At 34.6% G+C, this 144,179-nt stretch overlaps 3 protein-coding genes across 4 annotated transcripts in view; 2 read left to right on the forward strand and 1 right to left on the reverse strand.

Annotated features, from left to right (window-relative positions):
* The first annotated feature begins 4,873 nt into the window (after nt 1-4,873).
* On the forward strand, nt 4,874-87,722 carry LOC136030250 (putative ferric-chelate reductase 1 homolog). 2 transcript variants are annotated; one of them, XM_065709091.1, is made up of 12 exons: nt 4,874-4,999; nt 26,045-26,198; nt 38,917-39,152; nt 43,683-43,774; nt 47,578-47,830; nt 56,437-56,658; nt 59,756-59,860; nt 61,233-61,380; nt 71,473-71,696; nt 79,593-79,845; nt 82,217-82,338; nt 85,948-87,722. In XM_065709091.1, exons 2-12 carry the CDS (start codon nt 26,063-26,065, stop codon nt 86,158-86,160), a joined length of 2,004 nt encoding a protein of 667 aa, XP_065565163.1. In that variant the 5' UTR covers nt 4,874-4,999; nt 26,045-26,062; the 3' UTR covers nt 86,161-87,722. The 2 variants fall into 2 exon arrangements, with proteins under 2 accessions (XP_065565163.1, XP_065565162.1); XM_065709090.1 differs by lacking the exon at nt 4,874-4,999 and adding an exon at nt 17,784-17,943.
* Nucleotides 87,723-92,189: 4,467 nt separating this feature from the next.
* Nucleotides 92,190-144,179, reverse strand: part of LOC136030251 (ryanodine receptor-like) — a gene marked incomplete in the record, with an annotated part of 328,739 nt that continues 276,749 nt past the window's right edge. Inside the window, 17 exon segments of the mRNA XM_065709092.1 lie at nt 92,190-92,375; nt 94,233-94,414; nt 97,414-97,579; nt 100,073-100,229; nt 102,947-103,078; nt 105,589-105,735; nt 109,290-109,350; nt 112,876-113,031; nt 119,103-119,233; nt 119,586-119,722; nt 120,314-120,536; nt 122,984-123,188; nt 123,862-123,990; nt 124,710-124,886; nt 129,989-130,192; nt 140,846-141,193; nt 143,377-143,538. Of these exon segments, the coding sequence (XP_065565164.1) occupies nt 94,255-94,414; nt 97,414-97,579; nt 100,073-100,229; nt 102,947-103,078; nt 105,589-105,735; nt 109,290-109,350; nt 112,876-113,031; nt 119,103-119,233; nt 119,586-119,722; nt 120,314-120,536; nt 122,984-123,188; nt 123,862-123,990; nt 124,710-124,886; nt 129,989-130,192; nt 140,846-141,193; nt 143,377-143,538 (2,695 nt within the window).
* Nucleotides 131,350-138,711, forward strand: LOC136030252 (chitin deacetylase 7-like). Its single transcript, XM_065709093.1, has 2 exons — nt 131,350-131,509; nt 137,553-138,711. Exons 1-2 carry the CDS (start codon nt 131,418-131,420, stop codon nt 138,610-138,612), a joined length of 1,152 nt encoding a protein of 383 aa, XP_065565165.1. The 5' UTR covers nt 131,350-131,417; the 3' UTR covers nt 138,613-138,711.

Raw genomic sequence — 144,179 nt, forward strand, 5'->3', positions numbered from 1 at the left:
GGTAGGGTGTAAAGAGGGAGGCTTTAAATAGATTAGGAGTAGCGTGCATAGCTGTTTTGGCCTCAGGCGGCTTGGTGCCGCAGTGAATTATTAGTAGTAGTAGTAGTCTTTAGATGCGCTTTTAACATTCTTTTCAGTTTCATTAAAACTGTCACGATGATTATCCTCATAAGAAATGAGATTATTGTCCATAACTCGGGCTTGAGTGTGATCTTTGTAAGAAAATACTGAGTAGTTATTAATTCCCTTTTTTATTCTTTGTTACTTGAATAATCAACATGGGGCCATAGCGGATAGCCTTTGAAATTGGCGATCGCAAGCTGAACCTGCTTAAATTTTCAAATTTGCTAAGCTGTGTCGATAAAATACAAAATTAACTTTTATTTAAGCGGGCAGGCCCATGGGAGCAATGGCAATCAAGAACCCCCTTTTAGTAAATCCAAATCAGTAAAATGTCTTATTTCGCCTCTTATCAATTCGGCTAACAATCATTTTCAAGGTGCACAAGTGCTTAAATAATACAGATTATAAACCATTTTCAAAATACTGGTCCAGTTTTGCAAGATCTTCCATTGTATGCGCAATCAGACATTAGCAGAATAAGTTCCTTTCTACGCAAAAATCAGTTGGCTCAGTGCCCAGGTTTATCACAGGTAATGCGTGAGATGTAATTTTTTTTTATTTAAGATATTGAATGGCCAAAGATTGAATTGAACACTCAAAAAGGGGAATTTATGTTTCCAACATAAATCCCTCTTTTGTACTTTTAAAACCCTCCTAAAACTCCACTATTTACACAATGAGCCAAATGACGCAGAATAGAGATAGTAATTGGTATTTTAAAAGAATTATTCACAAAACCGAGAATACCAGATCAGAAGGGCGTTCAGGTTTTAAATTATGTCATATTAGTCATACTCGTAAACATTTTTGATCTAATCGCAGTCCGATATTATAGGTTAGATGCATTCCTACTAGCCCCCTTTATTCTAAAAAAGTGCTGAAATTCTTATGACTGAAAATCAAAACAAATTACGGATAACACTTTAAATTTCATCTTATTTAACCGAAAAAGAATGTCCATTCTGTCATAAAGTACAACTTGGGTTTCGACTAAGTTTGAGCCTATCGATGATTCATACTGAGGGATTGGGGGGGAACGAACGCTGGATTCACATAGATGTTATTTCACGCAAAAAAGTATATTTTTACGTTATCTGTCAAGATCCATCCGTCATCTGACGTCCATTCCTGTGGTACGACGATGCGTTGAAATATTTTAATTCACCTGCTGAAACGCATGCAACAGCCTAGTTGAAAAATTTTAAAGACAGTGTTGTACTCAGGAGTTAATTTTTAACTGTGAGATATAAGCCAATCGAATATAATAGAAAAATTCCTGATCAAAGTAAACGTCATTGGGTTTTAAAAGCCGCACACAAAAACTACGCTTGTGAATGGTTTTGATCATTCCCTTTTTTATTTTTTGCGCTTTGATGAACGTGAGAGACCGATGTGGTTTATGCTTTGCATTTTTGCTACACGTGTCATCTGCGAGCCGTTTTGCGTGAGAATAACAGCGGGCCTGTGGGAAGCAAGGGTAGCAGGTGAAAATTCATACGAAGGAGCTGAGCGAGAATAATTGTTCATAAGCGTTTCTTCTACCACATAAGAATGTGCTTGTAAATTTCAGTTATAAAATAGACGTTGCTCATGATAAGGAAATATATGAGTGGAAAATTCCCTCATCTATAAAAACCTTATTTAATTATATTTGAATTGACAAGCCGTGTTTTAACGCAAACACTCCGAATATTAATAGAAAGAAAAGACGATTCATACAAGACTATCTAGGAAAAAATGTTATAGCGAAATTAACAGAATTTAAGGAAATACAAAGAAACTAATGACCGTGGATTGTCAGTTTTATTGACTATACTGACATTTCTTCCTGAAGGTTTTAATAATTTTTCATTTATGAAAAAAAGAAAGGTGAAAACATTTCAAACGTATTTGGTTTTCAGTAAAGCACAAATTGTGTTCTGGTTTTGAGAAGGCATATGGGTCATCAGCCCTAATCATGTTAATTTTTGCTCATTTTGAGTTTGACTCGGCTATTTATTGTAATTTCTATTCGTTTTGAGTTTCATTTATTTATTGATAGTGATTCGTGGTAGTTTTACGCTTGGAAGTTTATTTGACTTTATTTTTGCCCATGTATCTATAATTGGGATGCTGCAATTGCTGTAATTGGAGTGTAAGGGGGTCTTCCCCTTCATATATCTAGTAAAAACATTTTAAACATGTAAAAAAATGAAAACATTTTAAATGCATTTTTTTTCCACAAAAGTGCAAATTATGGTCTTGAGAAGGCATGGAGGTTGTCAGCCCTAGTCATGTTGATGTTTGCTCGTTTTGAGTTTGACTCGGTTATTTATTGTATGATTTAAATAAATAAAATACGTTTAAAATGTTTTAACTCTTTTGACTTTAATAATTTAAAAATCTATTAAAACTTTGTTATCAATGTATGCTGAACTGACAATCCACAGCCATTTTTTTTCAGCCAAGTGCAAATTATTTCTGGTCTTAAGAGGGTATGGGTGTTGTCAAAGACGTAATTTTCAGACCTGTCAACTACAGTGAACAAAATGGCTATCTCACAATTTTGATTAGATGTGTTTTGGAAATTGATGGGCGTAGGGGGGTATGGCGGCGGCTTGTTGCCCTCCAGCCACTTTTGACTAATGAAAAGAGAACTAGCCCTTTCAATTCCCAATCGAATGAAGCTTTTTCGAAGTTTCTGCGACAACAAATTGCCATCTCAAAATTTCTATCAGATACATCTCGGGACAATACGAGGTATGGGGGTTTTCCACCCTCTGATCAATTTTAGTCTTAAAAAAGGCTCTAGAACTTCTGATTAACAATCCAATGAACCTCCTCAGAGGTTTATACGATCACCCTTTCTATACATATCTTATATTTCCCCAGGACATAACTTACAACTCTTATTTTAAATCCCTACCGGATCCAATTTCATTGGGGGGTGGGCCTGAAATCTTGGAAAACGCTTAAAGCGGAGAGATCAGGATGAAACTTGGTAGGAAGAATAAGCACAAGTCCAAGATAAGTGACTGACATAACCGGACCGTATCCGCTCTCTTCGGTGGAGTTGGAGGGGGGGGAGTAATTCGGAAAAATTATACAAAATGAGGTATTTGTAATTTACGAACGGGTGATCAGATATTAATGAAATTTGATATTTAGAAGGATCTCGTGCTTTAGAACTCTCATTTTAAATCCCGACCAGATCCAGTGAAATTGGGGGGGAGCTCAAGGGGGAAATCGGATATCTTGGAAAAAGCTTAGAGTTGAGATCGGGATGAAACTTGATGGAAAGAATAAGCACAAGTTATAGATATGTGATTGACATAATTTGAACAGATCCGTTCTCCTTGGGGGAGCTGCGGTTTGTTAATTTGAAAAAAATTAGAAAAATTGAGGTATTTTTAACTTAAGAACGGGTAATTCGACCATCTGGGGGGGGGGGCTGAACGGAGAGGAAAAACTTAAGTATTTTTAACTTACGAGTGGGTGATCGGATCTTAATGGATTTTGATATTCAGAAGGACCTCGTGACTTAGAGCTCTAATTTTAAATCCCGACCGGCATTAAGCCTCTGATTTTCCTTTTAAAGCAATCTATTAATTCTTAAGATTTTGCTAGAGCTCATACCATATGAGCTCTTGGTTCTTCCGACCTCGTCATAAGTGCCATATGAGCTCTTAGCTCTTGTTAAATAATACCGGGAAGTCCAGCTCCCTCTCGAAGGAAAGATCCTCTAGAAAATTCAATTCTTGTGAAAGTTTTACCAGGACAATTACCAGTAACATATCCACATGTAAAATGGGGTTTGCAAAGAGAAAGTAAAACAAATAAAATGCATTCCGCATAGGAATACATTTTAAATGTCCCACTACAAAATTTATCCTGAAAAGTTCACCCCCGGATGCTTCCCTCCCATGAAAAATTCTTGCGGTGGAAAATTTGCTATCAGAAAATCCATCGTCCCCCCATCTGAAAAATGCGTTAATACCTCCCTATAACAAGTTTTATACGTAAACAATGGACTAATTTCATAACTTTAAGAATCCCAGGGACTACGGGGAGTAGTAAAGGATTTAAGTGCTTTCCTTTTACTGAGCAAATATCCTAGAAGGCTTGTGTTTTTATTATTACCTAAATCTTATATTACCCTACAGTGCCGCTGCTTTGGACCTTGAGGGTCTTGTGCCGTCGTACTTACTTTTTTATTTTATTTATATGTTGCATTGACTGTAAAGTGCTAACTTAGTTCTTTTTAACTTTCAATTTTGTTTTTTACGGAATTTTATCAGTATTTTTTATTATTATTATTTTTTACCCTCGGAACCTACTTGATTAGCAGAAAATGACTCATGAGGCTCTCGCTATGATCGATATGTAGATTATATGCAACTAAATTAAGCACTAAATAGGTACATGAACGGATGAAATTTCAAATTCTGTCAGTAAAAACTTATAGCCCTTTATTCGATGAATTTCTTTTTTTTAGAAGTCTATAAAAGAAGAGATTTGGAAGCCACGTCTATGAGACTATTAGATGTAATAGGTAATTTATTTATTTCAGTCATTACTCAATCATTTCGTCATAAAAACGCAATCCAGTTATTACTCCCACGAACAAATGGAAAAATTAAGCTTGGGTTCTTAACCCCGCTTGGTAGACCCCGGAATCGAGATACATGATCGGGCATTTGCTAGTGGTGAAAATGATTGGCCTCTAGCCATTGAGTTAAAAAGTAATTTACTTGTCTCCACGGTTACCTGTGTGATACGCTCGGGTAAATATAAATTTAGTTGACTGCTAGAGCTTGCACTGTTAAGGTGGTTCGTAACTTCAAATAGGAATATCGTAACTTCTTGATTCAGACTCTCATTGTTTTAATTTTCACCGGTAGGTTTTACGTTGTATTTCCAAAAATTTCGTTGAGTTTAGGTATAGAACACCCATGATTTAGTTAATATTTTAAGCCATAGCATATCAGGTTTATTTATTGTCATCTTTAAGACTCATTTCCCAAAATCAGGCTTAGGAAAGATACGAGGGCTCTTGAGTCTCATATGTACTGTAGATCTATTCATGAAAATTTCACCTTTATAACACAAAGTTTGTCCAAGTCCATTAAAGTTAAGTGTCCTGTAGAGGGGGAATATATAGGGATTTCTTATCGTAAAAAATTTGCTATGTGTCATAGAGGTAGACAACAGATAGGGCGTAAAAATAGACCTCCCTCAATTAATATATTTAAGTTTTTACCAGTTTTTCTCATAATTTTCTTGTTTTTATTTCACGATGACCCCCCCCCCCCAAGAAAGAAATAAAAAAGATTATTCATGCGGTCTTGCTTCGAAGCTTCTTGTGCCCTTTTAACAAAGTGAAAAAAAGACGAAAAAACATATTTTATTCTAAACAGAGCGCAGAGAGAGACTGAAACTTAAAGACATACACTAGGGGAGTCCCCCATCCTCGACTACAGTTTAAAAGTGCCTTAGTGAAAACAGTCTTAAATGTAACAAATGTCGTTCATCAGTAACTGTGTTTTATATACGAAATAAAACCCTTCAGGACAAAAACTGTGGCTTAAAGAGCGGGGTTTGATGAACTGCAGTGTCAATTCTTGGAAGAGTTAGGGACCGTTCATATATATATATATATATGTATATATATATATATATATATATATATATATATATATATATATATATATATATATATATATATATATATATATATATGATGGAGTGGCTATTAAATTTGGGAAGAGCAGGGAAAAAGCATCTAGTAGGCCTAATATGTTCACCTTGTCCCTACGTTAATGATGGCATCTCGTACAATTAAATACAAAAATAGATGTTTATCAAAATATAGGAGAGAGATGTCAAGCCCCCCCCCCCCGGCTGCCCATTGACAGAACTATTAAGAATCGATTTGTTTCTACTTGTTTTAAGTTTTAGTATTGCACTTTCCTGCATTTGAAAGAAAAAGTTTATTTATTAATGCCATACCCAGGTTCACTCAAAATACTAGGAGAGCCATCGCCCGCTGAAATCCCACTCCTTACATCAAAGTTTAATTTTTCAGGGCAACATTTCAATCAAAAGAGCTGATTTAGTATATTTGCTTTTCGAGGCAAAAGTGTAATTTTTGAAATAATCTTCTTTGCAATAAGACGGGAACTTTTGCCCCTTCAGCACCCATGCTGCAAGCTTCAATCTATATTCGTCTATATATATCTACATACATATATATATATATATATATATATATATATATATATATATATATATATATATATATATATACACATATATATATATATATATATATATATATATGTAGAGTGGCTATTAAATTTGGGAAGAGCAGGGAAAAAGCATCTAGTAGGACTAATATGTTCACCTTGTCCCTACGTTAATGATGGCATCTCGTACAATTAAATACAAAAACAGATGTTTATCAAAATATAGGAGAGAGATGTCAAGCCCCCCCCCCCCCCCCGACTGCCCATTGACAGAACTATTAAGAATCGATTTGTTTCTACTTGTTTTAAGTTTTAGTATTGCACTTTCCTGCATTTGAAAGAAAAAGTTTATTTATTAATGCCATACCCAGGTTCACTCAAAATACTAGGAGAGCTATCGCCCGCTGAAATCCCACTCCTTACATCAAAGTTTAATTTTTCAGGGCAACAGTTCAATCAAAAGAGCTGATTTAGTATAGTTGCTTTTCGAGGCAAAAGTGTAATTTTTGAAATAATCTTCTTTGCAATAAGACGGGAACTTTTGCCCCTTCAGCACCCATGCTGCAAGCTTCAATCTATATTCGTCTATATATATACATACATACATATATATATATATATACATATATATATATATATATATATATATATATATATATATATATATATATATATATATATATATATATCATGAAAAGAGAAATCACCAATGCAACAGCACAAACACAAAAAAAAGAGACAGAAGGAGAAAAAAAAGACTGTTTTCCTAGCCAGCACAGTGTTGTGGCTACCACAGAATATCCATGGCATCCCCGCGTCAGGTATCACCCCCAAAATACATGCCTATGAAAAAAAAAAAAAACAGCAAATGTAAAACAACCAAGTAAAACCAAAACAAGCTTATCCTGTTAATATATCCCTCCCTTTAGCAACAATAGGCTAAATACTATAAATTTTACCAAATCACAAATATTAACACATTGCAAAAAACCTGAATGAACTAAACAATTATAGAATTCATCTTTACCATGTGGCTAATTTTTAAGAAAATCCGCTCAATTAGAAACACAATTCAAAATAAATGGCGCTGCGACAACATTTCTCGAACCTCCGAAATTAGTTGAAAATTTCTTTAAGTATTTCTAGATAATTCTTTTGATATTTATTTAAAAGTTCGTTATAATGAAAACTAAATTTTTTAAATTGCCAAGTTAATTTATTTGCAGAAAAACCTCTTGATATCAATTTTTGGCTTAAGATTTTACATCTATTTTTAAAATCAATATAATTACTACAAATCCTTGCATAACGAAGTAACTGTGAGAAAAACGCTGAATATGTGATATTTGAGTGTATATTACTTTCAGGGAATGGGAAACTAATCACTTCAAAATCAAAATCATCCGTTTTATTATACATTTTAAAACTTAATTTATTATTATCACAAATATTAATATTTAAATCTAAGAAATGATCTTCATGACCAGCGCCATGACTAGGCTCAAGAATAAGCTCTGATGGATATATATTTTTAGAAATATCAATGAAATCCTTACAATTTAAGACCAAAATATACTAAATATCTTTTATTATTTGACAAAGCATGTTTTAAATTAATTGGATTATTCTTATCCATCATATATTTATATTCTAGTTGACTTAAAAACAAGTCAGCTATAAATGGGCTGGCATTCCCCCCCATGGGAATTCCCATAATTTGCTTGTACAAATCACCCCCAAATCTTATATAAGTATTGTATAAAACAAATTCCAATAACTCAAAAATCATATCCAAGCTGTAACATCTCAAGTTAACTGTAGTATTAAAGCAATTTGTCCATATAGCTTTTTTATTATAAATGTCTATTTTTAAGAACCTTTTACTAGATAAGAGGAAAGATTTCTTGATAACAGTTTTTAAATTATCAAACACTACATTAAGTGATAAATTAGTATACATTGTCGCAAAATTGAAAGACTCAATTCTTTTAGCTGAAACCATTGTTAAAGAATCTATCACCTGCAGTGAATTATTAACACTCCAATACGGATTAAAATTCGAAAATTTTTTAATACCAGAACAATAGGTTTTAAGTTTATTTACAATTTCCTTTAAAATTAAAGAAAGGTCAGTAGCAGCAATGCGGGCTGGACATTTAGCTGCTCCAGCAATAAACCGTGGTTTGGGGATTCTTATGAAATTTTACAGTCAAATATAGGAAAGGGAACTTTTTATCATTGTCATTTATTTTAATATTAAAATTTTTAAAAAGTATTTCTTCAGTCTTTTCAATTAAATTCTCATCCTCTATATTTACCTTTTCGTAAACATTAGTTGTGCATAACTCCCTTTTTAAGATATGACAATACAGCTTATGACAAATTATGGCAAAATTATTATTAGCTTTATCCACTGACACAATTACAAATTCATTCTTTAGATTAGCAATTGCTTGTTTAATCTTCGCATTATAAAATAATGATTTAGTGTTACTATTTTTTAAGTTAGAATATATTTTATTTCTTATTCTACTAATAATTAAATTCTTCCAACTTTGAAAACTCTCTTTATTTTTATTCTCTTTCTTACACCACTTATCAATAAATAAATCAAAATCATTTTCCAAGCCATCAAGAACACTCGATGGTTTCAGATGATGAGAAAGACGGAAATTAGCCCCTTTATTCATTATAATTTGAAGACCATCTTGCTTTATTATTGACAAGTCCCCTGTTATAACATGTTACTAAGTAGGATTTACAAATGGGCCAAGTTGCTTACAATTACAAACCGGTTTCCAATTTATATCACTATCTAGTCTTTTTAGTATTAATCTATATATATAAAAATAAGTTGTCTGTCTGTGGATGGATGGATGGATGGATCAGGTGACGTCACCTGAAAAAACTGGATTAGGTGACGTCAAAACTGAAAAAACTAAAAAAAGGCAAAAACTACAAAAAAAACTAAAAACTAATAAAAAAAATAAAAAAGCTAAAAAACTAAAAAAAACTATAAAGGTAAAAACCAATAAAAAACTAAAAAAAAACTGAAAAAACTAAAAAAAGGCAAAAACTACAAAAAAAACTAAAAACTAATAAAAAAAGTAAAAAAGCTAAAAAACTAAAAAAACTAAAAAAAGGTAAAAAACTAAAAAAAATAAAAAAAAACTAAAAAAAAGGAAAAAACTGAAAAATAAGCTAAAATAAAGGTAAAAACCAATAAAAAACTAAAAAAAAAAAGGAAAAAACTAATAAATGACGACACTCAAAGAGAAAGCGACCAGGACAAAAGGAATGTTCGATTAGCAATCAACAAAGCACCGGGACACAGGGAGTATAAATGACGACCAGGACATAAGTAAAAAAAAAAAACTATCTATATATATAAAAATAAGTTGTCTGTGGATCTGTGGATCGTGGATCAGGTGACGTCACCTGAAAAAACTGGATCAGGTGACGTCAAAACTGAAAAAACTAAAAAAAGGCAAAAACTACAAAAAAAACTAAAAACTAATAAAAAAAATAAAAAAGCTAAAAAACTAAAAAAACTAAAAAAAGGCAAAAACTACAAAAAAAAAACTAAAAACTAATAAAAAAGCTAAAAAACTAAAAAAACTAAAAAAAGGCAAAAACTACAAAAAAACTAAAAACTAATAAAAAAAATAAAAAAACTAAAAAAACTAAAAAAGGTAAAAAATTAAAAAACTAAAAACTAAAAAAAAACTAAAAAAGGTAAAAACTAAAAGAACTAAAAAAGAAAAAAATAAATGACGACACTCAAAGAGAAAGCGACCAGGACAAAAGGAATGTTCGATTAGCAATCAACAAAGCACCGGGACACAGGGAGTATAAATGACGACCAGGACACAAGTAAAAAAAAAATTAACAAAACTAAAAAGAAGGTAAAAACTACAAAAAAACTAAAAAGAAAAAAAAAACTAAAAACTAATAAAAAAACTAAAAAATCTAAAAATCTAAATAAACTAAAAAAGAAAAAAAAAGGAAAAAAATAAAGGAGAAAAACAAAACTAAAAAACGAATGTATATACAGACCGGGACACCGGGATACAAATGACGACCGGGACCCGGGACACAGGGAATATAAATGACGACCGGGACACAGGGACACAACTACAACGGGGACACCGGGGGAAACAGGGGGATGTAAATGACGACCGGGACACCGGGACAGGGAATGGTCGATTAGCAATCACCATCAACAAAGCTCAAGGGCAATCATTAGAATCATGAGGTATAGATCTGAATACAGATTGTTTTCCCATGGACCATTATATGTTGCATGTTCAAGAGTCGGTAAACCTGACAATCTATTTATATGCAAAGACAATGGGACAGCAAAGAATGTTGTATATTCGCAAGTTTTACGTAGTTAAAACCATATATATATATCTATCTATATTCACAGGTGGGACATAGGGACACAACTACAATGGCGCGTAACTATTATGGCGCGTAACGACTTACGCGCGCGGGGGGGCTTGGGGGGGCGCGAAGCGCCCCCACCAACTAGGTGTTGGGGTGGCGCGAAGCGCCACCCCAACAGCTAGTTATAATTAAAAATACTTTGCCCAATAGTTTTTGAAAATTTATAAGTTAAAACTGGACTATCATTATAATTCAAATTACTAGGAAGGGCCTGTTTCACATGCCGCTGATTTAAAATTTCTGGTAAATTAATATCTTCAATCTGCTTACAAGTAAAATTAATAGGTAAATATAATCTGTTATCCTTATTACTAATCTTATCGAACTTTTTCTTTTTTGAAATAAATTTCGTTTTAGTTAGAATGCAAATTGTATCACATATTACTTTAAAATTATAATCAAGAGCTGTATTATTCTTAACAATCCAGAAAAGTTTGATTAAATTCCTCTTGGATAAATTATTTAGACATTTTATTACAGAAATCATACCCCTAGATTCAAGTAGCTGGCATAGATCTATAGAAAGCATATGTACATCTAATTCATTTTTTCTATTATTTTTCCTATGTCCTCTCGATCGTTTTTTACGTTTAGTAGGACAAGTAAAAGAAGGATGGTCCATAAAACCATCAATACATTTAACAACAACATGAGACATGTCACCATATTTTGCTACACGATCATTTAGCCCAAAAGGATAAGCTGTACCAAGAGTATGGATCCAGAAATCCTCCTGTTTACGTAGTCTATTATTCTTCTCTTCTTTATTTAAATTTTCTAATTCTAAATTTTCTAAAATTGTGACAGTTATATCTGATATGGAACATTTACCATTATTACAATGTTGAACTAGATAGTTATTAGTTTTTTCATTATTAACTGTTGTCTTATGTCCAGAAAATCTTTTATATATATTATTAGTTGTTTCCCCCACATATTGTAGGCAGCATTTATTACATTCTAATAGGTAAATTACATTGGTTGTTCTACAATTAACATTACCACGTAACTTGCATGCAAAATTTTTATTATACAATGTACTCTTAACAGAAGTCCGTGGGACAAAATGATCTTGGCAAAGAAAACAACGACTTTTACACTTACTAACTTTCAAAATATCGTTCCGAGTTCCGAGGCTAATATTTGTGTTTTGTTGCATAAAAAGTTATTGAAAATAAATCCAAAACAAACCAACATCCAAATCAAAATCCAACAATCAAAGTCCAAAAAACATGCCAAGGTCAATAGGTCAATAAATACATAAACAAAAACATGAAAGAACATGAAATTTGCATAAGTGCCATCTCACCAATAATTAACAATATCAGGTTAAAAACCTGGACCAGGGTAAAGGTCTGTCGGGGAGAAAACTAAAAAAAAAAATTTTCTCCACCAGCACTGGATCCAACCTGGAATAATATCATGAAAAGAGAAATCACCAATGCAACAGCACAAACACAAAAAAAGAGAGACAGAAGGAGAAAAGGAAGACTGTTTTCCTAAATTAGTGATTAATATAGACCAGCACTTGAATGATGCCTTAACCCTACTCATCCATACAGTCACATAGGTCAAACAGCATAGCCACACACAATCAACCATAAAGAATAATCCATGGACAGGCAATCATGTCGTCAATAAGTATAAGTCGTCATTTACCAAACAATAGAAAAAATAATATAGAAAAATAATTCAGAGGCAACACCCAACATAAGGGCTCATCAGGAGAATACACTGGCCTATATAGGGTTTCGCCACTCTGAATTCTCTACCCAGCACAGTGTTGTGGCTACCACAGAATATCCATGGCATCCCCGCGTCACGTATCACCCCCAAAATATATGCCTATGAAAGAAAAAAAACAACAGCAAATGTAAAACAACCAAGTAAAACCAAAACAAGCTTATCCTGTTAATATATCCCTCCCTTTAACAACAATAGATAAACTAAATATTATAAATTTTACCAAATCACAAATATTAACACATTGCAAAAAACCTGAATGAACTAAACAATTATAGAATTCATCTTTACCATGTGGCTAATTTTTAAGAAAATCCGCTCAATTAGAAACACAATTCAAAATAAATGGCGCTGTGACAACATTTCTCGAACCTCCGAAATTAGTTGAAAATTTCTTTAAGTATTTCTAGATAATTCTTTTGATATTTATTTAAAAGTTCGTTATAATGAAAACTAAATTTTTTAAATTGCCAAGTTAATTTATTTGCAGAAAAACCTCTTGATATCAATTTTTGGCTTAAGATTTTACATCTATTTTTAAAATCAATATAATTACTACAAATCCTTGCATAACGAAGTAACTGTGAGAAAAACGATTCTTTTTTAATTGACTCCATGGGATTTTCTGGCCTGATACACGATCTAGATAAGTCACGAGTTTGAGAAAAGTCGATTATAGCCCTAATTCTGGGGAAAAAATTACGTGAGTGACGTCGTATTTGTATACATTTCAACATCATAATTAACATCATTTTCCCATTATCGGTTGTATCGGTTTTAGAAATCGATGACGCATTAAAAATAACACGAAAGGACAAATGACCCTAAACAGCTAAGAATAAAGGCATGGAACTAGGAATAGCGAAAATCACATGGAATTGCTAAGGAAAATCTTGCTAAACGAAACCATTGGCTAGAAAACAACTTAAAATTATAATAATAGTAATAATTTATTTATCACCCACTTCACAAAACAGAAGTTAAGCGGAGTAAATAGAAAAGAAAACAACAAAAGTAAAACGAGAAACAAAGTTAATCATACAGATAAGGCGATGAAAACATCCTAGCCTTTAAAGCGCTTCAATAGCTAGCTTGGCAGATAATTTTCAAAAACACCAGTAATATCTGTCGCACAATACTTTTCAACCAGTTTTGTATTCCGGTACCGGTAATAATTTATGCGAATACGTTTTAGATCACCGGTCGACAGAAGTGGCCGAATACCAGTACAGAAGAGTACAGAATGATCACAAAAATTTGAGTAAATCCGAGTTAGCACTCTTCTTCTATAATGTCAACGATTTGCCACAATCTTAGAGTAACCGAAAAGCCTCAGTTTATCACTAATATGTTTGACAGCACGAGACCGGAGAGCATTCATAGAATCGCAAACTGTTATGCCAAGCCAAGAAGGTGCAATATTTTTGCCTTTCTGCAAAAAACCTGCTAGAGGGCAGGTAGATGAGGGGGCTGAGGGTCAAGTCGTATTTTGAGCTCCGTAATAATATCAATTGAAAATATATCCATGATTTCGGTTTGACAAGGTAAAAGCTGGTTTGACAAGCTAAAAAGCTGGTGGTAGGAGGGGTAAAACGAGATAGAGGAGGGTCCACAAGCCCACATTGGCTCTTCAATAATATAAATTGAAAATTCTTTTATAGAGAAAGATGCTACTTTCATGTGAATCTTTTAAAGAAACATTTTAGGCCCTCTCCTCCCCCAGCACTAAATTTGAATTTTTCCTGTCCCCTCCTATTCTTTCTTCAACAATGCCTGGAAGTTCAGCTCCATTCCTCCGACCCTTCCAAGACATTGCAGACAGTCTATTTTGGTGAACTGGATAAACACAATGTCAATCTAACTCCGCCCAAGGTCAAAATTTAAATTCATTTGACACTCTCCCTCCAATAATGCCTAAAAGTTTCAGCTCGATACCTTAATCTATTCCTGAAACAATATGAAATTAATTTGTCTGTGAATTTGAGAAATCAATTGCATATAGGGTATTTTGTTTTACATATTTTGATTTACTCAGGTACGTATGTTGTTTCCTGAGTACACTTTTGGAAAACTCCGGGAATCATTGTATAGCAAACGATCCTTATGAGCTCTCTCGAACTAAAGTCAATCAGAAAAAAACTTGTGTCCCTCTTCCGAGTCCCTAAACTTATTCCACCATTTGCAACAAAATACATGATTTTCTTTCCCAGAATCTCTGAAAGTTTCAACCTAAAGTCTTGGAAACCAGGATTGCTCTCCAATCACCTTCGAATCATAAAAAGGGCACTAGAACTTTAAATTTCCGATCGAAAGAGCCCCTTCTGAAGTTTCTAAGGTCACACCTTTCATGCACAGTGGCCTGGGGACAAAAAATATAACTGACACAAGGAAGCCATTTTCTCTTTACTTAGGTAGCGCTATTTTTCCCAATGACTCTTGGTGTTTTCGAATTTTTTTTTTCGTCATCTACATCGAGCATTACTCCCTTCGCCGAGAAGTGAACTTTTCCCTACCTTTATTTAGCTTTTTAAAGAAGCGTCATCAAAGATTAGGGTTGAGAATGAAGAACTCATATCCATCTGACATTATCATCCATTTTTTACGGTTTTGTTACCGTATTTAAGCCTGATATGCCTGTTATTTTTGTGCAACCGCAGAATTGATAGCTTTTTTTGTCAACTGAAGGACAAACCTTGTCAGTAAGGACTTTCTCATTTGACTTCATATTCCGTGACTGTGACGCGTCAACGATTTTATTCTGTTATGTAGGGTTTTAATCACCGGCTTTTTTTTATACAGTTGCTAGTGGCCCCAGTTGATGGAGTGCAGGCAGGAGAGACTACCCACGAAAACGATCTTAGGAATCTAAAAGAAAAATTTAAAGGTCAGGGCCTATAAAGATTCTTTTGGAGTTTGAAACCCCTATATCCGGAAATTGATTTTGCTTATTCCTTCCTAATGGTGGCTCCATGTATCAAGGCTCGTGGAGTCAATGGAGAATCGGGAAATTTTTTTCAGAAAATCTATCATTAAATTGGATACAATCGAACAAAAGTACGATTTTTCTTTTGTCTTCTTGGTTTCAACAGTAGCTAACGATCATAATACCATAAACATTGGAATTGTCTTGTTGTTTCCTTCTGTGCAAAGCTGAGGAATTGCAATTCATCCCTTTTTCAATGTGTAGGCCTGTCTTCTATGTCTGACACATTTACGGTCTGAAAAGGAAAACTAATTTTCTTACTTGTTACAAAAACTAAACACCTTGACAAAACAATGTAAAAAACATACAAAAAAAAATACAAAGAAAAGCCTCATCCGGAAAAAAGGAAGCAGGAAATGCAGTTTCATGAAAGCCTGTTAAAGATGAAGGTTGAGCCTACAATATACACAAACGGATTGGAATGTTTAGTGTCAGTGTCAGAGTAAAACATGAGCAGGAAAAAATAGCTTTTGAGACATACCCGAAGTTGTTTAGCTATGAATATGATTCTGTACGAAATAGCGACACCACTTTGTATTAAAAAATAGGATAACCATCCAGTAAAAGCTAAGAATTAACAAGCTAAATCGAAGCTAAGATTTGGTTGAAGGTCTGATACACCTTACTTGCCCTTGAATCAAAACCCCAATTTCTGTTCTATTCACATAAGAACATAGTCCACTAGAAGACATAATCTATCTTTGAATTTTGGTTGCTGGAGGCACTGTGCTTGGGATTCACCCAAAAGCCAGAGTGAATCTTAATCACGGGTTATTTTCCTCAAAATAACCCATGCAGTTGTTCATGCTTAATCTCGTCCCGACTTCCGTATTTTTGGGAAGTACAGTACGTGGAATTTTGACAGACGTAATATCTAAAAAGGGAGTCATATAATTATAGTTAATCAATAGCGAAAAGCGTGCTGACTAATTGATTTTTTTTTCTTTTCCGCGCCTTCGCCTTAAGATATAAAGATGTGAGCCGATTATTGCGACCTGGGCGTTGTTGGTTTTTCCTATACGTTCATAAAAAAATGTAGGAGATAATTGAACTAAATAGAATAATACAGTTTCACTACGGTAAATTAAACGGTAATGGTATTTTATTCAGAACAAAGACCATTAGGGCGTGGGTGCTTGTAGGAGGAGAGTGGAAAGGGAAACTTCCCCCTTCCCATACTTGGAAGACAACTTTTTCGGTGTTTTTTTTTCTTGAAAAATCGAAAAAGAACAGAATTGCCCCATTAGATTTTGAAAAATACCCTTTTAAAGTAAAAAAGCTTTGGCCTCCCTCCTATAGTTTCGTGTCAGTAATTTTAGACCAAATAGCCTTTTTATTTAAAATTCAAACGAAATAGAAGTATAGGAAAATGGTTATAATTTTTAATAAGACAATTGAGACATATAAAAAATCACTAATAATAAAAAAATCCGAATACTTCAACTTAAAATTCAGAAGAAAGTATCAACGGGGAAAAAAGAAAGAAACTAACATAAAATAAACCAAATACATAAAGAAAAGGGGAAAAGAAAGGAAGATAGGCAAATGCTTTTTACTAGGAGGTGACAGCAATGAATGGTCTTTCTGACTCGTGAGCAGTGAGTGTCGAAACTTGAGAATAACTTTTTATCTGCTCTCACTGAGAAAGGGCAAATCACAATTGAAAGTTTTTCTTTCCCTTTTGTCAAGCCTTCTGCTCGACTATTGGTACCCCGTCGAGAGTAGTATTATCAATGTGCTCACTATTATTTGTCCCGCTTCTTTTTCAGAGCCTCACCCACCAGCTTCAAGTCAGCTTAGACAGGTAAAAATCGTCTCTTAAAGGAGACGGTTGCGTCACTCGCTTCATGCCAGCCATTACCAGCGAGTGACAACCGACCCTTGGAACTGGTACGAGCAAAAGAACTTCTGTTTCCCATCTTTGATTGCTCCTCACAGATTCTTTTTTTTTTCGCCTTGGTCAGTACTTCATATGTCCTGAGTGTTGGCCTCGGACGTCATTTTACGCGTATTTCTGGACACTCTTTGTGGTTTGAAGCCTCATCCCCGAGAGACTCGGTCAATAAGGCTATAAACTCCAAAGCTTTGATAGAGATCCGTGCATCAAAGTCCACGGTCAAGCCTTTTGAGGATTGAGGGTCCGTGATTTGAACTGCGTCTATCGATTTCCACTTTTGTAATATTCATCAATCAATCTTTGTAATGTAATATTCAAAAACATGCCATCTACTTTCAGTCCACCCAATCTCGTCAGTGTATTCCACAAAGTACCTCGCCTCATGGCCGGACACTGGGCATGAAGGCCAACGGCTGGGTGGTGAGTGAGATTGGCAGTAGTGGACCCCGATTTGTCAATGGGTATTACCAAGGGCTACTGCTCTCAGAGGCACCATGAGAAGGTGGACACCAGGAACCCTGGTGGTAGGTAATAAAACCCATATTTAATGCCACATTTTGACAATAACTTTTGTTGACTTTGTCTTACTTTTGTCACCCAAGTTCGGCAAAGATTCCTTTTGTAAGGTCTATTGTGCTTATTAAAAAAAGAAACTGAAACGAACAAAATTATTTAAAAAAAAGTTGTCTTTTTACGACGGGAGTTCAGACGAAGTTGGAACTCAAAACGGATAAAATTATTGCTTTACAGTTTGTGCATGTCTTAAAGACTAGACCAAACAACCTCAAGATATTTTCCTATAATCGCAGAATGCTGAAAACTAGTGCTTTGCTTGATTTGAGTTTCTAAGAGAACTTAAATCGTATACTAAAAGATTCGGTATCATGACCAGTGAAGGACTATTGATAGTTTTATAAACTAGTCTTTTACTTTCTGTAGGTTGTAAAGGCTTTTCTGCTCCTAAAGAACCTACTGTTTACGTGGGTTTTTCCTTTTCAGTAAAGGTTTCTTTTGCCAGAATTCAAAAGATGTTGCCAAATATCATAGATCAATCCATTATTTACTTTCTTGGGTGCCGTATTTAGGATAAATTATAGTTTCATATAGCTTATATTGTTTCTTTTTTATTTCCCTCTTTATCTTACCGCCTAAACACAGAAACCAAGTATAAAAAACAAGAATATTGATTGATTAGTTAAAGTGAGTACGTAGCCTGACAACAACAGACTAATCTATAAAGCTTTTGATAGTCTTACACCAGCTGTGATATCAGTAACTTTTAGTATACAATTAAAATTGTCTTTAAAGCATAAAAATAAAAATAAATACTTTTTAATAACCGCAAAGTCACTGAACAACATACAGAAATATTGGATTGATTTATCAGGTAACGTTTTGGTCTCACCTGCTGTAACACCAATAGTGAGTACAAAAAATTGTAAGAAATACACTTCAGTATTACTTAAAAAAAAGAGCTTTCTTTGTATACTGTAAAAAGAGGCCTTAATCGGTTTACTTTTACTTTTCCAAAACTCCCATGTTGTTCTGTGTTTTCAGTAAAGCGCAAGTTTTCTATAATCCTACAAGCATTGTGAAATAAGATTATTTGGTTTATTTGTACTAGCTTTATTGATGTATGTTAGATAGACTGTGAAGCAATAATTTTTGTTTATTTTAAGTTTCAACTTCGCTCTTTACTTCCCTCAAAAAAGTTTTTTTTTTAATTAACCTTTGTTCGTTTTTAATTTAAATTTAATGCAGAAACAACACTGCAATGATCTTTTTGAATTTTTTGAGGGGGGCAGGACCCTCGTATACGGAATAATTTCTGTTTGTTTTAAGTTCTAATGTCACTCCTTACTTTCAGTTGAAAATAAATATTTAATTTCTGATCGTTTTTTCAAATAGTGCCGAGAAATCTATGCTACACAAAATGATGTACATAAGTTTTGAAGGTGGACAACCTCGACAGTTAGGAAAGAGTAGCCTAACTATTTTTTTTTAAGAAGATTTTTAAGGTTTTCAAACCCTAAGCAAAATTTTGGTATGTCTAACTTATTTCACTAAACATTTCACCCTCCCCCCTCCCCGATAAACACCGAAAAACATTAGGCATACAGGTGTGGAATAGCAATAAACAAGAAAAAGTTGGAAAGTAACCCGACAACCAGAAAAATATCACAAAAAAAAAATCCTCATAGGTTCTTAGTGCTATGATTTCTCTATATACATTACAAATAGTTTTATTCTATCTATTAAATAGTAAAAAAGGGAAATGATAGGAACAAATGAATATAACAATAAGCAATCCTTTGAAGATACAACATTGAGTGGTTCCAGAACCATATGCCTACACTTCTCCAGCCCCTAAGTGGTAAGGGGTTGGAGTCTAGGGCACAATTTGTTCCAAAAATAGTGCATGAAACATTTCACAATTCACAAAAAATCAATGAAAATAGTGAATTAGCTGAAAAATTATCATACATAAGGCAGAAAACCACGATTGAAATAAAAATGCCTGATTAAGAAGCTGAACCCTTGCCATTCTGATTCAAAGTCTAACACACTAGTAACCGTACTACGGGGGCTGATTATCGAATTTGATCTATTTGTTCTTGTAGGATCAACTTGTGTAACTTACAGCCCTTTCCCCCAAGACTGTAAAGCTAGCCTATGTCATCACCAAAAGCATAGGTGTTGGACCTTATCCAGCAAATACATTTGTAATTGGCTATTATAAAACATTGAGTTAATACAAGCTTCTATTATAAAGAGTGAGAACATTGAACTATATTTGGCGAAGCTCAACTTTTGCGAACAGGAGGAGGGGAGGGGGTGCGTCAAAGAATAGTTAATTGGAACTTTGAGATTCAACTATTTGATCTTCTATGAATTTCTTCCTCTTAAGAACATTCAATATTTTAAAAATCACTTGAGATTTCTCTCAAGTGAGAAATCATTCTCACTTGAGAAATAGCACCAAAAGTGCCGTTTTTAGTACTATATAGTACTTACGGATGGTTAAACTGATAAAAAGCACGTATATATGAGCAATAGCTTTCAAATGAGTCACTAAAATTCTCTCTAAGAAGTTCTGGATACCCACTAGCCTCAGCTTTTCCACTTGAGACGGCACACTAATAGTGCTATTGGCACTTGCAGATGGTGGATTTATAGGAAAACGTAGATATAAGCAATATCTTTTATATGACCTATAATGTTTTGGTAGCCCGCTAACCCCACCTCTTTGGAAATGGCACAAAAAGTGTCCATTTTAGCGCCATATGGCTCTTGCAGATGGCAGAATTTATAAAAATCACGTTGATATGAGAAATAGCTTTTGGATGAGCCATTAAGCATCTCTCTTATGATGTTCTGGTAGCCCTCTAGGCCTGCTGAAAAAAAAGCAAAAAAAAAAAACGGGAGACAGTGCTACCAGTGCAAAAAAGTGATTTTCCTTGTTGTTCAAGGAGGGGGACTGTAATTTCCTGTTCAAGCTTTTTTTTACCATGTTGAATGTAATTGCAAACTTTTCATATTGATCCGACTCCATTCTCGAGGGGTTTCAGACTTTTTTTTTCCAAATAACCATAAATGTATTTTCCCAATAAACTCTTACTTTCAAAACGAACCGAAATAATAGTTACCATTCCAGAGTCAGTGTCAGATGACAATTTTTTTCATGAGGCATTTTTTTTTCAAAACGCAACTTTTGGTTACTATGGGCTGTGGTTCACTCTTTGGAGCGGTGAGAGGGGGAGTATACGGGAGGGGCTCTTGTAAATCTCTAGTTAAGGGCTTTGGACCATAAGTATTGCAATGGTACCGTTTTATGCTTCCAAGCTTTTCCACTTAAGAAGTGGCACCAAAAGTGCCGTTTTAGTGCTATATTGCAGTTGCGGAGGGTAGAACTGATAAAACGCACGTATATATGAGGAATAGCTTTCAAATGAGCCATTAAGTATCTCTCTAAAAAGTTCCGGATGCCCACTAGCCCCACCTCTTCCACTTGAGACATGGCACCAATAGTGTCATTTCGCACTTGCAGATGGTGGATTTATATAGGGGAAAGTAGATATGAGCAACATCCTTTATATGAGCTAAAAAATTCTTTCTACGGTGCTTTTGTAGCCCGCTAGCCCCACCCCTTTAGAAATGGCACGAAACGTGTCATTTTAGTGCCCTGTGGCACTTGTAGATGGCGGAATTTATAAAAAGCATTTAAATATGAGAAATAGCTTTTGAATGAGCCACTAAGCATCACTCTATGAACGGTTTCCCTGTTGTAGTTTTTCGACCTGATTCCAATGGTACACTTTTCGTTTTGATCTGACGCCGTTTTCGAGGCGTTTCAGACTTTGTCGAAATCACCGTGATTTTCTTTTCGCAATAAAATTTCATTTTTTTTTAAATTTTACTTTTAAGACGAACCAAAATAATTCCTGAGTCAGTGTCAACTGTTAATTCTTTTTCTCTAGGCATTTTTTTTTTCAAAGCGCGTTTTTTAACTTTTGGTTACTATAGGCTGTGGTTCGCTCTCTACTAGGTTGTAGATCCCGTTGCAACCATGATTGTTGTCTATCATTGATCCTATCAACCTTCTTGATAGCCTATCGACATCCTAAAGAGAAATACAGGAACAGCACCTCGGTCAGTGTAATCTAGCAAAATGATAAACAGTATGATTAAGGTATGTAGCATAATGACCGAATGTAGTATTTATATTGGTTGTTCTTCATATTGAGCCAAATTATTTTCCAAGGTCATCGAGATAAAAATTAGCTTAAAGGCGAAGATGTGTAAAGATTTATAATTAAACAAATCACCATCGAGATACCGGTTTTAAGCGTCATTTCAACTAATTCATCTGATAAACCCAAACTTTATGCATTCAATGACCTGAACATGATGTGGAAGTTGCAGGCCTTTCTGACAATAACATGAGAAATTAATAACTACAGAATATTCACCTACCTTTAAAAGGTTGAAAATGAAACTTACGAAGGGAGAAGGGTTTCGAATATAACCTTTCCCCCTTTCGCGAGTCTATTCTGATAATTTTCATTCATTTGTCGAGGTATATTTTTAGAGTAATCTTCGATGTTATACCTTTCATGAAAATTAGCATTTCCCCCTCCCTCCCGTCCAAAATAAAACTTGTCTACATATACAGGTTCAAATACTGAGAAACGTTAAATTTCCTTTCCTTATAAGATTGTTGCTGAATCTGAGGAAATTTGAATTTAGCAGAAACTTTCAATATCATAAGCAATATATGGTAAAGATTTTGAGCCTTCTAAAGTTATGAGTAGTATTACTTTTTTTGTAGGGAGTTATTTAGGGGGGGGGCTTATTTAGGAGAATTGCGTGAGTGAACACAGAACTCAACCATCATAACTCGACTACCAAATAATTCAACCACCCTCTACTCAATTACTTTAAATTCGACCATCAAACAACTCAACCACAACCGACTGGACCACCAAACAGCTTAACCACCATATAACTCAGATCTGTTTCAATTCAGGTTTGTTTATCAATCACACAATTCTGGTGAGCATTCACTCCCTGGCGATCCGATAAGTGTGAGGACTGTTCGAATAATGTCCAACATTAAACAAATCCCATGTTTTTATCAAGATCTTTTCCTTTACGATTCCGGACAAAACATTCCTAAAAGATTTTGGCTTTGGGCTATAGAGATATGGTTGCTGTATCTTGAGGGACCAGAACTATTTTTGGCGATGGAACATTCAAGGTTGCGCTCCGCCTTTTTTTGTATATGCAATACATACAAAGGTTGGTGATTCATATACTCCATGTGTTTATTTTCTTTTGCCTGATTAGGCAGAAAGCACATATGGAGGCACGCTAAAAGCACTTAAAGACTTGGTGCCAAGAGCCAATTCCACTGGAATTCTGCCAGATTTTGAAAAAACTGCTATAAATTCTTTTCGAGTTGAGTTTCCAAATTCTACGCTTTCGGGGCGTTTCTTTCACTTTTCACAGTCTAACATAAGAGAAGTTAAATTGTTGGGCTTCAAGCAAGAGCTTGAAAATGACCCCAATAGTAATATCATCGTTAGAATTATCCCAGTCTCAGCTTTTGTTGCATGACAGGATACTGAAAGAGTGTTTGATAAATTCCGAGGTCATTTCCCCCGAGGTGATAATTAGGATTCTCTCTTGAGTTGCTTCAATGATACATACGTACGTGGCATGAAATTGCCAAACCAGGGTTTGTTATGCCAAGGTTTTTACCAGTCCTCTGGAACTACACTGAAAGTGCATTGAATTGAGTGGCCAATACTACGATTGCCACGGAGAGATTCTACAATGCCCTTAACGTTCATCTGCAATCCTAAAACTTGTTCGCCCGCTAAAGACTCTAGGCATGTGGGACCATTATTCTTAGCTCGCCTGCGAGTCCAGGCGACTTGTCGGTCAGGTACTAATCCTAAATCCTGAGTAGTATGTTATCAATTGGTACAAACCGGCCCATACCCCAGTGTACTTATAGAGTCACTAACACTTTTTTTTGGCATCATTCCAAGAATATACATCCTGGTTTCAAAGAATTTCTTGGTATGTTTCTGAGAAATTCAAGAATGTGTTATCTAGTATGGCGTAATCATTCACGTTGTCAGTGGAAAAATACAATACGTCCTTTGACAGCCCTCACATCTGGTCTTTTTGAAATAACAACTGAGCCAACAACATTTTTAGCTTCTAAGCAGTTTTTCATTGATTTTATGGAATTTATGTCAGATGTGGGAATCGAGTGGGAGTTCTTTTGGTCCTGAGAAGGCATGGGGGGTATAAGCCCTAATGTCAGCTTTTGCTTGTTTTGAGTTTTACTGGGCTATTTACTACAATTTCTATTCGTTTTGAGTTTCATTTATTTATCGATAGGGATTTGTGGTAGTCTTACGCTTGGAATATTATTTGGCTTTATTTCTGCTCATTCTTGGCTTAATAGAGCTCTTTACTTTTCTTTGAAAAACTTGTTTTGTGGAAAAAGTTTTTTTTAAGTTAATTACCCTAAAAAGTATGTATATTTTATTACCATTTAATACCTTGAGAGTCTTTTTAAACGTTGGAATTCTTTTTTAAGTGAACTTTATTAAGTTTCATAATCCAGCAACAGTTCTTTTTAAATATTAGATTTTAAACAATCATACATAATTGTATTCTTTAATGTTTATGTGTTTTCTATCGTTGTGTTGTTGCTGAAAAGTTAGTCTTAGGTTGTTCTTGCGACAATTTTGTCAGACAATGAGCCCACCTTCGGGGTCAAAAGTAATAACTCGAGATATCACTGCCAGCTCAAACTAATACAAAACTCGACAGTGGATTATAAACAACTCCACTTCTGTGTTAAAATGTATTTGTTTTGTAAGGATTTTTAGTTTCTATTGGCTTGCACAATAACCCAAGAAACGAGCTAGAATGTCCTTTGTTACAAGTTCTAAATTTTAGAAATATAATGTCCTCCAAATTCTGAAATACTGTCCTCTCTTGCCCCTTTGTGCTACACGACAGGGAATGTCAATATCTGGTAGAGATAATTATATTCAAATTCAGCTTTTTTCCCTAAAATTAATTTTTCTTTTTTACTTAACATCAAATCTAAACTTTTTGCAAGTTTTACAATTAATCCTGTTTGCGTTAGAGTATTAATTTGCAAGATTTTGTTCAAATATCAGATATTTTAATGTCATTTATCATACTTTACTGTTATGTATTATTAATGTATTTTTAAAGTTGTATGGTCAATATGAAAACCGCAAACCACAGCGGAATGTTCAAACTACTATATTTTTTCTTGGTGTAGAAAATACCGGCAAAAAAAAGAAGATTAACAGTTATCAGTAGTAAAGCTGCAGAGGAAATTTAGAATATGTCTGATAATTTTTTTTTACTATTTTATATTTAGGCTAATGCTTTTCAGTTTTGTTGTTGTATTTCTTAAAAAGCAAAAAATGGCCACAATGTTAAAATGTACAACAAACACAACTTAAAGCATGAATAAAGAAAATTCTGTGAGAAGCTCACAGAAGATTAGTAATATAGAGTTGATACAGCCTTTGGGAAACAAGTTCTTAGGAATTTTCTAAGCGTCTTTTCACAACTTCTAACAGATTTGAGCTAGTATGTGTAGGTTCACCGGTTTAGTAGGATGTAAACCACCAGTTCTAAAATTGTAAGACCCTTTTTTTAAGGCAAGTCAACAAGAAAGAACAAAAGTAAATAAAGAGAGGGGAGAAATAACATTATATCTACGAAAAATCGTCCACACAATGAAGTGATGTTTATGATTTAAAGCCTCCTCACTCCATACTGATTCCAATTGGTCCTCATAAAAACTCAGAATATTTGGAGCTAAAAATACAGTGCTAGGGACCTCTGCTACTCTTCCCCCTCCCCTGACCTGAAAATTTAACTATTAGCAATATTGGAGCCACCAATTAGAAATAATAATTGAAATTCTCCGAAAGAAAAGAATATATCTGAAATAGACCTTAGATCTTGATGCAAATCATTCCAGTGTATTTTGGTATGCCTGAGAACCATATGATTGACGCTTTATCTTCCTAACAAAATACTAAAAAGTTCTAATTACAGGTTATAGCTACTGCCTCAATGACTGCCCGAGGGAAACTAAAATTGGCCATTAAATCAATTGCTGCCAAATCGATCGTTGCTTCCATTTTCATTTTACATGTAGAAGGTTTTTCAAGAGGAGCTCCTGATGCTGCTTGTACACACATGATACCAGGTAAATAACTATGGGATGGTTTGAATTTGCTATTTTGGGCTCAATTACGTGATGTGCTCTACAATATTATATCCGTGAAATATTCCACCTAGGAGATACTTAGATTTAACTCAAACCCTTATTCACTTATTACCGCCATCACTCACTTTCTTGCTCAAAGACATTTAATCATACTTGATAGTCAGACATATCAGTAAAAAGGTAGATATGTTAGACCTTTCTGTGCGATTATGAGTTTGTCGGCTGCTAAGGACTCTGAAGCTATCCTCTGGACTATCTGGGTCATTTAATATTCGCGGGCACAATCCTTCCCAAAAAGTGAAAAATATTTATCTGTGGATAACCTAATACACGCAAGAGTATCAAATTGTGTGAACAGCCCATCACAGCTCTAGCTTTGCAGTTACATTTTTAAAAAGGAGGATGTGGTATACCTGGTTGAAAAAAGATTGACTTTCAACATATGTGACAGAAGGGCCCAAAGTGGGGAAGAGGGAGCTGCCCACCCTTGAATCAGTAAATATAAGGATGCTGTATATTTTAAACCAAAATTTACTCAGGGAATTGACCTGAATAGTCATCTCTTGCGATTGACATCGCATGAATCTAAGTTTTTTTTTTTTTTTTTTTTTTTTTTTAGCTCCATTTGGAGTCCAGGACCTACCATGCTGAAAGTCCAGAATCGGACATTAATTGATCTTTGGGCTATACATGTCCAAAGATCGACCTTTTGCTGCGGCCATTACGCTAGAAAATGACGGCAAATTGCTGCTTTTTTTCATTGTTGATATATGTTTTCTAGCGGGGAAATAGGAAATTTTAGTGTTTGATTCTAGGATCATTTCTTTCAACTAGAATTAATTTTCCATTACACTTGTTTTCTGAGACGACTATACCGGACTCTTGGAATTTTAAAACACGTTCATTTTCCACAAGACAGCTAAAATGTTTTGACACTGCCGGTAATAAGCTTCGATGAGAAATACAAAATATCAGTTTTGCAGAAATTTCAGCTGTGTGAAGGCAGGACTGGGTTAACTGTAGCAAGGAATCGCACATAGAACTCTTTCAACGCTGTTGGAGCTCGGGATGTTGAAGAAATGTATAAATATTTGACCTTTGTGGAAATTATTTCCTGGGTTGCAAGATTCCCACAGATCATCAGAAATTGGCATAGACGAAATAATTTTGCTCATCTTTAATAAGCAATATTCACCCTTGCATCTAAACGAATTTAAAGGTTAGAGTACTATAATAAATTTTAACATGACGTGTTATTTTCTAGAACCTTTACCATAATTAAACATTCAAAACTAAAGAAGTTAATGTTCCGTCAAGGACAAATACAAAAAAATATTGTACGGAGACAGATGAACCAGCAAATTCCAAATTAACTTTCTTTATTTTGGACATTAATCTTCTTTTTTTTTTTACATGCGACATTCATAAATTAGGAGACTTTGTAGGAGCCTCAAAACGAAGTTAAATTACCAGTAATGTTCGTTGTTCCGGATTATGTTAACTTTTGTTCATCATTTGAAACCGTGTCATTGCTTATTTTAAGTTGTTAATTTAAACTTTTGGTGAGGTTCCGGTAGGGGAGGTTAGGGTTGAATGCCTATTACGAATACCTCATTTGTTTATGAATTGAAAACCGAAATTTGATGGTCTCTGTATACCTCTCACAACAAGGAATGCTTGAGATTTTTTTCAGATTTCTTGTCCTTCAAATTTTCTCAAAATATGCATTTAAAATTTTGGTCAAAGTGTCCGAACCAACCCCACCTAGTGGGGTTGGTTCGGACACGCTGGGGCTTGAACAAGACAAGATGAAAAAACTGCCAAAAATCTACCGGTGTTCCTTTACAAACAGTAAATTCGTTCATAAAACAGTCTTTTTACTTAAAATACACTTGTACTTATAAGCTTGTTTGATTAATACATATTGCGTGGTGAAAAAATCAAATTAAAAGCGAAATCTTTGAGGGACTCGGCTGGTTTCTCCACAGGAAAAAGGTTTTGGTAGACTATGGAGAATATCAGAAAAATCCACATTTACAACATCTTCTGCCTCAGGAAAGACACACCTTTTGCTTTTCTTGCGCATGAAACTAATCGTAGCTTCACCTTCTACAACCTCCTGCACTAAGTCAACATAGCAGCGTGTTGACTTCTTTAGCTGGAACTTGACATGGACGGAATCTCCTACTGACAAGGAAGATAGGATGACCGGCATATTATCATCATTGTCTTCTTTGCCAAGATGTAATGATTTATCAGATGAATCCTCCAGCTTAAGATCTGCTACGGGCGTCTCCTTTAGACTATTTTTCTCTCCCTGTCCACGCTTTTTTGGCCAATTCCTTCCTTTTCTGGAGGGTCAGTGAATATCCTGGTTCTGCCTTTTGAAAACATGAAGATGAAAAAGAGAACATAAGAGAAGATTGAACATGTTGCTGAAATCCGCAAGCTATATTTTCCCCTTTATTTTGTTTGGGTAGACGTTGTTTTGGTAAAAATGGAAGTGGCCAAGGAGGCATTCTTCACAATCAGTCTCTTTACTTACTGAACATTGAAACTAATTCGTGAATTGAGGTTTAACATTAAAATCATTTAAAATCCAAGATTCACTATCGTAAGCATAGGAATAAAACAATCGTCTACTATAGCCCATGTAGGGTAGAACTGGACACCGTCCGGTTCAGCTCGAAAAACAGTGTCCAACCCCCCCCCCCCCTCCCTCATAATTTCACAGAGAAGCCTATTTGGACTAATTGCATTAAAGAAAAGGTAGATAGCGCAGCTTTTCGAGATCCCTGAATGACAAAAGAATTTTCGAGAAACAAGCGAAAAATTTATGGTATTATACTTACAGCTTAGCCCAGCAATGTGCAATGTGCCAGAAAAAAATTGACCTACCTAAAACAGTTTTTGTAATTTAACTTTTGAAAGGATCAATAAACCAAACTAGGAATTCTTCCTTGAGACATTAAGGTTGAATGCCACTCCTACTAATTTTTGTAGAATTTTTCACCAATTCGTGTATGAGTAATCAAGGGTATCTGGTTCAGCCCACGTCCAGTTCAACTCTGACCTTCTCTACAAATATTTAAAAGCGAAAACAACTATTTGATGTGTGGTTGCTTTTTTCAGCTTAAGTGACACTTCTTTAACTTTGGTGGTAGTTAATTGAATTTGTTGCGTTTATTTCTCTTTTTTTTTTGCTTAGTAAAACTGAAGTAAAATAAGCTCCTATAAATGAAATACTAGCTCTTTAATTTTACAGTGAAAAACACATTTCTTTTTGTTTTGTTTACCCTCAAACAGAAATTCAGAAAAGCAAATACAACTTGTATTTCATTGATACTAACGTGCACATCTTATGATATTTCGTGTCTTACTGCATTGTGCATAGTGCCCCTGACCAATCCCCAAAGGCGTTCCTATAAGGAAGCAAACAGTAGTTAATAATAGTTTTCTTGTTTGACCCAAAAAGAATGTTTTTTTCTTACTCTTGTTTTTCGATGTGTTCAAAATAATACTACAAGAGACAATTGCTATGTAAAAATAATTGACTAGCATTATGAATGTGCTTTCTGAAATAGCGAAATCAACCAAAAGAAATCTCTCTGCTTAGTGCATATTTATTCTCTTTTACAGCGAAAATTCATAAGAATCACTCCTGCTCATGTTCGTGAGATGAAAGCTGTGTATTAGCGATTGAGAATGGATACATATTCCACACATGAAAACTTTTTGCTCGTACACAAGGCCGTATCTAGGGAGGAGAGGTCTAACGAGTTTGAATACCTTTTCCCCCTTGAACTTCTGTTTGACTCGTAAAAATGACGAAAATGCATATAAAGAAATTTTGGACGTGTTTTTAAGACTTTTTTGTAATCCCTCTTCCTGGAAAAAATACACATACACAGACACACCTCCCCCGAAAAAAATTCTGGATATTCCCTTGTCAGGATCTTTTTTTCAATGGTAAAATACTAAATTAATTTCAAGGAATATTGGATTAGTTCAACAAGACAGAGAATATTCAAAATTATAGAATGTTTGATTGCATTAATATTTTCAAACAGTTCAAGGTAACGAACTGTAAGTAAGGAGGGACCTGGCTCAATAGTAACCAAAACTCTAAAAGACAAAATTTTTGTACCAGTAGATACATCAAAAGAATCGGATTTTAATGCTGATTTCAAATATGTAAATTTTATCAAGTTTAATCGTATCCATCAAAAGTTGAGAGCCTGAGGATATTTGCCTTATTTTCGAAAAAGGGGGAAACACCCCCCTAAAAGGCATATAATCATAATGAAAATCACACCATCAGATTCAACGTATCAGAGAGCTCTACTGTAGAAGTTCAAGCTCCTATGTGCAAAAATGTGGAATTTTGTATTGTTTGCCGGAAGAAAGATCACGGTTGCGTGTTTATTTGTTGTTTTTTTTTTGTTTTTGTTTTTTTTTTCTTACCAGGGTGATCATATCGACCCATTGGTCCTAGAGTAATTCTAACGGAATTTAAAAATTAGTGTCCACTTTAAGTGGCTAAAAAAATGGAGGGCAACTAGGTCCCCTCCCACGCTCATTACTTGCCAGAGTCGCACGGTCAAAATTTTGAGATAGCCATTTTGTTCAGCATAGTCAAAAAATTTAACAACTGTATCTTTAGGTGTAAAATGACCTCTAACAGTCCCCGGGAGAAGGGCTGCATGTTGTGAACTCGGCCCATAGTTTACATGTAGCATTCGCTACTGGGAAGTATACAGCCATTTTTTTGGGGGGGTGTGCTCGGGGTGTATTTTTATGGGGAGAATCTTCATTGGTGAGGGAATCTTCTGGGGAGTAAATATTCCTGGTGAAATGTTACACTAGGTTGTTTTGACAGAATTTGACAGAAGTTTGACTCTTTCTCTCAATTCTTCTTTCTAAAACAGTAAAAAACTTTAGCGTAAAGAGCGGGGCGTTGATGAGGAAGCAGCCTCTTTCATATACGAAGTAATTTCTGTGCGTTTTAAGTTTTGATGTCACTCCTTACTTTCAGTTGAAAAAACTTGTTTTTTTTATTTAATTTCTGAACGTTTTTGAATCAATGCATGTTTTGATTTTGGCTCTCCGCAGAGGAATAATCAAAACGAAATTTGCATATTTTTTTTTTTGGCTCAATGGCTTTCTCATAATTTTGATCGAATGATTTTGAGAAAAAAAGAGCGGGGGACGAAGCCTAGTTGCCCCCCCCGATTTTTTGGTTAATTAAAAAGGCAACTAGAACTTTTAATTTTTTACGAATCTTTTTATTGGTAAAAGATTTACGTAACTTATAAATTAGCTTACGTAAAGAACTTTTGTATTCTCATGTTTTTATAACATACTAGCTGTTGGGGTGGCGCTTCGCGCCACCCCAACACCTAGTTGGTGGGGGCGCTTCGCGCCCCCCCAAGCCCCCCCGCGCGCGTAAGTCGTTACGCGCCATATTAGTTACGCGCCATTGTAGTTGTGTCCCTATGTCCCACCTGTGAATATAGATATATATATATATATATATATATATATATATATATATATATATATATATATATATATATATATATATATGTTTTTAACTACGTAAAACTTAAGAATATACAACATTCTTTGCTGTCCCATTGTCTGTGCATATAAATAGATTGTCAGGTTTACCGACTCTTGAACATGCAACATATAATGGTCCATGGGAAAACAATCCGTATTCAGATCTATACCTCATGATTCTAATGATTGCCCTTGAGCTTTGTTGATGGTGATTGCTAATCGACCATTCCCTGAGTCGCCATCGTCATTTATATATCCCCCTGTGCACCCCGGCGTCCCCTTTGTAGTTATGTCCCTGTGTCCCGGTCGTCGTCATTTATACTCCCTGTGTCCCGGTGATTTGTTGATTGCTAATCGAACATTCCTTTTGTCCCGGTCGCTTTCTCTTTGAGTGTCGTCATTTATTTAGATTGTCAGGTTTACCGACTCTTGAACATGCAACATATAATTGTCCATGGGAAAAACAATCCATATTCAGATCTATACCTCATGATTCTAATGATTGCCCTTGAGCTTTGTTGATGGTGATTGCTAATTGAACATTCCCTGTGTCCCGGTCGTCATTTATATTCCCAGTATCCCGGTCGTCATTTGTGTCCCAGTGTTCCCCTTTTAGTTCTTTTTTATTGGTTTTGACCTTTTTTTAGGTTTTTTAGTTTTTTTCTTTTAGTTTTTTTTTGAAGTTTTTATCTTTTTAGTTTTTTTATTTTTATTTATATTTTTTTTTAGTTTTCTTTTTCTCCTTTATTTTTCAGTTTTTTTGCTTTTTTTAGTTTTTTTTCTTTTTTAGTTCTTTTAGTTTTTACCTTTTTTAGTTTTTTTTAGTTTTTTAGATGAAAATTTTTTTTAGTTTTTTTTCCTTTTTTTCTTTTTAGTTTTTTATTGGTTTTTACCTTTTTTTTTTAGCTTTTTTAGTTTTTGTTCGTTTTTTCTTTTTACTTTTTTTTAGTTTTTATCTTTTAGTTTTTTTTGAAGTTTTTATCTTTTTAGTTTTTTTTATTTTTATTTATATTTTTTTAGTTTTCTTTTTCTCCTTTATTTTTCAGTTTTTTTTCCTTTTTTTAGTTTTTTTTTCTTTTTTAGTTCTTTTAGTTTTTACCTTTTTTAGTTTTTTTTTAGTTTTTTAGATGAAAATTTTTTTTAGTTTTTTTCCTTTTTTTCTTTTTAGTTTTTTATTGGTTTTTACCTTTTTTTAGCTTTTTTAGTTTTTTTCGTTTTTTCTTTTTATTTTTTTTTTTAGTTTTTATCTTTTTTATTTTTTTTATTTTTATTCTTAATTTTATTAGTTTTCTTTTTCTCTTCTATTTTTCAGTTTTTTCCTTTTTTTTTAAGTTTTTTTTTTAGTTGACGTCACCTGATCCACAGATCCACAGATCCACAGACAATTTATTTTTATATATATAGATATGAGGGGATTCGCCCCATCGTCAGTACCTCGCTCTTTACACTAAAGCTTAAATTTTATCCCAATTCATTAAGAATGACCCCCTGAATCACAAAAGCCGTAGAATAAGTAGTTGAAATTACCGAAAATACTTTAGCGTAAAGAGCGAGGTATTAGAAGGAGGTGAGCCCCTCATATGGGTAATAATTTCTGTTTGTTTTAAGTTTTATTGCTGTTCCTTACTTCCAGCTGAAAAAGCTTTTTCACTTTTATTTTTTAATTGTTTTTTTTTTTAAATAATGCTAGTAAATCCTGCTCTCCCTTCATGGAAATTTTCTTCTCCCATTACAAATTCTCGAAGGAAAGTTCCCCTAGCATATCCCCCTCTTCTCAACCCCTCCCCCAGACCAAAAAAATCCTCCTGAAAACGCCTGTATACTTCCCAATAACCATTACTATATGTAAGCACAGGTCAAAGTTTGTAACTTGTTGCCCCTCCCACGGGGACTGTGGGGGAGTAAGTCGTCCCCAAAGACATAGTTATAAGGTTTTTCGACTACGCTGAATAAATTGGCTATCTCAGAATTTTGATCCGTTGACTTTGGGAAAATAATTAGCGTGGGAGGGGGCCTAGGTGCCCTCCAATTTTTTTGGTCACTTAAAAAGGGCACTAGAACTTTTCATTTCCGTTAGAATGAGCCCTCTTGCAACATTCTAGGACAACTGGGTCGATACGATCACCCCTGGGAAAAAAAAAAACAACAAAAAAACAAATAAACACGCATCCGTGATCTGCCTTCTGGCAAAAAATGCAAAATTCCACATTTGTGTAGATAGGAGCTCGAAACTTCTACAGTAGGGTTCTCTGATACGCTGAATCTGATGGTGTGATTTTCGTTAACATTCTATGACTTTTAGGGGGCGTTTCCCCCTATTTTCTAAAATAACGCAAATTTTCTCAGGCTCGTAACTTTTGATGGGTAAGACTAAACTTGATGAAACTTATATATTTAAAACCAGCATTAAAATGCGATTCTTTTGATGTAGCTAATGGTATCAAAATTCCATTTTTTAGAGTTTTGGTTACTATTGAGCCGGGTCGCTCCTTACTACAGTTCGTTACCACGAACTGTTTGATAGGCGATCTATAAATGCGGATGTGATGACCCTCGAGGTAATAAAAGGCCAGTGTTTCAACTTGAATTAACCGACATTACAAGTAAACGTTTCAATCCGAATGGTAATGTTCTGTCTAAGTGGGAACTTTGCAAGTTTTTGCCAGAAGAAAGATCACGGATGCGGGTTTTTCTTCCTTGTTTTTTTTTTTTTTTTCCAGGGGTGGTGGTTTCCAACCAATGATCCTAGAAGAACGAAAACGGGCTCTTTCAAAGAGAAATCAAAAGTTATAGCGTCCTTTTTAAGTTACAAGAAAGATTGGATGCCCACTAACTCCCTTCCCACCCTGCTTTCTCCCAAAGTCATCCTAATGAAATTTTGAGAAATATGCTCGCTGTTAATATAATGCATTTGTTATTGGGAATTATACCGACAATTGGGGAGAGGGATTTTGTACGTTTTTTTTCCATGGGTAGGAGAGTTTGTGAGGGGGTTAATTTTCCAGGGGAAATTTCACAGGGGGATCTTTACCAGAATTCCTATATGAATTTTTTTATTTGTCTTACTTTCTCTTTGGTGACTCAATTTTGCATGTGCAGAAGTTCTGGGAGTTCAACGGAATTCGAATTGTCTGGCTAGTTTTTCTGTCAAGGGGGTAAGGGGTTTGTACGGGATAAATTCTCAACGGGAAAATTTTTCGCGGGAGAAACTCAACGGGCAATTTTTCTCCACGGGAGAAACTTTCCCTGGGGGGGGGGGGAGATTTCCGTGAAAAATCTTCAATGGAGGGAGATTTCCGGCATGATTTGAAGAACGACGAGAAATTAAATAAAAAAAACAAGTCTTTTTTTTTTTAAATCGAAGTAGGCTAAGGAGAATTTTTTAAGCGGAATTGTCGGGGGGTGGGGGTATTTTACTCATGAGGAACTCTCCATGGAAGAATTTTCCAGGGGGATTTTCCATGGAGGGGGATGTGGGCATCCCGGCATTATTTGAAAAAGGGTCAGAAATTAAACAAAAAAGTTTTTTCTACTGAAAGTAAGGAGCAACATTAAAGTTTGAATCGAACAAAAATTATTTCTTATATAACGTATGATCAATTTACCCAACGGTAATATGTGTGTGCTACTACTACCACTACTGCTACTACTATAACTACTAGTTGTATTAATACTACTTTTGCGGGGGATATAAAGGTGAATATTTCAGGATATGTAGAGGGATAATTTGAACTAAATTAGAGCATACTATACATATGCCAGTTGTTAAAAGGGCACATCAGCAACATCTTAGGAACGGCTTAGCGTATTAAGTTGAAACTTCTAAGGCATGATGGGGAGGATATTCAACTAATCAAAATGCAGTATGTACACAATGCTATTGGTACTGCTGTTTCTGCTACTACTAATATAACTACTGCTACTACAACCATTTTGACTCCTACTACTACGAAGATTGTGGGTATGAAGGTGAAAATTTAAGGGAATTTTGAGGAAAAAGTTGAATTAAATCAAAACACACTCTCCATGCAGGCTGCCAAAAAGGAATATCTCAGGAATGTCTTGGGGCATTAAGGTGGAACGTTCAAGGAATGAGGGAGAGATGATTAATTGAAGAAAAAGCTATGTGCCTATGCTACTGCTGCTACTAATACGTCTACTGTTACTGTAACTACTACTTTGACTTATACATTTCTACTTATACAAAGGGCATTAAGGTAAAACTTTTGGGGATTGTTGAGTTGGATGTGGGACTAAATCAAAACACACTATATCGATGCAGGTTATTATAAGGGCGTAAGAGCTATATTTTAGGAACAACCTAGAGTATTAAATCAAAACTTTCAGTGCAGGTTGTGACGATGTCAAGCCAACCAAAAGGTACTATATGCATGTTACTACTACCATTTCTACTCTTAATATTAATACCATTAATAGGGCTAAGGGGATTAAGGAGATTTTTTTTTTCGGAAATGTTGAGGAGGTGTTGAATTAAATTTAAATATGATTTAGGTATGGAGGCTATCATAAAGACGTATCATGGACGACCTAGACCAAACTTGCAGGGAATGGCGAGGGAAGTGTTGAACTTGAACAAAACACACTATTTACACATGAGTTATCAAAGGCATGAATTAGCAATACCCCAGCAACTTCATATGGTATCAAGAAACTTGAAACTTCCAGGGCTATCATTATTACTACAACTTTTGCTACTACTTCTACTGCTAGTACTTCTACTGCGACTATTACTGCTAATGTTGAATAAAATAAAATAGTTTAAGTACATCCAGGTTGTCAAAATAGACCAGGTTGCACAATATTCAGGCAGAATATCCTGGGACTGAAATAAAGTATAAAGTAGAAATTTTCAGGGAAAATTTATATTGCTTATTTAAGTTTATAGGTTATTTTAAGTTTTATTTTTCCGGGAAAGATAAGGTGTAAAACTAAATCAAGATACACTATGTGTATTCATATTTCCAAAAGGGTGTACATTATTAAACAAAAAACAAAAACTCTGCAATATTTAAAAAGTAAGCCAAAGTCTGCATTCATGTAGAGAAACACAGCAAAGATTCAAAATATTATTTTTTTAACCAATAAAAAAGTCGAATAAAACCGAACAGAAATTAATTATAAAAAAAACACGTTTCCTTACTTATGCTAATTTTTTTATTATTTAAAAGAATATTTTCTAAGAAAAGTGGTTCTGAGGAAGCGGGTAACCAACCCTCCTTGTTCTTTTTAGACTCCCCTCCACGCTGAACACTAATTGAAATTTTAAAAAGTAGATTTGATCAAGATAGCACAAATCTGATTACTATATCTCTCTAATCCCCCTTCCTCTAAAGCTCCTGGGGCAAGGATTATAAATTATACAACTTCTAGATTGTTTACATTTAGGATTGTCATTTTTATAGCGACGGGGTATGACCGAAAAGCCTAAGGTTTTTAAGGTGAAACTTCATTAAGTTCCGACTATTTTGAACAACATGGGTAATTTTGATCGGATGTGTTTGGGGGAAGGGTAGCTAAAAAGGCGCAAGAGGAGACTGGTTGTCATCATGACTTTGACTTTAATAAAAAGGTCTAGAATCTTAAATTTTTTGCTGGATGAGCACCCTTCAAAGTTTGTACAACAACTGCTTCAATGCTGAAAAAAAATGAAACCCTATAGCTCTTTAGTTATCAAAGAACTTTTTCGATAAAATAAATTTTTCAAAGAAAAGTAAACAGCTACATTAATTCGAAGATCAGCAGATATAAAGTCAAATAATTTTTCTAAGCGTAAATATACCGTAAATTACCATAATAAGTAAATGATACCTAAAGAGAGTAGAAATTACAATAAATAACCAAGTTCAACTTAGATGAGAAGAAACTAAGGGGAGTTGGGATGACGCCCTCTGTGCCTTATAAAGACCAGAACATAATATGCACTTTGCTCAAAACAAAGTACATTTTTTTTGTCTTTTTTCTTGTCTACAGATTTTTTGTCTTTTTTAACTCAAAATATATAATGTCTTTTGTTTTGTTTTCATCATTGAAGGAGTTGTCGTAGAAATTTTTGAGGGTGGTCATTCAGCTGAAAAATTAAGATTCAAGTTCTTTTTATAAGTCAAAGGTTATTGATGGTAACCAACCCCCCTCAAGAGCCCTTTTTAGCTACCCTTTCATGAAAGACACCTGATCAAAATTAGCCATGTTGTTTAAAATAGTCAAAACGTCACGAGGTTTCACCTTAATACCCTTAGCGTTTTTGGCCAGACCATCGTCCGGCCGATTCAAATAAAGGGCTTTTTTGTAGAATGCAAAAAAAAAATACAAATAAATATAATAACCTTACTTCTATATGAACAGACACTTACTGAATGACAGGTACGCAAGTCACTGGTTTTTCTTTTTTCGTGACTCATACTTTTCAGATGAGTAGTGCAAATGAGGTCAGTCAATCCAACCGCTGTGTCTGGAAATTCACCTCGGAATACCAGTAGAGTGTGATCGACAATTTAGGGATCTATGCACTAAACGGACGAGATCAAATAAAAGCATTAAAAGCTATGACTCTTGCTTCAAAAATTAAGTCAATATTTACTTCTTTCCGTTCAAAGGTTTTGCCACAATGATTAAAGAATGGTTTAAACAAAACAAAGGTTTTGTGACAAACAAAAACAATTAAACAAAATATAGGTTTTGTCACATGATTACCTCCATCCCCTCTCCCAATATTTATTTTGACACTCGTGTTTTTGGTAGTTGATGTAACAAGATTTCATGTTTGGATGATTAGATTACAAGTTTACATTTTTAAATTTTATTTGGACATGAAAATTAAATTTTGGCTTTAAATTGCAACATACCCTTCAAGCTTAAAAGGCTATATTATAGTCTTTGTAGTGATTGCAGTATGTAAGTTTATGATTGTATTCAAATTGATGTAATTCTTTTCAAATTTATTTTTATGTATCTATAACACAAAACAGTGGTCAAAATTGATTGCACGGCAGAGATGTGTCAAGGTGCATTGTTCCATTCAAAAATCGGTATTAAATTACAGCATAATCTTTTAGCTTAAATTAGTATAAACTCATTCCGTTTGAAAGCCAGCTAATCATTTAAACTAATTAAATAGGTCATGGTGGTTCACCAAAGCCCCTTCCTGCGCCGTTCGCTATTGCAGCTGATAAGGTCGCTATCAATTCTGGAGAAAATGTTCAAGTTGCTATTGGGAGCCTACCTTCAAGTCCGGGACTTTTTAAAGGTTTCCTCATAAACGCAAGAGATGCTACCACAAACGAAGTCATTGGAACTTTTGAAGTACCCCTTGATGACAGCGGAAGACTCATGAAATGCTCTGGCGGAACTCAGGTTGGTTAATTTATATAGTATTAATTTAAAGGACGTAAACTACACAAATGGCAACCTTAGTGAAGTTGACAACCCCAAAAGACCCCCTTTTCTTACAGTACTTCAGTACTATAGAAAAACACAGCTCCGCTTTATGAGAGTATTGTTTTCCTGTTTGAAAGACAAGAACAGGCTGAAAAATCCTTCATTTTGTTTTCTCAATTCTAAACTAACGCTATGCTGCTATTTTTAATCGTCACAAGGTAGATTTTTGCTATCTTATCCGTTAGCACTCATGACTTATTTTCCTCTGCTTACTTGGTGTAAAATCTTTTATATGAAAACAGTACATACAAAGACCAATAAGTATATTTTAAGTTTACATTACGAGTATTTAATGCTAGGCTATATATAAATGGATAGGCGGTAAAATAAACAGCTCACTTCACAAGTTTTATCGAATTAGACTTATTAAACTAATTAATCAGATTAGTCATACAGGAATTTTTGAAGTTGATAGTTGGATTTGAAGGCTACCTTGCCATTCTGGATAAGTCGAGATATGTTATTAGGATGTTCTTAATCAAACAGTCCGTGGTAACAAACTGTAGTAAGGAGCGATCCGGCTCAATAGTAATCGAAACTTTTAAAAAATGGGATTTTGATACTAATAGATACATCAAAAGAATCGGATTTTTATGCAGATTTAAAATATATAAGTTTCATCAAATTTAGTCTTACTTATCAAAAGTTATGAGCCTGAGAAAATTTGCCTTATTTTGGGAAATAGGGGGAAACACGCCCTAAAAGTAAAAGAATCTTAACGAAAATCACACCATCGTATTCAGTGTATCACAGAACCCTGCTGAAGAATTTTGAGCTCCTATCTACATAAATGTGGAATTTCGTAAAAATTTGCCAGAAGACCGATCTTGCCAGAAGTAAGTGTTTATTTGTTCGTTTTTTTTCTTTTCTTTTCCCCAGGGGTGATCGTATCGACCCAGTGGTCCTAGAACGTTGCCTGAGGGCTCATTCTGAAAAGTTCTAGTGCCCTTTTTAAGTGACCAAAAATATTGGAGGGCACATAAACCCCCTCCCACGCTCATTTTTCCCCAAAATCAACGGGTCAAAATTCTGAGACAGCCATTCTGTTCAGCATAGTCGAAAAACCTAATAACTGTGTCTTTGGGGACGACTTACTCCCTCACAGTCCCCGGGGGAGGGGCTACAAGTTACAAACTTTGACCAGTGTTTATACATAGTAATGGTTATTGGGAAGTGTACAGACGTTTTCAGGAGAATTTTTTTTCTTGGATAGGGAGTGGGTTATATGGGAGGATCTTTCCATGGAGAAATTTGTCATGGGAGGAGAGAATTTCCATGAAGGGGGTGCAGAGTTTTCTAATATTATTTAAAACAAAAAAACAATGAAAAGATAAATATGAAAAAAGTTTTTTAAACTGAAAGTAAGGAGCAGCATTAAAACAAAACGAACGGAAATTATTACGCATATGAGGGGCTCATCTCCTCCTAAATACCTGCTCTTTACGCTAAAGTATTTTTAGTAATTTCAACTGTTTCTACTACGGCCTTTGTGTTTCAGGGGTCATTCTTAAAGAATTGGGACAAAATTTAAGCTTTACTGTAAAGAGCAAGGTATTAAAGAGGGGGCAAACCCCCTCATATACGTAATAAGAATATACGAATATTGAAGTTTGTTACGAAAGTTAATTCGGAAGTTACGTATATTTTTTATTTATAAAAACGTTCGTAAGAAATTAAAAGTTCTAGTTGTAGTTAAAAGACTTGTGCTTATAGTAAAGCTGAGTGTTTGTGTTAATTTTCCATGGAAACTCGTTTCTCTATTTATGTTGTTTATTGAACAGTTCTCCTTGTAATGACAAAAGACTAGAGCATCACCTCAACTTCCTTGTTTCTTGTTTGTATCATTGTAAAATTTCCTGTTTGGTAATGCAGATGTGTGTTGGAGAATGATGTTGATTTAACGATGCCGCGGTACTTATTCCCACATGCTAAGATTTGCTTGATCATTTTAAAGAGTCTGATTTTTAATTTTCCACTTTAAAAGCAGATATTTATAAAACCGAGAAAACTACAACCTTGAAGCAAATTAAAAAGAAAATCGAAAAAAAAGGTTTTCCGAACAAAAGTAGGTAACAATTTTAAAACAAGAGAGAAGAAATAAGGGTATTAGCGAACTTAGTGAACTTAACTTAATCCTAAGGAAATATACCAAAATACGATGAAAATATAATATTTTAATAACAAAATTATGGAAAATAGAACAGAGAATTATGGAAAGCAGGCCGCCCAGAACGCATTATATTAACTACATATCCTGACCCCCTCTATACATCGAATATTTAATTAAAAAAATACCTGTAAAGTAGCGTCTGTCGCTCAGACTAAGCTGATTATCTATGAGTGGAGATCATGAACAAAATATGGTCGCAATAACGTTTAAGTACCGAAATTGAATAATAAATTTTTCTTTTTAACTGAAAGTAAGGAGCGACATTAAAACTTAAAACGAACAGAAATTACTCCATACATGAAAGGGGTTGCCCCTCCTCGAAAACCTCGCTCTTTCCGCTAAGTTTGACTCTTTATATCAACTCTACTTCTTAAAACAGTAAAACACTTTAGCGTAAAGAGCGGGCGTTGAGAAGGGAACAGCCTCTTTCATATACGGAGTAATTTTTCTGTTCGTTTTAAGTTTTAATGCCAATCCTTACTTTCAGTTAAAAAAAACTTTGTTTATTTAGTTTCTGAACGTTTTTGATGAATTAATGCGTATTTTGATTTGGCTCTCCGCACATGAATAATTAAAACGAAATTTGCATATTAATTGATTTTTTTGCTAAATGGCTTTCTCATAGTGTTGATCGGACGATTTTTAGAAAAACAGGAGTGGGGGAGGAGGCCTAGTTACCTTCCAATTCTTTGGTTACTTAAAGAGGCAACTAAAACTTTTAATTTTTGACGAACATTTTATTAGTAAAAGATATACGTAACTTACGAATTAGCTTAAGTAACGAACTTCTGTATTCGTATGTTTTTATTACGTATATGAGGGGGTTCACCCTCTCGTCAGTACCTCGCTCTTTACACTAAAGCTTAAATTTCGTCCCAATTCCTTAAGAATGACCCGTGAATCACAAAGGCATTAGAATAAATAGTTGAAATTACTAAAAAATACTTCAACGTTAAGAGCGAGGTATTAGGAGGAGGTGAAACCCTCATATGTGTAATAATTTCTGTTCGTTTTAAGTTTTAATGCTGCTCATTACTTCCAGTTGAGAAGCACTTTTTCATATTTATTTTTCATTTTTTTTAAATGCTAGAAAATCCTGCTCTCCCTTCAGGGAAATTCTCTTCCTCCTTGACTAATTCCTCCATAGAAATTTCCCCCCACATAACCGCCTCTCCCCAACTCCTAACCCCAACCAAAAAAAAAATCCCCTGAAAACGTCTGTACACTTCCCAATAACCATTACTATATGTAAACACTGGTCACAGTTTGTAACTTGCAGCCCTTCCCATGGGGATTGTGGGGGAGTGAGTCGTCCCTAAAGACATAGTTATCAATTTTTTCGAATATGCCGAATAAAATGGCTAGCTCAGAATTTTGATCCGGTGACTTTGGGAAACGACTGAGCGTGGGAGGGGGCCTAGGTGCACTCCAATTTTTGGTCACTTTAAAAGAGCACTAGAACTTTTAATTTCCGTTTGAATGAGCCCTCTTGCGACATTCTAGGACCACTGGGTCGATACGATCACCCCTGGAAAAAAAGAAACAAATAAACACGCGTCCGTGATGTCTTGTGGTAAAAAATACAAAATTCCATATTTTTGTAGATAGAAGCTTGAAACTTCTAGTATAGGGTTCTGTGATACTCTGAATCTGATGGTGTGATTTTCGTTAAGACTCTATGACTTTGTGTTCCCTCCTATTTTCTAAAACAAAGTAAATTTCCTTAGGCTCGTAACTTTTGATGGGTAAGAATAAACTTGATGAAACTTATATATTTAAAATCAGCACTAAAATGCGATTCTTTTGATGAAATTATTGGTATCAAAATTCCGTTTTTTAGAGTTTCGGTTATTGTTGAGCCGGGTCGCTCCTTATTACTGTTCGTTACCACGAAATGTTTGATAAGGTTTTCGTATGATAAATCAAGCTAAAAACCATTTGCTGAGCTGCATTGCAAGGAAGGATCAGCAGATCAGTGTCTGCTCAATCCCCTTTCGATCCTCCTGGTCTAAATTATCCTTGTGGCCCTCCCTTTGAGAACAGCTAACAACTGGTTCTTAAAATTTACAGCAGGCATATGAAAATGCCTGCTATGTAACAGTGGCGAAATGAAAAATGGAATAAAATACGAATTGGATGTTTAATTAACTGAAATATAAAGCGACTAATTTCGTGTTTTTCTATCCATACTGAAATGGCTTTAATTCTTTGTTGTTTTTCCCATAAGCTACTACTACCCCACGTGTATACCTTATACTTAATATTCCTTTTTTTAGAATGGTGTGACGCATGCAAATAATGCAAGAAAACAAAGAGTTGTGCTGACATGGCAATCTCCAGCCAACTTTGAAGGTGATGTTGTCTTCAGGTATGTATTACTTTGCAGTCATTATTCTTTGTCAAGGCCACTGAAAACAAAGAAAAGGGATAATTTCCTCTCAGACTGGGCCCTTAAGAGCCCCAGTCCTGAAAATGCATCGAATATTTGAGAAGGATAAAACCTTAGTAATAATGTTTGCTTCCAGGTGAGTCACAGCACTTGGTGGTTCTTAGTAATGCTGCTAGAATATGGTCAATATTAAAATTTACTGCCAAAATAGTTCATAGTTGTGGTTTACGTTTGTTTTTGAAATTCTAAACTCCAAAAAAATGAAACTAGGGCTTTCCCCTACAATATAAACTGTTAGTTCTTATTAAAACCACTACAAAAAATTCATCGCAGCAATGATCCTTTTGAGTCCAACGCAGTAGCCAACGATCCTCTTCCGTCTCAATCTATTGAAAAGCTTCATTACTAACACCTTTCCGTGAAGCTCCAGTTTCCTTTAAATCTTTTCTTATCACCATTTCACATTTCTTTTGAGATCGTCCTATATTTCGTTTGACCCCAGCTAGAATACTAAAGAGTACGATTTCGGCAATCTATTATTCTCCATCCTCGCTTCTGTTAGAAATTTTCTTATCATTTCTATTCACCCCATTTTTAAGACGTCCTCCTCCAACTGGACTGTAAAAGGCACAATTCTTACAATCTACCATCCGCATCCGCAAAATTTGGCCTGACGTTTCTTAACATTCCTTTATGGTCACCTGAATCACTAGGATTGAAGTAGGTTTTTCCAGCACTTACTGTTTGTTGTACTGTCACTAAAACAATATCAGCAACTATCCTTAAGAAATTCCACTGGAAAATACCTAGCCTATCCTCTTGGACTCTTTGAGGCATCCACGTGAATGCTTAAACCAACTGTCAAATATTTTTTCAAATATATTAAAAGAAACGATGCCTTTGGAGCTTTAAAAAATATGCTTAAAATTATCTTTTAGTTTAGATAACCTTCTGTCTTATTAACTAATTTTTGTATCAAAGACAAACATGAATTACGGTTAATTAGTAAAGAATTCTGAAGGAACAAGGAAAAGAATTGTACTTTCAAACGCTATGTGGTTTGCAAATTTAGTTGATTCTTTATAACAGTCATGTATCTGTTCAATGTCATTATTTAAAAGTATCATCATTAGAGCCAGAAAAAGATAAAATTTTGCTTTTATTTTTTTTTTAGAGAGAGAGAGAGAGAAAATTTATTTTAAAAACACAAAAAATACAAAAAAAAAAAAAAATGCCATTAAGCCTTATGGCTTGCGCGGCCATTCTCGAAGCTACAGAACAGATTAATTATCAATAGATTCCCATAAAAAGCAAAAAAAAGCAAAAAAAGTCACCACTTGAGACACTGTACTACGGTAACCTAATATAGCAACACTTTTATGCACTATTTCCCTACTTTATCTATGTATAAAGAAAAAAAAATCATAAATCATAAATACCAAAACTATGGTCCTTAAGGAACCCACGAAAAGTCGGCCTATCAGTCTTGTGGACTATATCGTAAGGAAGGGACTCCCAAATAGAAGGAAGAACATGGCGAATCGAAAATACAGATCATGTAGACCTTTTAATCGGTTTTCTAATCGCTGATAAAGATCACTTTTATCCAGATCACTTTTATTCAGCTGAGAAGCTGGATAAAAGTGATCTTTATAACAGTGGTTCGATTTCTAGTTCAGCTTGGTATGTTTACTATTCGAGAATTTTTTCCAAAATTAATTTTTTCGTGCAGTCACATTATTCTCGGTTACTTTCTAAAATTCTTCTGCCTTCATTCATCAAGGCCATATTATTCCAGTATCAATAACTGCTATTGAAAATGCAATTGAGAAATTGAAGTTTTCATCCATTGATATTGATGGTATTAGTGTAAATAATATAAATCCAAAATGTGTTGTTCTTTTATTTCATTTGCAGTTGTTGTTCCAAATGTGTTTAACATCTTCTCTGGTTCCAGATAGCTTTCTTTGTGGAACTGTCACCTCAATTCTAAAGCGGGGAAAACTCCCTTCTCAATGTTCATCTTATCGCCCTATAACCACTACGTGTAACTTGAGTAAAATCCTTGAATATATTTTAATTCCTCATTTAAATGAAAATATAAATTTCGGATCGAATCAATTCGGGTTTCAATCTGGTATTGGTTGTCAACATGCACCGTGTTCTTTCTTCCGCCCTTAAGAATAGCATGGCTGAGGGGTCGCCACTTTATATATGTACTTTGGACCTCTCTAAAGCTTTTGACAATGTAGTTCACAGTCAAGCTTTTTTTTCCCTTTTTAATAATGGTGTAAATCTTTCAGTTATTTTTCTTCTTCGTTTTTGGTATGAGAATTCTTTCCTCCGAATTAATAAATCTGGATCTCCGTTTGTCCGTTTATGTAGGGGTGTCAAACAGGGAGGGGTTTTATCACCTAGTATATTCAAAATGTGCATTTCTGGTATTTTAGATGAAATTAGATCAAATTATTTTATTGGACTCTCAGATGTTTCTTATCTTGCTTATGCAGATGATCTTTTACTTTTGTGTAAAAAAAGGCAAGGTCTCTCGTTTCATGGTCTCAAAAGTTTCACGTCTATTTTCTGAAATTGATCTTTCTCTTAATGTTGAGAAATGTGAATTTCTAGTTTTTAGTGGTCTGACTTCCTCTACCGCTCCCTTAACTTGTCGCGGTTTTTCTATACTCTTTGTTTCCGCCTTTCGGTGGTTGGGTATTACTGTTACGAATTCAATTTCTTGCCGACGGCAGTGCACTGTTCGTGATGTTCAAAAGAGAATTCAAACGGGCTATTCAAAGATAGTTGCTAATCGAGGGAAGTATAATAGACGTGCACTGGGTAGGCTATATGCTACATTCTGTGATCATTCTGTCCTTTATCTTTCTGGTCTTTATCCCCTTCTAAAGAAAAAGATGTTAATCAGATTCGGACTTTTTATTTCAGATATTGTAAATTTTTACTTTATCTTCCCCCTTGGTATAGCAATAGGAAGATAATTCGCAAGTTTGGTGTCCCTGACATAAGTCCAAAGTTGGCCCTCCTGCATGGAAGGTTGTCGGAATCAGCTTTTTATCGTTTTTAGTGTCTGTTCGGTTAATCTCATTGTAGCGTAGTGTTTTTTCTATTTTTAGTGTATTTTATTTGCAGTGTATTTCATTTTTTTTCTTTTTGTTACTCCACAAGTGCCATAACTTGTTATGATGTTTGTTATAAATAAATTATTATTATTATTATTATGATATCAATACTTTATTACTTTGTTGGGTTAATTGGTTTGGCTAGTGAGGAGCCACATCAAGGCAAGTCTTTCGAGCGCCAGCTTACCCCCCCTAAAAACCATGAAGCTTCTGAAAAAATTGACTTTAAAGCAAAGCTGGTCTTATTTGATAAAGATAGTGTAACGGACAGACGGACACTACATATATATATATATATATATATATATATATATATATATATATATATATATATATATATATATATATATATATATATATATATATATATATATATATATATATATATATATATATATACATATATATATATATAGAAGATATAATGTATATAAAAAAGGTAAAAGGTGTGGCACTAGACCCTTAAGGTCTGAACCGGCGGTGCTGATCTCCGTCTCAAGGCCCTTCAGCCAGGAAGTGCAATGGGGGGATGAGGGCCAGCCATCCTGTGCTTTGCACACCCTTCCTGTAGTTTTTCATCAACAAATATGTATAGTGCAATAATGATTTTCTAGTAGTTTTGTATTGTTTTATCTATAATTTCAGAGGAACTTTCGTTGAAGATTATAGTAACTATTGGGTCAATGTTGAGTCCGAGCGGGTTCGAGTCAGTCGATCAATTCCATTTGATAAAGCTGAAACTCCGTTACCTATCACTACGCCTGAACTGTCTATTTTTACGGTTGCTTCTACGACTGAAAAGACTTGGCCACCAACTACAACAAAAGCCACAACTGCACTATTAACAACGCAGAAGGCAAAACCAACCGGTACTCCTTTGTGGTCATTTACGACTACTGTAAGTAAACCTTTAATTGTCGAATTTTCTGTTGACATTCCTGGAAGATATCTTCCGACGAAATTAAAAAAAAGATTAGTATTCTAGAGGAATAGTGAGCCTGTTAGGTTTGGTTTCGCCGCGCATCTTGTAAAGAAGTATTTTACTCACTGGCATGTCTTATTAAAGCCTTTTTATTTTTGAATTTTTGTTGACATTTCAAAATGATTTCAACTGCTACCCCAAAGAGTAAAGGAAGCTAATAAGAGTGGCGCTAGTGTCAAAAGTAAGCCAACGCGATCTAGCGCTCGGCGACTTTGCTCGACCAATATCCAATTTTCTTTGAAGTTTTCTACTTTTATAATCAAGTTGCTTAACGCTCTACCTTCCCGTATTAAACCGCCGAAGATTTAAATCTGATAAAGTTCCTATTCTCTGTGTGGTACCCGACTAAATGAGAATACATTAACCCTTTTTTGATACTTTTGGGGTATATTGACGAGGCTATGCTTAGTTTTGCCCCGTATACACTCAAAAAAATTTTATGCAATCACCCACCCACTCCCCTTCATATATTCTTCGTCATCATAGTGAGAAGCCCGGTGAGGTCTATAAGTTTTATGGTCAAAATATTAATGATAAACTCATTTTAAATCCAAAAGAAAGTTCCTCTGCTTGCAAGTTAAACGAAATTTGGAGGTTCAGATATATTTAAGAATTAGAGAGAAGACAAATTACTAAATTAAAAATCGAACTGTAGGACTGTTATTGCTAAAGGTAAGCAGAACATTACAAACAGCACAGTTTTGGGGAAGGCTGGTAAGACTCCCTAAAAATAGGCGGTAAAGGCTTATCATAATGAAACGATAAAAATTAAAAATAATGGGTTATGCGTGTCGAAGAAAAATAATTAGAAAATGATTGCAATTTAAGATAAATCTGGAATAAGGGAAAGAGAATACAGATTAATAATTACTAGAATCATTCTGTGACATCTCAAATTCATTATCCTTATGGCTTTATTCCTGTAGCAAGGCCAGATTTTGTTATAATATTTTTTTTCTTAACTGAGGTCTCCTTTGTCGTGAATTTTAGTTAAGGTGTGTAAGTGTTCTAGGATATCAAAACAGATTAGCGTAAAGAAATGGAAATTTTCCGCGCCAACAATTGATGTAATTACATTTTTTTTCGAAATTCATTATTCTTGTTAAGGTCCCCTTGGTCCGGTCTACTTAGCCTGAAAGTTTCACGCCGGTCGTGGAAAACAGTGCAAGGCCAACAGTAGGTTTTCACGAATCAAAATAACCCCATTTCTTCTTGAAATGTGTTTTTCCTCTTAGATTCGTTAGGCCCGGTATATATACCCGATAAACTGCCAGCCTATGGGAAACAAAACAAATTTGGGTGTATTTTGGGAGTCACAAATCAGCACATCCGCCCTCCCCTAGCTTTTGTATTCATCAAGGTGCTCTTGTCTCATATCCTCTAAGCCTGAGCAAATCTGACAAAACACACCTTTTCGGTCAACCTGGTGTTATCCACATGCTCAGGTAGTTACAAGCCTATCATAGATTCAAAGTTCCACTTGGGCTACTAATCTCGAAACATATAGTTGGGTCAGAAATACATAGTTGTTGACCCCTACTTCCCCTCCTGCTAAATTGAAGTCATCTTGCCTACACCCCCTCCCCCGGCAAACCAGAATTATTTGCTCGATTCCTACAAGTCGTTCCCAACATGTTGCAGAATGCAGAATAAACTCGATACATGGTTTCTTTCGATTTACTTTCGATTTGATACTCTTGAGAGTTTCAACTCGATTTCCCAACCCGAGACAATACATAGAGCCTGTTGTGATAACCTGGCTACACATGGTTTCTTTCGGTCTACCTCGCTGCTTTATCAAAAATGGATTCTAGTCCAACAAATGCTCATACTCCCAAAACATTTAGACAGATTAGAAAGTGAAATCTTCAGACTTTTCCCTTCTTTTCTCTTCTCCAAGTTCAAATTTGAGATCCACCTCCTCCCAATCCCTGAAAGTCTCAACTTGATCTCCATGTTGTTCCCAGGGATACTGCATGCACGCCAATTTGTCACTTGGCACAATTAGTGTGCATTAATTTACTTCGCTACTTAGCCTTGAATAGATCCACACCATAGATATGAGCCCATAGGAGCTCATAGTTCAAGAACCTTGAAAGGACTGTCTAAAAACACTTTTAGTCTTACCATCCCTCTGTGCCCTCCCCCAAGTCAACTTTTGGGGTCATCTTGGCCCCAAATTTGGTCGTCATCTTGGTCATCTTGAAAGCTTCAACTTGATACCCAAAGCCTTTCCCGAGACATTGTGGTTGCGCTATTTTGATAACCTAGTAGCATATAGTATCTTTTAATTTACCTCACTTCTTGGACGTAAATAGATTTTTATTCAGGGCTTACAGTGCACAAACATTTAACAGCATTGGAGATATAATGTTTTAGCCATCCCCTCCAACGAGTCGCAAGCACAAAAAACTAAGAATATTTTAGCCTATCCCCCCCCCAAAAAAAGCCTGAAGTCTCCTTCCACAACCCTCCTCCCTTTCCCCCTAATAGTACCTGATATTTTGGCTCTGTCTTCCCTAACCCTTCATTAAGTATTGCAAATATGTTACTTTTATGATCTCAGGATATCCTAGATGATCAGACAGCCAAGATCAAACATGGCCGCCTTTTTTTCCTAAATCTATTTGTGAACAAAGGGTCATTTACATAGTTTAGGTCGCTGCTGTTTTTACTGTGGGGGTGATGTGCACTACGGACCGAAGCTTACTAGACCTTTAGATGCTTCAAAACACAATAAACGCTATCTCAAAATTCTGGCCTAAGATCATGGGAGACACGGAGCAGCAAAATGGGTGGAAGGAGGCTGGTTTTCCCCCAATTACTTTTGACCTTGATAACGCCTACGTAACTTTCAACTTTCAATCAAAAATGAAAAAGTACAGCGCAGTTGCCAACCATTTTTATTTTGAAATTCTACTTTGGCTTTCTATTACATCTTCCCAGTTCACGATTTTTTGTTACTGTCTGATTACAAATTGGAATATAAGGTCTGAGTTTTGATATTTTCTACTACAGTATATTGACCAAAATTAAAAACATTAAATAGCATTCTATAAATCCTGTTTTGTATATTTTTGTGGTTGACTCTTTTTCCATGTTAAAAAATCCCATATTCCAATGATTTTGGAATGCTAATTACATATCATACTTTTTTGATGCTTGCTTTATTTTATATAGAAAATAATCCTATTAAAAGATTTTTCTAAAATTTTGTATATATTAAATACATTTTTCTTCAAGTACTATGTTCTGTGTGGGGGCTAGCCTGTTTTTTTTTTGCTAATTCTATATTCCTTTTCTCTAGTTCTTTCATTTATCAGAGGCAACGTTCTACCGTTGCCTGTAGGAAGCCATGTACCATCCTTGCGTCATTTTTTCTTAAAAACATAGGAGGGGGAACTTTCGATTAAAATTCAAACTTCTAATGCTAATTTTATGGGTGGAAAGTGATTGAATGGCTATCACTGATTGAAGGACAAAAGATTTGTCTCATTATAAACGCATGCGTCTTTCAAACTAAGCACAGCATAAACCAACACTTAAAAGTAACAAAATTTTGTTGAAATAAACTTCTTCTCTTATAGCAGGTTAAAGGCTTAATGGTTAATTTTGAAACTAAAAATTATTATGAGTCAATAAACCTTCAGATCGTTCCTGGAATTGTTTTTCCTTGGGGAGACAAAACGAAATATATTTAAAGTTGTATCATGTGAACTTCAAATCATATGATGTTGTTGGCATTTTTATTTTGGTACCTCATTACCAAAGGTCATATATCCATTTTGAAGAGCTATTCACGAGGCATGTGAGACATTTTGTACGCTTCAATCATTCCGACAAAACAATAGAAATTACAAATTGTTTTCACGATGTCTCAGTTTCTTATGTTCGCAATATGAAATGAGATTTGATAAATGTGTTTTTACATGCCTTGTCTAATGCTCATTGAAATGTATAACGAACTCAAATAAATCATAGGCAGCGCAATAACGCTGCCTAAGTAAAGAGCGATGTGGGCTCAATATATTATTAATTTGTTCTGTTTAGACTAGGGCACTTCGTATCGAAGGAGTTGTCGTAGATACTTCGAAAAGGAATCATTTGATTGGGAACGGAAGACCTAGTGCCCTTTTTAATAGTCAAAAGCGATTGGAGGGCAACTACCCCCTTCCCACGCCCACCATTTCCTCAAACATCAAATGTTGAGACAGCCATTTTATTCAACGCAGTTGAACAAGTCTGATAGTTATGTATTTGAGGATGACACCCCTTCCACAGCCCCTAAGGCAAGGGTTGTAAGTTATGCCCTAGGGGCATTTAAGATTTATAGAGGAGCATTTAAGGTTTTTATATTTAAGGTGATCCTATGAACTTTGGAGGGGGCTCATTGGACTGCTAATCAGACGTGTTAGCGCCCTTTTTGATATTCAGAGTGATCTTAGGGTGGATAACCCCTTCCGCCCCATAACACACCTCGTATTTTACTGAAATACATCTGATAGAAATTTTAAGATGGCCGCTTATTGTCGATGAATCTTGCAGAACAGTTCATTTGATTGGAAAAAGAGCCAGTGTCCTTTTTAATAGTCAAAAGTAATTGGATGGCAACTAAACCCCTCTCACGCCCACCATTTCCCCACACACGTCCAATAAATATTTTGAGAGAGTCATTTTGTTCAACGTAATTGAAAGGTCCGGATATACGTCTATGAGGCTGGCAAGCCCCCACAGCCCCCAGGGCAAGAGTTGTAGGTTATGTTCTGGGGTCATATAAGGCATATATAGAAAGGGTGATCGTATAAACTTCGGAGAGGGCTCATTTTAAATCAAGATTTTAGCCATTTTGTTCCGTGTGGTTGATTATGTTGATTCAGGTCTGGAAATTATGTCTTTGATGATGACAACCCTCCACAACCCTCAAGTCAAGGGTTGAAAGTTATGCCCTGGGAGCATGTAAGGTGTTTATAGAAAGGGTGATCGTATAACTTTCGGAGGGGCACTTTGGATTGGTAATTAGTAGTTCTAGTGCTCTTTTTAAGATTCAGAGTGATCGGAGGGTAGATACCTTCCCCACACTTCGTATTTTCCCGAAATGCATCTGATTTTAATTTTGAGATGGCCATTTGTTGACGTGGAAACTTCGAAGACAGTTCATTTGATTGGAAATTGAAAGAGTCAATACCCTTTTCAATAATTGAAAGTGATTGAGGGAGACTAGCCCACTCACATCCACCATTTCTCCAAAGACGTAAGTTATGACCCGTAAGGGTCGTAAGTTATGACCTGGGGGCATATAAGGTATATATAGAAAGGATAATCGTATAAACTTTGGAGGGATCATTGACTTCGTGATCAGAAGCTCTAGTACCCTTTTTAAGATTTAGAGTGATCGGTGGGTAGATACCCCCTCCCACATCTTGTATTCTCCCGAATGGCATCTGATAGAAATTTTGAGTATGGTCATCTGGTATGGCCATTTGTTGTCGTAAAAAATTCGAAAACAGCTCATTCGATTGGAATTTAAAGGGCCAGTGCCCTTTTTTATAGTCAAAAGTGATTGGAGGGCAACAAGCTCCCCCCATGCCGATCAATTTCCAAAAAATATCTAATCAAGATTTTAGCCATTTTGTTCAGTGTAGTTGAAAGGTCTGGAAATTATGTCTTTGACAACCCCCATACTTTCTCAAAATCAGAACATAATTTGTGCTTTACTGACAAAAGGCTGTGTATTGTCACTTTAGTATACTTATACTGATACATATTCCTTAAAGTTATAATATTTTTAAGTGATTAAAGTTACAAAAATTAAAACATTTTGAGCGTATTCTGTTTATTTAAATCATACAATAAATACCTGAGTCAAAATCAAAGCGAGCAAAAATTAACCTGAGAAGGGCTGACCACCCCCATGCCTTCTAAAGACCAGAACATAATTTGCACTTTATTGCAAATAAAATACGTTTAAAATGTTTTCACTTTGTTTATGCTTGGTTAAAATGTTTTTTCTAGATATATGAAGAGGGAAGTCCTCCAACTTGCACTCCAATTACAGCACGAGTTTCTGGTGCCCTTTTTAAGAGTAGCAAGATAATGGAGGACAAGCAACCCTTCTCTCTAGCTCATTCATTTTCCAAGTGCATCCAGTCAAACTTTTGAGACAGCCATTTTGTTCACCATAGTAGAACGGTCCAGCAACTATGTCTTTCAAGGATATTAGGCATGTCAACCCCCCCCCCATAATTATGCAATTGGCCCATTATGCTTTAAAACTATATATTACATTAAAATAAATCTAAAGGCATTTTTTTTAAATGATTACCAATAAGTCACCTCAGCAATGTGTCGAGAAAAACTGGGGGTAGTAAGTTGATATTTTTGGGGGTACTACTATTACTACGTCTGCTCTTACAATTTAAATAAATAAAAAGAGCGTAAGTGTATCCAGGTTGTCAAACAGCATAGATAGAATCTTTTGAGAATGATATTAACTTTTATTTTTTCAGGTCAACTTAAGAAGATATAAAATTAAATTAAAGAACATTGTTTGTGTCAGGATTAAAAATTGTTGAAAAAGCTCCTCCAACATACAATTAGCAACCCATACTATGGATTCTTATAAAAGAAAACTGAAAAGATATACTATTTTTTTCCCATGAAACAGACTATGTCAATAAAAAACGAACAGAAATTAGTAAAAAAAAACTTTTTCCACGAGACAAGTTTTTCAAAGAAAAGTAAAGAGCTCCATTAAGCTAAGAATGAGTTAAAACAAATTCACTATCAATAAATAAATGGAGCTCAAAACGAACAGAAATTACAATAAATAGCAGAATCAAACTCAAAATGAGCGAAAATCAACGTGAGTAGGGCTGGTAACCCCTATGCCCTCTCAAGACCAGAACACAATTTGCGCTTTACTGAAAACAAAATAGTATATTTCAAAATAGAAAAATTCTCCCTTTCATAAATGAAAAATTATTAAAATCTTAATGAAGAAGTATCAGAATATATCAGTTTAACTGACAATCCACGGTCATTTTTTTTTTTTTTTTCAGTAAAGCGCAAATTGTGTTCTGGTCTTGAGAGGGCATAGGGGTTATCAGCCCCACTCATGTTAATTTATGCTCGTTTTGAGTTTGAAACGGCTATTTATTGTAATTTCTGTTTGCTTTGAGTTTCATCTATTTATTGATAGTGATTTGTGGTAGTTTTACGCTTGGAAGATTTTACTTTATTTTTGCTCATTCTTGGCTTAATGGAGCTCTTTACTTTTCTTTGAAAAACTTGTCTCATGGAGAAAGTTTTTTAAATTGATTTTAGGAAAATATAGACATACGAATAACATAAATTTAAACTAATGATTTTCCTTCTGTCCTTTTTTTTTGTCTCATTAATTTTTTAATGGCTTTGTCCAGCACTCCAGGTAATAGTTAGATTACCGACAAGTAATTTTTAGGCATTTGGATATTAAATTTCGGCCTCTTTTTTACAGTATGTTTATGGTTATAGTGTATTTTTTGCCTCTGTTTGCGAACGTAGGAGCACTCTTGATCATCAGTCTATCCGTAAACCTCTTCATAACTAGGTGTGTTTTCCGTTTGTAGCCTAGGTTAATGATGAGATTCGTAGGAACAAAAGCTTATGCATATTTTTCTTTTCGCGCTGTGTACTGCTAACCTTTGGTGGTTTCTTTGGTTAATATTCTTTTTTGACAGTTTGCTTGTTATTTGTTACAATTTATTTCCTTTGTTTAATATGGGCTTTCATAAACAGAGGACATATTGTGACCGACATGTATCCAAAAAGCATTCCAATTTTGGCAGCATTTTGTATAGATGAAAAGTATGGCATGAATAACCTTTTGTTAGAATTGGAATGTGGCCAAATTGGAAGATCCAAACCAGGACCCAAGTCCCTTTCTAAGCCGCAGAAGTTTGTACCTTGCTAGTTACAAACATAAGGCTTGGTATACAGGTACGAAGTTACTTATCATGTCTCTTTCGACTCATGGCCATTCAGGAATAACTTGTGTAACAGCTCCTAATGATCAAATGTTAACTAAAAAAAAATTGTTGCATCAATAAACTAAAATACAGTATGAAATTGGAGAAAGATTGGTTTTTGCGCAAACCAACCAGTCCAAAATTAAAAAAACTAGACAAAATTGTTTAGCAAAAACCCGCCTGGCGGGCTTTTTGATGGTTTTCCCTTCGTTCAGGCAGAAACATAAGAAGTTTGGGCAATCAGCCCCCACAAATGACAGTTTGTTCATGCATTGCATATGGATTATGTCCTGTTTAAGGGAATTTCATGAAGTTCTCCCTTCTACTTGGTCTAAAAATGAAATTTGTTTATATATGGTTTATATATAAATAAAATAAAGTTAACCAATAAAAATTGGTTCACAAATGAATATATATTGAATTGAGATTTTAGCTATTCATAACAGCAATGACCATTCCTTTTGATTGACATTTAACATGAATAAATATAATGTTCACTGTATTTCCCGGTTTCAGGTTAAAGCTGAAGAATCAGTGAAAAGTCATCCGATTTACAACGGTTGTGGTGCAACAAAAGGTTGCTTCGGAATGCCAAATGGGTGCATTAATACTGGTGACTGTGATATTGTGGCTTCCTATTCTGTAAAAGGAGACCGGTATGAATTTGAATTGCGTGGATTGTTGGAACAAGCTTCTGGAGGCTACCTGGCGATTGGCTTCTCCCAAGATGCTGCGATGGTATGACTAAGTTCAACTTTGTTTTTTACATTTTTCAAGATATTGCGAACACTATATTTAAGAACCTGTTAAATAGGCAGTGCTAAGACTGAGACTCTCCTGCTATCTCAAGTGCATTTAAAGTGCTTTATAAGTCCAGATATTTGGGTATAACATTTAGCAACATAAATTACTAAGGATAGCTAAAACCTAGAATTTCGTTTCTCCAAAGAATTGGCGATGGTCGTTCGCAGTACACTTTGAAAATAGCTATTACATAATCAGAAAGAAGAGTTCTATTATTTGCTAGAACTCAAATCAGTAAAGTCTAGAAGAAAACATTATGCTCAGAATCTTTTACCTGTTCTTAGTAAATATTTAAACTATTTCAGACACTGTATATTCAGTAACATCTTGGTCTACACATCTGCAAGGAACTGCTGTATGCAACCTTAAATTTCATTGTTTGGCTGTTCATTATTGGATTCACAATTTTCCTTATTGATTCTGAAAATATCTAGTTGTACAGCAGATAAAATGCATTTGCAGGCTATTTTATTTTAAAAAAAATCAGCAGCCGAGAACCACAGAGTTCATGTTGTGACTTACAGTAAAAATATTTTATCAATGGCTGTGACATGCTGAGACTGGTTTCAACGTTTCAAAAATAACAATTTTGAACTTTAGGATTAAATGTGTTCTCCCGGCCGAAAAACGTTCGGAGACAAAGAATTGGATGAACTTCCTGAGCAAGACCGATCATCAGATGCTAGCAGGCTTGGGAAAGCATTAAAGGTAGATAATTCAAGAGGTTCAAAACGATTTGAAACGTTAGGAATTATCCAAAAGCAAGAACATTGGGTCCTTGCGATTATTTTTTTTCTTAAAAAAAAAACCGCGAGAACTTATTGAAGGTTCTTTTACATAAAGTCCATATAAAACTCAAACTAATGATTGGCAATAATTTCAAGCTTCAGTTGAATGAGTTGATACATTTGAAAACTGCACTCGTTCATTCACTGTATTGTTTAGTTGAAATGCTATCGATAAGAAAGACAGTGGAATATGGATTTTTCTTCCTTTTTTCCCTCCTAGAGGCAATATAATGATAATATAATCTTTCAAGGAATCTTATTCCAACAAGAATTTGAAGTTCCAGTGCCCATTATGAGCAAAAAGTGCACGTTTGGTTTTTTTTTCTGTGGTGTGGCTCTGAAGCTTTAAAATTGTTTTATGGAACCCAAATTTTCAAACTGTCAGTGCTTCAGATGATTCAGCAATCAGCGGTTCAGATGATTGCAACAAATAAACCAAAAGATTATAAAAACGAAAAACAATGATATTGCAGCTCTGTTTAAAGAATATAAAACGATTGTGAGAATCGACCAGTTTGTAAGTGTACTTCGCTGTACGATAGGGCTTGTCTAAATAGATTGCGCTGGTACAGGAGTGTGTGCAGTTTTGTTCAGGGCTGGATTTAAAGCTTTGACGCTTCAAGACCCGACCGTTTTTGCCACTCCGTTTTTACAATATCTTCTGGGCAATACTAACCGTTTTTGCCACTCCGTTTTTGCAATATCTTCCCAAAAATTCGGGGATAGTGGAAACACTGAACAAAACACTGAAGTGGTGAGCCAAAAGTAATGAAAGAGAGAGGTAATACCGAACTCTCAACTAACATTCCTCGGTGACATTTGACAGTTTGTAAGTGGCCTCAGAATTCCTGTTCTAAAGTCACTTTTTTGCGAATAGGCAGTGGGGCGGTGGATTGCACCAGGCACTTCGACGATAAATCACCCAGTTTTCAGTCCATCAGTCCAGTTTTTGTTAAGATAAAAATAACTCTCTGATTATTTATTGCACCCCTGGCATTGTGCGCCCCTAGGCACAGGTCTAGTGGGCCTATTCGCAAATCTTGGCCTGGTTGTGTTTGTCTTAGGTTACTTAGCACTGTGATTAATTGCACTGTGTCTCTCACAAATATAGCTTGAAATCCTCTCCCTCTGTTTACTTACTTCACTGCGGTCGATAGCTCGGATCTTCTGTCTTTAAAGATTGTTATCAGGACAAGATATCACTTTTACAGTTTTCTTCAAAGAATCGGCCCACTGAAATTACAAATAAAAACCCCACCGTGATTTTATTCATTAACGTTTGTAACGGGAAAGCGCAGCAGGCTAAATTTCAAAATTCAACTGTTTTTTGGCTATGAGCTTGAAATCATTCTTTCTGGCTGTTTTATCTTAGATATAAAATATTGTTAACAGTTACTCTTTGTCTTGTTAGTTTTGACTCTGTCTGTCAAGATTAGAAAAAAAAATAGTTTCCAAATTTTGTAAAGCGTTTTACATAATTTGCTTATTTTAGATAAATTCGCCCATCTCTAAAAAGAACAAGAGCCAAGAGTTCATATGGCACTTGTGACGAGGTCGGAAGAGCCAACATTTTGCAATGTTATCGCGGTGATGTTTTTTTCGGAGGCTACCATTATAAGCACCAGTACGCAGGATTTCTGCCTCTGAAGCTGAATGGCTTTTTCTATGATTTTTGATGGCTTTAAATCCATAGTTTGATTTAGCTCTTCCTACGCTTGCTAGTCCATACTATAGCGAATTCCAGATTTAATGACCATAACACGTGATCTGATCTGATATTTTTGGCAAAAGTGTTAGTCATGGTCAGACATTTTAGAATAGGTTTTGAAATCAAACTAAAAATTAATGCTAAAAATGGCGAGCAAGAAAAAAAACAGGTGTGAAACCTGTGACCTTCAGGGTTATGTAACAACACCATATCCACTGCGCTATGCAAGATTTAAAGAAGAAATTTTCTTAATATTTTTTCTAATTTTTCTAAATTAACCGTCCCTCCACTCTTCCCCAGATAGTCGAATCGGTGAAGCGACTATTTCTAACTTAAATTTGGTCCGGTCCCTGATGCGCCTGCCAATTTTCACCGTCCTAGCTTATCTGGAAGCACCCGAACTAGCAAAACCAGGACCGACAGACGGACAGAAATTGTGATCGCTATGTGGCACTTGACCGACGGGTAAGTGCCATAGAAAATTAAGAATAATCCCTTCTCATAATCCTTGTAACAAATTCTTCATATTTTCCAGGGTGATGATACAGTCACAGAATGTCTGTACAAACCATCTCAGGTCCAAAACGTCGATGTCTTCAACTCTATCAATAAGGGAAAAAATAATATTCCCTATTCAAAGGTGAGCTAACAAAATTATTCATCAGTTGTATTTCTTCTCATTAGGCTCTTCATCTCTTTCTGTTATGTCTTCTTCCCTTTCCAGTATCCATTAATAGCATTTTTTGTTAAGTGGCATGTTTAAACGCCCTAGAGCTGAAAGGAATCCCTTGTAGAACATTTAATATGGTTTTATTGGAATTCTATTAGACAGCTACCATGTGAGATCCTGCTAATTGACTGACAAAAATACAGAGTATTGTTTGTTTTTATGGGGAGGGGTTGTCATGAAGCTATTAATATCCCTGAAATTATTTATTTTTAAATGTACTTAGCAAAAAAAAAAATCCATTTGGCTGCAGTTGAGGCCAATTAAAAAAATAAACCATGGCTTGAGTGTAAATTAAAAATTCTCACTTAAATGGCTATAACTGCAACAAATAATCAAGACGTGTTAATATACGTTTCACGAACTGAAAAATAACGTTGCCTATGTTATTCTTTACTCAATGACTTTTACACTGTTTATATTTCGCCCGTCTGCTGCAACTTATTCAGTTACAAAGAATTTATACTAGAAGTAAAGAGGTAATATAAGAATATTTTGCCTCATCTCTTCAAAACAGAACCAAAGTATATAAAGCCTTTGTACAATTGAAACTTTAATATAAGAGCAGAAATTCGTACAATACCCCATCAAATTGATAATTCAACTCTCCTTAATAAAATTATAAAAAAATAATTTTATGCACAAGGTTGATTACCGCCAACAAGAACTTTTTTGTGAAAGGTGTATCTCGGTGGGGTGTTGAATAGCCAAATAAACAGTATATCAAACCAAGATTTAGGTACTGACAATGCGTTTTATTCTTCTTATTTTAATTTTCTTGCTCTTGTCAATCATTAGTAGATGACTGACCTTAAGATGGTTTATAAGAAACATGTCTTTCAAGTTTCTGATTTTGGCTAATACGTTTCCTGGTTCTATCATTTTTGAAATGGTAGGTATTTTCGAAGACCAAACTGCCTTTCATTGACACATAAATAACAATTCAAATAGAGATTAATCCTTTTATTAGACAGTGCGAAACAATAACGAAACATTCTGGATGACCGTCACCAGCATATATCTGCTGATAACGGTCACTGTATATACGATCGAACCATCCAGAAGTTTTTGCCAGTATTTTTCATGTCTAATAAAAGGATGTATCCCTATTAGTTCTGTTATTTTTGAGATGTACGGAAATCCCCGAATAAACTTTTTAAGAGTAAACAGTTTCTCGGTTAAGCTGAAACGCTCTCATAATTCTTATGAAATTTTGCTTTCATGGTGCTACAAAAGTAGAAAACACAGAAACCTGAAGCTGCCATTATGCTATTGATATTTTCAGCAAGGGGCAAAACTTCTTTCATCATCTGTAGAAGATGGCTATATGTATTGCAAGTTTGAGCGCGAACAGAATCTTGGGACTGATGGCGTTATAACTGATCTGGCGATGAAACATCACTTACTTCTCTCAAGAGGAGCCATTTCTGGAGGTAAGAATTTGCAAATACGTAAGCGGTCCTTTAGAAGGGTATTCACTTGGAAGTTTGAGTTGCATTTGAGTTGCTAGTACAAATCCTCCAGTATGTCCTACCCTCAGGTCTTGTTTTCATGTAGTAGTAAAGTGGGCTTATATTATATTATGATTCGTATCCATCCAGAACAGTTATTGTTAAAATATGACTGTTATAGTAATTTAATGTAATTTATTATTATTTTGATTATTAAAAAAAAAAAATCAGTCGAATACTCTCTATGATTTTTAGGTTTAAGTCATCTTGTGTAAAAAAAAACCCATAGATCTTTTGGTGTTTGCTGCGGAAGTGAGTATCCACCGATTGCTCTTAAATTCAGGAATGGTCATCATTCTTAATTCACTTTATTAATATTTGCAGATTTGCAGGAAGAACTTAGAGCACTTAGGTACCTAGCATTTAATCAATTCTTTATATTTATTTTAAGTTTACATTTTTATTACGTTATAAGACATAATTTCGAAGTTTTCAGCTAAACATCTAGTATTTGATGTCAATATCTAGTAATGCGCATCTAGTAATTATGTCACAAAACGTGATTAAGTGAATAAAATGTTTTGGAAAAATAGCCATCAAGTTGGGTTCTATTGGTCATCATTTCTCGGGGGGTTTTCAACTCTTGGGGGCTGGGATACCATAGACAAGGGGTCTTAGTCACTCAGACCTTTTATTTATTAATCAATAAATTTCAATCAAATGTATTCACAATGTTGAAAAAAGTGCAAAGATAATCAGAGGCAACGCTGTAGCATTACCTATAGCAAAAGCCATACGGCTCCAATGTTTTATTATTTATTTATTATTATTTTTTTTCCCAGAAGCACTTCATATGGAAGGGGTCGTCGTATAAAGTTTAAAGGGGCTAGTTCAATTTAAAATCGATAGTGTTGGCGTCCTTTTGAAGAGTAAAAAGGGATCGGCGGGTAACTAGCCCCCCCATGCCCTTTTCCCCAAATACATCCGATAAAAATTTTTAGGTAAACTTTGAAAATAGTTCAAAGATCATATAACAAAACTCCGGATTCGACACATCCCCCCCAGGGACGCGGGGGCAGACGTTGTAAGTTATGCATGGGGGCAAATATGGTTCTTATAGAAGGGATGCTTGTATAAACTTCAGAGAGGGCTCATTTGATTGTAAATTAAAAGTTCTAGTTAAATCTTTCAGAGTCAAAAGAGATTAGAGGGCAACTAGCCCCCTACACCACATCCTTTTCCCCCAATGTATCAGATGAAAATTTTGAGATAACCATCTTTTTTTGAAAATAATTCAAAGGTCAAATAAAAAAACTCCAGTGTCGACACAACCACCTAGGGCCCGGGGGCAGACGTTGTAAGTTATGCACTTGGGGTATGTATCTAAGGTTCTTATCGAAGGGATGCTCGCATAAACTTCAGAGAGGGCTCATTTGATTGGTAATTGAAAGTTCTAGTTCACTTTTTCAGAGTCAAAAGTGATCAAGGATAGCTAGCCCCCCCCCTTACGCTCTTTTCCCCCAAATACACCCGATAAAAATTTTGAGGTAACCATTTTGTTAAAAATAGTTCGAAGACCATATAACATAAACCCTGGGATGGACAAAACCCCCCAGGGCCCGGGGCAGGCGTTGTAAGTTATGCCCTGGGGGTAAATATCTTTTAGAAGGGATACTCAAACAAACTTCAGAAAGGGCTCATTTGATTGGAAACTAAAAGTTCTAGTTCACTTTTTCAGAGTCAAAAGAGATCAGAGGGCAGCTAGCCCCCCACGCCCTTTCTTCAAAAAATGCATCAAATAAGAATTTGAGATAGCCATTTTGTTGAAAATAGTTAAAAGGCTAGATAACGAAAACCCTGGTATCGACACAACCCCCAGGGCCCGGGGACCGATAGCCATTTTGTCAAAAATAGTTCAATCATCAGATAATAAAGACTCTGAGGTTGACACAAACCCCCAGAGCCAGGGGGCAAGCGTTTTAATTTATGCCCTGGGATATGTAAGGTTTTGTAGGTAAGGAGAGATCGTATAAACTTCAGAAGTGGCTGTTTTGACTGGAAATTGAAAGTTCTAGTTACTTTTTTATGAGTAAAAAGGTATCGGAGGGCATCTACCCCCAACACACACACCCTTTCTTTCTCAAATGTATCCGATCGAAATTTTTAGATAGCCCACTGCTTGTGAGTGGTTATCTCTTATGTAAAGTTATTTTAGTTTTATGAAATTAATTTTTTTCTGTTTCAAAGTTTTAGACAATAGAAAACTAAAAGTCATAAAGGCAGTAAGGTTATGATTTTTTTTTATGAAATAGGGCCACCACGGGAAGGTTGTACAGAGCCAGCCCCGCCCACCCCCTAATATTAAACCCGCCCCCCTAATATTCTCCCGTTTGCAGCTCAAATGGAAGGATAATTCTATATACTGCTTGTGAATGGTTATCTCTTATGTAAAGTTATCTAGTTTTTTAGTTAACATTTTTCTGTTACTAAGTTTTAGACAATAGAGAACTAAAGGTCATAAAGGCAATAAGGTTTTTATGTTTTATTGTTTGTTTAGTTGTGCTCTAAGGTTAGTGAAAATAGGTCCACCACGGAAAGGTTGTGCACCGCCAGCTCCGCCCACCCCTCAGCATTAAACCCGACCCCCTAATATCTTCCAATTTTCAACACAAGTGGAAGGATAGCTGTATATACTGCTTGTGAGTGGCTATCTCTTATGTAAAGTTATTTTAGTTTTTTAATTAATTTTTTCCTATTACTAAGTTTTAGACGATAGAAAACCACAGGTCATAGAGACCATAAGGCTTGATGTTTAATTAGATCTTTCTAAAAAAACAAACAAAAACAGCTTATTTGACAAGTAATCTCCTTCCCTTTTTAGAGTCAAAAGTTATGAGAGGGCAACCCACCCTTCCCCCTCCCTTACAGCTTTTTTTCCTCAAATGGACCCGACCAAATTTTTAAAGTGCATCCGGTCAAAATTTGAGATTGGCATTTTGTTCAAAAAATTTCAAATGCTAAATAACTATGCTTCCGGGGTTGAACCCCTGCCCCTAACCCCGGGGAAATTGCTCTGAGTAATGGAACTTGCTTATTGTTACTTTGAAACTTTCTTTACTTCAATACTTGGATTCAGTGACTTACGTGGCAACTTCGATTTACGGTGCAAAGGCTGTAAGTTATGCAAGTTGCTTATTGTTACTTTGACACCTTGTTTACTTTGATGCTTTATTTACTTTGTCCTGTTTTTAGTTTGATATTTTTACTTTGATACTAGTTTTGATACTTTGATGAACATTTGACGTTGAAAAAAAAGTTTGATTTTTAAATAAGGAATTTTTAGAAATTTGCAACTTTTCGCAATAAAAAACGAACAATAAATTAATTAAGAAAAACTTTCCGAAAAAGAAGTTTTTCGAAGAAAAGCAAAGGTCATTTTAAACTTAAGATCAGCGGTTAGAAGTACCTGTTAAAATTTAAACTCAAAACGAACAGAAATTAAATAATCAATCATAACAAAAAACATACAACAAGTAATAATATAAATGAATAAATAATCTTAAGGCGAGGAATGCTTGAAGTGAATATGCACATCAAGCTTAAAACGAAAAAAAAACATTTTGCTATTGAAATATAAATGAAACCCGAAACGAAAAGAAATTAAATAACAATCAAAACAAACATACACTAATATAAACGAATAAATAAATCTTAAAACGAGTGAAACTTAAATTGAATATGCAAATCAAGCTTGCGACGAACAAAAATCACTACAAACAAGAGTTTGGGTATCGCCTCCTTCTCTCACTGTAAAAGTCTAAAAGCACTTTGAGCGCCATTGGCGCTTTGCTGAAAGCGAATTACATTACAAATATTTTCTTCTATACTTAATATTGAAAACAAACATTAAAATTACAGTAATAATTTTAACTGATGAGCTTTCAGCATTAATATCATTATACACAAAATATTCAGTTTAGTTTATTAGTTCTTTCTAAAATTGTTCAAGACGAATATAGTTTCACCACAAAGAAGAGTTTGGATACTGCCCCCTTTCATTAACTGTAGAAACCTAAAGCTTACTGTGTCATTGGTGCTACACTGAAAACGAGTTATATTACAAATATTTTCTTTTCCAGTTCCTACAGCATTGAAAATGAAAATAAAATTACAGTGAAATAAAATCTTGAACTGATGGATCATTCAACAATTAATATCATTGCATATCAAATATTCAGTTTGATTTTGTTAATACTTTCCAAGACTGTTCAAGACACGTATAGTTTTCAGTAAAGCGCCAATGGCGAGTAGGTTTTAGTCTTTTACAGTGCGAGAAGGATGCGATACCCAAATTCTTGTTTGTAGTGATTTTTGTTCGTTTCAAACTTGATTTGAATATTTAATTTAAGTTTCACTTGTTTTAAGATTCAATTATTCGTTTATAATAGTATATATTGCATGTTTGTTTGCATTAGTTGTCTATTTAATTTCTGTTCGTTTTACGTTCCGTTTATACTTCAATAGCAAAATATTTTTTTCACTTTAAGCTTTATTTGCGTATTCAATTTAAGTATTACTCGCTTTAAGATTTATTTATTCATTTTTATTATTACTTGTTGTATGTTGTTTGCTACGATTGTTTTTTTTTTTTTTTTTAAATTTCTGTTCGTTTTGGGTTTCATTTATACTTCAATGGCAAAATATTTTTTTTTCGTTTTAAGCTTGATTTGCATATTCAATTTAAGTATTTCTCGCTTTAAGATTTATTTATTCTTTTCGTTATTACTTGTTTTATGTTTTTTGATATGATTGTTTATTTAATCTCTGTTCCTTCATTTATTTTTTAATACTAATTTCTGGTCGTTTTGAGTTTGAATTTTAACAGATATTTGTATCTGCTGATCTTAAGTTTAGAATGACCTTTACTTTTCTTTGAAAAACATCTTTTTCGGGAAGCTTTTTTTTAATTAATAACTTAAAACAATTGAGAATCATTAGAAATCAGTAACTTTCTTGCTCATTTAGTTGCCATCCGGCTTGTTTGTCCGATTTTTCCTATGAATACTCTATGGCAAACCTTTCTGTAGCCCCCCCCCCCTGTTCCCTGCAGTCCATAGAAGCAGAGGCGGGTTGGGTGAGTTCCTCCACCAACACTTGACAGGTCGTCTTCTTGGGCGGCTTTTCTTGAAACTTATTTTCGGAAATTATGCTGGGGATATCCGTTGAACATGACCCACCCATCAAAGCAGTCTTAGCTGGGTGGTTTGTACGATGGTGAAGGAATCATTGAGCTAAGATAGTAGCCGTTTGTTTGTATTAGGTCAAGATAAGTAATACAAGTGAGCTATGGCACTAATTTCATTTCCAACGCTAAACATCGAGGTTCGCATTCTTCTTTTATGTCTATATCTCACCTCTGCATGTCGCTTGGAAAAGGCGTGTCCAATGTTATTACGCTAGGTGTTAGTTTTCCAGATCAGGCTTAATGATTAATTAAATAAAAAAAAAAAACTAATTTTTTTAACTGAAAGTAAGGAGCGACATTAAAGCTTAAAACGAACAGAAATTACTCCGTGTATGAAAGGGGCTGTTCCCTTCTCAACGCCCCGCTATTTACGCTAAACCTTGACCCTTTCTTTCAATTTTACTCTATTAAACAGTAAACAACTTTAGCGTAAAGAGCGGGGCGTTGAGAAGGGAAGAGAAAGCGGACTCAGTTAAGTCAGTTCTACCGGCTGTGCCTGGAGTACTGTCATCTGCAAAAGCTATGAGTGTATCAGAGAAGGACGAGTTCTTGTCACAATTATTGACAGTTGCAGATTAAGAAAGATGACAGCAAATGGTAAGTTTTAGACTTAAACCGCATTTATATGGTCATTAACATAAATTAAAAGAAGAAGAAGGACTTACTGACAATGGCTTTTACTTTTTTTTGAGGGTTGTGGCCCTAAATGGCTGAGAATTGATGCTATATAGACGATAAATGAAAATTATTTCCCTTCAGAGCAGTAAATACATATATCAACCTTGACAAAACAGCCAACGCATTGTTAGATGGTCATGGAAAGGAGGTCATTTAGAGAAAAAGAAGGACTTACTGACAATGGCTTTTACTTTTTTTGGAGGATTGTGGCCCTAAATGGCTGAGAATCGATGATATAGAGACGATGGAAATTATTTCCCTTCAGAGCAATAAATATGTAAATCAACCTTGATAAAAACGGTCAATGCATTGTTAGATGGTCATAGAAAGGAGGTCATTTAGAGAAAAAGAATGACTTACTGACAATGGCTTTTACTTTTTTTGGAGGATTGTGGCCCTAAATGGCTGAGAATCGATGCTATATAGACGATGGAAATTATTTCCCTTCAGAGCAATGAATATATAAATCAACCTTGATAAAAACGGTCAATGCATTGTTAAATGGCTATGAAAAGGCTTTTGATGAAACATAGTTTCTTGTGGGATCTTCTTTACATTGCACGAAATAATCCTTGATCACCGAAGAAATTTCCGGCCTTCTATTGTTTAAAACTTGTATTTGTCATTGACTATTAGTCGAATGTTTATTTCAACCCTGTTTCGTTATACTTCAGTGGTCTTGACAAATCGTTTGTTTCTTTTGTGTTGCATTTTTTTAGTAATGTCTCATTCATAGCTATCATTAAGTTATTATAATTATGAAAGGTACGCAAGAAAAGAATGGGATTTTAATTAAGTTGTTCCAATGCTCTTTCCATGGCATATCAAATTGTATTTCGTTAGTTTTTAAGCATCAATAACTATTTTTTGACTTGTATTTCTTTTGATAAATGTATGCAATTTAAGCTTTGAAAAGAAAAATAGATGAGAATATAAGGCTGGTGGAAGGGCACTGAGAGAAAATGTTAATGGAGACGGACACGGAGAAAAAACGATGAAGTCGGATACTTTTTTGAAGTGTGTGAGCCTGCTACAATTTTCGTATGCTTTTTTTTTAAGTTTTAAGCGAAATTTCAAAGAAAATTTACAGCTTTTATCAGAATTTTTAATTCAATTCCTTATTCTAAACTCCGAAAAGTAATACATTTCTTACTCTTCAGCTACTGCGTAATGATTTGTTGAAATTTTCTGTTGAATTTTTTGTATGTCAGAAAAACCTAATTATGGTTTTGCATTCAAAATATTTCCCAAAAATTACAAAGCAAAGGTTTGCGTAAAAACATTGGGCGATTGAAAAACTGTGATTATATATCACGAATTCAGCGAAAAATTTCTATTTACATGACATTTTATTTCTAGAGCCAGGAATTGTATTTATCTGTATAAACCTGAATTAAAACTTGTGCTTGTATACAAATCAGTGTCTAGGTAAACTCATTTTTGACGGTGTACATGTAACTCGACCCCGTTCGACTCACCTATTCAAATTAACTCTTGATCATCTCAATCGTCGGTGAACTCCAGCCCCACACTCCTTAACCCCCATTCACCTCATACCTGTTTAACTCGGTCCTCTTTAACCGAACCTTTGTTTAACTTAACCAACGTGCAACTCAACCCCCATCGAACTCAGCCTCATTTAACTCAACTTGTGTTCAATTCGATCCTCATGTATCTCGTCGCGGGGATAACTCACCCCCTGTGCAGCTCAACCACCATTTAAATCAATCCTATTTAACTCAACAATCATGTAACTGATGGCCCGTTCAACTCAACCACAGTTCAATTCAACCCCTGGGATAGGCTAAGTTTGATTAAGTTAGGTTGAGTGAGAGTTAGGTTGAATGGATTTGCTGTGGTTGACCACATCCAAAGGAAGCATGCTAATAAAATAAAAGTTGCACCTCAGAATCCTTATTTTATGTTCTTTCCAAATATCATGGTCACTTTTCTGACAATGCACTACCCCGTCCCCCTAATTGTCTATGATATATCACTAGAACATATAAAAATTAAAAGGAAACTCTGAAACATGAAATTCTTACTTTGCAATGGCAATATTTTTCTATTAATCAGATTATCATATTTCCTTCCACTGTTATCCAGATTTTAAATTGTACCAAATAAAATTTTATCCAACACTTGCATTCCAATTTCTTGACAGGAAGCTTTTTACCTGATCAAGAATGCAATAAAACTGGTTAGAAAAGAAGACCTAACGCATTACAAAATACAAAACAACAGAGAAATATACGACTAGAGCTAAATCTGGGACCACCAAGGGAGGGGGTATATTGTCAGCAAAGCGACCATGATATTTGTAAATAACATAAAATAAGGAATCTGATGGTACTATTTTCATTTTATTAGTATGTTTCCTTTAGGTATGGTCAACCACAGAAAATTTACTGAATGGTGTTGAGTTGCATGGGGGTTGAGTTAAATAGTGTTCCATTGAATGGGGGTCAAGCTACAAGGGGATCATTTTCGACCAATCGCGATTTCTTTCCGCTTTTATGAACAGTTCTATTTGGACCAAAATGACGTTGTCGATATACTAATGTCTGGGTAGGCATAGGCACGTACAATATATTTTTTTTCGAGGGTAACAAAGAACATTTTATTCAGTAATTTATGTAAAAAGTGCTCAGAAATTGAGGATACATCTGGGATATTGATGGGAGGGTGTTCCCCAACATCTCTTGGGGGTGTCTAGAGCCAAAAATGCATAAGAATGGGGCTTAATCACGGAAAAATGTAGGCTCATGCCTCTTGGTTAGAAACCTGTCCATTCAGGTACCATAGAAAAAATAGAAATTTCTGAGGATCAAGATTAACCACCTAAATTAACACTTTATTGCTGTTGCATTCCTCCTCTGCATCTTGAAGTCAGTCTTGCCCTAGCCTTGCTGTGAATCATAAAACTCAATGCGTATCGAACTGATAGTAAATAGCTAATCTTGTCATCAGAAACCGAAACTAAAAAAACTAAATTCTATTGCAACATAGACATTAGAATAATTTAATTTCTGTATCGAGAATAAATATGCAAAGTTCGTTTGCATGAAATTTACCCCTCGTCAGTTATAGGCGTAAACACATTTGTGTGATTTTAGAAAAAGAGAGAAAATATTACCAAAGAGGTGGTGGGGATCTTGATGAAAAAAAAAAATACACCAATCAATTCAACATGCACAAGAGCTCTAGAAAGCGAGTTTCAAGCTGCTACCTGCAAAACTATGAAAGTCCGTGTTTTTTTCCGAGGACGGTTCTGGATGCGTGTTGAGTTGTTGGTTTTTATTTTTATCCTGGGGTGATATTACCAAACCAGTGGTCGAGAATTCCTGAAATAGAACTCGTTTGAAAAAAAATTACAAGTTATTGTATTATTTTGTATCTATACAAGATGGTGTACCACAGTAAAATACTGATTTCTGCCAATTTTTGCCGCAAAGCAGCAATTTTGGACCAAATAAGCCAAAACTGACATTAAGCACAAATTTTGATTAGCAATCCACTTAGAATCGTCAAAGCTACTTAAATAGCTTCTCGGTTACAGAGGCCACATTGGGACGTGATGGCCCATTCGTCTTGACTATGTCAGTAAAATAGTTTTCTTTTGAGAGGGGGTGTAGCTAAAGCTTCATTTTCAAATTAATGCAAGCTTTGATGATGACAGGTTAGGTTAGATTAGGCTTGGTGAGGTTGGGTTAGGTTTTTAACCTATTTCTTATATTGAGAACCAAATTTAACCTCATACAACCAAACCTAAACTAATATAATGTGTACCTAACTATAACTTTTGCCATTATAGTTTGCCTAAGACTAAATAAAAAACCGACTCGCAAAGCTAATTGAATTAAAGCAGAGAAAAAGGAATTGCTCCTTTACCTAATTTACCTCCTCTAAAATCATTCTTGAGTCCTTGCCCTAACTCACGCTTAAATACTTTAGGAGCTTTGGCGATCTTTAAAAAAGAAAATATAAAATGGTTATTAGGTAGGAGAGGCACAAAAGAGTAGAAAGGAGGCGAAACAAGTTTTCATTTTAGAAACAGTAATTTTGTACCTGTAAAGCAATAAGTCACAATAAAGAAAAAAGTACCAAATATAACTAGAAAAATTGTGATAGTTTTTTTTTGTTTTTCACAGACCGAATATCATACCATGGCCAAAATAAAGCTTCGAGCGCCGAACCCATAAGCATTGCCTCACTATCTGGTGTAACTTCAAGATCAGACGTATTGATTCGTGTTCATGGATCAATGATGATTGTGGCTTGGATATGGGCAGCCAGCTGTGGCATCCTTTTTGCAAGATACTTCAAGCAGACATGGGTGGGAAAACAATTTATGGGAAAAGATCTTTGGTTCGTGGTGAGTAAATATAAATGGCTTGTATTTTTAATTTTGAAAAATTAGTATATTGATATTAAATTTGGAGCATGTTAGGATAGGATGTTACAGTTGTTACCTTTATCAGGAGTATTAATAAAAATAATATAGTTCGTACCAAAATATAAAGAGATATATAAATATAAATATATATATACATATATGTTAATATATATATATATATATGTATATATATATATATATATATATATATATATATATATATATATATATATATATATATATATATATATATATATATATATATATATATATATATATATATATATATATATATATATATATATATAAAATTCACGCATAAATATATTATCTATTGCCCTTCATAAATGTAAAATACAACACTGATGGAGTAACAAAGAAAGAAAAGAAACAAATAAATTCTGACAAATACAAACAAAACTGAAACAAAGAACAACTGACAAAAAAAATACAAATAAGGGCAGTCATATGTAAGAACCAACGCATGATCAACAAAGGACAGTTACAGAGGTGCTTTCACCAATAATCTGCCTCTGATATCTCTCATTTTATTTCTGCACCGCGGACACTGGACTACTAACTCCGTACCGCGAAGATAGGGCTCCGTTTTTAGTCCAGAGTGGCAGCCGCAGCAAATATTTCGCAGACTTGTAGAAACACTTTCGTATATCCTTAATATCTGGAGCAGTAAGAAGAGACCAAAATGGTACAAGGGTGAGCAGATGTGGAAAAACAAATGCATTATAAACGCTGCTTAAGATGTGGCGGTTAAATTTAAACTTTGATGCAACTAATAAACCATACGTATTCATAGATTTTCTGGCAAAAAAATCTTTCAGAAGTTGACGCGTGGCCTGGAGATTTGACCCAATCGGTACACCAAGATATGTCAGTGTATTTTGCGCTTTAATAGCATGTTCACCTAACTGAACATTCGTCGGGTAATCTGTGATTGAACACCAGGAACTCAGTCTTACTCTCATTAAATCGAAGACCAATACGTTTATACTCCGTATCGAGAATTCGAAAATTTTTCTCAATTCCAAACGCTGTTCTTCTAGCCAATCTTCCGTTGGGAAGAAATTTTTTGGAGGGGGTGAACTGTTCAAGGGATATTTCACACTGGGCGAGCTTTCCAGAATTCATGTGCGGAATTCTTTTTATTTGTCTTACTTTCTCTTTTCCAACTCAATTTTACTTGTGGAATTGCTAAGGGTAATTGTTCTTGGTAAATTTTCATCGAGATTGAACTGTCTAGAGGATCTTTCCGTTGGGAGGGGGATTTTTCCATAGAGACGGAGCCAATTTCCTGGCATGATTTAAAAAACTTCGGGAATTAAATTGAAAAACGTTGAAAGTAAGGAGCAACATTAAAACTTAACGAAAAAGAGATTTTTAAGTAAATAAAGGGAGTTATCCCCTCATCTACACCACCCTTTCAATGCTAATGTTTAAATTTTTTCTCAGTTCATTAAAAACTACTTCTAAAACACAAGGCTTTAGTGCGAAAAGCGAGTTGTTTAGAAGGGGGAAACACTTTTCATAAACTGGACTATAATTCGTGGAATTTGCCCGTATTGTTTGTACGCAGTATTCGTTATTGAAATGATTACAGACTTCCAAACAGTTCGTGGTAACTAAGTGTGAGTAAGGAGCGATGCGGCTCAATAGTAGCCAAATTCTAAAAAATGGAACTTTGATATCAACAGATATATATATATATATATATATATATATATATATATATATATATATATATATATATATATATATATATATATATATATATATATATATATATAAAGAATCGGCTTATTATGTTGATTCCAAATATTTAATATTCGTTGAGTTTAATGTCACGTATGAAAAGCAACGATCCTGGGAAATTCGCCTGATTTTAGAAAAAAGGGGTAAAACCCCCCTAAAATTCAAGGAATATTAATGAAAATCACAGCACCAGATTCAGTGTATCCGAGAATCCTGGTGTAGAAGTTTCAAGCTTCCATCTGCAAAATGTGGAATTTTGTATTTTTCAAACAGTTTGTGGAAACGAACTATAGGTAAGAAGCGATGGGGCTCAAAAATAACCGAGACTGTACGAGGCAGAGTTTTGATAATAATAGATACACCAAAAGAAATTCATTTTGATGCTTATTCAAAATATATAAAAATTCATGAAGTTTAATATTACTCATCAGAAGTTACGAGCCTGAGAAAACTTGCCTAATTTTTGAGAAAGGGAGGAAACTAAATCAAGTGATCTTAATGAAAACCAGATCATGAGATTAAAAACATCAGAGAAACCTACTGTAGAGGTCTGAAGCTCCTATATACAAAACCGTGGAATTTTGAATTTTTTGCCAACAGCAAGTTCACGGATGAGTGTTTCTTTGTGAGTTTGGTTTTTTTTTTCAGGGATAATCGTGTCGAACCAGTGATCCTCGAAGATCAGAGGACTCGTTTAAGCGGGAATAAAAAGTTCTAGTGCCCTTTTTAAGTGACCAAAAATATTGTAGGGCAGCTAGTCCCTCTCCCATCCCAGCTTTTTACCCAAAATTATCCGACCAAAATTTGAGATAGACATTTTCTTCAACATGGTCAAAAGATCTATTAACTATGTCTTTGAGGATGACTTGACCCCTCACAGGTCACAGGGGAAGGGCCGTAAGCTATGAACTTTGCCCATTGCTTACGTATAGTGTTGGCTAATGCCTAATGGAAAGTATAAAGATATTTTCGTGGGGGGATTTTCTGGTGGGAATGCTTACGTGAGAGGATATTTCCATGCAGGAGTTTTTGCAGAGGAAGGAAATTTTCCATGGGAGGGAGTGCTGGATTTCCCAGCATTAACTAAAAAAATATTAGAAATCCAAAAACGAGTTTTAAAACTGAAAGTAAGGAACAAGGTTAAAACTCAGAAATTAGTTGTTTATAATTATATGAGGGGGTTGTCCTCTCTTAAGTACCTCGCTCTTTATGCTAAAGTGTTTTTGAACTTGTAAAAAGTCAAACTTTAGCGCAGAGAGCCAGGTACTGAGGAGACGACAACGCCCTCACATACGTAATGATTTCCGTTCGTTTTGAGTCTTAATGTTGCTCCTTACTTTCAGTAGAAAAAAGCTTATTTTTTATATTTAGTTACCAGAAGAAAGGTCACGGGTTCGTTTTTATTTATTTTTTCTTTTATTATCCTCAGGGATAATGGCATCAAAACAACAGTCCTTGAATATTGACAAAGTTCTCGTTCGAATGGAAATTAAGAGTTCTAGTGGCAATTTTAAGTGATCAGAAAGATTGGACGGCAACTGGTGCTCCTCCCACCCACGTTTTTCCTAAACTCATCCGATCAAAATTCTGAGGTAGCCATTTTGTTCAGCATAGTTAAAAAACCCAGTAACTATGTCTTTGAGAGTAACATAGCCCCTATAGCCCCTGGGGAAAGAATCGTAAATCAGGAAATTGTTTTCCATTGTTTACGTATAGTATTCTTATTGGGAAGTATGCAGAGATTTTTGGGGAGGGAGAGGATTTTCTACGAGGATAATTTTACCTGGGGAGAGAAGTTCCCGAGGGGATGGATTTTCCAAGGGAAATTTTATACGGGGGGAATTTGCCAAAATATAAGAAATTATTTTTTACTTGTCTTACTTTCTATTTGCCGACTCAATTTTACATGTTGAGATATTAAGGGGAATTGGTCGGGAGGGGGGGGGGGAATATTTACCGGGTTTGAATTGTCTAAAGTATCTTTGCAAAATATTACATATTCTATTGGTTATTGGGAAGTATACAGATATTTTTTTCGACAAATGTATTTTCGGTGGGGAGCGGTTATTTTATACAGGGAGATTTTTACATTGGGATGGTAGTTTCTGGAGGTGAACTTTCCAGAGGAAATTTTACACGCGGGGAAATTTTGCAGAAACTAACATGCAAATCCTGTTTTAATTTTTCATGTACGGTGGGTCAAATTTGAACCTGGATTAATTAAAAAATGTTCAGAAAAAAAACAAGATTTTTTTAACTGGAAGTATGGAACGACATTAAAACTTATTAATTAAAAAAAAAAAAAAATTTGACTGAAAGTAGGGAGCAAGACTACAACTCAAAATGAACAGAAATTATTCCGTATGTAAGGTATTGTCCCCTCCTCAATACCTTGCTCTTTATGCTAAAGCTGTTAGCACTTTTAAAAAAGCTTCCTATTCTAATCAAATGGCCATTGTATTTCAGTAGTCTTTCTTAAAAATTGGGACAAACAGTCAAACTTTAGTGTAAAGAGTAAGGTGTTGGGAAGGGGCAACACATCATGTACGAATAGTTTCTGTTCGTTTTGAATTTAATGTTGCTCCTTACTTTCAGCTTTTTATATTTAGTTTCTGTTAGTTTTCAAATAATGCAGGTAAATCTGGCTCAGCCTCTATGAAATATACCCCCCCCCCCTCAAGGGAAACTCCTCCGTGAAAATTTTTATCGAACGTAAAGTAGACCCTCTGTCAAGTTCCCTCCTAAGAGTTCCGTTCTCGCTGAAAATCCCCCCTTCCCAGACTATTTCTTGCGGACGATTCAGCCTGGAAAATTATCCTTAGTATACTTTCATTTGAAAAAGACTTTAGTCTCTAACCAGGTTTTTGATCACTCCGGAAACGCCCCCTTCCGTATAATTCTTTCCGAAAATCAAAATACGTGGAAAAAAGCCCCTGGTAATTCCCTCAGAACATCTCCAAATGCAAAATTGAGTTGGCAAAGATAATATAAGACAATTAACAAGAATTTCGTAGAGGAATTCTGTCAAATCCCTTCAGTGTAAAAATTCTCCCTGGGTCCCCCCCCCCAGAAATTTCCCTTCCAAGAAAGATTATCCCAATTGAAATCCTCCCAATCACAAAATTTCCCCTAAAAATGTAGTTGTACATCCCAATAAAAATACTATACGTAAACAATGGGCAAATTTCATAACTTACAGGCCTCTCTTCACGGACTGCGGGGGGCCATTTTACCCCTAAAGACATAGTTATTTGACCTTTCAAATATATTGAACAAAATGACTACCTAAAAATTTTAATTAGACAAATTTGGAAAATAAATTGGCGTGGGAGGGGGGCCAGTTGCCCTAAAATCATTTTGTCACTTAAATTGATCCCTAGAACTTTTAATTTGCGTTCTTCTTCAGATTGCCCTCTCCGATGTGCCCTCTCCCGATCTTCTAAGACCAATATTTCAATACAATCACCCCCCCCCCCCCAAAAAAAAAAACACAATAAACACGCATTCGTGATCTGTCTTCTGGCAAAAATAGCAAAATCGTACATTTTTGCATATAGGAGCCTGAAACTTCTGCGGTAGGGTTTTCTGGTACGCTGAATCTGGTGGTGTTATTTTCATCATGATTTCTGGAATTTCAGGGGGTGTTTCCCCTATTTTGAAAATAAGGCAGACTTTCCTAGGCTAATAACTTAAGATGAACCCTATACATTTGGAATCAACATAATAAGCTGGTTCTTTTGACGTATCAGTTAATATCAAAACGCAGTTTTTTAGAGTTTCGGCTACTATTGAGCAACTCCTTACTTGCAGTTCATTACCACAAACTGTTTGAAAAGAAACAGAAATTATTCCGTATATGAAAGGGACTATCCCCTCCTCAACCCATCGCTCTTATAAAAAAGTTTGACTCTCTGTCACAACTCTACTTTTTAAGGTAATAAAACATTTAGCGTATTGAGCGGGGCATTGAGCAGGGAACAGTCCTTTTCATATAAGTAAGCAAGTATGACGACACTGGACCCTTAAGATCCGAACCGCTAGTGCTGATTAAGTTTTAATGTCGCTCCTTTCTTTCAGACAATAAAACTTATTGTTTTTTTCATAAATGTTCAAGGCCAGATTTGATATTTTAGAGCACAAAATAGTATTCAGGATATTAATAGTACAATTTTCTCATACAAAGACATTCTTAGCAGCTTTATTTTCTTGCTTAACAATAATCTAAAATGAACGCATATTTAATGTCTCATGATTTTATTATCATCTTTATTATGCAAAAGACTAGCCTTGCTTTCAGAATTGCAAAATTGTAGAATTATAAAATTTGTGTTAGGCTCCTCCTGAAAATACTCATGATTTTGTCGGAATGTGGACACCCTTTCTCCTCAGAACAGGGGTGCACCTTGGTTCTTGAGTTTAGAGAGGAGATATATAATAGTACCGGAAGCCTTACGCGCTGACACCTTGGCACTTAGGGGGGAGTTCCTCCCCCCATAATTGTGCCCCTGCTTCTGGAGAGTTTCTATCTAAAACAAAATTAAACTCTTTTGGAGAAATGCGGGGAAGATATTTTCGGTTGGTATGAAAGTTTGGGCAAAATGTTATAAAATAAACTTCCGTGTTTGGCATTTCGTATACTTATTTGTTTCTTTCGTATCTCTATTTATTTATTAATTACCATTTTCGGGTGGAATTTCAATTAATATAGTTTCTAGTTACTACTATTCGTTAATTTCATTGTTGCTATTCGCTTTAGTAGTAATGAATATATGGAATACGATGAATGAATATAAATGAAATAAATGCAGTATGAACACACACATATTTAGTTTTTTTTTAAAGCCAGTTGACATAGACACAAAAAAACTAAAAAAAGCAATAACACTCAACAAATTTAAGTAATTGCCTTCACAGTTTCACGCCATTCTCTTATTAAACGTTCTAACACAATAATTAGGTCTCTGGAAGAAGACCCCTCAATACCTTGAAACAGCGGTACAGCCTTTTGAAAAAAATTATCGCTTAAGTTCATCAATCTTTGGAATATACTGAAAAATGGCCTAACCCATTCCCAACCTCCCTTCAGGAGGGACAAGCTCACTTACCTCTCCAGCCACCCCTACGTAAAACCCCCAGTGTCCCTTACGCGGTGGGACAAGCTCACTTACCTCTCCAGCCACCCCTACGTAAAACCCCCAGTGTCCCTTACGCGGTGGTATACAATTTGACCGGGCCTGCAATTTATGGGCTCTTCGCGGTAGGTTTAGCTTCAAATAAAACACCTTTCCGTATGCTTGTTAAACCAGGCTACAAAACGGCTACTGTATTTTGGCAGATTAGTTAGGCACACTGGATTTTCTGATCCAGAGAGCTCAGTAAAAATTTACTAATGAAATCTTCAAGTTTACCTAGAGGACTTCGACCTTCATTTCATGCCCAGGAGAGATCTCTATTATTTAAAAGGCCTTTAACCTTTTGTGGCCAAGCTAGCTTTGTAGTAGACCTTAACATCTCAATGTAGGTCGCCTTTCCCAGGCGGTTTATCAGCCATGCGTGTTATCTGTAGACCAGACTGAATCAATTATATAATATACAATTCGTCACTAAAATTACTCGTTGTGTTATTAATTCCAAAATTGGAGGATCGTGAACCTCATAAAATGAATTTTCTGTTTGAAGTCATTGAATGAACATTAAATCAATATTCAAATAAGTCACTAAGTGAACAGAAAGTCAAATCAGTGAATCATTTAACTCCAAGAACAGATATTTGTAATTATTCTTGAGTGTTTCCTGTTATTGCGACTCTAACTGATTTTCTGTTTCAGTCTGCTTCGAAAATATCAAAGTTTGCCAAGTAATATAATTTTGGTAATGAAGAAATGTTAAACGATAAAACACTATATTGGAATTTTCATACTATTTCTTGATGGATTACTAAGAGATAACTCTTTTGAAGGTCATACCAAGTTGAATTTGTTTTGGTATATAAGCTGTGCTGGTAACCTGACTTCAGCTTTGCAGTTAGGGAGCATTACTCTAAAAACGTCATCTATGATAGGGTTTCTTCATACTATTGTGAAAAGAAGTAAATTATTTTTTTTACAGTTCCATCGTCTACTCATGGTCCTGGTGTGGTCACTAACGATGATAAGTTTCATCATCATTTTCTCTGAAATTGGTGGATGGTCAAGCATTCCTTCATACATCAACCCTCACCCTATACTTGGATGTGTCACAACTGGATTGGCTTTTGTTCAACCAATTATGGCTTATTTTAGGCCCCATCCTGGAACCTCGAAAAGGGCACTATTCAACTGGGCACATTGGTTTGTAGGCAATGCAGCTCATATTGTTGGAGGTAATACATACTCAGGCGTTCAAGTTTATTCCCAATTCCAAACCAAACCCAAGATTAAAAGAATTTACGCCTAAAGAATAAATTGAATTGAAAATTTTCTATTTTAAGGTAAAAAGTATCTATGAACCTTTCCCGTCATGTGGCTATTTTATATCATTCATTTTTTCTAAGCAAAGAGTTTGTATGACACAATAAGTACATTTGTTTAGAATTTTATTTATTTTCTATATATTTCAGTTAGCCTAACTTAAAAAAGAAAAATGAATTAACTCGTCTGTTCCACCTTAAAATCTTGCACACATTTTTGCTTTTACAGTTACTATGCATGTGATCACTATATTTGTTTCTAAAGCTTGTTTTTTGCTTCATGTCGTATTGTGTTCAATTAAGGTTACAGGGGGTGTTAATGAAAGATGGTTAGAACATTTGAGAGTCCCTTAAAGTTTTTTGTCCTCTATAAAAAATTGGTATATTGATCCTCTACCTTCCTACGATTTTCATATATATACAAAAGACAACGATTTTACTATTGTTCCATAACTGAAATTCAGCCCTATCCATTTACGGAATTATTTTTGTTTTAATTTGGTGTCCTTTTTGTTTTAGATTGAAAATACGTTGAAAATTGGCAGCAAAAAGTACAATATTCCTATTTTTAAAGCCATTTTAGATCCTTTAAGGAATATCAAATCTTTAAGATTTGAGATCGTTAAGATTTGAGATCTTGGAGATCTTTAAGGAATGTCAAAATTCTGGCTTGGTGAGTGAATATCCAAGACTAATAAATCCCATGATGCAAGTTTCTCGTCCTTTTGGTGCAAGTTACAGCTGCACCCTTGTCACAAAATCGCTTGTTTCAGAGTGAACATCTACCTTAAACCATGATGAACTTGTAGAAAATGTAGAATTGGTGGCTTCGAATAGATTGGGATGGAGTACAAGCTTGCATAGTTGTGTTGGCCTCAGGCGGTTTGGTGCTGCAGTGAGTTGTAAGTAGTAGTAGTAATGGTAATCAGGTAGAAGCATTAGCTTGATATCAGTAGGAAGCAAATTTCTTTACATGATCATATGTATTAAACCAAGAGAAGGCGTGGTTGAAGTTTTAAGGGTTTACCAGTGAAATTTGATAAAGGGGCATTTATGAATACCAAGTTGTTCCGCCTTGGTTGTTATTTTGGAAGTGTCTGAATAGCAACACCCCTTTAGTCCTGATATTTATTGACTATGAAACTAGTGTTTCAATTCAGATGATGCGAGAATACTGTTGTTTCGGTTAAAGTAGGAAGTGCAACATATCTTCTTAAATCTAGAGCTTTGAATGGATGCGTTTTTGTCCTTTTTATATGGATTATTTTGATTGACTTTGTTCAAAAAAAAAAAAAAAAAAATACATCAAGGGCTATGGGAAAACAGAATATTGGACATAGTATTAACTGCAGATGCAGACATAGTATTATGCAGATGCTTCCAGTGTCCTTGATAAAAATATCTTCTTATTTACAGAGTTTCTGGAGCTCTTAAGAATCCAAAAATTAGAACAAATTAAGAGCATGTTTAAAAACTGAATGTAAGAAAAGTAAGTTGCTTAGATTAGGAAAAAATGAGGATGAAGATCTCGATACATCGAGAATACTGTTGCTTCGGTTAAAGTAGGATAAACACTTTGCTGAAAGGAGTGGAAGGCAGAAAAAGGTAGTAAGGAAGGGGAAACAAAGGAAAATGATAAAAAAAAGAAAGAATAGAAACGACAAACGAAGATCAAAAGAGAGAATGAAACCAAAACACTTAGGGAATTAAAAGTCGAGAAAAGGGAAGTTAGATGAAACATTGGGTAGGATAATTCATGAAAACTAAAAGTTACTCAAAACAGGTTATAAGAGATAAATAAAAAGAAGATAAGTTTCCTTACTGTTCTGTAGAGCATAATTAAGTTTGTATTTAGTTGTATTGGTTTGGCATCAGTTTTACAGAATTAAATGGAATTCTCAGTTGCAAAACGTTTAATTTCTACTTCTGATTAATTATAGACAGGCTGCCTCAGAAAAATTATCGATAAAAACAGAATGTAGCAATTAAACATGAATTAAGAAACTCCAGCAAGGCAAATGACCTTGCAATGTGCAAATACTGTTAAATTAAAAGTCAGTACTACTCGTCTTACAGTGATCAATTGATTGCTGTGGAAAATGGTTCTTTAAGTGAAACTGCATTGTTCGTCACCACACTTAGCACTTTAATCGAGCACGCACGTAGCAGGAGGTGAAAGGGGGATTTTGGGCTCCTATCTAAAATCTTGCTGCTTGTTTTTTGAACCAAGACATATTGAAGCATTTTTGGTTGCTATTACGCTAATTGTATTTTAATTTGACAGTTGCGACCATATTTCTTGCCATTGAGCTGCCGAAAGCTGGTTTTACTGGAAACCCAGGTGTTATGTATTGGCTTCTCGGATCGTATGTGGCTTTTCATGTTACGATACACCTTATATTCTCGGTAAGTTTTTGTATTCATCCCTGGTTTTTCATTTGATTTGATCAATTTTGCTGTCTTCTTCGAAAAGCATCGGTTTGTAAAAATTAAGTTGGTTAAGAAAGAAAAAGAAAATATTTGATTGCCTCTTTTGCTTATGAATAATGTTATCCTTGCGATTTGCCCTTAGTCTAAATGAAATTTGTGTTTAAATATGTTAAAGAAAGCTCTCTGTTTAAAAAGCAATATATTTGTATATAATCAAATGCATGCGTGTACTTTTTCATGTCTACGCAAAAATCAGAGGCGCCATTTGGATCAAATCTTGGGGTGGGCATGAACCCACCCCTGACCCCCCCCCCCCCCAAATGGCGCCTCTGCGCAAAAATAAGCTAAATTAATCAAGTTGTTAATTTAACAAAGTAATGTAATACGCTGCTGTAATAATTTAAAAGGTGTTATGTTATATTTTTTGGTCAATTTTCTAACCTCCTTATTTCGAGCTTTCTGGATTCTTTCCTCGATAACGTGGACCCGCTTTATAGTTCCTAAATTAACTGAAACTACAGCGCTAATTTCAAAAGTAAAAAGTTGTTCGGAAGTAAAACAGTGTGGTCTTCTAAGTTATCTACGCTAATTTCAGTTTGTGCAATTAACATTGACTACGGCTCAACTCCAGAGGTCTAGAGGTCCAACATTTACGCGTGAACATGGACTTGTTCAGCATTTGAGTCAGAGCTTCTGTCAGGAAATTGGCCTCCAACTGAGTTGATAGGTGTTTCCAGTGTTTGGGGCAAAATGAGGTTCGAATCCAGAATAAAAACACTTGCATCATTAATGGGATAAATTTTCATCTCAACAGAGTATCCCGGACACGATTCCAGAGGCTCCAAATTTGTGAAGACAGGACTTTCCTCATATTCGTGGACCTCAAGTGCTGCTGATGGTTCTACACTTGTTACGAAAGTACCTTAGAGTAGAGTAGATGGTTCCACGTTAAAGCTGGAACTCCTTAAAATTTTATTTGAAGCGGATGACATCAGCTCGCCGATCGAATGATGATTGCCCAGCCCCGTCCTAACTTTCTTCCTGTAAGAAATTTCGTCGTCTTCAGAGCAGTTCGTTTCTCTTCATATCTCTTCATTTGTCCTACCTTTTATTCTCTCTCTTTCTGTAAAGAAACAATGATTTAGCAACAAAAATGTACTTGCTGAGGTAATTTACCGTCAATCTAGAGTGTTTTTACTTTTCGTTCACAACTAAACCAGTATTACGATGCAGAAGATAAGAAAGGGCAAATATTTGTAAAAGAAGAATCTCTTAAGACTTCTTAAGGGGTGCCAAATCGGTACCAGGGGCCTAATCACCTTCCAAGAATTTCAAAAAACTTTTTTTGGAATTTTCTTTTGAAAAATTCAAAAACACAGAAATTCCCCCCCCTCAATTGGAATTCAAAAATATTTTTCTTTGTATCTTCATAAAAAAAATCCTTATCCCCCTTTCAAATCCTGACTTGGTTGTACTGCTTAAAATTTCAATGTACGACACCTAAATAAAAGCCTGTACATGGCAACTTTTAAACTAATCAATAAAAAAAAAACTGTTTGTCAAAAATACTTTTCAAAATAATGGAAAGAGTAGTATTAAAACCTAGAATTAGCATAAGAAAGTACGAAAGGCTCGACTTCTTGAAATTTTGATGCACATTTTTTGAATAAAATCAAATGAAGAAATACACCTATTTCAAAACGACATTTTACAACATAAACCCAATGAAAAATTACCAAAAAAGAGCAAAGCCTTCAGTTACCATGAAAGCAAATATGAGAACTAGGAAGAAATGACAGAAATATGAGAATTAGTGAGACCTAGCAAAACGAAAGAATTTTAACTAATGACCTTTTCGTTAACTAAGAATTTGGTCCATAAGTTTTATTTTACTTTTATTTATGTTTGTATTCTTTTTCTCTTGTCGTTATTCTGTGCACTTGCTGAGTTTGTCTGTTAATCTTGATTTACCTTCTTACCTTCTCTTCATTTTTTCACTGGTAATCATTTAATTTAAACTAAAGATTAGAATGTTATCAGCAGTTTGACATATTGTGACACTAGCAGATTTTCCCCGGTGAAGTGAATAAATAAAGAGTTACTGCAGTTGATATGTTGTGAAGTTTTGGTGGTAAACAAAAACTTTTGGATTTTCGGAAAACAAATGAAGCAAACAAATTTTTTCAGTTCTGTGCAAGTGTATGAATTATCAAACTTGTACTATTGAAGACATCATCAACACAGAAGTTAAGAGTTTACGATTAAAAGTGTTTCATTCCTACCTTTTCATGTATTTGTTTCTTAATTAAGTCAAACAATGTCTTTCCTCTGGAAAACATGGCTATCAGCAGATAGAAGTTGCGAATATCAAGAGACAAAACCGTGAATGCAGGAATAAGTCATTTTTGCAGGCTTTTTGATTGGCGGAAATACATTCACAGTTTTGATATGGATTGTATGGCCACATTCACTGTTTTGCTGCAATTTGCTGACAGCATATTCTCGTTTTTGCCATGATTTATAAAATTGACCTATAGAAGGAGTCAAGATAGACGAACTTGGACTGCACCAATGGAAAGAACATAGTCAGAATAGTATAGGGCGATATATAGCTCAAAATGTCTACAGTGAGATTCACGGTTATGTGTTTAGGCAGCCGTGCTATGATATAACACCCTTTTCGAACTGAGTGAATATTAGTATTGGGGTTGGTAATGGCACCACCCTAGCAATCTAGCATTTCAAAGTGGGGCTTCAGGCCTAATATTGGTAAAATTTTTTCATTCGTTGGCAAGCTTGATTGAGGGTTTTCAGCATTTGGTTTCGAGTTTGACTTTAAAAAAAAACCTTGGTACATCCATTGCCAAGGAAACTTGGCTATTTGAAAGAGAACAACGTTGCGCAAATTAAAAAAATTAACGAACAGTGGTGAAATTAGTAAAAGAGTTTTTTTATGGTTGTGTGTTCAAACCAAGTCCGTTTTTCACCCTATGGTCAAGCCATTAAGTAGTAACATTCCAAAGAATTGGAGAAGAAAGAACAGTAACAATTTTGCAACAGTAGGTAACGTTCCACAATCCTTATTACTGTTACGATATTCTGTCCATCATCTTCTTTATATATTGTGCCAGTATTAAAACCTAGATTCCCTTAACCAAAGTAGGATGATTTCCAAGTTTTTAATGTGATATATTGTCGATGCAGTAATGCCATGTCACAGTTTTATTATTTGAAAATCCAGTCTTCCTTCTCCTAGAGTAGCATGCCAAGGATGATTTCGGCCCTTAAGGCAACTTTCCACCACCTCGGTTCATAGTATAAATGATCCTATCAAAAGATACACGACATGCAATGGTCAATTTATTGACCTTCCAGAAAATCGTGCCATCAGGTAATGGTGTTCATGCTACTCAGCAATGTATCTAATTCCAATCTGTTATAGTGTATGGACTTCAAAAAATGAACAGAATGAGGATTACCATATCTGTAAATTCACGTTTTGGAGCCTGTGCAAAATAGATTTTGTTCATGTTTTGTGAATATTAGCAATATTTTTTTTTTTAATAATTATATTGGATTTTCTAGGTCCATCAGTGCTGTCAGTCCTCTCGAGATGATGATAAAGATTTTGCTTTGAAGGAATTTTCTGGCCATCGGAACGGCATAGCATCATTTAATATGGAAAGAAAAGAAGACGCGCCTGGGAGTACTTTGAGAAAACTACTTTTAGCATTGTATATATTGTTTGTTAGTGCCATTGGGGCTGCCCTAATAGCCATGGTAGCGCTAAGTCCTTAGGCTTTAGGTAAAAACGAAATCTGACTAGTGGTACAGGAGCATTTAAGTGACTAAATTACATATATCTTGTGCTACCCATTGCCGTCCTATGTAGATACATCTTAAATTTTTGATTTCAGTGTAGTACAATAAGAGTTTGTAACGAATTACGTCTGCTGGACAGCCTTAGAGAATAAAATACATAAAGATAATCTAGGAAAAAATAAAGATAGAGATAAATAGATAAAGATAGATAAAGAAAAAAATAGATAAAGATACGCTTAGGAAAAAAGAGGTGTATCTGACGAGGAAAAAAAAACTGCTGTTTTTTCCTTAGTCATAACTATGAATATAAACTTAGATGAAATGACACTACTATATTACAAGCGACAAATACATCAGTATAGATATCAACATAGATAGACTTTAGATATCAGTATAGTTAAAATAGTATTTATTATCAATTTCGTTAAATTGTAAAAATATATTGGAAAATAAAAATGCACGTCATTACCCTAGTCTTAAGAATTCGTAGGCAATTCAAACGCATAAGCAAAATTTCCAAAAAGAATCCTCCGGCACTTTATTATACTTTTTAAATGTGGAATCCAATTACAACTCTTTTTAGCTAGCCAGTATGAATTTTACAATAAATTACCTAAAGACATTACGCATAAGATAAATAGAAGATAAAATAGATTAACAAAACAAAAATAAATAATGACAGTTTGAGCTGGAAATAAAAGAATTAATTATCTTAAGAAATTATATTTTTATTTCTTGACCATGCCAACTCAGATTCAATAATATTGCTAAGTTATAATATTTTGAGATAAATTCACAGCCTATTGTGAGAGATTCTCATTTTTTCCAGATACCAGCTTAAACACTAAGACTGTTTAGGCAAAAAATTATATTTTGGGAAAAAAAGAACGAAGGAAATATTTTCATGATTTGAATTTGAAAGGTACTTTGTTGTTATACAATTGAGGATTGTTAACATGGTTCAAATAAGCCCAATTTGAATTTAGACACTTGTTCCGATTAAGTAAAAAAAAAAAAACAGGTTTTTTCAACTGAAAGTAGGGAGCAACGTTAAAATATAAAACGAACAAAAATTATTACGTATACTACGGGGTTCGCCATTCGAATTTTGTTCCAATTCTTTGAGAATTACCCCTGAATCACAATGGTCGTTTAGAATAAATAGCTCTTTCGAAAGTACTAAAAAAAACTTTCAAAGAGCGAGGTATTGACTAGGGGGCGAATCCCCCTAATATATATAATAATTTCTGTTCGTTTTATGTTTTAATGTTGCTCCTAATATTCAGTTGAATTTTTTTTATTTATTTAATTTCTGATCGTTTTTATATACCTTCGGAAACAATTGACATTCTTATAGTTTCTACTTTAGTTTTAAATTGGGATTCACAGGGGTACATAGCCGAACAATCCAAATTACACAAAACAATTCAACATAAGTAAGCTTAGACCCTTTTATAAAGAAAAATAATAAAAAATAGATTAAGTTTGGATTTGATGGTATTTTTGGACTTGAATATAGGAATTTTGAAAATTTGCTAGTCTTAAAGAACCGTGATAATTTGTAGAGGTGATTCATTGTAAATATGAATCAAGTATGGAGCACTAAATCTTTGCCCGCATTAGGGAAACAGCCGAGGTTATGTCGGAGTTGAGATATTTTGACGTTGTTGTAATTTTTCATTATAAAACTGAGGAAATTTTGGGAATTAATATTTTGAAGATTTAAAAAAGGACTAGTTTCGTTTTAATACTGATTCTTCTATATGTAAAGTCCTGCTAAGTCTACAACTTAATCGTTTTTTTCCTTAGTAATTTTAGTTCTTAGGCATAAAATTGCAGTTCCTATGCTATGAAAAATAAGTAAAGGCTGATATATAGTTGCACAAGATCATTCCACGTTGGAAAAATTATTTGTCAAATAGGCTATTTGAATGTAACGTTATATGTCGACTATTATGATGTACGTACTTGTCTGTGAGCATTTGAATATTTTAGCTTTTTTTTCTTAGTACTTGTACTTTGTCATGCAAATACTTGTTTCCTTCACAGTGAATGGTCCAAAAGGCATAAAAGAGTATCTACATGCATTTCTTTGTTAAATCTGGGATTTCCTCTTCAATATAAATGAAATAAAAAACTATTACATTGCTAGTCTTTATTTCAATAGAAAAATTTACGGCCTGGAAAACTTTTTTTTTCAGTAATGAACATAAGGATTGTAAGCTGTGTCAAAACAATTTATCAACGTTATTGTTAATCTTATACTCTGCACAATTTGAATTTTTTTGCTAAGTATCTTATTTCCGATATGTGTGCCAATCGACAAAAGGAACTTATTCCTTGCGTATGCTTTATTAATTTCACTCCACAAGGGATTTCAAATGTCCAAAGAATTTTCATTGTCAATCGTCAGTTTTGGTACGTTTCATATTGCAATGCATCGACTATTTGGCTTAGTTTAGTGAATACATGATAAGTGAATATGTATTATATTGTATAGTGTCTAAAGCATTTTATTCACTTGTTTATGCTATATTTTTATCACTATTTTATTATTTTTTATCAATAAAAGACCCATCTTACTACGCAAAAGTTTCTTTTATTTGCGTCTTCCTTAGTTCTTTCATTCATGAAAGACCGGCTTTTTTTTTAACTAACTTCGAGATATGTAGGGGCTTTAGAATTTACAAGGACTAGATGGCATTCACAATCTGTAATAAACTACGAATCAATCTCATTGAAGTTCATTTCTACGCTTGCAGATTTTATCATTCAAACAAATATTGAAGGGCAAGTCCAAGATGAAGCCTTACCCCCGCACTCAAATAGAAAAGAAAACTGACCCTATTTCACCAAACTGCTGCCTACAAATGACTACTCCAATATACTCAATATTGCCCATCCCTCTTGAGTCAGTAAAGTAATACATAAAATCCTACTGGTATGCAGCAAACGTTTTTTTTTTAATCAAGGAGGGGGGTGAAAGATCCTTTGATCAAATGCCTTCCTCCCCCAATTGATGATACCAAAGACAACACAGAGATGTTTTTTGAGTTCGTCAATTTCGCTTTTCACACCAGTAACTTCAGCTTCAACACGATTAACTTTTGTGTTTAAATTTGTATGTCCAGATTCCACTGTTGAAATACGGCATTCCAAAGTTTTTAATCTACCATCAATTGACTCCAAAACCTTCTTATTATCTTCCAAAACCTTCTTATTATCTTTTACAATTTCTAACATCTGAGTGAAATTATCTGCCAAAGATTTTAAAGATAGCTCATCATTAGCTTTCGAAAACACTGAATTTAGACCACTTGATGCATCCGAAATATCAAACATGGAGCGGTTTGATGGGCCATCATCACTTGATGCATTTTCAGTTCTTTTCTGCTTCTTTCTTTTCCCCATATTTATGTAAAAATATACGAAACAATCTTACCGGAAAAAAAGTGTCAGATTATTATCCATGCCAGTGCCTACATTCAATGCATTAGTCCCCAATCAAGGGCACGGCTATATAGCACAAAGATCAATCCAGGAGCTCAGAAACTATAGGCCGAGAAAACCAAGTATAATCGCATCAGAAACTATAGGCCAAAACAACCAAGTTTGGTCACATCAAAAACACATCCATAATCACAACTCTTAATTCAGGGGCATATACAAGCTATTGATCCTTTTCTATTTTCCCTTCTTCATTCAGTTCTTTTTCCCTACCTCACCTTGCCATGCAAATGACGAAAAACAGGGAAATTACTAATCTTGACCGCTATAATTCATTTCATCACACATTTTATGTAGGTACCCGGATTATGCTGTTACTCGTTCAAAGTCAAATTTATGTAGTATTACCAGTCAAGCTATTTCAATTCAATGCAAAATTTCCAATAAGCTATTTATTATCCTCTGACACTAAATGATGTTTATAAGGGGGCTATTTAAACCCTTTCTTACAAAGAATGCCTTGTAGATGCTCCGAATTGACGACCAAATTTATAATGAACTATGAACAATCCAGATATACTAATCCAATTATGCAAGTTTAGACTATATCAAGAAACCGGTTTTTCTTACTGTTAACTTTGAGCATATAGGTAGGTGTTCACGGAATGAATGCTATTTCAGAACTGATTTCAGAACTTTTACATTTGAAAAGTAAAATAAAACAGGCTGATAATATTTATGATAACCGTTATAAGAGTAACTCCAACAGATATAACTCCTTTAATTTCTGGATAGACTGGATCCCAAAACCTTGTGTGATCTTTGAACCTGATTCTTTGTTCAGGAGAAACTAATATAGGAACTGATCAGAATAAAATTGATTATGTGGATGATTTTTTCTACTTCTTTACAGTATAATTTCTGCTTATCCTTACACCCCTAGTTAGATCAAACTTATAGAAAGTGCCGGCTTGCTGAATTCTGTCTTCATCTTAAAAACAGGTTTGAAAGAAATAACATATAACCAGTGCTTGGATTCTATTAATTACGCCCATTATGGCTGCAGCATGTTTCCGTGGCTGTCGAAACAACATATTTCATGCTTAAAATAAATTCTAGTAAATTTACACTCATCCTTCTTAACGGGAAATGGCTTTTCTTGTACCTGGAATCCATACAAAAAATGACGCTGGCTCTTAACATCATATCATGATCAAGCAAACAGTCAAAGAGCCGCTTAGTAACATACTCAGCTGCAGGAGATTCAAGTTCCTTTTGTCTATAGAACATTCAATACGCTTTTGAAAACTAACAACATTATTACTAAACTTTAAAGAGGCTATGAAAGTACAAAAAGGACTTTCCCACAAGGACAACACAATTATTACGTAGACTCTTCAATGGACAGAATTTTTTTTTCTGGCTACCCACTAAACCTTTTTTTAGACTTTGAACTTGAATGCACCTTTTTAACATTTCCAAGACAGATCCTAGAGATAAATATGGAGAGGATCTGAATCCTAGCCTACCTTCACTTGGAGGGACATATTTGGACCAAGCGGAAAGTATGACTGTCGAGGGGGTGACATATCCCCTTTTATGATGTAAACAGTAGTTTCTATCAGAAAAAGACAGTTTTCAGAAGCCAAAACATTATGATAGTGAAAAACAACTGTAGAGTTTATTATACCCTCAATTATATTTCATAAATCCTATTTTAGAGTGTGAAGCAAATAAACTTAAGTAAGTACTATACAAGGAGGAGGCTGTTGTACTCCCCCTCAATTTACGGTAAAATTTGACTTTGGCAGTATTTCAATGATTAAAGCATGGACCCCGTAGCACAAGAGTTGCAGGAACATTTTTCCTAGGGTGAAACTAATTTATCTAGAATATTATTATGTGATTTCAAAGCTGCTGCAGGTATCTTGCTATTGTCAAAGTAAACAGGTATTAAAAAAATAAAGAAAAACCTAATGCCCCTTTCTTGTAATCCAAATGTTTTCTAATCAGCAGGATAGAAGAACTTGGGTGGTAAGGTAATTTTAGTGTGGAGCTCAATAGACTGGTCAGCTGTAACTGTCTGAACATTGAAGATCGCAAAAAAAAGAACAAGAATGAAAACAAACGAAGGAAATTTCGTATTTTGTAGACAGATTGGTGAAATCTCTTTTCCAGCGATTTCAGATATCTTGAAAATTCAAATTGACATTCACACATTTTAGGATCAATATGAGAAGCAGATATTTTTTTAAAATTCAAAACTTCCAAATGTATTGCCATGCTTATATGCTTCGTGTGACAACGCAATTACATATTAAAGTTAGAAATGTATCAAACAATAAATACCTTTCTGTTTTGCATGAACGTTAAATTTGTTTAATTTCAAGCTTTATATTAGTTTATATACGCTTTATAGGAACGTTATGCTTCTGTTTTGTCTTTCATCAAAAGGTTCCATCTATTGCCCAATATTATATGCTTGCATAAATTTTCGCTACAGGAAGTTATCACTTAAATAATAAAAAAATGACTTGCGACTCTCAGTGAAATAACAGTTTAAGGTTTTGACAGGGTCTTATTTATTTCATAGCTTTAACACTTTACAGTGCAACAAATAAAATAAAAACAAAACAGATAAACGGAAGAGTCGTTAATTTAAATAATATTGATTGCATAATCCTCTTATTGTTTCCATAACAACTTTTGACTAGGGCACGATAGGGTAGTAATGTCTCCACTACCTGAAAGAAGAAAAAACATGGTTGTAATTTAGACCTAAACATATAATTAGAGAAAGAAACAAATATTTCAATCATAACTTGAACTGATAAAACTTATGGATATCCTTCAAACTTTACTGTTTTCTGATTAATAGTTGAATTTTATCAATCCATATCGATGTTATCTGACTTTTATTTCCTAATAAATTCAGCCAAAGACAAAAAATGTGTTTTTAATTTTTATTTTAAGTGGCTTATACCACTAATGCTCTACTAATACTTTAGTAACTGTTTTACTGAGGGAGGCAATAATGTCAGCAAACAAACAAAATATTCCGACGGGATCCAACTAAGTGAATTAGTTTTTTTTTGTAAGATTACCCTTCCTGTAGAAGTTTTGTTCAATGCAAACATTCTCTTCGGGATCATTTTGCATGATAAGCTAATTTTTCAAAGTACCAAAGACATCAGAATTAAAACTTTTTTTGTCTATTTCATCAATCTTAGATCTATTCATAACAGAAGCTTGCGATCTTTTAAGATTTTTTTTTGTTTCTTTCAAAACTGTGAAGATTTTACGGCAGTAATATTCTTTCGTCCATGTCGTCACATTGAATCATTAAAATAAATATGCAAAGCTTAAATTTAACAACACTTTTTCGTTCGTAAAAAAAAACAAAAACATACACAATATGTTGATTCTCAAAGACAACTAAAACTTGAAAGGAAAGCGACTTAACCGTTATTAGTCTATTTGGTTCCATATGCTTTTACTTTACTTTTTGCTCATTCTTCATCCAAGTTTCTTTCCTTTAAATTTGGCGCTCGCTGCTATCAAAAACTACATAAGTGACTGTGCTGATCTTTTTCATTAAAAATTGAATTGACAGTTCTTCTTAATTCGTAAGGTCATATACGGTAATATTAGCTTCCATTTAATTAATTCAGACAATCGAATTTCATTTTCATTGTCCTTGGTACTTTTATAATTTATTTGTTCCGCTTCTTCTTAAAGATTAGTCTCACTCAAAATTATTGTTGAAGCTTGTGACATATTCAACATCGAATTTTACCGCACTTTCCAGCCTTTTTACATTAAATCTGAAATACTACGAATAAACTTTAATGTTCGTAATACTATATTGTCTAAACTACTTTGAAATCCTTAGAACGAAATAACTGTGGACGATAGAATAACAAATGTCTAAAAAGCGACACCGCATTGTTACGGCTGCCAACAATTTAGTTGCTAAGGAAATTAAGAAAATTTACCAGACTTTGTCATGCACTACTTGTCTAAACTTCCATTTGGGTTATTAAATACATACTATTGAAATTACCACTAATACAGCCTCAACAGCTATACTGACCCATTGAATAGAAATTGTCTGCAAAAAATCTTTAAACCTTAATTATGAACATTACAAATATCAGCAGAGCCTGTCGGGCGACAGGCATAAAAAAAAATCGTAGCGTGCACACACTTGTGAGGATCAGAGAAAAAAAAGTTTAGCCTAAAGATAAATTTAAGGTCCTTTTAACCCTTCCCCCAAAATAGAAATTAGCATTAAAGTTTTAAATTGACCCCCAAGACGTGAGACAATACATGTTAGACAAAACAGTGCATAAAAATTGTCACAAACTTAATGGAACATACTGACCAATGATAAGTGTACACACGACTGTTTCAAAAACTAAAGACTGGTGATAGGCAGGAAGTTACCAACATAACCAATCGTACAGGTTATACTAAGCCACTATCAAACTAAAAGTATTCCCAGTAACCAAAAAACTTTCCACAAGCTACGAAAATCCAATGCCAATATTTAGCACGACTTGATAACTATAATCGAACTAACTAGACTTGCAATGACTCACTTGACTAGAGCATCTTAGAGATTTAGCTTCCACCACCTCCGAGCTCATCTTCGTATTGCTTCCTGAAACAATCTCCCACTGGGAAGAAATCCCAGCTTCTTTGCTGATACATGTTCCAAACATAGGTTTCTTGACCAGTGTATTCAGTATCTGGCTTATTAATCAAGTGCATTAGGAAGAACCTAAAACACATTGATAAGGATCTATTGTTACTCAAAGGTATACATAATCTAAGACACTGACTTTTCAAACTAATAGAACTAAAACGTCTATCGAGAAAAAAAAACTAATTTTACAATCTAGCGTTCCCATTTCTAATTGATAATCGTTGCTCTCCGACAAAAAAAACCCTACACCTTAGATAATTTTTATTATAAAATAAAATGTTTTGTTGGTATTTAAGGTAGTGAGTTAGAAAATTTTCAACCAATTTGTGGAAATAAACTGTAATCAAGAAGCAGCTCGTGGTAATAGTAATTGAAACTAAACAAATAGGAGCTTTGGCAAATCATATACATTAAAACATTACAACTTCAAACTGAGCATATCAGAGAATCCAATACAGATGTTTCAAGCCCCTATCTACAAAAATGCGAAACTTTATATTTAATTTTCAAGTAGGTAGTTCATCGGCGCGTAATTACCTGTTTGGGGTTTTGTTGCTTTGTTTTCCTGGGGTGATGGTGTCGAGCTAATGACCCTAGGATGTCGAGGGAGGTTTTATTATAACGAAAATTGGAAGTTCTATTCCCCCTTAACTGGCAAAAGCAATCACACCCGCAGCAAATTGGCATTTTATACCATTTTGTAATCCCAATTTTGGCCAAAAGACGGTCAAAATGCAATCTGGAGAAAATTTTGAGATAGCTACTCGATTTAGAATTACTGATATGCAACTCACTTTTTAATTTCAGAGGCCATAAGATAGAGCAGTGGCACACTTTTTCCTAAAGCTACATACAGTAAACACAAAATAAACGGTCAATTTAGAAAAAACAACAGCTTCATCTAACTGAGTTTATTGATATGAGGCTTCATAAAATTTGTTTACAGTTGTGCATCAGAAATTCGGGAGGAGGGCCAGTGGAAATTTCTGTGAGTAGAGAGGGGTGGGCAGGAGCCACAAAAGGGCATTTTTAGACCCAAATAATTGTATTTTTATTGAGTATCCAGATAAATACAAAATGAGAGAGGGATGGGGAGGGAGTTATGACTTGCCCTGAATGTACCTTCATTCTGAGTAGCTTTTTTCGACAAATTCTGTAATATGGGTATTACGTGGTGACAGCTCCCCTCTTAAGCAAAGCTATTTAAGGAGTAAAGTAAAATATTGCATCGCTATGCTTGCCTGAAATGAAGGGCCAGGCAAATTTTTCGGGGAAGTTCACCACTCAGAGATGGTCGAAGCACTGTTGAACTAATATTAAACATGAATTGACAAAAAATAGAGTTGGGAGAAGGAGGAGAGGTTGACAGATAGAAAAAGCTAAAACGAAATCACTGTAAAATGTCAATAGAAACAAAATCTTTAAAAACACAGTTTGTATTAGGATATTTGTAACAAGAGAACCTAATACCCTTGTTTATGTTTATTTTTAAGACTCAAAATGTATTAATTCTGAATTTAACTATTAGAAGTTATTTGCATCCGAAAATTTCCATAATTTTAGAAAAGGTGGCTAAACAGCTCCAAAAGCAGTGTTGTCTTGACGAAAACCATACAATAAAACCCAAAATCTAAGATAACCCAAAATTTTAGCCAACACAGGGCGGAAATTCTATTGAGTATAAATTCAGAGCACTACTGAAAGGGTACTTATGTAATCTACCAGTCTCAGACGTCATCCTGTTGCGTGGCATTAAATAAAAAAAAAGAAGTTTTTTTTAAACTGAAAGTAAGGAGCGACATTAAAACTTAAAACGAACAGGAATTACTCCGTATATAAAAGGGGCTGTTCCCTCCTCAGCGCCCTGCTCTTTACGCTAAAGTTTGACTCTTTGTCTCAACTATACTTTTTAAAACAGTAACAAACTTTAGCGTAAAGAGCAGGGAATTAACCTGCAAGCAAATTACCCTTGAATTAACCCCTCCCTTCCACTTCCTGAGAAATATTTTTATTAAATGCACTTTTTATAGTATTAATTAAAAACCAATTTAAAAATGTTGCCTGAAGGAGGGGAGTGATAGCCTCTCTCACAATCACAAGAAGCCTGGATAAACCATTTCATAGTAACGAGCTGTAAATAAAGAGTGACACTTGTCAACTGAAACTAAAATACTAAAAAAATGAAGTTTTGAATACAAGCAACAACAAAATCCATTATCAATGCTGGTTCCAAAAATGGAATAGCCTATTTATTAATTTAAAAATTGCCCATTAAAGGCAATTAGCACATGGAAGTTTGTATTTGCAATGTTAGAAAGAAGGTTTAAACTCCCCTAAAAAGAAGTATGATATTGATGAAAATTCTAAAATGAAATTAAACATGTATGATAATCTTAAAATCACTAGTTACAAAATAAGAAACTTCTTATTTTCAAGAGAAGGGTGGTCCCACATGTGTGGTTATTTTTCCCCTGGGAATAATCGTATCAAACAAACAGTGTAGATTTTTGAAAGAGATTCACTCGAATGGAAATTTGAAGATTTAGTGCCCTTTTTAAGCAGCAGAAGAGGTTACACCACAGAAAAGCCTCAAGAGCTTATAGATTTATAATTGCTCAAATAATACAATTTTCAGTTCAAAGGTTTCAAATAGTAATCGGTAAATAAATACTGGCAATTAGCTCCATTTTTACCCTCATAAATGCTTCCAGTAAATCACTGTCCAGTTCAAATTTTAATGTCACTCTTTACTTAAGTTTGAAAAAAATCTGCTTTATTTGTTTAGTATTATTTAATAAGGAAATGTGCAGGATCCTAAATGGTAGTATTTTTATTTAATGTGAATGTAAACTTTCCACTATCTTTATTCTTAAAATATTTATACCACACTCACTAACTAAATAAAATATAAGATATCGAATAAATCAAACCTTTAGTCCAAGGACATATACAGGAATCCATTTTAGGGAGGGGGGGGGGATTAAGGACTAATGTCTCGAAAGAGATTTAAAGCTTGTTACGTTTAAAAAAGAAAATCTAGGTAAGTTTAGGTAAGTTTGTATGGCAATACTTACAGATAGTTAGCCAGATTATGCTCTTTCTGAACATGTACATCAAAGCCATGCGGAACTTTATCAAAGTAGTCCTTCCCAATGCCGCAAATGAAGCAATTGGATTCCATATCTTCTTTTACGCTTTCCAGCTGGTCTCTCAACTCACCAAAAGCGTCAATAATCAAACCTAGAGATAAATTCATAGTTTTAATTTTTTGTTCATAACTTTCTTAATTTTTGATGAGCCTACTATATTTTTAATATATTAGCATTGTTACTATATGCATTTTTAGGGAACAGGTTCATCTTTTCGCATGGATTTCGCTTTTATTCAATTTCTAGATATTACAATGAGCTCAGCTAAAACAAGATCATCGTATATGACTCTGTGTACACGGTCAGTTAGATTTTCCCATTATCGGCCGATTTGTTCGATACTACTACTACTACTAACAACATCACAGCACCAAGCCGCCTGAGGCCAATATAGCTACGCACACTCCTCCTCCATCCCAATCTACTCAAAGCCTCCATCTTTACACCCTGCCAAGAAGTAACCATTTCCTTCAATATATATATATATATATATATATATATATATATATATATATATATATATATATATATATAATTAAGTTGTCTGTGTGTGTGTGGGTCTGTCGGGTGACGTCATGTTTGTGTGTTAACTGACGTCATGTTTTCGACTGACGAAATTACAGACCGGGACATCGGGACACAAATGACGACCGGGACACCGGCACATAGGGAACATAAATGACGACCGGGACACTCAAAGAGAAAGCGACCGGGACACAAGGAATGTTCGATTAGCAAGCACTATCAATAAAGCACCGGGACACAAATGACGACCGGGACATCGGGACACAAATGACGACCGGGACACCGGCACATAGGGAATATAAATAACGACCGGGACACTCAAAGAGAAAGCGACCGGGACACAAGGAATGTTCGATTAGCAATCACCATCAACAAAGCACCGGGACACAAATGACGACCGGGACACAGGGAGTATAAATGACGACCAGGACATAAGTAAAAAAAAACTAAAAAAACTAAAAAAAAAGGTAAAAACTACAAAAAAAAAACTAAAAAGAAAAAAAACTAAAAACTAATAAAAAAACTAAAAAAGCTAAAAAACTAAAAAAACTAAAAAAGAAAAAAAAGAAAAAAGGAAAAAAAATGTAAAATAAAGGAGAAAAACAAAACTAAAAAAAAAAAAATAAAAAAAACTAAAAAGAAAAAAAGGGGAAAGATACAAAAATTTATTTCATCATATACCATTCCAAAAACGAATGTATATACAGACCGGGACACCGGGATACAAATGACGACCGGGACACAGGGAATATAAATGACGACCGGGACACAGGGACACAACTAAAACGGGGACGCCGAGGGGCACAGGGGGATATATAAATGACGATGGGGACACAGGGAATGTTCGATTAGCAATCACCATCAACAAAGCTCAAGGGCAATCATTAGAATCATGAGGTATAACTAAAAAAACTAAAAAAAGGTAAAAAACTGAAAACTAAAAAAAAGACCAATTCAAAAACGAATGTATATACAGACCGGGACACCGGGACACAAATGACGACCGGGACACCGGGACACAAGGAATATAAATGACACCCGGGACACTCAAAGAGAAATCACAGACTGGGACACCGGGACACAACTACAACGGGGACGCCGGGGGGCACAGGGGGATATATAAATGACGACGGCGACACAGGGAATGGTCGATTAGCAATAACCATCAACAAAGCTCAAGGGCAATCATTAGAATCATGAGGTATAGATCTGAATACGGATTGTTTTCCCATGGACCGTTATATGTGCATGTTCAAGAGTCGTAAACCTGACAATCTATTTATATGCACAGACAATGGGACAGCAAAGAATGTTGTATATTCGCAAGTTTTACGTAGTTAAAAACATATATATATATATATATATATATATATATATATATATATATATATATATATATATAGATATATACATGTGTGTGTGTATATATATATATATATATATATATATGCAATCCTATAAATGAAATGTATTTACATTCAAAACAGACATACATTATACTAACATAATATATTAGCTAATAATAAAGCTTATTTTACATAATATAGTTATATAAACATTACGCAACGATTTCTACGTATGAGAAAATATACATGCGAAAAGGAGGTGTAAATAGAAACTTCTAAATATCTTTAAAACCAAACATGATACGAGAAAACAGACTAGACAATCGACCAAAAATATTACATAGTGGTTTTGAATTACCCCAGGAGACGTGGAGAAACAGTCGTAAAAAATATACAGCTTTGTGAGAACGGATTTTTTCTCAAATAAGCGGAGCAAAAATTTCATCTATAGATGTTTACCTAATTATTGGCTAGAAATATTTCCTTTATTCTCATTTACTGTGGGGCTTTCCTTATTTTCTTAATCCTAACATCACTATTTCATCTGAATTCCACTATTTCAACAAACTTACTTATATTTAATAATCTCTTTGCCTTTAATCTTATATAAACAAGGTTGATTAAATTAATAAAAGACTAAAAATTCTCTTTTTCGGAATCGTAAAGCAAACATTTCTGGATTTCTAGGAGAATTGATTTATAAAATAGTTTACCTTGAATAATAGCAAGTAGAATGACAATAATGAAGAAGAAAAACGTAATATCAAACATAATTCGATAGAACTCGTAATCGTCCCCATCAGGTGATTCGATTTCGTCTCCAATACCACCACCAGCTCGGACACCTTTATATATGTGGAAGGTAAAACACTGAAAAAAATATTCCGTGATTATGATTCCGAAACCTAATGGCAAGTAAAATGTAAGAGCATTGGCTGAAATGAACAATAATTATATATATATATATATATATATATATATATATATATATATATATATATATATATATATATATATATATATATATATATATATATATATATATACATATATATATATATATATATATATATATATATATATATATATATATATATATATATATATATATATATAATATATATATATATATATACATAAATATATATATATATATATACATAAATATATATATATATATATATATATATATATATATATATATATATATATATATATATATATATATATATAAAACAGTTCGTGGTAACGAACTGTAAGTAAGAAACGACCCGGCTCAATAGAAATCGAAACTCCGAAAAACGGAATTTTGATAACCATAGATATATCAAAAGAATAGGCTTATTATGTTGATTTCAAATAAATAAGTTCAATTTAGTCTTATCCATTAAAGATTACAAGCCTGAAATTGTTTTCCTGACTTTCGTAAAAAGCGGTAAATACCCCCTAAAAGTCATATGAAAATCACACCATTAGGTTCAGCATATCAAAAAACTCTACTGTAGAGTTTTCAAACTCCTTTCTGCAAAACTGTAGAATTTTGTATTTTTTTTTGCCAGAAGAAAGATCGCGGATTCGTGTTTTTTTTTCCAGGATGATCGTATCGACCTATCGATCCTAGAACATCGTGAGAAGGCTTATTCCAACGGAAATTAAAAGTTCTATTGTTCTTTTCAAGTGACAAAAAGATTGGAGGGCAACTAAGTCCCCTAGTTGGGGGGGGGACGAATTCTTAGTTGGGGGGGGGGACAAATTTCTGCTGTTTTTTTTCAAAGAGAATTTTTCATGGGGAGGTAAGTTTCCAGCTAGTGAACTTGTCAGAGGAAATTATACACTGGAGGAATTTTCCAGAATTCCTATACAAAATTCTTTTAATATGTCTTGCTTTCTCTTTTCCGTCTTAATTTTACGCGTGGAGTTGTTAAGGGTAATTGTCAGAGCTAAATTTTCACCGGGATTGAATTGTGTAGAGGATATTTCCGTGGGGAGGGGGATTTCCCTGTGGAGGTAGGGCCAGATTTTCTGGCATTATTTAAAAAACAATCAGAAATGAAATAAAAAAAAAACAATTTTTTTTCAACTGAAGGTAAAGAGCAACATTAAAACTTAAAACGAACGGAAATTATTACGTATTTGAAGGCGGTCACCCCATGATCAGCACCTCGCTCTTTACGCTAAAGTTTTAATTTTGTCCCAATGCTTTAAGAAAGAATCCTGAAACGCTAGAGTCGTTTAATCAGAACAATGAGAAGCTTTGTTAAAAGTACTAAAGAACTTTAGCGTAAAGAGCAAGGTATTGAGGAGGGGGCAAGCCTTTTCATATACGCAATAATTTCGGTTCGTTTTAAGTTGCTCATTACTTTTGGTTGAAAAAAAAACTTGTTTTTCATTTATATATATATATATATATATATATATATATATATATATATATATATATATATATATATATATATATATATATATATATATATATATATATGCTACTTCATTTTCTAGCCAAAGCACCTCTTTAGGGAGTGACTTCATTTAGTCCAATAATAATCTGTATGCACATAATTCGTCGCTATTGTGATTCCTAAGTGTCTTAATTTCCAAGTCTTTCTATTTAGTCATTAAATCCAAGATACACCTTTATTCTTTTTTTCAGCTATAAAATGAGCAGCAGGCTCCATAGTGAAAAAGTAGTTACTCTCCCGCTCATCACATATCTTTTTACGGAAACTATATCCAAGCTAATTTGAATGAAGTGAAAATTAAGAAGAGGCATTCAATAAAACTGTTGGCGAATGCTGAATTCTAAAGTATCAAGCCCGAGGGATATAAGCGTACGCAAAAGCGATTTAGCCGTGTTTGGGTAGATTTTGTCAGGCAAAAGAATAAAAAAAGCCTTAAAAAAGAGCCTCGATTTTCACGACCCTCATCTTAAATAATTCTTCTCAACCTTTAGGATCTTATAGTTAAGACCAATTCGACGGCGTCAATCGAAAGCGCGACGCCCTGTAAAAAAATCAAGAGAGAGAGAGAGAGAGAGAGAGAGAGAGAGAGAGAGAGAGAGAGAGAGAGAGAGAGAGAGAGAGAGAGAGAGAGAGAGAGAGAGAGAGAGAGAGAGAGAGAGAGAGAGAGAGAGAGAGAGAGAGAGAGAGGGAGAGAAAGTATACCACATTATAGCTCCATCAACCCCCGTCCCAAATTGGATGTAATTAAGATTATATTGTGAAACTGGCTGACTTCTATTGAAAACCTTGCCTATGCAACGTAAAGGAAGATGTTTTGATTTGGGACCAAACGAGTAGCTTCTTGGTATGATATTGCTGATATTGCTTAATATGTTTCTTGGAGAATAATCTAAACTTGGTAAAAGCACGTTCTTCAATAAAAAAAAAGAGAGAAAAAAGAAGAAGCAAATTTTGAAAAGGTGGATATTAGCCATCGAATTATACCGAAGTTGTAGTCTTATATTGGAACACTAAAACAATAAGACTTCCAAAAGGTAACATACCAGAAACTTAAAGAGGGAACCTTAAGGTCAAAGGGAATAAAGTATAAAGCGAAATAAGCAAATGAAGTACTTATTGAATACATACGGTAAGCATGTCGTGACATTTCTTATCCACGTTGTCATCTTCTTCTTGGACGTAGAACTTACGGAAGAAATTGAAGGCAATAACTGTGTAAAGATATACGATGATTGTCAACAACATCACAGTCAAAACAAGCTGAAACAAAAAAGTATAAATATTTTATATGGTGTGCTTGAAGCATTTTCTTTTTTTGTAGCCATTATCCGTGTAGCTTTAAAGCATTTAAAATATATTAATCAGTATTATGTGCCTTACTATGTTTGTTTTCTTTTTACAATTGTCATGCTTTTACGTTGTTATTATTATATACCCTGTTATGTGTGTTAGTATCATGTGGTATTATTTTTTGTTATTTGTTTTTTGTTTCTTTTTTGCCATGGCCCAAAGTAGCTTTTGTTGCAATAAATATCTATCTATCCATTGAATTTAAATTCCTTCTATTTACTTTGGAAATTATTTATTTATTCTAAAATTGCAAAGCCAATCTGATCAGCAAAACAACAATTTTTATTAGGCTTTTATAAAAAAAAAGAAAAGAAAGGAGAAAAAAGATCGATCCTTTAGGTCACTCAAACTCAAGGAAGCAAGATATTTCGCAGATTGAGGGAAGTAGCCAGCCCAGAGTAGGCACAAACAGGGTCTCAATTAGTGATTAAGAGAGTGTTGAGGAGAGGTAAGCTGCATATGTAGAGGGCATTTTGGCTTGGTATTTTTGCAAAGAAAGGTATTGAAAATAGTGAGAAAGTTTTGAATAAGTTAGAAGTGAAAGAAGATTATTGTCAAGGAAAATTTAAGAAGTCACTGAAAGGATTGGAAAATAATAAGGATACAGATTCTGATGTTAGGGTAAATGAGTTTATGAAGTATAATAAACATGAAGATAGAGATATGGTATGGAAAATTATGAAGATAAATTTATAATTTTATGGAAATTTGCTTTAAATTCCTTTATAAAAAAAGTTAATAAGAGTGAAACTGAAAATTATAGAAGCAATAGCTAGATTTCGGTCAGCAAATTTGGGGACATGCTTGCTATTTGTCCCTGTAAAAAAGACCCAACAACTGAAACGTCGACTCGACGCCATCAATGGCTCGGGAGGATCTTTATCCTTTTTTCTTTTACTAGCTATATTTCGGTAGGAAGAAAATACTTCGTAGGACGATGCTTATCACGGTTGCCCCCGCACGGGAACCTAATTAAAAACGAACTCTAACCCATAGTAACGGAAAATCTAAAAAGTGGTTAAAAAAACAAGAAAAAAACCGTCAAGTGAGAAACGCCATTTGAACCTGATTCAGGAATGCTAACTATTATCTCAATCTAAATGATAAAAAATCGTTTTGAAAACATATTTACGGGAATTTCAATAAATAGCCAGAAATGTAGTCTCGGAACGAAATGAAAACTGAACCACTGGAATCACCGTAGCCGAAAACCCATAAGTCAATTCAGGAATGATAGCCATCATTTCGATTGATCTTAACGATATAATTTCGTTGTGAAAACAAATTTACAGGAATTTAAAAAGAAATTGCCTGACATCCCATAAAATAGTGTAGGATCAAAATAAAAATATGTATATAGAACATATATCATGTATTACTAAGCATTCAAAGGTATTGCTTTACTGATAATGAAACTAAAAAGTCACATTAAAACTTAAGAGGAAATTATTCCTTATATGGGGGGGCTGCTCTTTATACTATGTGGAAAATAAAGAAAAAATTTATAATTCTATGTGGAAAACCTTTATGAATGCATCAAATGTGCAACGGGCTACCCTTTAAAGCATTTGAACTGAAAATTCTGATGTCTAAAGCAAATGCACCTCAATATGATCTTTCATTTTCGATATGTCGAAACAAATATCCCATTCCAATTGCTCTTGTGCTTGGGCAGTTGTTCTTAAGGCACTGAGAACAAAAAGTCAAACTTTATGATAAGGAGCAGGGGGGTTGAAGAGAGGACAGCCTCCCTCATATGCGGAATAACGTCAGTCTTTGTTTTCATTTGAAAGGACTTGTTTTCTTTTTACATTTTTGAACTAAGAAATGGTGTAGATTAAGTTTTAAAAGAAGAACAGTGGAATTAAAGAGGGGAAGAGGATGTTTGTAGCGAATTTCACGGGATCAGGTCTCTGGCGCTAACACCATTTGTCTCAATTTTGGAAGAAACAATACTCGCAATTTCACTTAGAATTTCACAATTTCACTTCTCGGCAAACACTTTGATACAACAGTCGTGGACTTGGAGAAAAAGAAACAATTCGTATTTCTTTCATAGACTTTTTTTTACGAAACGACTACGCAGAATTGTCCGAGCCTTATAACCAGGGAAGTTGTGAAGAGAAAATGCCATTTAAAACCTAACTAGACCGATAAGTTCAATTCATGGGGTTTTCTCTGATTTACAGCACGGATACAACTGTTCAAAAAGCCGCTAAACCGTACTATTTGTCTATTAGAATAAGTGTTACTAGGCCCAGGCTTATCGTTATAACCATCAGGGTATACAAATAATTTAAGGATTTAGTGTCCGGCATGCCAAATAATACGTCTATTTCAAGTAAAATTATTGAAAACAACCTGTGTCTATGGTGTACTGTGATAAGACAGTTAGTTATTACGAAGTTAATATTAGATACCTGTTTGCCATTGTGAGTCACAGACTGAAGGATTGTGCGAAGCGTCTTGAAACCAACAGCAACATCAAGTAAATGAGCAGCAAAGAAAAAGTAGTTAATGTTTCCCAATATGGAGAAAATAAAGTACCACAGAGAGTAAAGGAAAGCCTAAAAAATAAATAAATAAAACATTAAAATATAAGTATTATTTACGATTAAAGTTTTTACTGAGACTAAAAACTGGAATAAATAACAGAGATCCAGCCACTCAATGGACTGAACTGAATACAAAGAAGTCGCAACTCCATTTTGAAAACAAAACTGAAAAAAATGTTTTAAACAAAATTAACAAGAAAACTGCAAAACAAAAGATTTTCCAAAGAAAGGAAGATACCAATTTTTAAACTTAAAACAAGCAGGAATTACAACAAATAAAAGTCAGAATTAAACCGAAATTATAAAAAAATTAAGTTAAAACGGATACAAATTCGAACTTAAAACGACGACGATGATGGTATCTGTGACCTTAATGGTATTTGCGAAACGCCTTAATCCAAATTCAGCTAAGCTTCTATCGGATTTTCAATTACTATTTTCTAATATATCTTTCTGGGTCTTTCGTCCTTGGCCCATTTTTACATGCAAGTGTTACTTCAATATTCAGAAAGCAAAAGATTTGAATTCATGCAGTTTGTAAGGACTGATTACCATCGCCAGTATAATAAGGATATAAGTTGGGTATGTGTTACTGCCGCGTATTGAAGAAATTGGTAATTATGAGGCAAACCAATTCGGATTCAGGTCCAGTTTCATCTCTTAGAATGCTCATCATGTTTTCGTGTGGTTTATTAAGGAAGCTATCCAGAACAATTACAGCACTTATTTTTGCACCCTTGAAATATCCAAAGCACTCGATGGTTCTCACCGTGTTTAAGCCTGGCACGCTCTAAGTTACTTGTTGTGAATACATCACTGATTCTAAAGTTCTGGTATTAAAATACATATTTAAGAATGAAGTCAGGAAGCGGTTTATTTTTTGGACCCATACTACTTAAATACGGAGTCAGACTGGACAGAGTTCTTTTTCCTGTTATCTTATGTTCTTTCTCCAAATGCTACTATGAAAAGTGTGTTTTTTTCTGGTAGATGTGAGTGTAGTCTTTCAGCATTTACAGATGTATGATATTTAGCTTATGTTGGCAGCTTGCTTCTTATCTACCAAGTCGACGTTGCTTTAGCACGTTCTGTCACCCCAGCATTTTCAAATACAGGATTATTACTATACATAAATTGGTATGAATATTTAATTTTCAGTAGAATTGGTTCTTTTCATACTATGTACTGAATATCTATGTACGTTTCTTATTACAAGGTTGAACTTCTGCCTGTATATCCTAATATTTGCACACACGAGGAGTTGTCTTCCTTCGATTATTGTATCCTCCTAGTTTTTTTTTTTAATTCTTTGAGGTAGCATATGCTTATAGTTGTATAAAGTGTAGTTGTTTACAACTACAATCCTTGTAGCTGCAAAAAGAGCTGGGATTAAATTGTGGTTTATTGTTGTTTATGCGCTGGGAACTATTCTTTGAAGATATAATACAAAATGGGTTATTTAACTTTATTATTGTTTATGAAAATCTTATGAAATTAATAGGCTTCGACTTGTCCTCGATCAACACTGCAAATGCATCAAAATAAACTGTTATGTGACATGTATCATTGAACATTTTTGCAAACTATTTATGTGTTTTTGCTATGTTAGAAAATTTAAATTTGCACTTCTGTGTTGGGGGAATAAAAACAACCAAGAAATACGTTTTTCTTTGATTCACATGATCTACCCTTTTCGCAGATCTCTTGTCTCATCTGCATTTATTCATATTCGTCAATGTGCTCAAATTTAATGTATTCAAAGCAAAGCAGAGCATTCACCAAACAAGCAGCTATCTACCTTCTGGGAATGTACCAGAAAACTATTCATTTCATATAAAAATTGGAGATAAATTTACAAGAAAACGAAAGAAGGAGAAAGTCCGGTGGAGAAAGAAGAAGAATTATTTCGTGTGACTAAGAATTTTTTCACCATTTTTTTTTTTGCAGCTAGGGTACGATACTTCTCTTGTCTATAGTGAAGTCAGCTATAGTTCACGACTAGTTACATGAACCTCTTATATTCCTCTAAAAAAAATTGGATAAGATGGAGACAAAATGTAATCTAAACATTTGATGGAGTCGACTATAGTTCAGTTAAAGATCCAAGCTATCGAAAGAAACACCTACAAACTTCAAGCAGAGCATTCCTTTTAAGCTGAAAAAGAATGAAAATCATATCCTAACAATTGTTTAGAGGTTTATTTAAGTAAAGAGGCCTCCTAACTTTATTTTAAATACATTTGAACAATTAAAAGGTAAAGAGTTTATTGATCCTAGGATAATTGATATCTATTTGTAAACGGTGTAAGAGCAGTCAGAACAGTGAAAGGGGTTGCACGCAAATTTTTGACTTGCACTCTTTTTTAACAGCTTGCGCTCTTTTTTGGCCTTTATTTGGACACTTTTTTGACGTCGGCAGTTGGCAACCCTAGCTAGACGTCAAAAATTTGAAGGAATTATTCTAAATTAAAGCCGTGGGGCAACCAACCGTCAATAGCGTCATGTTTTTTTCGTGCGGATACCTATGAAATAAGTATATGGTTTTGAATCAAACATGATGCCACATACCTTCTTTTCAGCTAAAATGCTGACCGTTTCAAGGATCAAACTACGATCCCACTCTTGGCCCTCAATGAAAAATCTATATGATTCCGATTGAAATTATGTGACATGTTCTATGTTTCAACAAAAAAGTTGGAGTCCCAGAGGAGGGCTAGAGGCCCCCACTTCAGGTCTCTAATCAAGCATATCTGAAATCCTTGCGTGACTAAGGTTAGAAGAAGGCGCAACACGTCTAGATTTCCGATAAATTTGGTGACGATAGAGGAGTGAGGGCGTTGGAGAAACTACAGGCCCATTATGACCCTCCAATCTTACAGATGATAATATTTGCCATCAGTAGATGCATTGAAGCATATCAAAGCTAAATCAACAGACATCCATAAGGTTCCATTTAAAGCATATATGTACCACTTTTTTTTTACTATTTCGCTTGAATAATGTCGTGAATTTTTCATTTGATTTGTTGTCATTTTCTTTCTTCCTTTCTCATTATTATTTTACTTTATTTGTAAATGCATTTACAACAGATTGTATATAATTCTAATATAATTCAAATAGATTGATAATTACACTCGATTTCTTAAAAAATGTATTACCTGCAAACCTTTCTGCTAAACAATTGGCAGTGGAGGAGGACTTAGTGCAGCTTGGACACCAAGAGAGGACTTCGCTCGTTTCCGCACTGATTCAATCCGCACCATAGACTCAGTTTTTTCTTGCACTGGCATTAAGAAAAAAATTTTTTTTAAGAAAAAAAACTTTACGAAAAAATTTCGAGGGATGGGGCTCACAGCCGATAACCTCCTCCTGGATAGAGCATTGGCCGGCACAGATTGATGAATTTTCCTTCACCACTATCGAACCCAACAAACAAATGCACTACGCAAGATATTTTTTCACGACACAGATATATATATTTTTTTTTACTATGTATTTAGAAAGATCGGGTGATACTATTTGAGCTTTTTCTCCTATAATTGTAGATAATACCTGCAAACACTTACATTATCTGTAAAAGTGACTCCTGCTTTCCAGACCTGATAGCGCCAGTCTACGTTCAAAATTCTGAAAAGAAAGAAAAGATACATAAAGCTCAAAATAAAAAAAGTTATAAGACTACGCATCAGTTGTAATGCAAATGATAATGAGTTTATGGCGAACTTGATGATCGATTTACAGAGGGCTTAACGATATGACGAAGAATAAAATCAATCGATTATTATATGATAGAAAGTTGACGTGGTCTACTCAATTGCTACAACTTAGGTTTAAACCTAATTATCAACGTGAATGACATAGGGTCAAAGCAAGGATAAATTAATTCACGTACTCTTACAATGAGATAATTAATTTTTTAATCATAACAAAAACAAGAAGAAAACTGGTTACTTAAAAATTAGTTTTTTCAAAGTTATATTTTATTATTTGGCAGCAAGCCCGAATGAATTGAAAGTTCCCATATGCTGCTACCTGCTTCACACTTAGTACATATAATCCCAGAATATGTACGTTTAAAACATCTGACTACAAAGTGGAGAGGTAAGTATTCAATAAAATGTAAAAAATGGCATTTAAAAAAGAAGCATACAAGAGAAAAAACACCACAATTTAAGGATAAATACGATTTTATACCGGAACTTGAGAATCCGGATAGTAAAATAAGAAGACCCACTGCCATTGCGAAATTCCACTTAGTATTAGTATCTTTATGCTTATTAGTTGATATTTGCCTCCCCCCTGCTCCAGAGATTGATTCAAAGAATCCCTCCAGGATAATTGAAAAAAGACAAAATTGCTCGCTTTCCAGTTTTTTAAAGCAAATTTAGAGCTGGTCCTACCATTAAGAGGGGGACAAAAAATATAAGAAAGGAGGTAAGATCACAGAAAAGTTTCTTTAGGTCGATGTTTTTTAAACATTCGGAAGATGAGTAATCAAACAGTTCGTGGTAACGAACTGTAGAAAGGAGCGACCCGGCTCAATAGTAAACGAAACTCTAAAAAACGGAATTTCGATGCTAAAAGATATATCAAAAGAATCGAATTTTTATGCTGATTTCAAATATATAAGTTTTTATCAAATTTAATCTTTGTCATCAAAAGTTACGAGCCTGAGAAAATTTGCCTTATTTTGGAAAATAGGGGGTAACACCCCCTAAAAGTCATAGGATCTTAACGAAAATTACACCATCGCATTCAGCGTATCAGAGAACCATATAGAAAAAATTTCAAGGTCCAATCTACAAAAATGTGGAATTTCGTATTTTTTGCCAGAAGACAAATCACGGGTGCGTGTTTATTTTTTATTTTTTTTTTTTTCCAGGGGTCATCGTATCGACCAATTGGTCCTAGAGTGTTGCAAGAGGGCTCATTCTAACGGAAATGAAAAGTTCTAGTGCCCTTTTTAAGTTACCAAAAAAATTGGAGGGCTCCTAGGCCCCCTCCCACGCTAAATTTTTTCCCAAAGTCAACGCATCAAAATTTTGAGATAGCCATTTTGTTCCGCATAGTCGAAAACCATAATAACTATGCCTTTGGGGATGACTTACCCCCCACAGTCCCTGGGGGAGGGGCTGCAAGTTACAAACTTTGACCAATGTTTACATACAGTAATGGTTTCTGGGAAGTGTACCGACGTTATCAGGGGTATTTTTTTGGTTTGGGTGTGGGGTTCAGGGGAGGGGGCTATATGGGAGGATCTTTCCTTGGAGGAATATTTCATGGGGGAAGAGAAATTCAATGAAAAGGGCGCAGGACTTTCTAGCATTACTATAAAAAAAAACAATGAAAATATAAACATGAAAAAGTTTTTTCAATCGGAAGTAAGGAGAGGCATTAAAACTTAAAAAGGAACAGAGATTATTACGCATATGAGGGGTTCTAAAAATACTTTAGCATAAAGAGCGAGGTATTTAGGAGGAGATAAACACTTCACTCTTTATGCTAAAATTTTTTTGAATAATTTCAACTATTTATTCTACGGCCTTTCTGATTCAGGGGTCATTCTTAAAGAATTGGGATAAAACAAGATTTAGTGTGAAGAGCGAGGTATTAACGAGGGGACCAGCCCCCTCATATATATAATCAAAAATATAAGAATATAAAAGTTTGTTACGTAAGTTAATTCTTAAGTTACGTATTTTTTTTTACTATTAAAAACGTTCGTTAAGAATAAAAGATCTAGGTGCCTTTTTAAGTAACCAAAAAATTGGAGGGCAACAAGACCTCCTTCCCCACCCCTTATTTCTCAAAATCGTCTGATCAAAACTAAGAGAAAGCCATTTAGCCAAAAAAAAGAATTAATATGCAAATTTCATTTTAATAATTTATGTACGGAGAGCCAAAATCAGACATGCATTAATTAAAAAACTTTCAGAAATTAAATAAAAAAACAAGTGTTTTGAAATGAAAGTAAGGAGCGACATTAAAACTTAAAACGAACAGAAATTACTCCGTATATGAAAGGGGCTTTTCCTCCTCGACACCCCACTCCTTGCGCTAAAGTTTGATTCTTTCTCGCTACTCTACTTTTTAAAACAATAAAAAACTTTAGCGTAAGGAGCGGGGTGTCGAGGAGGAAAAGCCCCTTTCATATACGGAGTAATTTCTGTTCGTTTTAAGTTTTAATGTCGCTCCTTACTTTCATTTAAAAAAACTTGTTTTTTTTATTTAATTTCTATGCAGCAATAAGATAAGGACTATCATGATAAAAATAAGAAATATGGCAGGTCCCTTTGTACATCGTGAATGAACTTCGGTTTGGGTAAACCACGTCTGAATATATCTATTAATGATTAGACATAGTGTTGTGTGACCACGTAAACTCGTTTATCCTTTGTAAAGTAGGATTTTCAAGAGGGTAGGTTTTAACGAATCAGGAATCAACTATTCTCTTTTTAAAAGAAATCACTGAAAAACCGTAGATTACAAAAAAAAAACACATAAAAAAATAGATCCCACTATTAAAGATACTTACTTCTCGGGAAATTCAAAAGACAGCACTCTCATTAACTACTATTTTTTGTCAATTGGTGCTGTTTGTTTGTCAAAGTAAAATAAGTATTTTAACGAATGTTTGTAGTATATTAGCCTATTTTTCAATACAAAGTTATTTTGAATGATCCAAACGTTCTCCAATTCATTATGATCTTCCTGCTACGTAATAGAATGACAGGTATTTTTTTTCTTTTTATTAGGGTGCACAAGACTTAGGCTGCAGTGTATAAAATTTCAAATAAGAATAGAACATGCAGATCTAGCTAAACTATGAGAATACTGTAAAAACTTAATTCTTGCCTTAGTCTTGTCGATCCTAAAAATTTTAAATCGAAATGTTAAAAGTAACCACCACGAAATCCTTACCCATGTTGTTGATTAAGTCAACATTCTAAACATGATCTTCAATTCTTCTAAACAAATTTTTTTACCATTAACTTACTAATACCTGCTCTCTTGGTCAAATCTGTTCTCTTAGGAGAATTAAAGACAGTAAGAAATCGTGTTTTCTAATATATAACTTGGTGAATACGAAGTCCTAAAATACTTCACACTAAAAACAAGCAAATGAAAGAAGTGGACTTCATCCATACTTACGTAGCAACTATGCCTTTTGGAGCTTCTTCTTGAGCAGTAACCGCTGATTTTTCCATTCCCAGCATATTTGAAATTGAGTCAAAGTCAAAGGTTTCACTATACTTCTGTCGAACCTTCTTTTTCACAAATTTATCCCAATAATTTACTGGGAATGACCTGAAATCAGTATAGTTTTAGTTCTCAATTTACCCTGAGAATCCAAACGAATGACTAAAAGTTGTTCATTTTAGTAATCCCGCATACCTTAAAGTCCATAGGACAGTGAAAATATAATATGATTGCTAGAATTGGCCAAGCTAGAACTTACAGAACAATATGTCTTAAAAAATTGGGAAAAATTGAAATTCCCTTTTAAGTGAAGAACACTTCCATCTGCAGTAACGCAGTTTTTGGTAGTATCGGGCAACAAATTAAAAAAAGAAACGTGAATGAAAAATTGGCAAAAAAATAAAGGTAAAGCACGGCTTACGAAGGTGTAGCTTTCCTTTGAATTTAGAGCCATATTTGGGAATCAGAATAACGTTTGAGATTTTAACGACGGAAAGTGTTTTGCTTATGTTTCACAGTTCAACGTGGCAATGCTGGTGAAAATATTATTCTGCCCTGTAAACGTCACAAATTTGTAAAAACCAAAAGAAGAATCTTAAAAACCTCGCAGTTTTTTCAGGTATACATATCTAATATGGGTTCTAGTATAGGTTTCTTTACTCTTTCAATGTCGCAAAATGCCAATTATTTCAAATTTATCCCAAAAATAATTAGTGGTACGAAGTTGGTACTTCAATCCAAGACCTTTACCATATATTATGGTAATTTAACCCAAATCCGATCTAGATACTAATGTTTAGATTCCCAGAAAGTGGGCAATCCCCCCTATGAATACCCCAAAAGACAAATTTCATGAGTTTTCCTCTTTCCAAGATTCCGGTATATGTGCAAATATGCTTAAGTCAAACTTTGCAGCAAAGATTGTCAGTAATAATGTAATCTCTCTACTGAATTTTCAGCAGACAATATAGAGTGCTTGTAAGTTTATTTATATAATAAAAAATTATTTATATAATGAAAAATTTATTTTATAACAAAAAAAAAACAAGTCTTTTGAACTGAAAGTGAGGAGCAACATTAAAGCTTAAAACAAAAAGAAATTATTGCGTATATGCGGGGTTTTGCTCCTTCTTAACACCTTGCTCTTTACACTAAAGTTTTTAGTACTTCAAAAAAAAACTTCTTATTGTTCTAATTAAGAACATAGTGTTTCAGGAGTCACTCTTAAAGAACTGTGACAGAATTCGAACTTTAGCATAAAGAGCGAAATGTTTAGGTGGATCAACCCCCCTCATATACGAAATGATTTCGGTTCGTTTTAAGTTTTAATGTACCTCCTTACTTTCAGTTAAAAAACTTATTTTTTATTTAATTTCTGATCAGCTTTAAATAATACCAGGAAATCTGGCTACATCTCCATGGAAAAATCCCTTCTCCTAACCGATTCATTCTCTAGGTCAGTGGTTCTCAAGTTGTAGTACGCGTGCCCCTTGGGGTACGCAAAAATTTTTAAGGGGTACATGACCAGCCAACAAAAAAAATGAAACAACCCGTTAACTCTAGGACTGGCAATTTTATTTATATTTTAGCTATAGTTTACTCAGTACCGATAACTTAGAAGGGGTACCTAAAATGTTTTGTGGGTAAAAAGGGGTACAGTTTCTACATGAGTTTGAGAACCATAGCACTAGACAATTCAATCCTGGGGAATATATACCCCGGACACTTACCCTTAACATCTCCACGCGTAAAATTGAATCGACAAAGAGAAAGCAAGACACAAGAAGAATCCCGCACAGGAATTCTGGTAAATTTCACCAGTGTAAAATTTCTCCTGAAAAATTCGCCCCCTTATCATTCCCCCACACCCCACGACAAATTGTCCCCGTGGAAAATCCCACCTGTAGAAAATTCGTACCATCACCCAAAAAATGTATGCATACAATGCTACACCCCAATACTAATAGCAATAGCGAATTTTCCCATTTAAAGACCTTACCTTTCACCCAGGGGCTGTGGGGGCCATGAAATCTCCAAAGGTATATTTATTCGTCCTTTTAATTATACTGAACAAAATGACAATCTCAAAATTTTGATCAGACGATTTTGAGAAAAAGGACCATGGGAGGGGGCTTAGTTGCCCTCCATTTTTTTGCTCATTTAAAAAGGGTACTAGAACTTTTAATTTTCGTTTGAATGAACCCTCTCCCGATATTCTAGGACCACCGGATCGATACGATCCCCCCGGGAAAAAGAAACACGCATCCGTGATCTTTCTTATGGTAAAAAAAAATCCAAATTCCACATTTTTGCAGACAGGAGCTTGAAACCTCTGCAGTAGGGTTCTCTGATACGCTGAATCTGATTGTGTGATTTTTATTAAGAGTCTATGACTTTTAGGGGGTGTTTCCTCTATTTTCTAAAATTAGGCAAATTTTGTCACGCTCGTAACCTTTGATGCGCAAGACTGAACTTAATGAAATTTATATATCTGGAACCAGCATAAAAATCCAATTTTTTTTTATATATCTATTGGCACCAAAATTCCGCTTTTCAGATTTTTGGTTACTATTGAGCCGGGTCGCTCCTTACTTACAATTCGTTACCATGAACTGTTTAATTTTGAATCAAAAAGTTATAGTAAGTTCGGCTATTTGCTGCGGCTTCTTACGTTACAAATTTATCTGCAGGAGAGCAATGAAACTAGAAAATGCGTTTGGGGCTTTTCAGGTGTCATTATCAACGAGGCTTGACTTGATTCTAGATTTGTTTAGCGATCTAAATGCCAAAATTTTCAAAATGTGCTGTTCGTTTCCTTATTTATGTCAACAGAAAAAAAAGTCTACAAGGAAGAAATTTTTTTTAAGTCGTCAAAAGTTGACACTTACGTCAACAGAGGAATCGAACGCTGTACTGTCGGGATAATTATGAATCAAACAAACAAAATGCTCTGTTCTGTCGGCAGATCGCAAGTGATGAACGAGGCTCGAGTGATTCTTACAAGGAAGCCTTTTTTAGTATATTAGCCAAAGTAGTGAAAAGTACTTTTGCTAATAATTTGGTATATATATATATATATATATATATATATATATATATATATATATATATATATATATATATATATATATATATATATAACAAAAAACAAACAAATTCTATTAATCGATCAGGCGTATTGAGTGTAAGAGGTAGGACTATAAGCCCAAGTTGGTTAGCAAATGCCACACAACGCCTTTTGTGTTATCGTAGCAGTTGGTATAATTATTTTGGATATTTTTTTTATATGGTGTTAACTAAGTTTAAAAACTCAGTTTAATCTTAAGCTTTCAAAAATTCCTAGAAAAGAGATCTGGTCTCAATTTCACCTGGAGGTAAAATGACTATCCACCCCTTTGATACCACCCCTCCTCTATTTTTAAATATCGGCTGCCTTGTTAGCAACCCATGACGCTAAAATAACTTTCTCTAGAATATTCCTTTCTCAATGAAAAATAAATCTGCAAGTATTATAATACTTACATTAATTTGAAGGGACAGAATGATGGCTCTTTTCCCCATTAAATAAAATAATTTCTTTTACGTTTGAACTTTAAAACTTGTCAAACAGTCTTTTCTTGCTGATAAATCAGCTCCAAGTTGAGATTCTTCCACAATTAATATTTATTTTTTAAAAACGCTTTTTTAAATTTTCGGTTACTATGGGCTGAACTCCGCTCTTTACTAGATTGCAGTGCATGCCACTGCCATGATGCGGGGAATCAATATATTGAAACAAACCCAACAAGAATATAATAAAATCCTAACATAGTACTAGAAATAAAGAGAATGGAAAATCTAGGGAAGATTTATATTGAGAGACAAGAAACTACCTCAGGCCTCTTCCATTTTGTGGAGTTAAAGTCTAAGTATCCTACTAACTCTTAACTTCTGGCTGCCGGTGAATATCCTCTAAAACGTTATTTAGTGAAAAAAATGAAACAGAAATGGTACTATCGACCACATTATACTTCCTTTCAGAAGTCTATTTGACCAAGTACATACTATTCACCAAACGCAAATTTCTGCAATTTTCCTGTGCCATGATTTAATGAATTAAAATCAAAACGAACTGTGAACGTTTTTTTTTTCAAATTTCTTTTCCTTCTTGCTTTAAAAACTTATCAGTCAATTTATCAGCTAAAGAATACAAACGATTCTGAGTGACGATTTGATTAAAGCACAGACCATTGAAAAATTAATAGCTTTCTTGGCTAGTCTGTAGCATACGACACTGTTCAAACTGATGCAAATTCATTTAAAATCATGCTAAAGTTACTTTACAGATTTGCTTTGAAATTTTTGTATAAATTATTAATTATAATAAATAATAACCAACAATAATTTACCAAAATTGACCAAAATTTTGGTTAATTGACCAAACTTTTAGAGGAGAAGAAACCTTCCCGGACAGAAAACAGCACAAGTTCTTGCAAACATGTTCAATGTAGATGTTCATGCACACTTGTAAACATCACATGTTCTTGACCTAAAGGGTTTGCAATTTAAAATTAGCACTGTAAGGGTAGTAGGGCCCAGCAAATCAGTAAAAAAAAAAAGAAAAAGAAAAAAACTTGATAACTTCGGTTTAATGGAATCATCCTTTTTTTTCAAATTTCACCCAGGGTCTAGAATCTCCACCTTCCTAAGTACATATAACGAAGAATTAATGTTTGCTAGAAGTAAATGCAGAAGGAATTAAGTACTATGATCGTATGAATACAAGCATCATGAAATTACATCCCCAGGGAATTTATTTTCACAAGAAAATTTTGCAATTTTTTTTCCGAACTCAAAACTAACAAAGAATAGACTATGAGGTGTTATCTAGAAGCTCCTACACCATGATAGCTATAAAAAGGGTCAAAACAATCTTGCTTACTGACACTTCTGAATCATTCGGATGAATTTGGACGTATCATTGGACGTATGTATTCCTAAAATGTTGGATAAAACGTTAATTCTGTAAAGCCCTTTACTCTGACTTTCTAATTTCTGAAAAATCAACTGAACTAAATAGAACTTTTAGAAGGAAACGTTTAGAAAAAGACACTTAATGAAAAAGTGCATGCTCATCCTGCTCCATTTGAGAGGCTTCATGTCGAGTAAAATTGAAGGGCTGAATATACATCTTATTTTTTCCGGTGTTTCTTTTAGTTCCCATTGACTTAATCTTCTGACAGCACTGGAAACTTGATTCCAAAGCTTCATCAGAGACGTTTTTTCAAGAATTCGTTAGCTCGAATGACAGTTTTCTTAAACCAAATTTCGCAGCACCAGGTACATCATGGGTGTCTGATATACCACTAGCCCCTTGCGTGGTAAAATCATTATATTTTAATTGTCTTCTGAACCAAAAGTTGAAGGGATCAATATCCTCTGGGAGTCGGTTTCAAATGGATTTGTAGTATCAAACAAAGCCGTTTATCAGTAATATTTATTGGTATTTCTATTTCAGGCTGATTTGAAAATATGTTTACCAGGAAGAGCACGATTTTGAAGCAATTGAGACCCTTAAGGTCGCCATCCATAGAAAAAAAGAGAAAAATTGTGAAGAAACTTGTATATGAAAAATACTTGATCCACAAGGACAGTTGAGCAATGTTTCAATCCGACTATGTTCCTGAACATGGCTGCCACAAAACAATTCAGTTTTGATCGACGATTAATGCTGTTACTCAAGAGCCTACGGTGTTTTTTATGGTTTCATGGTAATCAGAAAGTACAATGAAAACAGTTTTTTCGAATCTTATTAGCTATTGACGATCTGTGCAGATACGAGATTATAAGATCACATACACTTGTGATGGATTGTCACGACCTCTATGTTATCTAATTGGCTATATTTAGGACCAGCCAGCTTGAGAATATTATGCAAGTTACAGTTATTGGTGAGTAAAATACCGGATTGGCCTAATGCAAGCTCATAATTTACAGACAAGTAGAAATGGTATATCTCTTTTAATGTGTGTTTTACATCTTTCTTTTTATAAATTATGTTTCACAGCAATATACTTTGGTCGATTGTCACAGAATCCTTAGAATAAATTTAGGATTTTTAAACAAAAATAAAAACAAAAATAATGAACTGTTAGTGTTAGATATTCGGATGATAATCTTGATAATTAAAAAGTACATACTTGGCAGATATTACAAGCTTATTCCAATGAGACTTGATATCATCATCTTCTGGTTGTTCCGCTATGTAAAGTCCATCAAATTCCAGACGACGAGCAATTTCTTTCTCACGTTTGAAAATGGCTAATGGAACCTACAAAAATTATAGAAATAAATGTCGAAAATTAGGAACACCGTCCATGTTTTACTGTCTTCAGTAAATTAATTGAAATAACGAAGGTAGAACCCATTGCTTTTTTAATTTTTAATTTTTTCCTATTTATAAACACTGGATTATGACCTCATGTCTTTTATATTCATGTCTTTTACTTTTCATATTCTGTCCCTATAATCCTTGCTCATTGGCAATGTTTACAAGATCAAATCCAAGACTCTCCACTTGTAAATATAGCGCAAGTATTTTAAATAATAAGTATTTTCAGATAAACCTATCATATTATTTTTATAAATTACTCGAGTATGATAATAAGAATTACGGGTCTCACCTTCAGTTGATAATAAGCAACGAGCATAAATAGTGAGACAAGCGAATGAAGAACAGCCAACAGTCGAAGCACGTGTTCAAGGTAAAAGAATTTGTCATCCACATGAATATGCTCGGGAAGCTCATTGTCATCTCCAGCTAAAAGACATACATCCAATAATTTTTTTTTCAGTAGCTGACGAAAAAATAATAGACTAATAGAAGAATAGACTAATAGAAAATTAATCTAATATGGTAAATAATCTTATCGAATTACAATTAAAAGTTTGACTAGGTTCAAATAATCTGTTATATCAGCAACAAAGCGGGCCAAATTAAATAAAAATGAGATATATCAAGTACAAAACTCAACAAATAAATGTTTCAGCTTCATCTTCCGTTGTAGAAGTTGATTTAAAAACAAAAACAAAAAACTAACAAACCTTTTAGATACCAAAAGCTGGAAGTATCTTAGAATAAGAACCTACTCAAACTCCATCACTCAAAAATCCTCTCAAATATTATAAAATAGCCCAGGGGCGTTATTTTCAAAAATTTTAATCATATTAAGAGGCTATAGAAGTGGTTTTCCTCGCGATAGTAAATCACTTACAAGTAAGACTAGGGGTCGAAATATCTAGAGAAATCGATCTGTAATTGATTGGAGTAGAATATCTAAATAGCTGGACAGAAACTAGACAAGTGTCAATTTATGAGCTGCCAGCAACTTTAATATCAAAGTCAGTTTACCTTCTGCACTTCCCCCTCCCCCGTCGTCAAATGTTTCTCCGCTACTTCCAAGAAGCTTCTCCATACTCGCTGCCACCGCCTCAACAATCTTAGACGTACCACCTTCATCTGTGCTATTTAACTCAACAGAGTCCATCATATCACTGCCCATTAGGCTAATGTGTTCCTTCGTCAATATACTTCCAGATTCGTCTATGTCAGCAGCCTCTCCAAGGGTACTTGCCTAAAAGTATTTGTACAGAGCACATATTGTTTAAGACAAGACCCTTTAGCCATTTAATACAATGGATGAGAAAGAAAAGAGAAATTATACACAAGCGACAAGTAGCGGAAAAATAATTAACAAAAGACATTTTTCTAACATCTGGTAACATTTCTGTGGACTGGCACTTTTTCAGCCCAGACTCAGTGGCATCAATTCGCAAAAATGTAGAGAGGGGCTATTCTTTCCAATCTTTCGAATGAAAATGACAAAAAAAAAATCATTTTCAAAAAAATACAAACAAAATTCCTTTTTCAGAACCGGGGGGTCTAGGGGATGCTGCCCCCTATAGACTCCCCAAAATAGACCCCTAACAAAATAATGGACTTACATTAGCATTTCTAAAAAAATTCTTCATTTGGACACTGTCAATGCCCGTATGTTAAAAATGATGAGTATCCACTGCTTTTGTACAGTATTATTCATTCATCAAGGAAAAAGGAAACAGCAAGGTCGTATTCATCTATGCAGTGTATAATTGAAAGAACACTCACTTATACTAACTATATAACAAAGGTAACATTTTCTTGAGCTATGACTCGGAAGAAATGATAATATTTTGCTGGTTATATTTCCCCTAATTTGACTGACTAATTTAATTAAATTCTATATAATTTAAATATTTTCTACTACCCCCTCCCATATGTTTCTGTATATTAGATAATGATTTTACAACTTGAGACTTCATCTCAAGATGTATTGGCTTAACTGATTCATTATCTAATTTTGGCAAAATATTTTGATGTTCAAACCAGCATATTTGTCCTATTCAAATCAAAGTGCGCAGCTTTTTATGAGTGTTTGATTTCCATTTAAAAAGTTACCGCCAATGCTGCCCGAAGGAGGAATTTGTACCCCTTAAAGGTCATGCTATTATCACCCCCTCTCCTAAGGACGTGCTCGTATTCACACGAACACGTCGTATGTGATCTATGAGTCTAGTTCAGGCCTTTTCCATGTAGGTTTTCAAGCTGTATCGAATATTGCAGCATAACCCAACTCAATTCATCAAGATTTAATTTGAAAAAACATTTTATAAAAAATATAAACTCTATTCATTCTTTGCTTATGAAATACTATACATATTGCGTCAAACTCCTTAAAAACGTAACAAAAATGAATATAAACGAAATTTTGATGGGGTTTTTAAAGTTTTTTTTAACCTCTCCCCCCCCCTCTTGAAAAAATTCTTTGGTAAACCATATATTTCTAGCAATTTTTTAGCACAAATCTAGAGTATTATTTCAACAGCAACTGGTAGCCTATTCTAAAGTGTTGCAACATCGTTTGACAGAGAGAGCCGAAATTTGAACTAACGGGTATTTCTACTTTTAATATACCATTCATACATTCATAAACTGTGTCAATTGTCGCGTTTGGGGATCAGAGATTACACAAATAACTGTTGAGCAGCCTCTGCATCCACAACAAGTAAGTGGTTAGTGTGGTTTTTGATCGGCAGCACTGACGCATTCTTTTTTAAGGGGTCCCCGTTACCATCAATAGTGAACGTAACCAGGCTATCCTAAACAAATTTTGTTTCCAGAATTGAAGAGTATAAGATGGATGACATTCACTTTTGATTAAACAAGCCAACTTGTCACACAACTAAAGCGCTCATCAATCTTTGGCGGGCTGTTTTTAGAAATCGAATGATCAACTGAAATACTGATGCAATTGGTTGTCCCCGAGATGTGATTAAACACAGTTGGATTATTTTCTTCTTTTTTCCTTGTGGGAAATCCAAACAATTGAAAGTGCAGCAATAAATCAGTTAATCGGAGGAGGTGAGATACCCACGATTTGTCCCGTAGTTTCCTAGATATTTTATTTAATTTAACAGTTTTTCGTTTATTTTTTTTTTATTTTCCCACCCCATAAAACCGATTCCTGCGCATCTGCCCAGCACAAATGTTTATTAATGAATATGGATTTCTTCAAATTAATCGTGAGGTCATTTTTCCTTTTCAATGGAGAAACAGTCCAATCTAGACACTAATTAAAAAAAAAGTAAATAATGTATAAAAGAAACGGTTCCGAGTCCATCGATTGCACGAAAAATTCATTATTATAACTAAAAAAAGAAGATAGCCGATACAGAGCACAATTCCTAGAAGGCGCCAAAAAATCGTACGTCAAAACCATTTCCCCACTTCTATTATTATAGACACTCCTAGGAATTCAAAATTAATTATCTTGCCATATTTCATTTTCTATAAAGAAAAAAATCATATCATATAGATTAAAAGGCAAAAATAACCTAACGGAGAATAGGAATAGGATTTGAAATTAAATACCTTATAAAACAACAGCATGAAATTGATACAAAATGCAAGCGTAAGAGCAATGTATTTCAAATAGCAAAAATAACCTAACGGAGAATAGGAATAGGATTTGAAATTAAATACCTTATAAAACAACAGCATGAAATTGATACAAAATGCAAGCGTAAGAGCAATGTATTTCAAATTATAAAAGTTCCTAGCAAGGTAGCTAATTCCACGACGTGTATATTCACCAAAATGAAGCTGCGAAACTGGAGGAGGTTCAGGGGCTTTGGCTTCTGGCTCGACTTCAGGTATGTGCTGCTGAACTGACTGAGCCGTAGTTTCTCTAAAAGGAAGAGATAATAATGAAAGGAGGGATTTCCATGTCATTGGTCAAGTACCACAGAAAACCAAAAGAATTAAAACTACAAGGGCGACATTGTTCCACAATCTGTTTCAGTTAACTAAAATGATTTGATTTTGTTTCTTCGTTTTCTCACAGATTTTAGTAAGATTATTTTAAGATCGGATCGAAGTTTGGATATCTTAAATACAAAAAAGAAAAACATCAAAATTGAATATTAACTTTACCTACAGACATAAATCAAATAGTAATTTTAAACGTTCTCTTCTTTCAAAAGACATGTAAAAACAAGTGGATTATACTTGGCAAAAATCGACTTAGAATAGTTTCAAAACTCAATATAGTAATAAATAAGATAAAGAAAACTTCAAGGTGACAAAGTACGAGATTATCAAAAAAAATGAAAAATGTAACAAGTTTGACAGAAAAGGTTTTAAATTAAATACAAGGTATTAGCAAAAGCTATAATAAAGACACAGATAGTTGACTGCTGGAGCTACTGATTATCACTGTAATGGCTTCACAACAGAACAGATAAAAGTTCAGTGGAATCGCAGAGGACGACGTTTCAGACTAATGTTGAAAGGGATGTGCCCCCACCGTGCAAATATGCAAAGAAAATTCTGAACTTCCTAAAAAATAAAACCCAACTTACACTTTTGGAGTATCAGTTACTAAAACACTTGGACTTTCAGTTTTTGTGGTCGATTCTCCTTCAAATTTACCCTCTAGGCTTGGCTCTTCCATTGATGAACCAGCAGAACCTGAGAAAACATCCGGGGACCTAAAAATAAAATATCCTTTAGGATTTGAACATAAAATTCCTAAATCTAATAAGGTTCTCAAAGCTAAAATTATCTAAAATGAATATATAACCTTTTTTACTGAACAAGACCACCGTTCTCGTGGCGATCCGAATTCAACATTAGGTGCACTGAAAAACACATAAAAAGGTGGAAAGAAAAACAGTGTATAAGAAAACGATCATACTATAATTATAATGGATATAATGGATATAAAATCCATTATATTAAAAGTTATAATGAAAGTTATAATGGATATAACGTTTGAGTCATAATCTCGTTTTAAATTGATAATAATAACCAATAGCTATGAATTCTTGTGGCGATTGACTATTTTTAGCTTCGTAGGTTTGCAATCATGGTTGGATTATTATTATTCCTAATCCTATCAGGTTAAAATTATTCAGCAACAATTTCGCTGTTATTCTTCTTGTAAAATAACTTTTAATAAGCTGTTGTTTACAGGGAATTTTGTACCCATTTTTGTGGGTTATCATGTGTTAAATAAAGTGTGCATTTGCAGACAAAACAAAGACCTAAAAAAACAATAAACGAAGCTTTATTAATTTCAATTGGCATCAACTATACTCTATACCTTCTAAGCCAAAATTATAATGACCAATGATAAAAAGAGATAAGACAGTCAATCAAATATTAAAAAGGATGGTAAGACAACAAGGAGAAAGAGGTGAATACTCACGGGCCTAGGGCTAGTACTTCCCCAGCTGCCGGGTCCATTATTGCTGGAACTTGCAAAGCACCAGCTGCAAGGGCTGGAAGGGGAGATAGCGATACCATACTTTCCTCTTGAACTTTAACTTCTTCTTTTTCTGGTTGAGGACCTTTCATCAGGTTGAAGAGCACACGGGCAACCTGCCTGAGGAAATAAAGCAGTCTTTCATTTTATGTAATTCATTTGATCTTTCATTTTATGAGTCAGCAAAAAATATGGATGAAGCCTTTCCTATTGTTTAATTTTTCTTATTTTGGCGTTCTTTATTAAAACTTCTCACACTTGTTTCTTTACAGATATAAATTGAACACCTCTGATAAGAAGAAAGGAACATTAAGAATATTAGCCCCAAACAACAGTTTTTTGTTCTTTGAAAGTGTTGTAAACAGAGTAACTTACAGAAAAAATTATGTAGGCGAAAATTTGACAAAAGGTATACGGTACTGCACACCAGTATGACCTCTGAGACTGGGAGGCCATATAAAAACCCTTACAATAGATTTTGGGAAGCTTTATTAATAGCTTCAAATTTAATATATTTTGCATATTCAGAATTAGTGTAAAATAACTCTTGCGTATGTTTAACCAAGTCTTCGTTAGAGTAAGTTTAGGTTATTATTGACAAGGAATGTCCTGTACTTAGAGTTTATTACTACGAACTGTTTGATTCAAGGCTCCCTTAAATGCGAAGAATGCTAGTAACTCTCCTTCAACCTCCAGTTATTCCTCCAAATAAAATTCGTATATATATTAATTCGTACAAATAATCTTCAGGAATGATCTTCATCCCTGAAATTATGTGTCACAGTAATTTTTTTATCAGGAGGGGGAGTTCTGAAATATCACAGATTAATTATAGGATCGTCAGTTTCACTGTTTTCAAGGTAAGTTTTTCAAACAGACGTTTTTTATATAGGGATGTGTCCCATGAGCACTGGAAATGAAGCCCCTCTTACATCAGACGCTGAAAGGGGCAATTAATCCCTAGGAAAACAGAAGATATTAAACAAATGATATAAATAGGAAAAGAAGATATTTTCCCATTTACATTTGGATAAAAACAAAGCCTCTGCTATTAGTCACATCCTGAAAACTTCCTAGCGGCGCTCATGACGTCCACCCACTTCTCAGTCTTGTGTATTGGTAAGCATATGAATATGATATCTCATGGTGCACAAACATTTCTTTTTTTGTAATAAAAGTACAGTATCGAGATATCGAATCGCTTCGAGCCCCTTGGCTCACTTAATAGCAGCGAAGATCTCTGGAAGCATTTTAAATCGCAGACCAGCGAAGCAGCACAACTAGTGCTTGGCAAGAGGAGTTACCCAAAGAAATCGTGGCTAACTAATGAAACGCTGCAAGTCATAGAGCAAAGACGGAAGGCAGGACTTCTTGGGGACACGACCACATATCGAAGGCTCAATGGAGTGCGGAACAGACTCATTCAGCGGGATAGAGCCCAGCTTGTTGCAAGGAAAGCCGATGAAATTGAACTAGCTGCAAAAAAGAAAGACATGTGCAGCCTTTCAAGCATCTCCGAGATCTCACTGAAAATAAAACTCCCACCTTGAGTCCCGTCCTGTCCAGGGATGGGACACTTCTTTCTGATGAAGGTTCTTGTCTTGAGCGGTGGAAGGACCACTTCTGCTCGCTCCTCAACAATACTAGCCCGTCTGCGCCTCGTATTAATAGTACCAGCGAACCTTGCAGTCAAAGACCTGAAACAGATGCTCCTCCAGATGAGCCTTTCAGCCCCTCAGAAATCGGACATGCAGTAAAAAGGCTCAAGAATAATAAAGCTGCAGGTATCTGTGGCTTAAACTCAGAGCTGCTAAAATATGGAGGACCTGCAATGCCCCTGTCTCTCCACACCCTGTTCTCTACAATCTGGCAAACGAAGATAATTCCCGAGGATTGGCGGAAGGGTGTAATCATCCCCTTACGGAAGAGGAAAGGCTCAAGAAGCGACTGCTCTAACTACCGGGGAATAGCCCTACTGTCAGTCCCTGGTAAACTGTTTTCAATGGTCCTGCTGGATCCATGTCGGAATATCATCCGAAAAATCCGGCGACCAGAGCAAGCTGGTTTTATGTCGGACCTTTCAACTATCAAGCAGATTTTGACGGATTCGATAAATAGTAGAGAAGACCACAGACTTCCGACAGAAAACATTTATTGCCTTCGTCGACTTCCGTGCTGCATTTGACTCAGTCGATTGAAAAGCTCTTTGGCGGATTCTAAAGTTGACTGGCCTACCCGAGAAATGTTGCAGACTTCTCAAGGCGCTGCACCATGGGACGGAGAGCTGTGTTTAAGTAAATGGTCGGCGCAGCCCGTTCTTTCAAATCAAGACAGGGGTAGGCCAAGGATGTGCAGTGGCCCCAGAGCTCTTCAATGCCATCGTGGATTACATTATGACAAAAACCACTCCACGTCTCAGCTTTGGGCTCAAATTCGGAGATCGTGCCATCACAGATGTTGATTTTGCCGATGACTTGGCCATTCTGGCGGACTCCATGGAGCAGCTGCTGGAAGCGCTCCGAATTCTACGAGAAGAGGCTGCCAAAGTAGGACTGCATATAAACTGGAACAAAAATAAAATTATGGCGATAGACCTGTCTTCTCCTACTGTTAAATTTTCAGTTAGCCTGGACAGCACCACTGGCATCGAGGTTGTTCAAGACTTCATTTACCTGGGCTCCATAGTTTCTTCAAATGGCTCGCTTCTCCCCGAGGTTCAAGCGAGACTATCTAAAGCGTCTTCTGTCATGGGCAGACAGAATCGTCACTTCTGGCGAAAACCAAACATCAGTCGTACAACGAAACTGCGGATCTTCAACGCTCTAGTCGGCTCTGTGATGATTTACGGAGCTGAGACAAGGCCAGCATCAGCTGCAGCCCCCAAGAAAATCGACGTATTTCATGCGAAGAGCCTGAGGAGGATCGAGGGCCTACGATAGTCCGACTTCGTCTGCAATGAGAAGCTTCTGTAGCTCACAAAGCAGTCTTGATTTTCGACTCAAGCAGCCGAGCGAACATTACGATGGTTCGGGCACCTGCTTTCGAATGCCACCACATCTACCCGCAAAGACGATCTACGACTTCGACCCTATCAAATTCGGTTGGACGTGACCTCGCGGCCGACCGAAGAAACGTTCGTCCGACAGCCTGTCCGAGTTCTTGGCGATGGCAAACATCAGACAGGGCGAAAAGCAAATACTCGCCATGGACAGAAGTGGATAGAGGAGGCAGACGCCACTCTCTACACTGAGCAGTGCCCAGCAGGAGATTTAAGTCAAGTAAGTCAATAACCCTGCAGCACCCATATTACAGCATTAGTTCAAGAATTTTACCGAAAATGAAGGAAAAATACTGAGAGTTAAATAGTTTCGACGTAAAAAATCCCTTTTTTAGGCTTCAGGCAACCCCCCTCCCTTTCCACTTACACAAATTTCTTATAGCCCTCCTATGCAATAGCGACTGTGCAATTATAACGTCACGGTAGGTAATTTTGTCAAGCCTCAAATAAATGAACTGAATTAAATGGAGCCCTACTATAAATGTTTATATAAACTACATTCATCTTTAGGAGCAAATACGCCACGACACCCCATTACAACCTCTAGGACTGGGAAACTCATAAAACTTTTAATTTCCGTTCAAATAGGTCTTCTCTCAATTTCTTATGAGCATTAGTTCAATAGGATCATCCACAGAAAAAAAAACAAAAGCAAAAACAACAACAAGTTGTAATGATTCTTCTGGGGAAAATGTGTAATCCTGGAAAAAATCCACTTTATGTAGATAGGGACTAGGAACCTCATCAATGGGGTTCTATAATATACTGAATTTGATGTTGTAGTTTTCATGGTTCAGTAGCCCGATTAGGGGTGTTTTATGTCTTTCTAGAAAATCAGAAAAACTAACTTAGGCTCGTAAGTATTGATAGGTAACTTTAAGCTTAATAACAACTTAATATATTTAATATTACCACAAAAGCCAATTCATTTTATGTATATACTATTTTAAGAAAACTTTTCTTTAAAGTTTTGGTTACTATTAGCACAATTCGCTTCTTACTTACAGTTCGTCGTCACGAACTGTTTGATAAAAACGATTAGATTACTTTGCTATTATAAGATACACAAAAAAACGAAACTAAAATTACATACAAAAAAGGAGAGTTTAAAAAAAAATGTGAAGTTAAAGCTCAAAACGAGTAAAGGTTAGCTTATAGAAGATATTAAACCTAAATAAAGAAATATTAAAATGACGAACGAAATGAAACGTAAAACAAACAGAAATTACGATGAGCAATGAGGCAAACTTAAAACAAACAGAAAGCGCAACCAACAAGGACAGCATTGTTGCCTCTTAAGCTTCCCCAAAATGCGTCCGCGTTACTGAAGACAAAGTATTCATTTTTACACCAATCATTTTTCCGTAATAAAAGGAAAAATAAAATTCAGCTCAAGCTTCCAAGAGCTTAGTTTAGTTAAAAGTGTATGCATCACATAGATAATTATAACTAAGATTAAATATATAATAAGTGTAATATTTTTTCCTTTTTTGAAATCTTTTTATATGCATTCCTTTCAAATGCATATAAAATCAATCGGCTAAACTGAACCTGCAATATCAGCCATTTGTTTAGTTTTCAGAAAATGTATATGATACTCTAGCCTTTGAGAGGAGCAGGCTGAGAGAAGCCAACACCACGCTTCTTTGTGATAAAAAATTTACCGACATAAAAATTTTCTAGCAAATTTCTTTCAAACATAGAAAAAGAACAGTTAGGTAAAAAACTTTCAATATGAGCAATCTTATTGGGAATTTTTTTTTTATTTAATTCAAGCTAAATTGCACATTTCAAGAATAATTGGTTGAGTCTAGCAAAGGTCTCTTTTAGTTTCACAATAATAAAAATTATGATAAAGGGCTACTGTGGTGATCTCAAGCTTGGTAATACGAGAACCAGAATTCGAATCCAGCTGTGCCAACACACTGCGGGGCCGACGCAAAGACCTTAGTGGCCATTAAACGTCCTTAATCTGATACAACAATTATAATAAAGGGTCTTGAATTTTACTTTATCATTTATCATAGGCTGTGTCTTTGGCTTCGGACTATGAGTATTTTAGTACGCTTAGATTCTTTTTCTTTTTCTCAAGTCTCTTACTTAGAACGAGGATGTTTCATTACTTAACTAATTTTAAATGGAAATAAAAGAGGACATTACTTACTTGATAACAAAGAATACGGAAAACGCAGAAAAGGAAACGATTTTATAGTTGAGCTTCATCAAAGTGAAAATAATTTCGGTTACTGGTTTCTTTTTAAGACTGTTGACCTCCCTCTTGATATTGGATGGTGAAAGCTTTGAAAGAAGATCCAAAAGGGCATTCTTAAATGCAGATATGTTTTGCTTAACTGGCTCTAGTCCTCCTCTGTAATCAGACATAAGACAAAATCATTTTCGATACACAATCAACTTGGCACAATAATTGACATTAGATGTGATTGATGTGAGACAAATATATACTGTGGCCGTTTCGGCTGACCAAAACTAATAAGATCTTGCATCTTTGAGACATGTAATCACAGACTTGTCTTCCTATTCTTCTTGACTATTCTACTTTTACCATCTTCACTGCACTTACCGTCTTTATTATTAATCCTACCTAGGTAAGTAAAGCTGTCCACTTGATCAATGTTCTCGTAACCCAACATTACCTCTTCACCGACACTTATTCTTAAAGGCTTAGCCTTCTTAACATTGATTTCAAACCTATTCTTGGACCCTGAACTCGCAAAGCCTCTAAAAGTTCATTCATTTGCTAACATTTTTATTCAAGGTGCTTTGATCATCAGCATAATTGAAGTCTAGGAGAGTTTACTTCCCCAGTTGATATTTTTTTTTATTAGTATTTTTTTCTTTTTCCTTTTTTGAAAAGAGAAGTTGCTGTTAAACCAGCTGATGTACCACAAAAGATATTAATTTGCATTTTTTGTTTTACCTCTCGTGGTTAACATTCCTTCAAAATTTGAGATCAAAATTGTCACCAATAACTTTGTTGCAACAAATTTGAAGTGATGGATCATTTTCCTTCTCCCACTGTATCAAGCTTGTCGACATAAGCTACATTTGATAATTAAGCTTGTTTGAGACACATGATAATTGTGTAAAGCAAATTCATCTGATTGGAGTTCGTAAGATGGACCCCTTTATTAAATAAAATCGGCTTCGTTATTTGTACTGATGCAATGACACAAATTTACTTAATTAGCTTTTTTGTCCCATTTCTTTTTGACCCGTAGAATTTTCTAGAAAAAGGGCTATCTCAGTTTAATTCTCAGTTTTACTGAAATTGTTTTTTCCTGTATATCATTCAGTCCTGTATATCAGATTTGATAAAAATGCCACATTAAGTCAAAAAATGCGATGGACAGGGTAAATTCGCATTATCAAAGCAATACAGTTGTAAAATTATACATAAACTCGTGTACCATAAACGGATTACTGAAAAATTTGTGTTGCTAATACTGACGTCAAAAATATCCAATGTGGACTAAAGAGATTAGCTACCAATTTATGGCTTTAAAAGCAAACAACACAGCGATAAGCAAAATTGAACAAAAAGGGACTGTATTTTTTTTCCAAGCCAGTTAATCATGGCTCTAAAAACTCTGATTTTGGTGTTATTCCCTATTGCCTTGGTTACAGCTGCCCCTCAGCTTTTACAAGCAGCTGAAGAATGTGACTCGTGAGTTTGATTTCTATTTGTTTAATTGATTTAACTAGTTTTCTTTCTACATTTCTGCATTCACAGCCTTTAGCTTTTCAGCAGCCAGTCAGGTAAAAAAAATAAGCATTCCCTCCTTTTAGGAAGTTACTTCTTTATTACTGTCCAGATGAATCAGAAAATACTTAAACTAACGGTATCCTTGCCTTCTTTAAGTAGCTTAATTTTTGCTTTTCCGTGGTGATATTGATTTCATAGGAATATTTGATTTTGCAAGAAAATGACTCGTGTCTGTCTGAAAATGTTTAGGGTGTCTAAATAATGATTTCTAAAAAATTAAGCTCCGGTGATTTTTTTCAATTACTTTCCGTCCAAAATGAAAAAATTTTTTCCAAACTTTATAAGAAGATATTTAAAATTTTCCAAATTAAAAAAAAATTCACTAAAAAGGTAATTCTTAATTTTTCTTTCAGTATTACGAAAAATAAGTAATAATTATGGGAGTCCCCTTCACCACAAGATAATCTTCTACTGCGATTTTTTTCCAATTGTCAAGTCCAAAGTAAAAGTTATAGCCTGTGTCCATAACAAGAAAGAGGGTTAGCTGCTTTATCACTGATTAAACAAAATATAAGAACCAAAATACAAAGAAAAAAAATCCGAATGGAAGTTCATAATTTTGCCATTATTCCAAGAAAACATATTTACTAAATATAAAGAACTAAAACCTTGTACATTTTTCATTCTGTCTTATTATTATTTTTGACTGCTTTTTTGCGTTTATTTAATGAATTTATTTTTGGGCCAGCAATCCCAAGAAATCTAATACAAGATTTTTTCTTCTGAAATATGTCTTGTCCTAAAAAAAAGAATAGTGGCCCGAACCTGATCTCAAAACATTGTTTCTTAAAAAAAAACAATAACATTTCCATTGTGTATAGGTAGTAGAAAATTTGTCTTGGACTAACTTTTAAATTATGGAATTCCCTCAGTTTTTAAATTAATGACACAACATAACAGTTTTATTAACTTTTGACTTATCAATTAGAAACAAGTCGCACATGAGCGAATTTCAAAAAGGATTCTCCCTTAAGTCTCTATTCAAACTTCTTCTGAGCGGTAGATGTTTAATATATACATATGTATATGTACTGCTACTAACTACTAATAACTCACCGCAGCACCAAGCCGCCTGAGGCCAACACAGCTACGCACGCTCCTCCTCCAACCTAATCTATTTAAAGCCTCCCTCTTTACATCCTTCCGGGAAGTTCCCATTTCCTTTAAATCTTTATTTATGACATCCTCCCAACCCAAAAAGGACGACCTGCTTTCCGTGTAGCCCCAGACGGTTGGCCAAAAAGGACAATCTTCGGTAATCTGTCATCCGTAGAACGTGGCCTAGCCATCTCAACCTTTCTTTGATTATAGCCCTAGAAAGCGGGATTGAACCACATTTTCGTACAACCTACTGTTTGAAATTCGGTCAGTCAGCCGGGTACCCAGAACAATCCGTAAGCGATTTCTCTGGAAAACATCTAGTAAATTTCCATCTGCTTTTCGGAGCGCCCATGCTTCAGAGCCATATTTGACCACTGTCATCACTGTAGCTTCCAATATTCTAATCTTGATTTGCAGACCTATCTTTCTATTCTTCCAAACTTTTTTTAACTGTGAAAAAGCACCCTGAGCCTTAGCTATTCTACTTTTAAAATCTTCACTGCTCCCACCATCTTTACTATTAATACTACCAAGGTAACTGAAGCTCCCAACCTGATCAATCTTTTCATTACCTAATATCACCTGTTCATCTTCACTTATTCCTAGCCTTAGTGACTTAGTCTTCTTAACATTAATTTTCAAGCCTATTTTAGCACCCTGAACTCACAAAACCTATAAAAATTTATTCATTTTGCTCACACTTTCATCTAATATGCTTAAATCATCAGTATAATCTAAGTCCAGGAGCGTTTTTCCTCCCCGTTTGATTCCATGGTCTCCAATTGCTTTTCCTGTGCTCCTTAAGACGAAGTCCATCAAAATGATCCATACAAAGGGGGATAGAACACAACCCTGCTTAACTCCTGATTTATTACAAAACCAGTTGCTAACCTCATTTCCTACCTTAACCGCATCAGTATTATTCTCGTACATAACACAAATCACTTTAAAGTATTTTTCTGGTATGCCATATAACGATAAGACCTTTGTTAACGCTCTTATATCAACATAATCGAAAGCTTGCTAATAATCGATAAAACTGAGGACCAAAGGTGTTTGACAACGAAGGGACTTCTCAATTATTAACCTAAGATTAATGATTGATGATTGAGGTATCTCCAATACCTGCGAGCAAGCTTTGTGCTACCTTCATAAAATGTCGCCACCAGTGAATTGACCCGAGTTGCGATAGTTTTAAAAGTTTTGAAGTAAAAATGGTGAGTTTTTTGTGGAGTTCATCCAGCCGTGAATATCAGTTATTGCAAATTCTTGTGGTTAAATAAAAAAATAAACAAGTTTTTTCAACTGAAAGTAAGGAGAAACGTTAAAACTTAAAAGACCAGAAATTATTCTGTATGTAAGAGGGACTGCCCCTTCCTCAACCCTCGCTCGTATGATAAAGTCTTAAACCTCTTTAAAATACTTCTCAAAGAATCAAGACAAAAGTCAAAATTTAGCGTAAAGAGCGAGGGTTGAGGAAGGGGCAGCCTCCTCACACAAAGGATAAGTTCTGTTCGTTTTAAATTTTAATTTCGCTATCCTTCCTTTCAGCTGACTTTTTTTTTTTATAAAATTTAACTTCTCTTTTTCAAATCGTGCCAGGAAATCTCTCCCCTCCCCTGTGTATCATTTATCCTAGAAAATCCCCACAGAAACTTTACTCCACACGGAAAATTCTTCTCAGGTGACATTGTGAGGGTGTTTTCCCCTTTTTCAAAAATCAGGCAAATTTCCTTAGGGCCGTAACTTTTGATGTGTAACATTACACTTAATGAAATTTATATATTTGGAATGAGAATAAAAGGGCAGTTCTTTTGATGTGTCTATTGTTATCCAAAAACTATTCTTTAGAATTTAGGTTACTATTAGGCCAAAACCTTTTTCCTTACTGTTCGTTACCACCAACTGTTTGAAACTTTGAGACACCTACAGAGAGCTATTTGAGATAGAAGAACGAACATGCTGACTTCTGGAATTCTTCTGATCTATAGCAACCCGTGCTCACAATACTCGATCAGTCTATCGGGTCGCTGGGTCGAATAAGACATTTTCAAAAATTCACAATATAATCCCGAGTTAGTACCGAGCTACTTCCGTCTTTTCCCTGAATTGAAGAAGTGGCTTGGGAGGTATAACTTCCAAACTGGGCTCAAAGGAGCTCAAAGAAACCGTAACAGCTCACTTAAAATTACTGGCAGCGGTATTGTAACGAAACAGGTATTATAAAGCTCGTTTATAGATACGTCAATCACTCAAAAACATTTTTTTTTAGTCTCGGCTTTCCTTTAGTGCCAGTTGCAAGTTTAAGAAAAAAACACCTTTATGTTTGAAACAATGTCAAATAGAAATTTTATTACAATTTAGACAAAAAAAGAAAGAAAAAACGATTTTTACTTTTTTTTTAGACTTTAAAGTCCCATAGGTAACCCCTCTCTAAAACCAAGAGCGTTCAAAGTTCCCATTTTTTGATTCGGAACAAAGAAATGGGTAAAAAATTCAGGCAACCTAACTTTTCGAAAACTACTTCCGTCTAGGTGCCCGTGTTTATTTGTTTAAACCTTACTGTTACATTAATAAGAAGAGCGTTATTATAGCAAAAGAATAAATGCCATTTATATTTTAGTTAAAAGATAGCAACCCATAGTTTATTAGTCAATTCATGTCTGGAACCCCTTTCCTCGGAACTTCCTGTTCGCCTCCTTGTCTATTCAATCTTCTTTGAAGGGCTAAATATTTTTTTTCTTGTTATGCTATGTTTCTCAATTCTTTTGAATATCTAACTCCTACAAGCAAGCCAGCCTTTATTTTCCAGTTTTGTTTAGTATTTTAATAGCTCCTTCTTCTGTTTATCAGTATTCCTAATTTTCAGAAAACAAATAAATAGCTGATCAACTGAATTATTTGAACGATTTAAAACCTTTCACTATGCATCAATGTAAATATATATCCCTGTAAAAACTCAAATATTCTATCCTAATGACACATTTTGGCTTTTATCAGATCAAGTCAATTAGATAGCCAAAGAGCGTCCCGCTCTAAGTGTAGCAACAATCCCTCCACCCAAAATGCCAACTTTCCCGCTCTATGCCAACTTGCTCGTTTGCAGCTTCCCTAGATTTTTCTAAGTATATAAAACTGTAGGGTGGATATAATCTCAAAGAGCAATGTAAGATAAGTGTACTGACAGGCGGTTCTACCCTTAAAGGCCGGTCAAATTCGGAATTTTTAAAAGGATGAAATTTATTTTACATTTTTTTGGATATCAAGATGGCCATATTTTGCGGATAAGCCCAAAATTGTCCATTTTTAGAAATTGGCATTGAAATAGGAACAGTGAACATTAAGCTACAATAGCGTGCCAAATTAGCCTATGCCTTGCTTAGCCTACACCCACTACACTCAGTTCTATAAGTCTTTCTAGTTATCAATCACATATAAATTAGTCATAATAGCTAGAAACACATAACTTTTTTCATTTTAATAGCTCTATAGCTCTTAATTTTAAAATTGTGTTACTTCTACTTGATTCATTTTTTATACTATATAAGTTGGTTGCCATACCTTTAGTTTGTATATTTCCTCAAGTTTTGGTTCTAACTATACCTTAGGCAGCTAACTAAACTGAATTCGACCAATTAAAAAGGATTTTATAATTCCTCCTAAGCATATCCCAGATAAAGAAGACACACATTATCTGAAAACATCTATCCCTTCTTAGCTGAAGTTTAGCATACTCAAATTTTTGAAACATCTTTGCAATTAGATCTGCTTGATACTTTTATTTAACATTGGCAAGTTGTTTGGCCACCAGTCTCCTTGGTTTAGCAGTTTTTAGTTTATATTATGATTCAATTAATTCTAACACGATTAATTTTGGGAAAACAATCTTTTCCTGTTCAAATCATTATTAAATTATCCCAAGCCAAGTCGTGTGGAAAATATGACTGATTAAACGTGATGACATGCCATTACTTCCAACCAATCAAATACCTTTTCCATTGATACCCATAGCAAAAAGCTCTATAGAACGTGGGACACATCACGACATAGTGGCTGATGAATTTTTATTTAAAAAGAAAAATCAGCCGCAATATATGGATCAAATAGTAAAAGCATACATAAAAATTGACGGTAAAACTAATATTTTAATACTTTTAAAGTAGCACAAAAAGTACATTACATTTAGGCTGGTTCTTCAAATGGAACCAAAAAATGCTGAGTCAAAATCGGTTGTTATTAAAACGATCAGGAACTTTTTAATTCCATCAAAAAGCTTTCGAATGGTAAAAATTTCACTTTTATTGCAAGCGAAAGTATGTTGTATTATGCCTTTTTCTACAAGATCAAAACTAGTTTATGTTAATAAGAAATGAATAACCCCTTCGTCCACCTAAAATCCTGAGGCGCGCCCTTCAGCTTGTCCCTTAGTTTGTGTGTAAAAGTTAAAGCCAATCCGCTAATTTTTTTTTTTTTTTTAGAATAAAATTTTCAAAATTGAATGATTGAATATGCGGGTTTGGATTGTTTTATTGGCGATGGAAACTGTAGAAAAGCTACTTGCCACATCCACCAAAAAGTAAAGTTTTATGAATAATTTGTGGTTACTTGCAATCGAAATTTGGCTTCTTCAAAAGTAAAAAACATGGTAAATTAATCAGCAATATTGTAAGAGGAAAGATCTATTGAGAAATTTGGTATACACCAGTTAGGTCTAGAATTTTAGCCCAGTATTTTCTAAAAATCATTTATCTTTTTTTAACTTAAACAATATGTGTACAAATTGCTGGACACAATTTTTTTTTGAAAAATGCTAAAGATAGTTCATTGTTTTTTGAACTTGTAGGACAAGCTGCGTGGAGCCAGAATGCAGGTGCTGGGATGCTGGTTCACCCGGAGGATATCAGCCATTTGAGCTTCCACAGATGGTGTTTCTGACCTTTGACGAAGCGATTACTGTTTCAAACATTCTTGACTACGATTATATTCTTGGTGAAAGAATAAATCCAAATGGCTGTCCAATAGGAATGACTTACTTTCTTACTCATGATTACAGTGACTATAGGTATGTCAATTACCTATATAAAAAAGGTTGTGAAATTGCTCTTCATTCCCTTAGAGGAACTGACACAGATGCAGATTACTGGAAAGCCGCAAGCAGCGAGACATGGCATAACGAAATGGAGGGGTTGAAAACCATTATATCAAATAATGCGAATATTCCAATTGGCAGCATTGTTGGAAGCCGAGCACCATTCGTACAACCTGGAGGGGACGCTATGATTCAGCCGTTAAAAGAAATAGGAAGTGTTTATGATGCTTCTTATCACACCCGCCTATACACTGATCCTCCTCTCTGGCCTTTCACAAGAGACTTTGAAGCCGGCGTCGACTGTCAAAATCCCCCATGTCCAACTGGACGCTACCCTGGCTTTTGGTCTGTGCCAATGGTGAACTTGGAACTTAATGAAACTCATTTTTGTTCAATGGTGGACCAGTGTCCTAGTCAGCCCACAAGGCAAGAACAGTATGACTTTCTAATGAAAAATTTCCTTCGGCATTACGAGACAAACAGAGCGCCTTTTGGCATTTATGCTCACAGTGCCTGGTTTCAAGATGCCACACATCTATTAGACGGTTATACAGATTTTTTGGATGAAATACTAAAATGGGGCGATGTTTATATAGTCACTATTCAAAAAGGTATAGAATGGATGAAAAATCCAACAAGCCTCCAGAATATGGCTACATTTACACCTTGGTCTTGTGATAGCATTTTTGCCCCGTGTCGAGCAAACGAGTGCTCCTATTTGGATGTCCCACCAGGAGGAGATCGTACTATGGTTACGTGTTCAAGCTCCTGTCCAAATTCCTATCCATGGTATATGAATCCACTTGGCGAATAAAAGGTGTTTCAAATAGTAAATTTTGTGAATTGAATTTTCTAAGTTTTGTCAGAAATATGGACGAATAAAAATACAAAGACTTTTTGAAATCAAGAAGAATTCCTAGAAAGGAAAAGGCGAATTTAGGTAAATTACAATAATTGAGCATATTCTAATTGCCCTTAAAAGTTTTTGGAGTGGTTGTCTTCCAATGGTTATATTAATTTTACGTACATAACGCACTTTTAAATTTCTATTTATTCGTAAATCCACTTGTTGACATAGAAAGTACAATAGGCAATTTACAAGCTCTTTGGTAAGGTTCCTGTCCATTTTAGTTTACGAAAGATCTAAAGCCGAACTGGCCAGCCACGACAAAAAAAAACAACAACAAAGAAATGAATATAAAGACGACAAACGAGTCTATGGCCAACATATGAAAAAGAAAAGAAACAATAAAAATCAAACGAATATTTCGTCTACGCTGAAGATGCCTTGTTGTATACGGGCCGAATATTCGTCTGATTTGAGTTGTTTCTCTTCATTTTCACTTACTGGCCATAGACTCGTTTGTCGTCTTTATATTAATTTCTTTGTATTTTAATTTATGGTTCTAAAGTGAAATACTAAATGGGAAAAAATTATCGAAATCTCTCTGAACATAAGTGCACACTGCAGAAAAGTAAACTGTACCCAAGCCAGGGGGCCTACCTCTACCATTCCCTGTACATCCAACGTTGTGTAAATAGAATGTAGTTGCAAGCATCTTAGCTCTAAGGTCTGCTTGAGGACACCTTGAAAAAACATTCCACTAATACTAAATATTAGCCGAATTTTGACAGGTGTAATACATTTTAAAGATAAACGGAAAGAAATAAAAGGTTATAATATAGTAAATTGAATGAATAATTATCAAAGACTAATTATTTTCAATTAAAAATAACGAATAACTTGTCCACTGTTGTAAATAGGCAATTTACAAGCTCTTTAGTAAGGTTCCTGTCCATTTTAGTTTACGAAAGATCTAAAGCCGAACTGGCCAGCCACGACAAAAAAACAACAACAAAGAAATGAATATAAAGACGACAAACGAGTCTATGGCCAACATATGAAAAAGAAAAGAAACAATAAAAATCAAACGAATATTTCGTCTACGCTGAAGATGCCTTGTTGAATACGGGCCGAATATTCGTCTGATTTGAGTTGTTTCTCTTCATTTTCACTTACTGGCCATAGACTCGTTTGTCGTCTTTATATTAATTTCTTTGTATTTTAATTTATGGTTCTAAAGTGAAATACTAAATGGGAAAAAATTATCGAAATCTCTCTGAACATAAGTGCACACTGCAGAAAAGTAAACTGTACCCAAGCCAGGGGGCCTACCTCTACCATTCCCTGTACATCCAACGTTCTGTAAATAGAATGTAGTTGCAAGCATCTTAGCTCTAAGGTCTGCTTGAGGACACCTTGAAATAACATTCTACTAATACTAAATATTAGCCGAATTTTGACAGGTGTAATACATTTTAAAGATAAACGGAAAGAAATAAAAGGTTATAATATAGTAAATTGAATGAATAATTATCAAAGACTAATTATTTTCAATTAAAAAACCGTCATGTTTACTCCAAAGATATATTGGTTATCTGCAACTTCATTTCCTCACACGTCCTTCCACTAAAATATCGATGAATGGAAGATTAGTTTAGGACGTATAGTATTTTTCTTTTTAAGTTATGATAAAAAAAAGAGCAAATAAACATACAACAGTCACGTAGCAGGCAGTATGGAGGGTTCAGGACCAAAGTCATTGCAGTAAAACCAATAATAGCTTTCAAGATACAGCTTGCCAAAGATAAGAAACCGAAAACTGATTTCTTAACTTTTGATTATAATTACCTAGGACAAGTAACCAATTGTGACACTATTTTTAAATCATAAATTAGATATTTTCCACGAAATAGCTGAGAGCATTACACGAAGCGAAGCTTGGTGGATTTGGCTGAATTATTACGAAAATAAATAATTTTTTCAGAGCAAATAAACTTTGATGATTTATTGTGAGGCTACCCAAGGAGAAGCTTCAAGTCCAGAGGGATGTAAGATCAGTGTGTTTCAAGGTCTCCACCTAAGAAGTTTCAAAGAAGCCATAAGTACGCGGAAAAGGTAACATAATATTAAGCGTTCAGCAAAAAAAAAGAAAAAAAAAAGAAAAAAGAAAACCAGAGTATCGTAGCGAAACTCTCACACTTACTGCTCATCGTCCCCAAAATTGTATTCGGGTTTCTTTGGAGCACCACCCCCTCCGTCATCCTTTGTTGCCATTAAAGCAGTTGCATGCTGCATTTCAAAGATAGCATCTTCACAGAAATTGACAAAAGCTTCTAATTTTTCTTTGTCTCCGCCTTCAGTTACAATAGAGTAGAAGAATGCTCTTTTGGACTCCTTAATTTGTGGTTTTTCCCATTGCTCAATATTTGATTCTTTAATTTCAAAGTATACGCGTTCAATCCGTTTCGAAGATCCTAGAAGCTCAATTCTTCCGAGGAAAGGTTCAAAATAGTTGAGGACACTTCCTGCAGTCTCCAAGAAGCGACCAAGCCTTAAATGACAGAGAAGGATTAAATAGACCACGACCGCTATACTTTCAGTCGTTTCATATTAGATGAGCAGCCTGTCTCCCTGTTTAAACTAGATCCGTAAGAATGTAAACTTTTTTTTTTAGATTGGTGGATTATTTCTTGTCGAACAATCCTGGACAATTAATATTTTTATGTTAAGCGGCTTATACTACAAAATGGTAATGTGCAACAGCTTTTATTGAATATATAAATAAAATTTATTAGTCCAAAATTAAAATCGAACCTGAACATGTTACCACATAAACAAAGATAATTTCAAATGCATATCATTTTGCCTCCCTTTCCTGGCACATAAACAAATTTACGTTTACTATTAAATTTACCTTGGATCAGATTCATATAACCTGGCACAAAAAATGAAAAGAAAAAAGAAACAAAACTTAACATTCGAAAAAAAAAAAAATCTACACTATAAATGACGAACTGGCATAATAACAACACATTTAGGACAAAATAATCTCAGGGGAAAAATACATAAGAAATATGTCAGAGCTACATGCTATTTTATAGCAAAAATAACAAAAATAGAAACGAATAAATTAATTCGAATTATTCAATGACCGTCGAACTAATTAGTAGCCATAAAAATGAAACAGACTAAGCTCTGTCATCAAAAAGTTATTTTTAATAATTTCTTGCTTACAGTCAACTCTATTGTGGAAAAGAAATGTAAGTAAGGAATTTTAATATCAATAGAAATATCAAAATAATCGACTTTTTATGCTGATCCTAAATATATAAAATTCGTCAAGTCTAATTTGATCCATCCAAAGCTAAAATTTTGGTATTATTTGTGAAGTAGAGCCTCAATTACGTAACAAAAAGAAAAACGAACTGTTGACCCTGTTAGCTTAAACATTATTTATCAGTTTAGATGCTTTAAGCCCTAACCCTTTTAGCAAGAATATAAGTTTTACACTTTCCCGTTCCCAAATTTATTTGTTTATTTAGTTGTTTATTGATACCAAGTGCGGTAAGCTTTAAAAAGCTTGTCAAACTAAATATTGTAATAGTTAAAGACAGTGCTGAAATACACTTTATGACAATACATACGCCAGAAAAATAACTTATACAACAAAAATTATTGTCGAAAAAGATCGTGCAAAGACCTAGCATATGTAAAAGTGAAGTGAAAATTCAAGAAGTGGGTTGGAGTGGTATTATTACTCCAAAACAAAAAACTGATTTAGCAACAAAGAAGGGGAAGCTTCTAGAGATTTTGATCACAACAAATGAGATGTTTCATCTTCGCTAGAAGTTTTTGAGAGGAAGAAGCGCTAGAAGAATCACATTGTTAGTGTTTTCCTGTACAAGTTGTCAGTCGGTTTCATGTTGAAAAATGTGTATCTTCTTGATCAAGTCAAATTTTTTAAACCAGGAGAAACTGAATCAGACAAATTAGGTTGACTGAAACTTAAAGTTTCTATGTCGGAGCGTCAGCTGAGGCATTTCCTCCTGAACCATGGCATAATATTATAAAATTTGAAGTTTGTCTCGAGGCATGGTGATAACAATTATGGAAATCAATTTCAAAGTTTTTGATATATTTAACATTTAATAGAAATAGATTTTTAAGCCTCTGTCTTTTTTTATTCACTTGACTCCTTTGAAATAAAATATTTTTATTCCAATAATATAAATTTCGTCGTATAAATACAACAAGAAGAAAGCGATAGGTTCAATCAAACTAACGTTGAGTCCGGGCCATGAGTCTCAGAAGAATACAGATAAACACAGGCCCACTTAGTATTAAAATATCATATGCCAAGTGAGACGGAAAACGTCTAATCCTGTTGTAAGAAGAAGAGAAGACCAATGTTCAATTCAGCCTTTAAATAAGAGTCAGTCAAGTAACCATATTTTATATTTAATCTATCTGGATTAATAAGAAACTTCATGCAAAATAATTCTCTAATTCTGGTCAATACTTTTCATCTTTCATATTGCTGAATTAAATTTCTTTTCTTGATGAAAAAAAAAGAACAAAAAAAAATGTTGTAAAAAAATAAAGAGGAGTTTCTACCACTTAATCTCAAATTAGAGGTTTGGGCAATTTAATAGAATTAGGGCATTACAATTTAGTATACTCTGAATTTTTATTTCAATAAACTCTCAATAAATTAAATAATAGATTTCAACTAACCTTGGGTCGTTGGGCATATGCTCAGACAAGTTTGTCAAAAGTACGGCCAAATTGAAGCCAATATCCTTGGCTGGGTTATGAAACCTTTCTGTAAATTCTATGTAGTCAATCTTGCCATCATGATTTTGGTCACAGCACATTAGAAGAAAGTTAATCTCTTCACTAGAAGAAAAGGTTTGTCACAAATCGAATAGGTAATATTCGAGCCAACAAAAATGGTTTTTAGTAACACTACTCACATCGGGTATGATTTGGTCACCCATAGGAGGAGTATTCAGAGCCCAAAATGGGGATGTGGGAACTAATATACATTTAAAAAAACAAGTTTCTTATTAAAACAAAACAACTGAAAGAAAGTTGTTAAAAAAACACTTTAAGAAAGGAGCGACATTAACACTTAAAACGGACATAAATTAGTACGTATATGAAAAGGGTAAACCCCTCCTCCACACTTCTCTCTTTACACTAAAGTTTTTTGAGTACTTTTAAAAAAGCTTCTTATTGTTCTAGTTAAACGGCCGTTTTGTTTTATTCATTCTTAAAGAATTGGGACAAAATTTTAACTTTAGCGCAGAGAGCGAGGTGTTGAGGAGGGGGCAACGTCCTTTAAATAGGTAACAATATTTCTGTTCGTTTTAAGTTTTAATGCAGCTCCTTACTTTCAGTTAAAAAACTTGTTTATTTCTGATCGTTTCTTAAGTAATGCCAGGAGATCTGACCTCGCCTCCACGGAGAAATCCGCCTTCCCATGGAAATACACGCTAGACAATTCAATCCCGATGAAAATATACCCCGGACGATTA

The sequence above is a fragment of the Artemia franciscana genome, chromosome 8 (assembly GCF_032884065.1).
Source record: "Artemia franciscana chromosome 8, ASM3288406v1, whole genome shotgun sequence".
In the NCBI taxonomy this organism is placed as follows: Eukaryota; Metazoa; Arthropoda; class Branchiopoda; order Anostraca; family Artemiidae; genus Artemia; species Artemia franciscana.

Bases quoted from the DNA above. Each gene is read 5' to 3' on its own strand.
- LOC136030250 (XM_065709090.1), top strand. From the start codon at position 17,914: ATGAGAAGGTGGACACCAGGAACCCTGGTG. The intron at 43,775-47,577 runs GTATGTATTACT...CTATAATTTCAG, and splicing joins GAAGGTGATGTTGTCTTCAG to AGGAACTTTCGTTGAAGATT. The intron at 82,339-85,947 runs GTAAGTTTTTGT...TGGATTTTCTAG, and splicing joins CGATACACCTTATATTCTCG to GTCCATCAGTGCTGTCAGTC.
- LOC136030252 (XM_065709093.1), top strand. From the start codon at position 131,418: ATGGCTCTAAAAACTCTGATTTTGGTGTTATTCCCTATTGCCTTGGTT. The intron at 131,510-137,552 runs GTGAGTTTGATT...TTGAACTTGTAG, and splicing joins GCAGCTGAAGAATGTGACTC to GACAAGCTGCGTGGAGCCAG.